This window comes from Nilaparvata lugens, chromosome 5 (assembly GCF_014356525.2).
Source record: "Nilaparvata lugens isolate BPH chromosome 5, ASM1435652v1, whole genome shotgun sequence".
NCBI classification, from domain to species: Eukaryota; Metazoa; Arthropoda; class Insecta; order Hemiptera; family Delphacidae; genus Nilaparvata; species Nilaparvata lugens.
Window position 1 is genome coordinate 11,443,867 of NC_052508.1, and position 144,179 is coordinate 11,588,045.

At 35.2% G+C, this 144,179-nt stretch overlaps 8 protein-coding genes across 14 annotated transcripts in view; 3 read left to right on the forward strand and 5 right to left on the reverse strand.

Moving 5' to 3' along the window:
• The window catches only part of LOC111046479 (galactokinase), a 19,670-nt gene extending 15,399 nt beyond the window's left edge, over nt 1-4,271 (forward strand). For all 3 annotated transcript variants that reach the window (XM_039427680.1, XM_039427679.1, XM_039427678.1), the window contains 2 exons: nt 975-1,095; nt 3,604-4,271. In XM_039427680.1, coding sequence (XP_039283614.1) covers nt 975-1,095; nt 3,604-3,717 — 235 coding nt within the window. In that variant the 3' untranslated portion in view covers nt 3,718-4,271. The remainder of the gene's footprint in view (nt 1-974; nt 1,096-3,603) is intronic.
• Nucleotides 4,272-8,638: 4,367 nt separating this feature from the next.
• Nucleotides 8,639-38,360, reverse strand: LOC111046484 (DNA replication factor Cdt1). The gene is made up of 9 exons (XM_039427677.1): nt 37,813-38,360; nt 36,410-36,751; nt 27,360-27,499; nt 26,232-26,519; nt 23,800-24,024; nt 21,417-21,694; nt 20,082-20,317; nt 14,461-14,650; nt 8,639-11,113 (listed from the first exon to the last, which is right to left on the reverse strand). Exons 1-9 carry the CDS (start codon nt 38,203-38,205, stop codon nt 10,941-10,943), a joined length of 2,265 nt encoding a protein of 754 aa, XP_039283611.1. The 5' UTR covers nt 38,206-38,360; the 3' UTR covers nt 8,639-10,940.
• Nucleotides 38,361-39,412: 1,052 nt separating this feature from the next.
• On the reverse strand, nt 39,413-52,422 carry LOC111063542 (radial spoke head 1 homolog). The gene is made up of 5 exons (XM_039427682.1): nt 51,890-52,422; nt 49,805-50,024; nt 48,957-49,183; nt 46,390-47,020; nt 39,413-39,633 (listed from the first exon to the last, which is right to left on the reverse strand). Exons 1-5 carry the CDS (start codon nt 51,950-51,952, stop codon nt 39,560-39,562), a joined length of 1,215 nt encoding a protein of 404 aa, XP_039283616.1. The 5' UTR covers nt 51,953-52,422; the 3' UTR covers nt 39,413-39,559.
• Nucleotides 52,423-56,718: 4,296 nt separating this feature from the next.
• On the reverse strand, nt 56,719-60,123 carry LOC111046487 (N-alpha-acetyltransferase 10). 2 transcript variants are annotated; one of them, XM_022332045.2, is made up of 2 exons: nt 59,977-60,123; nt 56,719-57,955 (listed from the first exon to the last, which is right to left on the reverse strand). In XM_022332045.2, exon 2 carries the CDS (start codon nt 57,590-57,592, stop codon nt 57,062-57,064), a length of 531 nt encoding a protein of 176 aa, XP_022187737.1. In that variant the 5' UTR covers nt 57,593-57,955; nt 59,977-60,123; the 3' UTR covers nt 56,719-57,061. The 2 variants fall into 2 exon arrangements, with proteins under 2 accessions (XP_022187737.1, XP_022187736.1); XM_022332044.2 differs by lacking the exon at nt 59,977-60,123 and adding an exon at nt 59,639-59,949.
• Nucleotides 60,116-77,535, forward strand: LOC111046486 (gastrula zinc finger protein XlCGF57.1). Of its 3 annotated transcripts, none has more exons than XM_039427683.1 (4): nt 60,116-60,530; nt 61,515-61,597; nt 64,737-64,806; nt 75,386-77,535. In XM_039427683.1, the coding sequence occupies exons 1-4, from the start codon at nt 60,518-60,520 to the stop codon at nt 77,071-77,073; spliced, it is 1,854 nt and encodes a 617-aa protein (XP_039283617.1). In that variant the 5' UTR covers nt 60,116-60,517; the 3' UTR covers nt 77,074-77,535. The 3 variants fall into 3 exon arrangements, with proteins under 3 accessions (XP_039283617.1, XP_039283618.1, XP_039283619.1); XM_039427684.1 differs by lacking the exon at nt 64,737-64,806 and adding an exon at nt 72,784-72,853; XM_039427685.1 differs by having other exon boundaries at nt 61,515-61,588.
• A 5,409-nt stretch (nt 77,536-82,944) lies between these two features.
• Nucleotides 82,945-117,046, reverse strand: LOC111046485 (splicing factor 3B subunit 4). Its single transcript, XM_022332041.2, has 9 exons — nt 116,776-117,046; nt 116,058-116,141; nt 114,253-114,398; nt 111,319-111,447; nt 108,659-108,894; nt 105,425-105,546; nt 93,479-93,618; nt 88,443-88,842; nt 82,945-83,786 (listed from the first exon to the last, which is right to left on the reverse strand). Exons 1-9 carry the CDS (start codon nt 116,807-116,809, stop codon nt 83,731-83,733), a joined length of 1,347 nt encoding a protein of 448 aa, XP_022187733.2. The 5' UTR covers nt 116,810-117,046; the 3' UTR covers nt 82,945-83,730.
• LOC120351239 lies at nt 100,485-103,891 on the forward strand. Of its 2 annotated transcripts, XM_039427687.1 has the most exons (2): nt 100,485-101,558; nt 101,859-103,891. In XM_039427687.1, the coding sequence occupies exons 1-2, from the start codon at nt 100,501-100,503 to the stop codon at nt 103,873-103,875; spliced, it is 3,075 nt and encodes a 1,024-aa protein (XP_039283621.1). In that variant the 5' UTR covers nt 100,485-100,500; the 3' UTR covers nt 103,876-103,891. The 2 variants fall into 2 exon arrangements, with proteins under 2 accessions (XP_039283621.1, XP_039283620.1); XM_039427686.1 differs by having other exon boundaries at nt 100,485-103,891.
• A 9,373-nt stretch (nt 117,047-126,419) lies between the features above and the next one.
• LOC120351565 lies at nt 126,420-127,097 on the reverse strand. The gene has a single exon (XM_039429375.1). It carries the CDS (start codon nt 127,095-127,097, stop codon nt 126,420-126,422), a length of 678 nt encoding a protein of 225 aa, XP_039285309.1.
• Nucleotides 127,098-144,179: the final 17,082 nt, after the last annotated feature.

The window sequence follows — 144,179 nt, forward strand, 5'->3', positions numbered from 1 at the left end:
CCCTATGAGTAAGAAGCGTTTTTCAGTCGACAGAAAGATCTCAGGACAGGATTGGTTGGTTCGGCGCCAGAAAATATGCCTTGAAAATACTTGAAAAACGCTTAATATGGTCTGGTCCTAATACGGTGATGAGTAACTGTAATATGGACCTAGATTATACAACAGCTATAGCAGGTAGCAGTACCATATGACGAGAATGAGGGCCCTGGTTACCGTTATAAAAATCAGGGCCCATTTCGTTTGGGCTACCTATTCTACGAATATATAAGTATAATCTATATCTATATAGATAAAAATCGAGTCTCAAATTTTGACATTTAATAACTTTTTTATGTGTGCACAGAATTTGATGATTTTTTTAGCTGTGTTTGTTATGTTCAGGAGCAGGTTTATGGCCTATCAAATGTATGATCTGACTTCAGGACTCTTTCCTACGGTCCTTCAAAGTTTACATGTAATCCTTATGGGAGAAGATTCGTGAGCTGGCCACACACAGAAATAAAAATCAGCTGTTATAATCCTTGCGTCATGCAACAGCCGTCGGTAGATCTGTTTTTCTATATTCTTTCTACTGACTCACAAATGTTTATTCTAATAACATTGCCGCGGTACGAAAGACGTCCAAACATGGGTCGTAGAACACGAAATGCTGTAAATTTAGAATAAGCACGGGAAAATCAGCAGCAAGGAGATATACAATTCAATTTCCCAGCAAGCTGCGTTCAACTATATCTAAAAATACAAAACTGCTGCACAACTAACTAAGCACATAGGGGGTCCATATTGAGATATAAATGTAAATACTGATTGTTGGATAACTTTCATAAAAATATAGCTCGTCAGATTAAGCTAAGGCTAAGCACACCTGAGGAGGCGCGGCTTGGTGATACAAAGTGTTGATCTTATAGAGATTGCCTTATCACACCGTTCCAATTGGTTTGAATTTTATTAGAATTGGGAACTTGTTTTTGTAGAGATGACTATGAAGTGTCATGCAGTGAGCTGGACCAACTGGTTGAGATTGCCAGGTCGGTTGACGGAGTTCTTGGCTCCAGGATGACTGGAGGGGGTTTCGGAGGTTGCACTGTTACTCTGGTAAGACTTTTGATTAATCATTCTAATTTATTTATAAAGTATGTTAATACGGCTACTTGAACTATTTGAACATTATAGAAATCACTAGTACCCTCTTTATACTTGTATAACACAACTAGTTTTAGTGTTATTATAAAAAAGTATAAGGAGGGTACTATAGTGAGGTCCTCGTTATGATGGCAGTAGAGCTAGATAGGAGAAAAACGTTGCCGAACCTCTGTTTTGTTAATGCCTTCTATAGACGGTAGCTGATACAGGTTTATTGTTGTAATATTTATTGTTCATTCTCGTTTGAAATAATCAATTAAATTTGAATTTTAAAAAACACTTTTGGAGTGAAAATGCACTTACTTTAGTAGTGACGATCGTTTCGACCTGTTGTTGGTCATCATCAGACTGTAGGAATTTACTCTAATGTCAATGTGTTACCACAGTCTGATGATGACCAACAACAGGTCGAAACGATCGTCACTACCAAAGTAAGAGCATTTTCACTCCAAAAGTATTTTTTAAAATTCAAGTTTAATTTTAACAGTGAAAAAGTATGGATATGCAACAGAATAATCAATTATATTTTATTAAGCAAGAAATTATATTTTTCAATAATTTCATAATGAATTTTCACAGAAATATCAAAATAAAATATTTTGTTAATTAATTATTAATTCTACATTGTTAAAAGACGATCTGGCAACAGAGTAAAGCGAAGCGAGAGGAAGATAGCGCTATCTGCTTTGTTGAATGATAGATATCAATACCATTGCTAATCAAACACTGCCATTATAACGTGGACCTCACCGTAGTGATTTCTATAGCAATTAAACATTCTAATTCAATATTTCAATACTTTAGGGGAATCAATTTATAAGATTTAGCAAATTTGGGAAGAAGCGACAATTGGTTTCGTGGTCGCGCTGATGAGCTATTGATAAACAATTTCAATCTTGTTATTTTTTAGTAAAAATGGACTAAATTATAGAAGAATGAAATCATAACCCTATTTCGGACTTTTTAAATGTTATCTGAATTTGGGAGAGAAATAGTACAAGGAAATAGTACTTAGTTTTTCTCTCTCGGGCAGTGCTTTCTTTTAAAAATAATAAATAGATAAATAGATGATAAGCTCCACGCACCTGCTATTTCCATTGTAAGGGTATGATCACATTGAAAGCTTGTATGTATAACTGCACGTCAGATCATGCATAGCCGAAAAACAAAATGTGGAAAATGCCATTGAAACGTTGTACTTGCATGTAGCTGCTCACTCTGAACGCAACTATACAGAGGTCCACGTTATAATGGTAGTGTTTGATTAGCAATGGTATTGCTATCCTTGTCTATCATTCAACAAATCGGATAGTGCAATCTCTTTCTCGCTTTGCTCTGTAGCCAGATCGTCCTTTAACAATGTGAAATTAATAATTAATTAACACAATATTTCCTCTTAATTATGAAAATTCATTATGAAATTATTAAAAAATATTATTGATAATAATATATAATTTATTATTTTAAACGAGAATGAACAGTTCATATTACATCAATAAACCTGTATCAGCTACCGTCTATAGAAGACATTGATAATACAGAGGATCAGCAACATTGTTTTTCTATATTTCTCCACTTTATAATGGTAGTGTTTGATTAGCAATGGTATTGCTATACTTGTATATCATTCAACAAAGAAGACAGCGCTATCTCTTCTATCTTTGCTTTGTTGCCAGATCGTCTTTTAACAATGTGAAATTAATAATTAATTAACACAATATTTCCTCTTAATTATGAAAATTCATTATGAAATTATTGAAAAATATAATTTTTTGCTTAATAAGAAGTAATTGATTATTTTAAGGGCAGGTCACACCGAGCTCGCGTCCGCGGCGGTAGCGAAGTCAAAAAACTCGCCTTCCATGTTATTAAGTTGTGCAGGTCACACCGAGCTCGCTACCGCGGAGGTAGTACCTCGGCGGTAGTTTCACTTCGCGAGCCAGGCGAACTTTTGAAACGTCTCCTAGTGGGAGTACCGCTAGCGGTAGTGAGCTCGGTCTGACGTGGCCAATCTAATAACATGGAAAACGAACTCCAGAACTTCGCCATCGGTAGCGCTCTGGTTGCCGGCCTTCCCCCACTTCTAGAGAACCAGCCTCATCAAAACAAGAACAAAGCCAAACTACCGCTGGTGGACGTTTTTTGGTGTTAACTGCTTCCAGAAAAACTACCTCCGCGGGAGCGAGCTCGCTACCGCTAGCAGACGTTGGTGTGACGACCGCTTTAAACGATGATGAAAAGTTAATATTACATCAATAAACCTGTATCAGCTACCGTCTATAGAAGGCATTGATAATACAGAGGATCGGCAACGTTTTTCTCCTATCTTTCTCCACTGCCATTATAACGTGGGCCTCACTATAGCGCAAGTTTCAGTGTGAGTGTTCCCATTGTTCTTTCCAGATTTAGTTTCTCATCTGCACGCAATTTTTTATCCATTACATAATATCTATGTTTCAGGTCACTAAAGGCGCTGTTAACGATTTGATTGAGAAAATCAAGACAAATTATAATGGGAATCCCACATTCTACATCGCCAAACCATCGCAAGGCGCTCGAATCTTACAGCTATGATATTCCCTGTATGAAATAAATGATTTATTTCATATTTGTAAATTAATTATGGATTATATTGTAGGTGTTTGTGAATATTACAGTCCATATACTATAGTAAGATTCACATTTAATTGGCAGCATTCCATACCTATAATTATGAAGCTTCTCATATTCAAACAATGCTGACAGTTTTAAGTGAATACCACTATTTGTTCATTTATATTCTCAATTATTAGATTCAAATGTAATTATAATTTTGATTTTCAATAATTAGAATTAGATTCAAATTCAATGTCTCAAAATATATTCAAGTGTGAGAGTTCTATTGAATCACAGTGTGGTTTACTTCTCACCTGTATTAGATACAAATTTTGTATAGGATAACATGACTCTAAATTAGATTCAAATGGAATAAGCATGCCTCCGTAAACCTCTGTTACAGAACTCTGTTTACGGAGGTAGTGGCATAGAGAAACAATAGCGTAAGTAGATATCCCATGGTATAGGGCGTTTATGTCGCAACTTTTACTGTTAACTCTAGCCGATTATTGTAGATTTTTACTGTTTTGTTGAGGTGAGAGTGTATGAACGGCACAATATGAAAGACTATCAGTGTCACACAGCTTCACGGGAAAGAATTACATGAACTATCGGCTTGAGATAACAGTAAACGTTGCGACATAAATTCCCTATACCATGGGATATCTACTTATGCTATTGTTTCTGTATGGTAGTGGCCACACTGTGAAGTGGTAGGTGAAATTCTAATTTAATAAAATTTGAATCGATATTCAATAACAAAAATAAAATGCCATAATAATACCATTTTTTTAATAACAAAAATTGAATGCCATAATAATACCAATTTTTGTATTCCATTCCACTTTTATTAAATGAGAATTTTACTACTACTTCACAGTGTGGCTCGCTTATTCATTTTGAATCCAATTTAGAATCATGGAATGGTTACCACGGGACAGGACCAGTGGAAGGAGACGCATCCAGCACTCCGGTGAACGGATGAATTTTTCCAACGAGTTGGAGATTTGAGACTGAAGCTAGAGACGGGGAAAGATGTGCAAAACTTATTGACAGACTGAGAAAAATTGAAAAATGTTATAATGTGAAATATTGTATTCGTTGTCAACCATATATACCTCGTAAGAGAGGCTTTTGTTCTTTTAAGAATGTAAATAAAGCTATATTATTACTAGTACTTCTGTGAACGGTAGACCTCACGCAGTATTCTCATCCACAAGTACCTGATTGAAACTATAGACCTTATAGACCTGGCTTCTCCATAGACCTTCTTCTCATCTGTGTAATCACTTGTCAGCTGATTTATGATGAATAATTCTATAGTCTGATTTTTACTCTAATATTGTCGCATGAAGGAGGCTCCTTTTTCCTTTTATATTATCCTTGAAATGCATAGACCTGGCTTCTCCACATATCTGTGTAATCACTTGTCAGCTGATTTATGATGAATAATTCTATAGTCTGATTTTTACTCTATTATTGGCGTATGAAGGAGGCTCCTTTTTCCTTTTATATATCCTTGAAATGCATAGACCTGGCTTCTCCACACATCTGTGTAATCACTTGTCAGCTGATTTATGATGAATAATTCTATAGTCTGATTTTTACTCTAATATTGGCGTATGAAGGAGGCTCCTTTTTCCTTTTATATTATCCTTGAAATGCAAAATTTCCAAAAACCTTGTATATACGTCGACGCGCAATTAAAAAAGGAACATACCTGTCAAATTTCATGAAAATCTATTACCGCGTTTTGCCGTAAATGCGCAACATATAAACATTAGGAGAAATGCCAAACCGTCGACTTGAATCTTAGACCTCACTTCGCTCGGACAATTATATTATTAGAATCATGCATAGGCTATACAAATACAGGTGAGAAATAAACCGTAACTCAATAGGACTCTCACAATTGAATGTAAAGGAGACCTTGCATTTTAATCTAATTCTAATAATTGAGAATCACAATCAAATCTAGAATATTAATGTACAATTAATGAGATTAACTTTAGACTTTTAGCATTGGTAGAATTTGGGAGCATTATGATTAATTTCTGAAGTTTTCTAAATTTGAAGACAAATATATGATATGCCCTCTCCATACTTGAGGGTAATTGTGAATACTTATTGTAATGTATGTTATAAGTATACCGTAATGGTTTCATTTATTTCCAGATTTTTAAAAAAATAAATCTCAAACCTGATTTATTTTTAAATGAAAATTATTATTCTTTTCATCTTTGTGAAAATCAAAATTACATTATGTATGTTTTTGTTCAGATACCAACAAGTTTTATATCTGATTTTATGTAAAAATCTAGTCAATACTTTTCCCAAAGGTTTGATGATTTATGTAAATGTAAAATTTTTATCTAATTTTCCTTACAACTATATAATTGTAGTGAATTTGAAGTCAATTTACAATTGCCATTGAATAAAAGTGTATGAAAAATATTGTGACTGATAGCGCCTAGTCCTTGAATCTTTCAAACTAAGACTAAATAAATAAAGTACATATTCAAAATATAGTGCACCGTTATTGTTATGACTTCACCTTTCTTACTTTCCACCTAATATATCTATCTACCAATATTCTATGTTTCATTTTTTTGAAAAAATTCGCAACCGTTAATTTGAAAATTTGCAAAGTTTGTTTACAGCTCCTGAACTTACTCTGTATAATAAATAGGTTGGAGCGCTAAATTTGGCCTCGACATTTCTCAGATCAATCTCTATCCAAGGTGTAAATTTCAGCCAAATCCAAGATAGCCTACTTTTGTTTTGGTGTGAAAGATACATGATTTTTCAAGAATTCTGAACGTATGATCAGATTTTATTGATCTTAGTAGCAATTGATAGATCTTGAAGAGACAAACTCAGGCATAGGATATAATTGAAAACACGCACATAGGTTCAGGAGATATGGCAATTTTTGTGGACATTTAAAATCGAAAATCTATTTTAAAAATCCAACGAAACTGCATACTTGATGAGAGGAACACGAATCTGCAATCAGATTTGCAAAATTCGTTCCCGTTCAAGAGATATATCTTTTAAAATATTTGCACATTTTATGTGTGTAGCTCCAAAATTCACTCTTTATAGTAAAGTAGCTGGGGGTGCCAAATCTGGTATCCACATTTATCATGTCAAGCTCTACCTATGGTGCTAATTTTAACCGAATGAGATACTTTTGGTTTCGGTGAAAAAATCCATGATGATATGCATCATGATATGCGAAAAATCCAGGATATAACAGAGATAAATAGAAAAGAGATAGCATAATAAGATATTCCATAGTATGGGGCGTTTTTGTTTCAAATTCCACTGTTAACTCAAGCCGATAGTCCTAGTAATTTCTTTTTCGTGAAGCTATGTGAGACTGGTAGCTCTCATACTGTGCCGTTCTTACACTCTTATCCGGCCAAAACAGTAATAATAGATTTTACTGTTACTCCATGTGTATAGTTTTATATTTTGACTTTCTTAATACAATGACAATCAACTATTATAATTGAACACATAATTCTTATTATTATTATTATTATTCTAATTTTTACAAGAAAGCACTGAATGGGAGGGAAAAACTAAGGCTACTCCTTTCACATTTGAGAGGTTAATGTGTCAAAATGTCATACCGGTACGCTATATATATAGTAATAATAGACAGTAGTCGACAGAAATCGGCTTGAGTTAACAAAACATCAGTTTGAAATTTGGAACATAAATTATCTACACCACGGGATATCTTCTCACTATGTTATTACTGAGTCAATCAATATCTCAACGTCATAAACAGTGCAAATAAATAGCAAATAATACCAAAATAATGAAAAACTATTTATTCATAATTTTGACATATAAAGATACATGTGATAAGAGTCAAACTTTAACAAATTGAAATTAAAGTAAAGTTCAATACATAGTAGACTTAAACAATAAAATTTGGGAATACTTAGTTGATTTGAGATCGCACACTATACAGTGAGATTAACTTTAGACAATCAGCATTCCTAACATTTAATTCCAATGCTTCCCATTCTGAGGTGAATATTAGTAGTGAAATTTTAAAATGTCAGCAGAAGGCACTTTGGTATATTGATTAAAATTACATAAATACATCTCATAGATATTTATCTCGGACCACTCCCGTGTTTCGGATGGACACGTTAAGTCGTCGGTCCCGGCTGCCTAAAAATCAGTCGTTAAGTCATGTCAGATGCCCTGAAATTGATCAGTTGCGACCTGAAAACTCTTGACAACAGACCTGAGCCAGCTAGGTCACTCGATATTATCACAATAGATTTCTTCAATGTTGTTTTCCATCACGAACTGCTTACTATTTTTAATCACTTTTTGTTATTAACTAGTCTTTCTATTTAAGTGACGTACTAGATTGTCAGGCTGAAAATATTCAAATGCATAGAAAACGTTTTATAGAAGGCTGCATGCGTTTTGAAACAAAAGAAATGTTTCATTTGAATACAGATATCTATAGAATGGAACTATTTCATTCAAGTATAATAATTTAGAGATCCAAGCTACAATTTTTGCACTCACTCAACAAATTATAATGAAACTTTGGAGAAATGGTTTATTATTATATGGTTTATATATTATCTTGAATAATTCAAAGTATAATGATATACAATAATACATGTTTTCATCTCCAAAATTATCTTGAATAATTCAAATTTACATTATAAACAATAATTCATGTTCTTCTCCTGCAGTAGGAGGACAGCGCAACGTATACTAATACTGTACTACAGTATGATTACAAACAATAATGAGTTCTATCATCAATTAATACATAAGATTACAACATGAGCAAATAATTATAAGCTTCATGATAATTAGAAACTAACAATAGTTGATGGAGCATGGAAAGCCATAGTTGGAGAAAAATATGTATTTTACAAAATATATTACCTATGCTTCTTTGTACATTTGTCATTGTATTTTTGGTTTGTACAGCATACGGGACAAGTTGATGAAAATCTAGAATAATTCGAGACAAAAATGTTGTATAAAAAGTTACTAACAATTAATTGAAAATTAATATATAAAAGAAAATAAATAATCATATTGCCAATAAACATCCTAATTGCAACGTCAAACAATAAAAAGCAATATAAACACAATTACATAAGAGTAGATTAAAGATAAAAGGTGTCATTTTATCAGAATTTAGTAGGACTAGGTATTTGAGGGATGAACAATGGAATAAAATTACATTAAGTAGTATCAAAATATACTGTTTTTTTTCAAGGAAAATCTGAATAAATTGAAAAATAGAACAAAACATTTGAAAACAATTAGGAATAGATCATTAAGGGATAAAATGGATTTGAATGTAGCAATACATGTACACGAGAGCAAATAAATGAATGCAGCCATGAAATACGCTTAAGATCCTTAGCAGTTATTTTCATAGTTTACAGTTTCACATATTTCCCTAGTAATAGAACATCCTACATAATAATAGACATATTCATTAAAACACAATAAACAACATCAAAATGGTAAAAAAATTATGGTCAAGTTTATAAAAATGCTACATTTAGTTTATCAAAAGTTTAAGGCTTTCAGCTTCGATTCTAAGAGCAGAAAATTTACTGCCAGGAGAAAAATATGCTATAAAAGTTTTGTTGGCTGCACAAGATTTATCAATTGTTTAATCAACTAAGTTTATTGTTGACTACTAAACTGTTACTAATTGAAACAGCTACAAAAATTGAGCTTTAGTATATGGGACAACATGCTAGAAAGTTGATAAGAAATACACATTTAAATAATCAATTGTGTTTGACAAAGATTCAGTTTCACTGCTCTACAATACTAAACACTAAAAGACAAATTTAAGGACATGAAATACACTAAAACACGTTAATACAAGCTAGAAAACAGATATAAACTTCCAAATTATGGCCATAATTTGTAATTTGATAAAGCAATAATAATCGTATTATTCCGTAATGATATACGCATACAGTTTGAAGGAATGCAAAAGTGAGCACTGAAATACAAAAATTGACTGAAAAACTAACTACAAAAATTCTAAAACATTTATAAAAATTTCAAATTTAGGAACCAGTTCTAGTGAAGGCACACAACTCTGTAATATTTACTTTTGAACACAATTTATAATATAGGCAGAAGTGATAATAGGTTTCTATACAATAAATCAACAAATTGAAAAAAGGGCTTGAAATTGTCTCAATCCGCTCATCATAAACAGTACGTTTAAACACTAGAATACAATCTATAGTGAGGTTCACGAGAAACTGAAGCATATAATTAAATGAGAAGCTTTGGTGTTATTTATAAGGAGTGCGGACAGTTTAAAGTGAATCTCACTAAAAAAACTAAATCCAGTCATCAATATTTGTTTTCACTCAACTCCAAATTCGAATTTGGTCTCCAAAGCCTTCAATTTCTAATCATAATGGTTTCTTTAGAATAATCAGTTATGATAAAAGTACAAAAATCGTGGCAAGAGACACTAAAATCAACACAACATTACAGTAATACGTGCTAGAAAGGTGGCCAGTAAGATTTTTCACAAGCCAACGTCTTCCTACTTCTAATCATATCAACATCTTAAGGTGCGTACGTTTTTGGGTTGTGTACGAATCCAAATTAAAGGTGCGAACAGATATACGCGCCGCAAATATGAGCAATTTACTTTTAATCAGCTGGTGCCAAGCTTTTCATATCTGTATCTTACCGTTTCTGTAAAAAATACAGATATAGTCAGCTGATTAAAAGTGAATTGCTCGTGTTCGCGGCACGTATATCTGTAAGCACCTTTAAGCTGGATTCGTACACTACCACGAAACAGTGACAGTGAAATTATAATTCCCACAAGTTCTAATCTGACTATTCACATTCAGCGAGTATGAATAATCCCATTATAGCTTATGGGGATTATATTTCTACTGTTCACTAACAATGTTCTCCAGCTTCTTACCCTTATCACTTTTTTTAAAGTACGACAATCGAGACACTAAAATTCACACAAAATTACAGTAATACATGCTAGAAAGTTGACCAGCGAGTTCACAAGTCTCCTCTCACTTTCTCGACATCTTTGACACAACAGTTTTTTTCAAAAATGTGAATAAATTAAGTCATGGGAAACTAAGATTAACACTTACATGTAATGTAATTAAACATGTAATTAATGACACTAATGCATGCTAGTAAGTATTCTCACTAGCCAGTGCCTCCAACTTAGTCATCACTTGAATCATGTTGGCATCCTTCACGATACGAACATAATCGGTTTTGCGGAAATTGCAGAAGTTCAACCATTCAGGTGATTTTTCTTGCAGAAGGTTTAGATGGCTGTCAAGCTCTTGAAAACTCAGACCTGCAATCAATAAAAAACTAAATAAATACTGATATATTATTGATAATAAACTAGTATAACTTACCTAATTTGTTTGAAGCATAATGACTGGAGCAGCACACTAGAAGTGTGAATCACAGAGCATAGAATTTCATTTACATGGATTTTCATCGTAATAATACAATGAAAATATTACATCCAAAAAATATGAATAACTTACTGAATCCTAGAAAATACAAGGGAAAGGAAAAGATTAAGAAGGGAAACAAAGAATGCTTGATGTAATAACAATGCTTGTTTGGTTTTGAAGCATCTAAATTTAAAAATCTACTTTGTGAAAATAATTAAGAGATGACAATTTTGTGAAGTGAACAACTACAACACAACTTATTCCGGACTATGTGTAACCTTATCTAAATTTGGGAGAGGAATAGCACAAGGTTACCTTTTTTTCTCTTCATATCATTTTTGATGATTTACTTATTGTAAAAATCTATAAAGATGAAATCCTATTAAATCCCAACTGCCGATTGCACGTTTGCCTAGTAAATTTAACTGTCGTTTAATGACGTCTTCTCTTATAACAGAACCTATGCCAGAAGAACCAATCCTATACTATTAAACGAGCAATTTCTGTTTATATGTTTAGGGCCGGTTTCCGAGCTCGGGATTTAGCTAAGTTCTAGACTTTAACTGGCTTTAAAGTCTGGAGTCAGAAAATTGGCTTTCCGAGTCGAAGCGTTAAAGTAGTCGAGGACTTAAATAGACTCTGGAGTTTAGAGATCACGTTAGACCCTGGAGTTTATAATTTCGCTTTCTGAGTGAAGGGCTTATAAACCCTAGACTGGGGTAGGGTTTAAATTCAAGTTCTAGACTTAACTGAGCAAACATAATTCAGTTATTGTTTTGGAGAAGATAAAAAGCCAAATAAATGTCATGGAATATCTAAATTATTTGGATTAGTCCATCTAAATTCATTATTTATAGTTTGCAAGTTTATTTTGGAATAAAATTGTATTAGAATTATGCGTAAAAAACTAACCTTATTTCACGTCTGTGACAACCTAAAAATGTTCAAGAAAAATAATACTAGTATTTGCCTTGGAATTTATATTCCAATCTGAATGTTATTAATCAATGTCATATTCAACATATTAATAATATAACAATAATAAATTATTATTCCGTTTTTTTTCAAAACAAATACGTTTTCAAACTCAATAGCCTACTGAGATTTTTATTCCAAAATCAATGGTTAGGATTAATGATCAATAATAGCACAACGTAAAATGAAATGTTTATTCATTCATCTTTCAAAAAGTTAGGTTTTGCTTTGAATAGGTCTACAAAGAAATCGAAACGTATTTTTATTTTTACAAAATAATTTGGAGAGCATGCTCATTTGAATTATCCTGCTGCAATCAGCTGTTTTCGTTTTGCTATAATGCCAACAATACAACAGCAAAATATTGTGAATTTCCCTCATGTTTACTGCGTTAAAGTCCAGGACTCAAATAAGTCGAGAACTTGATAGACTCCGGAGTTTAGAAGATAAAATCGTGACTCAGAAAGTCGATTTAGACCCAAGGGCTTATCTAAGTCCTGGACTCTGTAAGTCCAGAACTTATAGATCTCGAGCTCGGAAACCGGCCCTTAGATGTTTATATGTTTGTATTTCACCGGAACTCGAAAATGGCTCTAACGATTCTCACGAAATTCAGAACAGGTTTATAATATAAAAATTCGATTGCACTAGGTCTCATCCCTGGGAAAACTCGCTGAAGGACATTAAGGATAATAATTATTATTAATCCTTGGAAAAACAGCTGATAATAATTATTTCGTCGTCTGTTGATGATGGAAGTGAGTGAGCGAGTTCATGTGTGTGGGACTGTGTCAAAATTATGACTCATCTCAGCTGTAGAACTTTTGTAATCATTCAATCAGGTACTTAGTGCCGGTTGCAAAAAAGCCGGGTTATTTTCAATCCTGATTAATTCCAGTAGATCCATATTTTTGAAATGGTCTTCTCTGCTTTGTTTCACGTGAAATTACTCAGGATTACAATTTAACCGGCTTTTGTGAGGAAAATTTTTGCATTCCTCTGGGAATTAATCAAGTGATTAGATAGAACATTTATGTATGAACTATGAATGTTATTATAGTTTCTTCTTTTGTAATAAATTTTTTATGCTTTTGTACTCCAGAGCGAAGTTTGGTCCCCGATATTAAATGTTTAAATGAACAAATAAACGAATCGGACGTTAATGTGATAATGTAGTTACATTTAATAGACAAACAGACAACCGGGAGTTGCGATTTCATGAGTTTGGATGCAGGATTTTGTGAGGTTTTTCTTATTTTTCTCCTTCTACTTCTCCTTTATCATGTTAACTTTTTCAACTTCTACTTCCACTTCTAATTATTCTTTGTGGTCTGAAATCTTATGAACTAACCTCATGATCATACTGAAGAGTGATTTTTGGTCCTGTTATCTTATGTATTGTTGCACAAAGTTGGTAGCCCTACTCAATCGGTATTATACACACGGCGAGTTGATTATCCTTGAGCTGTGCTACAATCTGAGTGGATTCCGGTCGTCTAATGAACAGAATGTCTTTAGCCGTGGAATATTTATTTTTATTTATTCAATTATTCAGAATTATACAACTTACAGAAAAGTACCACAGGCTAACTTACGCCCAAAACGGTTCCAATTCTAATTTATACAACAGTCCAAATGTAGCTAGAGGTTATGTGTCACTTCAACATTCTCCAATGAGTATTATCGTAGAGAAACAATAGCGTAAGTAGATATCCCATGGTATAGGGCGTTTACTGTTATCTCAAGCCGATTACTGTTGATGTTTACTGTTTTGTCCGGGTAAGAGTGTCTGAACGGCACAATATGAGAGACTACAAGCGTCATAAAGCTTCACAGGAAAGAACTACGTGGACTATCAGCTTGAGATAACAGTAAAAGTTGCGACATAAACGCCCTATACCATGGGATATCTACTTATGCTATTGTTTCTCTATGGTATTACGATGAAAAGAGTCAAAGCGTGCATAATGAATGGACATTTTGAGAATATTTTTAATAGTTTTTAGTAACTGAGAAATTAGTAATAAAATATATTTCTTTTGTGAATAAAACTGTTATTTTATTACAACAGAATTTCATTTTTATAAATTACATTAAAAACTGGGTAATATGATTAAAAAATCACTCTGTATTATACTGTACAGATGTGGTCTAATCACTTGATCCCTAGTTTTTAGTGCGGGGGTTTTTTGACAGTGTTTTAAGCACCTACTAACAACAACCACACAATTAAAATGAACTATTCACTGGAACATAGGCCTACCTTCACGATAGCTGTTGGACAACTTCTTGAGCACCAGTTCACGTGTTAGCACACACTTTTTCTCCGATATGAACGTGTTTCGCACGATGCGGGCGATCTCCGGCAGCCGCGTCAGGCGAACGGCCTCCTTGGCCTGCGACGGCGACCGAGTCATCACCTCCAGGGCCCGAGCTGCCTGCTTGGCTCGCACCTGAAACAATTAACCATTAGAATAATTACCGTACTTATTTAATAATCAATCATTAAAATAGGTACTCATTTAAATAATCATTAGAATGGCTAATTCAAGTTTCATTTCTCTCTAAATTCATATCAGCTACTCTTGACAAATTGACTCAATTATTTTTAAAATGAAAATATTGTTAAACTGACTATGCCTATTGTAAACTTGTTTTATTCTATGTCAAATAAAGATCTTGTATTCTCATTCTCAAGTTTCATTTCAGCTATTCATCATCTCCCTATTGAGAGAAAGATCATGTTGATTCAGAAGCAAGTTGAAAACATCGGACAGAAAGTTGACGTGATCGCCCAAAAATGAGTCAAATTAGAGCTTCAAAATAAGTCACCAGTGTCCAATAGAAACGGTGATAGAAGAGGATCCGTTGACAACATGAAGAAAAGTGGCTGTAACCACGAAAAGGAAAATAATGAGACTCAGAGTTTCAAGCAGTCTGTGGTCAAAGAAAATTCAAATAGAATCAAATATGGAGATGAACAACATGCTCAAGATATGCCAAGCAACTGCCACAGAAAGCTTAGACAGTTCCGAAATGTTAGACCTCCATTACGATTATTCAAACTTAGATGAAACTGTAAAGAATGGAAGATGTAGTGTTGAGCATATGTTGTATTTATAATATTATCAGCTGTCCTAAAGAGTTGAGTTTGTCATAGTAATTGAAATAAACACTCACTTTAGAACACATTTGCTAAAAATCTGGTGTGGCGCACTCACACAACTTTCCTTGCCGTTATGAAAATTTATCACCTGACGCTAGTGTTCCCGCGCATCTCAATAAGTCTACTATAATAATTATTCGAAGATTTGAGCCAGCTGGTGACAGGGCAATAACGCTGGAGACACACGAGGTCTGCTATCTCTTCATAGTGAATCATTTAGAAGAATCAACAGTTGCCAACAGTTTGCATTTGGATAATCACATTTTCTCAAATTTCGAGCTTATTTATAATTTTAGGAGAAAATGTTACTGAACATTAATTGTAGAGATTTTCTTGCTCAATATTTTCCACTCAAAGTTTTTTGTTTTAATTGTATCTGAAGCCTGATAATTATTGAGAATCTGAAATCAAACTTTGCATGGATGGGGCGCGGAGCTCCTGAAATTTTTACGGATACGGAACTTGTGGTAGTTGATAGAGCTTATCGATGACTATTTTAGGTATAAATTTGATGAAAATCGTTGTAGCCGTTTTCGAGAAAATCGCGAAAACCCCTGTTTTGACAACATTTTTGCCATTTTAGCCGCCATCTTGAATTGCATTCGATCGAAATTGTTCGTGTCGGATCCTTATAGTGTAAGGACCTTAAGTTTCAAATTTCAAGTCATTCCGTTAATTGGGAGATGAGATATCGTGTACACAGACGCACATACACTCATACACACACACACACACACACCACACACACATACAGACCAATACCCAAAAACCACTTTTTTGGACTCAGGGGACCTTGAAGCGTATATGAATTTAGAAATTGGGGTACCTTAATTTTTTCGGAAAGCAATACTTTCCTTACCTATGGTAATAGGGCAAGGAAAGTAAAAAGTTATTAGTAATATTTTTGTTTTCATAAAATCATCACAAATAGAAACGTTTGTACTGTATTATCATTTATCCCCTTATCATCACCGAGGCTTCAGATTCAGAATCAGACCTTTATTCATGTGTTCAACAAGACGAAATTCAAATTACGTTCTAGCGTTAAAAATAAATACTACTAATAGTAAAATAACATGATGAATCATATACAGACTGAAGAGTTTTACAATAATATTGAGCAAAGAAATGTGATGAAATATGCGAATATTGAGGTATTACTGTAATGTTTTCACATGAAACGGTGAAGTTTGGACCTTTAGATGTCCATTCTCACTCAGAAAGGGTATTGAGGATACCCTTCCTTCAACAATTGACTGTAAATAAAGGAGGTTAGAGATTCTAGCTTAAAATACCTGTAGAAAGCTGCCTTTGTAAATAAATAAAAAGCTATCACACTTATTTAATAATTAATCACTAGAATTGGTCCTTATTCAATTAATAATTGGAATAGGTACTTAATTAACACATATTCTGCAGTTCCAACAGAGCTTCAAAGTCAAAAACCGATCTCCATATTTATTTATTAATAATCTTTACATTACATCAGTGGTTCTCAAAGTGTGGGGCGCGATGAATGCTCAGGGGGGGGGGGGCGCAAAGCTTAGTTGGAAAATGTTTTTAATTTACTTCTAAAATATTTATATCAACCATATTGTCAAATTCATATTCTCAATCAATAAGTGCTCCCACAACATGATAGAAAAAGAAAACCTCATTGATCTCCAAGGTGACTTTGCACTTAAAATGAAGTTTGAAGAATATTCTCTTACATCCTTCTGGATTGGTGTGCAAAAGGAACACTCAATTTTGAGTAAAAAGGCATTGAAGATATATACTCCATTCGCTACAATTTATCCGTGTAGAACTGGGCTTTCTGCTCTAGCTGCCATGAAAAGTGAATATAGACCAAGACTGGATGTGACCCAGGAACTTAGAGTAGCGTTATCGGAGCTGACACCTCGTTTCAACAAACTCTGTGCGAAAAAATAAGCTCATCCTTCACACTGACGCTCTTTGTATTGTTAATTTGTATAGAATTTGTTGTTTTATTATGATTAAAACTACTGCAACATTGGGTTATGTATAGAATGTGCAAAACTCAACTAAATAAATATTGAGTGTATATGTAGGTATGTACATACGTATACATATCTGTACAACATGTATAGTAGTCTATGTTTATACATGTAGGAGGTCCGGCTTACAGCTGAATTATGCGGGGGGGGGGGGCTTGAAGTAGAAAGTTTGAGAACCACTGCATTACATCAAAGTTTTGGGAGTAATAATCCCAAATATTCCCTCCGAATTGGGTTGTCGACTTAACTATGGTTGCAAAACTGGAGATTACACTCAAGTTGACAGTCGTTGATACTTATTACTTATTTATGTGAGAATCTAGCTTCAGACTGTTTCAACAGTGGTATAGAGAGGTCTACGTTATAATGCCAATAAAGAAAGTTAGGAGAACAGCGTTGCCGATTCTCTGCCTTCTTTAGAGTGGCTGATACCGGTAAATCTGTTGTAATATTGACTGTTCGTTATTGTTTGAAATAATCAATTAAATTTTATTCGTCAAGAAAATATATTTTTCAATTATTAAATCATGATAAGATGCCACGAGAACCAATCGAAAAAGGCTTATTTGATAAGAAGGCGTCTCTGATTGATTCTCATGGCATTTAATCACAATTAAAACTCAACAGGCTTTTGTGCAACCTATCCTCCATGTGATAAAATTTGAATTTGAATGCGCATAACGAGAAGGTCCCTGGTTTTGATAGTTGGCATTCCATTTCGCATTTGAAACCTTCATATAAGAGATATTCATAGATTATAGTAGTTATAGCTTCTTTAAAAATCTAATTCAATTTGAAATGATATTATTTTACAGAGATCTATTCATCCTTTTTAGATAAAACGGCAAGAAAGCAGAAAGCTATAGCAAGGTTCACGTTATAATGGCAGTGAAGAAAGATAGCAAAACAACGTTGCCGATCCTCTGTCTTGTCAATGCCTTCTATAAACGGTAGCTGATACAGGTTTATTGATGTAATATTAACTGTTTGTTCATTCTCATTTAAAATAATCAATTATGATTTATTAAAATTAAAAAATGGCTGGAATTGAACACTCTGAGTTTGAATGTTCAAAAAACTAAATATGTCTCATTCTCATCAAATGCAGCAGGAAAGCCTAGTATTCATTTAAAAATTAAACTTCACTCTGAGTGCACAGACAAGAATCTCTGCGTTTGTCCAAGTATTGAAAATGTAAGTAACCTAAAATATCTAGGGATAATTATTGACGAATACATGAAATGGCATTTTCATTTAGCTTATTTATGTAAAAAAACTCAAATATATTTCTTTCAAATTCTATAAAATTAACAAAATACTCAAACTTCAGGATTTAAAAACAGTATATTTTGCTTTGGTGCAATCCATATTAGGATATGGGATAACAATCTGGGGTGGGGCTTTCGATAGTCATTTAAATAACTTATTTATCACTCAAAAGTGTATTAAAACAATATTGAATAAACCTCGATTGCATCCAACGAATCTGCTATTTGAAGAATTTAATGTGATGACTGTAAGGCAATTGTACTTGAAAAATTTAGCAAAATATATAATAAAGTATAAAAACTAATTTTTATTAAATGATATAGTTCAATATGATTTAAGACCAAATACAACCTATAAATATAAAATTTATAAAACAAAACTAACAGTAGTTAGAAGACAGCTCATTTATATAAGTACAAGATTCATAAATGAATTGCCTTTTGATCTGGAAGCAAAAATTAATTACAAAATACTAAAAAATTGGATAAGAGAAAACTATTTCTTTTCAATTGAAGGCATAATCTAATTTTTCAAAGCATATTTTAAAGCGTGGATTATTTTTTTTCTCTATTATTGTATAAAACTAGGAAACAACCAATGTAACTAGCTGATTGCAACTCTCACCAGCGGGCAAGGCTTGATTCCTTTTGCTGGAGATGCCGGATTACCATTGAGAATCTAATTATGATTTTGGTATTATTTATGCTTAATTTTTATTTTAATTATTTTATACTTCTGATTATAAAATTATGTATTTTCTTTTATTATGTTTTGAATATGTATTTATTGTATGGCAAATAAATGATTTGATTTGATTTTGATTAAGTAAGAAATCATGTTTTTCAATAATTTCATAATGAATTTTCATAATTAAGAAGAAATATTTTGTTAATTAATAATTTTTCATTGTTGAAAGACGATTTGGCAACAGAGCAAAGCTAGAAAGAGATATAGCGCTATCCGCTTTGTTGAATGATAGACAAGGATAGCAATACCATTGCTATTATAACGTGGACCTCACTGTAGCACCAAAGTCTGTGAGATATTACTTTTAACATGAATAGGAGAAACCCATTTCTCCTTCCACAGTTTGTAGCATAGACACAGACGGACATCCTGCGCACAATTGGATGCGCCGTGTCATTTCGCTTTATTTTTTTGTTATGATGAACACATATCCGTACATAAACAAACCAATATACCTGCTGACCAGTAAACGACTTGGAACATTGCCAGCAATAGATGGAGGGGAGTGTTGTCTCTCTCACAGACACAAAAGAAGGAGAATGCTGCTAGGTAGTGGGAGTGATTAGTGAAGGATAGAGTATCGGACCTCTCCGTCTTCGAGAAAGAGCCGTGTTAAAAGTAATTTCTCACGGACTTTAGGTATACCTTTCAACTATTTACAAACAGTAAGCGCAAATATCTGACCTTTTCGAGCAGCGACTTGGGAATGCCCTTGAGGGCAGTGGTGAGGGCAGCCACCGCTGGAGCAGTGTTACCGCCATTAGTTGCCGCTGGTTCAGTGTTGCCGTTACTAGTTGCCACTGGAGCAGTGTTGCCGCTTCCATTAGTTGCCGTCACAGCCGCCAGAGCGCTCTGCTCGCTCACGCGTTGCAGTGCGCGCTCCATGCGCGGGTTCGACGTGAACAGGTTGCGCGCTTTTTCTGCAAACACAACAACGAACATAATAATAATAATAATAATAATAATAATAATAATAATATTTATTCATGCATGTACATTTTACATAAAATGTTTCGCATTTGTCAGTTACAATAAAATCATACAATCTGTCAGGTCATCAAAACCTCCGTGAATATTTGAAGTCCAAAAAATAAAGGTGACATCATCTTAACTATTATAATATTTCACTTAGGTTTATTTCTCACACTGTATATGAGAAAAACTCCAGTAAACTGTAGAAACATCTCTCTTGTAGCCAACTCCTCAGTAGTCTCTTGAATGTTCAGTTAATAATTATTCGAATGTTGCAATTAAATTGATGAATAGGCTTCCTATTGAGGTGAGGCAACTTAATCACAGGAGGTTCAAACAGATTTTAGAAATATTTATCTTAAAAAAGCCATTTTACTCAATTAAAGAGTTTATCAGCATGAAATTGAATGTAGAAAATTTCAATATTTAGAATGTATTAATATTACTGTTATATGAATAGATTTAATATACCGTAGGCTACGTTTTTTTTAAACATCTTTATTGCCCATAAAAACAAATACAAAATAAAAAAAACTTACAGAAGAAATATTCTAGATTATAATATTATGCTATTTTACAAATAAATCAAAATTACATGGCACCACCCAGCAAGGGCAAAACCCTGACCGCTGAGTGAGAGTATCAGCTGTTTAGACAATATAAAAATTTATTTAGGTACTAATAATCAAAGCTACAAAAATCGAAGTTAACAATAAATTACTAGTAATTATAATATTTGACTTATGACGAAGAAAAATTTTTGTATCACCCACTTATTTATCTGTTCCATCCTCTGTCTGCCCCTATTAGAAAGATATTCTGACAATGCATTTGGCATGATATTTATTATTTTTGAGCTAAGATACCCCAATTGTCTAATTTATATTGTTTTATTGTAAATGTGACTTGTATTGTTTTTATTGACAGTATTTGTATTGACCGAGTGTTGTTTTATTACTGTTATATTGACTGGCCTATATGTCAAATTGTGATATCCTTCTTTTTTGCTTATAAATGAATTTATTTAGTTTGGATCAACCTACTCACCGAGCACATCCCTAGCGGTAGACACTTTAGCGGCGGACGGCGGAAGTGGCAAAGGGGCCGCCTCTATGTCAGGCACGGCGTCGATGTCGAACTCGGGATGCCAGCGCGTGAGCGACTGTCGCGCGACAACCAGCGGCGGGTCCAGGGCGGCCAGAAACGCCTCGTGATGCGTCTTGGTGCGTTCCAGCAGACATGCGTAGAACTGGCGGCGTCGCTCCAACAGCACGTCGGGGCTCATCTGGTGCGCGGCGAGCACTGGTTTTACCACCAATTCATACCTGGAACAATATTAATTGAAAATATCATCTACCAAAATACAAAAAAAAACTATCCTGGCAACTGTCGAAATTAAGTCTCAGCAAAAAGGCTACAAGTCATTTTGAGCAAATCGGCTTTGATTTTGAACTGACTTTTCAATTCATAGATTTGCCATTGATGGGTTGCTGCAATTTCAAGTTAAGAGGATGTGAATTGCTTTCTCCTATTGATATCAACTCCAGGTGGTGCTGTTGATCAAGGTCTCATTTGCTGTTAAATATTGCGGACTCTATAATAAGGCTGGCCACTAACGGTAGGTCATGCATGTTAGTCGTGCATGTACAAACAAGTCGTCATACATTGTTGTGACATAAAGCGAAAGCTTCGAATTTTTTTTTTGAGATTAGTTTTTTGTGTCTTCGATTTTCTTGTTGTTTATTTTTATTCACTGCTTTACTTGAGGTTAAAATATTGTTGTATCATTGACACCCAATTGCACAAAAGTCTGCTGATTTTCAATCCCCATTAAATGCCACGAGTGATTAGAGAAGCCTTCTTTTCAGAAAAACCTTCTGTGATTGGACTTGTGGAATTTAATAATGATTCAAACAGGACTTTCTACAGGGTGATCAAGAAGTCCCTCCGCAGTGAACTATATACTAAAAAAACACTCCATCACTCAAAAACAAGTATTTATAACAATAGCAAGGTTTTAATTTATTGGATTTACGTGTTCATTCATTGCTGTAGAGGGGGCGGGGGAAGTGGGAGTAACTTTTCAAACGTGTTTCTAAACAGAACACAATCTTCAGCTAAAACAGAACGCAGGTACTGCGGAGAGACTTTTTGATTGCCCGGTATATACCGGACCTGCGCCTACAAAAAAATGGACGCCAAAGGTGGTGGTCGGCATTGATATTTTAAACGGGAACTAGAGGAATTAAGATTTCGACAAACTGAGACGCTTTTTAACAGCTGATTAGTGATTTTTTCTCAGTAGGAATTTCTATAAGACCACCACATACGGCGGCCATTTTTTTCTAGGCTCAGGTCCGGTAGTATATAGGGGGTCCTGATTCAAATTTAACAGGCTTTTGTGAAACCGGGTCTATAATTTGTGATTTTCTAGTGGTTTATTTATTGTTATTGATTGTTTATTAAATGTTAGAAGCTGCAAGCTGTCAAACAGCTGTTTTTTTGTTCAAATCCTGTCACTGATGACAAAACTTGCCTGATGGCCATGTATGTGTGTGCATGATAAAATTGCATGTTCTCACATGTTTATCATACATGTTCTACCGTTAGTGGCCAGCCTAAGCAAATCACATATCCTATTATATTTAGCGAGCAATTTCTGTATATATATCTGGCTATTTTTATATCTGGTTATTTATGCTTTACGGATCTCGAAAACTGCTTCAACGATTTTCACGAAATTTGAAACATAGTAGGTTTATGATATAAAGATTCGATTGCACTAGGTCTCATTCTTTGGAAAACTCGCTGAACGACATTAAAAGGATAATTCATCCTTGGAAAACAGATGATAATTTCGTCGTCTCTCGATAACAGAAGATGCATGTGCCTGTGTGGGAGAGAGACAGAATTATTTCCAGTTGTGTAATTATAATCAATCAGCGAGAAATTTTATCTAGCTAGACAATTTTTAATCGATTTGATCAACATAATCTGACGTGTTGACACGACATGATAATCCTCCTAAACTAGAGTATATCATAATTTTCAAAGTTGATCATTATTTGACAATTTCAAGTGATTAGTGAGTGTTATTTTGTTATTCAATTTGGTTTGTATATAATCTAAATTATAATTTTTTTGTTTTCAAATGTTTGAACAGAAAATTGAACCTGAATTCAAGTGTATGGAACATAACCTACTTTCTGGACTATTTATAGTGTATAAATCAAAATTCGGGGAAAAACAGTTTTGGGCTGTGCCTGTTAGTACTTCCCCAATCACTTTAAAGAATTGCGTTCGGTTTATCAAAAGTCAATAAATAAATAAATAACGAGCGAAGCTCGGTGCCCCGATATTAGGAATTGAATTGAATAATATCTGTTATCTAACCTAAGAATTGAAGTGAATTAAAATGATTTTACTATACCTGTCAGGCTGCAGTTTATTGGCACCGACTGAGTGCACTTTCTCGTAGTGGAACGTGTAGAAAGCATCGTTCACCGCCTTGATCTGAGCCAGATGTTTTTCGAACAGGTTGCGACGCAACAATTCCTGCACCGATGTTTTCAGCTTGGTGAATGTGGTGGACTCATGCCGTTTCTCTAGCATTGAAACCACTGTTTCTATTGCGCGGAACACTTCCGCCAGAGATCTGCAATAAACGATTCACATGAATACAACCATGAACATAAACCATTGATTTCAAATTGAATAAAAAGACTAAGAAATCATCAAAAACTCACAGATTTTATTAAAAGTAGAAAGACCGGTTTCGGTTGTTACACCATTGTCAATCTCTGAAAAGGAATTAATTTGTGAACAAAATTATATTGATATTAAATTAGTTGTTACTACTGTCCATGTGTGCAGGCTGCTAAAGTTTGTGAATTTTTTATTTTTACGTGAATAAATTTATTTAATTATTAGTTGATTTGAATAGTGATTGGTATTTTTTTATTGTTTTTTTTCTGGAACTGTACTAAATCTTCTCCATGAATTGACTTCCAAAGATATGTGAGTAATATTCCTTTTGTGTGTGTTTTTGGACTTCTATATTAAGCTTTTAAATTCAAAATTGAAAATGTATGTAGTGTTTTGTTTCAATGTGGAAGTTAGTGAAGAATTGAGAAGTCTCACATAACCTTTATTTGGACAATTTATTTCATGAAAATAGGATAAAAAGAAGTTTTGGTCTGTAGTCTGTTTCTTTGTCCTTAAGTTGATTGTGGATGATGAATAAATTATTAATAAATATTCGTTAGTCTAGTTCATTCACTACCTCCATAAACAAAGCCGTAGTACATTCGTGTGACGACAGCACAGATAAGGCTCCAACACCAATAAAAATTCGATGATTTCAGCTGATCTATATCAGTTAGTATTTTTATTGGTGTAGGAGCCCTACCTGTGCTGACGTCACACGAATGCACTACGGCTTTATTTACGGAGGTAGTGATTCATTCCGAATAGCTGAGAATCAGATGTTGGTGAGAGTTAGCCAATCGGAGAACATTCCGTGACGATAAATGACAGCCGACAATCTGTAAGTATCTTGGCCATTTTTACACCGATTTCTTACCGCTACGATACCCAGAATGTCCTCGGATGGCTGATTGGGTTGGCGTACCAATAATCGGAGGACATTTCGGGTATCGTGTCGGTGAGAATTCAGTGTGATTACACACATTCTGGGTATCATGTCGGCGAGAAATCGGTGTGTGATAACGGCCAAAGCTTTTATAACGGTGAACCTTTTTCTAGATTTTCTCTATGTGACTACCCCATTTTCAAGCTTTAGCCTTCTCCATGACATCTTCATAAAAAAATGAAATTTTATTGTCTCAAATAGTGATAGGTCTAGTTGCTTCCTTCACGTAATATTGTTGTGTTGTCAGCATACACCACCAGCATACTGCACCTTGATTGCGGCGGACCAATTAAGGACTTAAAATCGCTTGGATTAGTCAGGTTTTTTGGATAATTTCATTTTTTTATATCACCCAGCGGATGTCAGGATAACTGGTCATCCGAATAACCGATGCTCTACCTTCTTCTTCTTCTTCTTCTTCTTCTTCTTTATCTAACCCAATGTGCCGTTTTCACAGCGTTGGGTGGTCGCCTCGGATCCATCTTCTCCACTCCTCTCTGTCCATACACTATAACATACTCCTATTGTAACATAAATAAAGAAATCTAATATAATCTAATCCTGTATTGGCGAGGCTTTCTGTTTTCATCCATTCTATCAGGATCATTCTATTCTATGAAGATTCATTCATTCTATACCAGGAGAGTATCCGTTCAATGCTCTATAGTGAGGTCCACAATTATAATGGCAGTGTTTGATTGGCAATGATATTGCTATCCTTGTCTATCATTCAACAAAGCATATAGCACTATCTCTTTCTTGCTTTGCTCTGTTGCCAGTTCATCTTTCAACAATGTAGAATTAATATTAATTGACAGAATATTCCATCTTAATTTTGAAAATTCAGTATGAAATTATTGAAAAATATTATTTATTGATTAATAAAATATAATTGATTATTTTAAACGAGAATGAACAGTTAATATTACATCAATAAACATGTATCAGCTATCGTCTATAGAAGGCATTGATAAGACAAGGATCGGCAACCTTGATCTCCTATCTTTCTCCACTGTCATTATAACGTGGACCTCACTATACGCCATAGTTTTATAATTGAGTTTTATAGTTGAATAACCTAGACACCAACTGTACATTGCAATGTATTTAATGGTGAATTAACAATTTCTATTTCTATACCAATGGCTGACTTAAATCTTCAGAAAACCGACCCAAACTGAAAAACATGTAGCTTAAAACAGGAAGCTCACCTGTACTTGAAGGGTAAAGTAAGCGCACTCTTGCCTTCTGACACGAGCGCCTGATAGCGCTGGAAGGCGGGTGACTTGAGTGGCGATTTGAGCGGACTGACGGGCGGCTGCTGCCGCGGAGACGGAGGCGGAACCGCCTCCAGCAGTTTGCGCGGACTGACGAAGGCGGGAGGGGCGGCAGAGCTGTCCAGGTCCAACCGCCTCCGGCCGCCGCCCGGACTCCCGAACGCTGCTTCGCGCAGTTTCGCCGGCGACATGCCCATCTTGATTGGCGTCTTCTTCGACGGACTGCAAACAAATTTCAAATTTGAATATATCACACAAATCACATAAAAACTGGTATCAACATTTGAGATTTGGATAAGATTCACATAAGATGAAAGGTTTTACAGTTGACCAGCTGCTGGAATATTATGATAATTAATGCGAATATTCAATGAAAGCTATCAAATCAAATATTTTTTACTGTCGTTAACAATTACATGTATAGTCGTCAACAAATTAAAACATAGATCATGGTCAGTCATCAAGGTTCTATGTTAATAGAACCATAGAGAAAAGATAGCAAGAGTAGGTGGTATAGCTATATTATGTTCCGAATTTCAAGTCGATTGTTTGTTAACTCACGACAATTACTGTGGACTACTGTCTATTATTACTGTTTTGTTACGGCGCAATACGAGGGACTACCAGCGTCACATAGCTTCACGAACATGAACTACTAGGACTATCGGATTGAGTCAACAGTGAAATTTGGTACTTAAACGCCCTGTACCATGGGATATCGTCTTATGCTATTTTTTCTCTAGGATAGAACTAATGACTTTTGCTACTGCAAATATTGACCGAAGAAATAAATAGCAGAAGGAAATTTGATGAGTGAAACTCTTCGATTGGTTGATTCTTAATACGTAAGCCTAATCAGCTAATCGGGGAGAGCTTCCTGTCCTGTCGTTACGTGCCGTGCTGTCGAGGAATCGGTAAGTGTGAAAACGGTGGTCGAGGTATAGAGAAGGACAGTGAATTGATATCTCTCACAACTATGATAAGCCCTATGTAATATACCAGATATCTAAATAACTACAGATATATCTTACATCTCTTACAACTAATATATCAAATGCATACCTGGGAATAGAAGTTTCAAAAGTTATCATGTCGAATCTATCAAGCTGAACTTTCTTTTCTTTTTGAATTTTATCCAACTTAGCATATCCATCACGCAATTTCGCTTGCAATTTCGTTAGGTCCTTAATTCTTGAGCTTTTCTGGAAATAGAAAACACACTGTGTGAAAACTCAATTTTTTATTAAAATATAATTGAACAAAATTGTAGGATTTATTAATCTATTTCTCAATGAAAATTGACTGCAATCCAATATCCAATACATTGGCTAATGAGCATTTCTAGATTGATGGTGGAGCTCTCAACTCAGGAATAAAGAGTCCCACACAAAAGGAGCTTTGCTTGCTAGGCTCCTATCCATGTGTAAATGTATTTTACATGAAAAATCTAGGTTGTTGTCAAAATATCACTTATTCATTTTAAAGATCACAAACATGATTGAACACCAATGGTGTCATCTTCAGTGTATTTTGCTGTTCATTATGTAAAAAAGATTAATGGAAGAATTATAGAAAAGCTTTATTCGCTAATTTAATGGCTTTAACGTCGAGCGCTTAGCTCTAGGAACAAACTAATTCCGCTAGGTCGCTCCAGCTGTACTATTCACTTGCTGCCCGAGCATAGCAGGCGTAAAACCGTGCTTTAAAGGTACACATACCAGCGGCTATTATTGTGTCTATAAAAGAAGTTTAGGCATCAACTTTATTCATCAAGAACAGCGCTACAAGTTGCTATGAATTTGAAGTCTATAGAACGAACATTGAATGTGAAAAAGAGTTTAAAATGCATACAAATTTAATTTTATTTCAGATTTTCAAAAACAAAGTTGACGTGCATATTTTTCTGACCAGTAGTTTTTGAAGGGTATGTGAACCATCTGCCTCGAAAAAGTGACTTTTGAAGCCCTATTGTAAGCTAACTGAAGCTGATAAAAATATTTCAATTGCATAGATTATGTCCTGAGAACCTGTCCAATAGATTAGAAAAAGGAAAAAGAATTTTTTGAAAAAAAATATTGAATGCACAACCTTAATTGTAGCGTGTTGAAGCTGTCCTTCAGATATAACTTATTTGAATCAAATGAAAGTTTACTTTACAGTAAACAGTAATAGAATTGATGAACTAGTAGTACGTGTTTTACTCAAATCTGAAAGTCTAGTTAAAGAGAAAACTGCCAATAACAATTACTCATTAGAAAAATAAAGCAGAAGATAGTTTCATTGAGAAAATACGATATTAAGAAAAAATAGACTTCTTCTTCTTGTTTGGCTTTACAACCCAGTAAGAGTCACAGCCTCGCTCAATCTTCTCCTCCAAGCAACTCTGTTCAATCCTTGCACTCCAACCTTTGCGCATTCAATAAGAAGACTAAGAAATTGTCAAAAACCACAGATTTATTGAAAGCTAGAAAGGCCGGTTTCGGTTGTTAAACCATTGTCAATCTCTGATAAAAGCCGCATCCTGGTCAACCACATCCATCCATCTTGTCCTAGGTCGCCCACTCTTCCTCATTCCATATATTTTCCCATTCATCGCCATCTTGGGTGGGTAGGTGTCATCTGCTCGTATCAGGTGTACTGCCACCACCCTCTACATAGAAAGCCTGTTCACTGGTTTGTGACGTCACCGAGAGTAGTCTTCCATTCTCAGATTCCCAACCAGTCTGTAGCACTTGCACCTAAAGCCTGGTCCACAGGCAACGATATATAGCACCAATCTGATCGGTACTGACTATATTGGAGCGTATGGACGATGTCGAATTTATTGCAACGATTATTGGTGCAATCAAATTGTTACGATCATATCCTTTCGTGTGGACCAGGCTTAACGATCTCTGAATCGTTCCTCTGTTATCTCTGCTGATTGAATATACTGACTTATCAATTTACTGTCCTGATCTGGATGTTATTTATGTAATACATTTGTTTTATATTGAAAATGAGTACATAAGATTTTTACATTGTAAGGTGCATTTTTTTTAAATAAATATCCTTTGTCTGTCTTTTATTAATTCTCACATACTGTTGAATAGGTAAGTTACAACTAATCTAGCAGAGAGCACAACTAAGAACTATGTCTTCCGCTCTTGAAACTCATAGCTATAACGAAATAATCACTAAATAATTTGAGAAGACAATAATAGAATATACTTACACTCATTTTCATAATTCATTGACATCATCAGGATACCTTCTACAGCTGCATAGTTTTCTATAATAATTACAGTACATAATTGAAACAAGAGTCAGGAACTGTTTATTTATTTCAATGTACTTATTATTTATTTACATTCGTTAACCTTGTCTCTTGCCTTTGTGGCCTACTGACAAGAAAATATTTCATTATTATTAATAGAAGTAACTTACACTTGTAAGTTTGATTTGTAGTCTCCTGTACTTTGCAAAAAATAGGTAAATATACTTCATATATAATCTCATCAGTGTTCTAAATACTGTATTCATAGACGCTACTTAATGCTTATTTGACAGAAATGGGTCTTCAATATACCGTATATGCTTTTCGAGTTACTCTTGAGTAAAGTAAGTCTCAAGTAGCATTAATAATAACGGGCATAAATACTTCCCATTATGACTCAAGTTTTTCTTCTCTGATAGGAGAAAGAAATTTGATTTTGGAAGCAAAAATATCAGTTGATAAATGATAAAACAATATTATAATACATAAAAGTTCTTTAATGTTTGTTGATTGAATGAATGTATATAAATAAGAAATCATTCAAATAATAAGAAATTATACAAGTTCTTCAATGTTTGTTGATTGAATGCATATAAATAAGGAATCATTTGAATAATAAGAAATTATACAAGTTCTTTAATGTTTGTTGATTGAATGAATGCATATAAATAATAACTCATTTAAATAATAAGAAATTATACAAGTTCTTCAATGTTTGTTGATTGAATGCATATAAATAAGGAATCATTTAAATAATAAGAAATTATACAAGTTCTTTAATGTTTGTTGATTGAATGCATATAAATAAGAAATCATTTAAATAATAAGAAATTATACATACTGTACAGTGTACATAAATATGGTATATTCAACCATTACTGTATCCTATTCCAAACCTATCTACAACTTTTATATCTACAACAGTTTTTATAGTCATGGAACCTATCCTATTTTGAACCTGCATCTACAACTCGTAATTTAAATGATTTTCAAACAGCACATATTTTATTACACATGTGATCCAAATTCCAATAAAAACGAATCTGTAATTTTCCAATCTTAATTAATCAATAATCCAATTGATAATAATCTAAATAATCAATATTTTTTACCGAAAATTAAATGTTAAAAAAAATATTTCATAGTCATAGAACCTATCCTATTTTAAACCTTTATCTACAACTCGTAATTTGAATAATTTTCAAACAACACATATTTTATTATTATATACATGTGATCCCAATTCTTCCAATGTTTAAAAGTAGCCTAATGATCAGTTTCAATTAATCAGCGTTTGCAACTTCCTGCGTGATTGCTTTGAAATTCTCTGACCATTTTCCTTTTTACAATAGTTTTTCAAAAAAATATTTACAGCAACACCTACCATACTTTTTGTAATAGCACAGCTTGAATGACCATTCATGCAGACACTGTCAAACAAAGTACATTCTTTGTCATTAATTGCTTGGACAGATTTTGTGCATGCCACAGCTTTTTGATTGTCACACATTAAAAAATCAGATTCAAAAGTCGACAGCAATTTACTTACAACAATATAAGTGTATGAAATTACATCTATCACACATTGGGATGGATATTTCAAGCCTCCACAGTCTTGTCTGTCAATTAACATGAAGTGCTCATTAGTAGGCAACTCCCTATCAATCAGTAATTCCTCTTTGCATTCAATGCAATTGATTTTTCTCAAAATTACATGAGCACAATACCCTGCAATGTAAGTGAGAGAGGGTAAAAAATCTGTAATGGATTCCAAGTCATTCTGGTTGACTTCTACCTCACCACTAAAATTTGAATGTGTTTCATCATGATCTGCAATAGAAACTGCAGTCTGACCTACATCAATTCGACCCTGGGCAGTTGAATATAATTTAAGTGGTACCACACTCTGGATTCTTATTTTTTTCTCAGTTTCAAATAATTGAGTAACTGAAATGTGGTACTGTGATCCAGCTAATTGCCTGTATTTGCTGAAACGTTCTTCAAGGGCATCAGTTTGCAGCTTTCCAGTCAAAAAATATTGCATCCCTAACTCATCTTGACAGTACCTCGCAAACTCTATCACTGCATAGCTAGTATGCCTTAAAGCTAGGAATGTTTCTCTGGTAAAAAATCCAGAGGAAAGATTCCTTGTCTTCCAAGCATCAAGCCAATCTAAAAACTTATACAAAAAGTCAATTTTGAAATCATTGCTAACCATTGGATCCATGAATGGATTCAGCTTGCGTAGCCCCTTGTACATTGACTTGACATTCATAATATTGAACCAATTCACCATAATTTTTATAAATTCAGCAGTGGAGTGTGCATGCCTCAAATCAAAATTTGGTGCTGGCAACTTCTAAACCTGCTGCTACTGCTAGGTTAAAAAACTTGCAGTACCAACTTCACACTTTGTCTCTCTAGATTGGTGGGACACAATGCTTTGAGAGTGAGAGGATAGGCATACTTTGCCACAGAGGTACTATCAATGTCATACATTTTTCGCAAAGTAGTGAATGAAGCTATATTCTCTTCTGGCTCCCCACTACCAGGAAATGCTGGGTAAACCATATCAAGTTCATTATTTTTTTGGTTAATCCAATTGTTGCGCACTGATTTAATTATATGGACTGAATCTAAAATGTAAAACAGGGGTCGCTGATGGTCACAAGGGTGTTTGAAAACAATTTTTAGTTGCTTGTCATTTGATAACATACTCACACAATTTCTATTTATAGCATTGTTGTCAGATGCAATACAAACCACTCTGTAACCTATATTCTCAAGGCCTTCAATGATCTGAAGCAACACACTGTGCAGTTGAGCTGCTGTTATTTTTTTAACAGGGAGTACATGAATCACATCTCTGAATGCTGATCTTATACTTTGCAACATGAAAACAACTGCTGAACTGGCAGCTGATTCAGCATTGAAAGAAGTACCTAATATGTTGCCTCCTTTGTAGTCCAAGTATGGACGAAGGTGAATTTCATCCATCATTAAAACTACATTTTTGTCATTATCACTCAAGTGATTAAACTTTTGTTGAGCATACGACAGAAACCTTTGTCCTTGGAGTTTTTCATTTTTCGGATCAAGTTCAAATTTGCTGCACAACCTTCTTAATGTACTTGAATGTGGTAGTCTCATATAACCACTATTTCTCAAAAACTTGTAGGCATGTCCAGATATTGTGAACAGTAGACAACATAAAACCATCAATGAAGAGCTGAATTTGTTTGCATATTTAGACACATTTATCAATTCACATTGATGGATTATGAATCCCACTACATCTCTTTCACTTTCATCTACTTTTTCATGAACTAACTTCAAATTTTCCTTGGCAGAATCCAAATAATGTGCCATAGAAAGTTCTGACAGTTCAAACTTATCACATTCATCCAATATGGATAACAATTTATTCAAGTCACTTATATCTCTAGGAAAAACTCCTGAGTCCAGCAATTTAATCTCATTGCTCCTTTCATACAATGATACTTGCAGGTTGCTATTAATCACAATTGAAAAATGTATGAATGGGGCTGGATTTTCAGAAACTTTGAAAATACATATAGAATTAGAGTTCAAATGTATGAATGACCATTTTTGAGGAATTTCTACGTTTTTTAAAAGTGATAATAACTCACTCAGATTTGTAAAACAAAATTTCTCCTGGTACTCCCTCTCAGAAGCCAAACTTGCTTCTATAGCTGCTTCAAGTTGAGAAGACTCCAGTCGAATCTTCTTCTCTGCTGGTGCCTCACGAGATTTTTCATATTTGTTCAAATATGATGGGCAACCGGGAAGCACAGAAGGTACTGCACCACATTTAAGTCTGGGAAATTTCAGTGGAGCTATGAGTTTCTGTCCAGACTTCTCATCATATAACTCAGTTTGCCAGAGGACCTCATCTTGTTTGAAATGGAGATGACAAACCTGAAACAAATTAAATCAGTTCAGATGAGTTCAAAATCATTCATGACAAGGAAAAAACACTTCTAGAGAAAGGGTTCAAAAAGTTGTTTTTTTTTTTAATTTCATTATAAAACAGAGTAATGCAGCTCATAATAAAATGTCAGTACCTTGTATCACAGATAAGGTGCCGGTACCTACTAAAGCTTTAGTTATTAGCTAGTCTCTGCTTGTATGCATAACTCAATCTTATTGAAAAAATAACAGCAAAAACTCTGATCTTCTAGTGGTTTTCCCCACCTGCAGCACTGATTTCTCATTCAAAATGAGTAAGCTAATGCTAATCATAGCATTACAGTGGCTTCAGGTGAATTGAGTTTTCTCCACTCCTTATCAATTATATAAACTGTATCAAACTATATCTATTATGAAAACAGCAAAAACTATATCAATTAAGTTGGTTCTCAGTTGAATAATGTCTTGGATGCAGGAAGTAGCCCAGAGGTCTATGCTGTTTAGTTATTTATCTTACATAACTCATTGTTATTTCAAAGTAGATTACTATAAAATATAAATAATTTAATACAGTAGCCTACAGAATGTGAGAGTATCAAACTGTGTTACAAGTTTTGATTGACTCATCTTAGCCTACTCTGTTTAAACCTACCTACATAACCTATAATGATCGGTAACCACAACTTATTACTAATACTAGTAGTGAATCTTCTGTAGCTACTAGCTACTTTATTGAAAAGATATAGATACATACATAGAAATATAATAATTACTTACTCTTGAAGTTTGTGAGGGTATAAAAGCATCACGGTGTATAGAAGAAATCCACTTCTGCTTCAAAACTTCATCAGAAGGAAACTTGAAAACGTTAACTTTTGGCCCATTATCATAATTACCTCTACAGTTTGGTACGCAGCACCGAAACGGCATATTTTAAAAAGAAAAATAATGATTATTAAACAGTTAAAAAAATTCGTAAACACTTATATGTACTCGGGTAGTTCTAAGAGCCGATGGTAAACAATCCATCCACATTCAACATCCAAAGACTACCATGTCCGCCATGACACTGACGTCACAAACCAGTGAACAGGCTTTCTATGTAGAGGGTGGTGGTACTGCCCATCTTAGACTGCGCATTCTCATCACTGTGACTATATCAGCTTGTTGGTACAACTCTTCACTGAGCTCCTGTGTCAGACTCCTGCTTCTTCAACACCTTCAAAGATCCTCCTCAGGATCTTCCTTTCAAAGACACCCAACATTTTCTCTTCAAGAAAAATAGACTAGTGAAATTAATTTCCAACCGTCAGTATTAACGATTATCAAACATCAATGCTTCCCCCATTTACCAATACTGACAGTTGAAAGTAGACCTCACTATACTGTATTCTCAGGAAAAAGTGCATTAGCCACCCTTTCAATGAATCTAGCTAATTAATGATGATGAAGAATAAAAATAAAGATGAAAGAATGCCACGCTGAGCAGCAACAGTTAGGCTAGCTTCACACACATTCGGTTTCATTCGGTTCGGTTCGTTGCCGAAAACGAATGACTTTCATACATATCAGGTTCTAATATTCGTACGGTTTTAATTTGGGTTTTTTATTCTCAAACACAGTTGCGTTTGGATTTTCACAATAAATTCATGCTGGTATTAAAATATAACCACAGTATACATACAGTATGGAAACTCGGCTAGTACCCTGGCGCAAAAATCCGCCATCTTGTTAGGAAGTTCCGCATTGTAATAGTATTGATGGGAGGTTCTGATCACTTTACTGATATCCGGATCAATTGATCTCGTTCACTGCCGCAAGCCAATCAGAAGACCAGGATTGGAACTTCATAATCACGTGACGTGTCTAGTATTTGTGCCATGTAAAAAGCATTGGTTGGATAGGCGTTTGATCGACAGTTTCCATTCTGTGATATAACAGCTGGTGTTCAAATAGTAATAATTATGTGATATCTTGGACTACACAATTTTCAAGTTAATTCAAAATTGTGAACTCTTTGAATAGTTTCTTTTCGATTATGTTAGTTTTGGACGTTCAGAATGATTATTTTTTAAAATTGGAAACTTATTTCTTGTTTTGACACAAGGTACATAACCTTCATCTCTTCTCTCCATTAAGGAAATCATGTAATTTTGCTTCGAAAAAATTTCTCTTTGAGTTTTAATTTATCTTCATATTTTTTTAACAAAATATCCTTGAGGAAAAATGCTCCAGTGAACTAACTGGAATGAATTGACCATATGATTTTGACATAGAACATTTTGAAACACATAGTCACAATATAAATTATATTTAACACCATATAATATGAGGTTAAATGATATGAATAAAAACCAAAACGGAGCGTGTGTGAAAGACTTTGTTTTTGTTTCCGGTTTCCTAGCAACGAATTCGAATATGATGAAACCTATTCATGTGGAGGGGGCGTTCGGTGCTAAGCGGTTGCTATTCGGAACCGAATTGCCGTTTCACACTTATCGGAATTTGCCGAAAACGAACAGAAAGCAAACCGAGCCGAACCGAACCAAATGTGTGTAAAAGTATCCCCTCGCTAGAAACGAATTTGAACCTGATGGAATTTATTAGTGTCAAGTGGGCGTTCGGTTTTATGCGGTTTCTATTCGGTACCGGATTACCGTTTCACACTTATCGGATTTGGCCGAAAACGAACAGAAAGCAAAACGAACCGAACCGAATGTGTGTATAACTAGCCTTAGGCTGTGCGTACACAGAGAGCGGCCAGGTGTCCCGAGTTCCAGCGGTCTTGGAAGGATTAAGATATAGTCTTAGCCTCCTTAGTCCGCTTTGACAGCTCCCTGTGTGCACACACCTTACTAGGAAAAGTTACAGCTATTTTTAGATGAGCTTGAAAACTAGAATGTAAGCAATATACATAAATTATTACCTTGAGAGCTGTAGCACTGGGAGTTTTAGATCCTTCAACCACTGGAACAGATTTCGCCACTGGAGCATTTTCTTTGGAACCAGAAGATTTGTCACCATCAACAGATTTTTCATCACCAACTGAAGATGTTTCAACAACCGAACTTTCAACTTGAACGATTTCTGTCGGTGGCTCTGCTACTTCAACTGTTAAATTTTCCTCCACAATTTGTTCGACCGGATTTTCTTTCACGTCAGTAGTTTCTGCGGTACATGTTACAAATTCAGACTTTTCCAATGACAACAATTTAAGTGGTTCTTCTTCTTTGGGAGCTATTTTCATTTCATCATTTTTTATTGGAACCTGCAGAAGAGGAAAATGATTGATTATTAATTTATTTCAATTGTCTCTTACCATACATGCCAAGATTGAAATATAACCAAGACAAATATGCATGGAAATTTTTAACATGTCAAGCTGCAAAGTATTTTCATGACATAAATTGTGACAGATACTTCAAGAACAATTTGTCGTATTATTCTCTGTAGACTGTAGGCTTTACATTTGCTGTAAGATATTAATAAAGGTTTAAACTTTATCAAGTGCAAGAAAAAGCTGAAGAAAACCATTATTATTATAAGTCCCTCAATTATCCTACTTTACTGGAAATATCATATTTCAATTAAATATGTAATTCAACATTATGAAATGTATTTAAAAAACGCTACTTGCATTAGGTGCAGTCTTATTGACAGATCATAATTAGGCTAGCAGTGTCAATCAATTTGAATCTTCTTGCCCTTTTAGTGGATCATTAGAAAAAAATCATAACTATCTTCATTTGTTTAAATGTTTAATTTCTAACCAGATTTACAAAATAATCTACAGTATGAGAATAAATAGACTGAGGATTGATTGTAGGATAAGAGCATTAGATATGTGAGCCTACATAGATGCCTTTATTTTTGCATTTTAAAACCTTAGAAGTGGACGAAGTTAAGGCAACTAGAGCCCCTTTTACAACTTGACCCACAATATGTAGGCTACGGTACTTCAAGTTTGTGTACAGACTTACATTTATTTTCAACATCAAACCTATACATATTTTTAGTCAAAAATGAAATACTAAAACTGTAAATAGTTTGAAAAGAAAATGTATTAGGTAACGATAAATATTGTAAACAAGTATACAAGATATAACTTAGGTTGCAAGCTACAAGTAATCTTTGGTTCAAAACTTTTGTTCAGGTTAAAGTTCAAGAAGTCAAATTGTATACTTGACCATGGACACCTCAAATGTATACCATACTAGCTTTACATTAATATGAGGAATTTGTCATTCAAGAATAAAATATAATATCTAAAAACAGTCAAGTTAAACAAACTATCACAGAGGAAATACAAAAATACTTTTGAGTACTGACCTCATTCTTGGAGTTTTCACTTGTCTCTTTGGTTTTCAATGTTGAAGAAGTTGAATTAGATTTTCCATTCAGCACTCCAAATGTTTTTCTGATGTCTGATTGCGGAGAACTGCTAATCTTCTTGTCAAATAGAACACGCTTCAATATTTTTTTCTTGGTGACATTTGCTTCACTCGCTGGCACCACACTGTTTGGATAGATGAGTCTTCGGCGAGCAGATGGATTTTTTGCTGAATTTCGCCTTTCGTCACTAATTTTTCTTACTGACACGTCGCCTTCATCATTTTCCAGAATCATCACTTTTTTACTAGGCTGTGAACTTCTTTTGGCATCGTCGATAGCTGGACGTTTGCGAGTTGCGAAAAACTCAGTTATTGACGATTGCACAGACATTTCTAAACTGCGAAACTAAATTTAAGCTATTTAAAATCTATAAAACAGTCAGAATAGTCAGCACACGTTGAAAAATATTGAAATATATTCCCCTAAACTGCGATTATTTGGACACCATTCTCAGAAGCATCAATGGAGAAAGCAGAAAGATGAAAGTTCAAAGCATTGAGTTTTGAGGTTAGGTTTGTTTTGGTGATTCTCTGAGATTTGGCGCCAAATGTCAAAACGCGCTTCCTGCTCATTTTATATCATTAAATCAAATCAAAATTCAATCAATTTAGTTTAATTGGAAGAAATAAAGGTAAATAAGAATTGAATGAAAATAGTTTCGATAAATTAGAGGCTCTCAACGAAAATAATTTTCGCTTCGAAGGAGATGGCAAAACCGCGAATATTTGAAAACTATTAGTGATATTATACATTCAATATTTTAATGATAATAATAATAATGTCTTATTTTCCCCATCAAGTTTTCTATTCCATAAAATGTAATTTTAATTCTACTTATAAGAAAAATTAATTTTTTTTTTATTTTATGGTATTCAACCTGTGAATATGAGATCATTATAAAATAGTTTCTAATAAACAGGATAACATTCAATCACTTTTCTGATGAATGTCTTTCCCATTTTTCGTAAAGTCTTGGTGAAGATCAAAAATACTGTAGTCTTGCAAACTAATAAATTAGGATACCTAACTCTATAATTACCTCAGTACCGTACCTCACGCAAACTTCCAAACAAAAGACGTTTAATGTATTATTTTGTAGCATTAGAAAACTTTATTTAAGAAAAGAAAGAAAATTTTACATTATAAAATTTAAGTCTTTTGAATTTTAGGGGCATACAGTATTAGTACATGAATAGAAATATATTTTTAAACTGCAATCACACAAAGTTGCCAATTTTGAGAGAGTCTCTAGTCGAAACTGAGTGAGAAACAATATTACACTTTTGTTGAAAACATAAGAATTATCACATTTATATTGTGTGCTTTTAAAGAAATCGTTAACAATATATTCCTATAAATTCGGACGTGAGTTATTAGCTTAACTTCAGCTACTTATGCGTTGCATATTATATAATATTCATTCACTTTTATAGAGTTATCCAAGTACAGTTTTTCAGCTATAACAGCTACAGTATAGACAAATATTTTAACGGAGAAATCTTTATATTTTTTAAATGATAAATGAAAGCACACAAAGTTGAAAAAATTGAAAATATTTATGATCATAATATAATATATATATCAATTTATTCCAAAAACATGTTGAACAAAACAGAAAAAAAACAACAATTATAATCATTTTAGAGTTTTATAACTTTTATAGGAATAATATTATTTTCATTTATTATGTATTAATACTCGCTCTTTTCGATTCTCTTGACTTTCTTGATTCATATTGATTTACATCTTCTTCAGTATCTGTAAATAAATAAATAAATTTAATAAAAAAAATATTATAGTGGTTATATCAGTATCGAAGACAAAGCATTAATATCCAAGGTATCAAAAATCTATGGATTAAGTAGCTTTGTTAGCTATTAAATACTTAAATTCGAAAATATTTTCAGATATCTATTTGCAAAGAGGACATAAGGATACATTTATTATTTAGCTCTGTATACTTAAGAATAAAATCATTTAATAGGCATGACTAATACCATAGAGAAACGATAGCATAGTAGATATCCCATGGTATAGGGCATTTATGTCGCTAAAGTTTTACTGTTATCCCAAGCCGATAGTTCACATAGTTCTTTCCTATGCAGCTGTGAGTAGGGGTAAAGTGAGACTTCTGAAGAAAAGCTGGCTCAAACCTGCCCCAAACCTGGCTCAAAGCTGCCCCCAAATCTGCCCCAAAGCTGATTCTTGGTTCTAACCTTGCCCAATCCAATGTAATCTGATCTAACCTAACCTAGCCATACCCCTAATCTCACAATAAACCTCAAATGAAGATTTCCCACTTTTTTGGAAAAAAAAACTAGATCCAGCTTTTTTTTATTTCTTGAATAACTAGGAAACCGTTAATTTTACAAAAAATCTACAAGAGTAACTTTTTCCAGTAAATCTAATAACGAATCCATTGACACCCCATTTGTCAAGATTGAACAGAAAATAAGGATCTCATGGGAAAACTAGATCCAGCTTTTTTTTATTTCTCTAATAACTAAGAAACCGTTAATTTTACAAAAAATCTACAAGAGTAACTTTTTCCAGTAAATCTAATAACGAATCCATTGACACCCCATTTGTCAAGATTGAACAGAAAATAAGGATCTCATAGATCCAGTTTTTTTTAATAACTAAGAAACCGTTAATTTTACAAAAAATCTACAAGAGTAACTTTTTCCAGTAAATCTAATAACGAATCCATTTGTCAGATTGAACAGAAAATAGGAAAAGTAGATCCAATTTCTTGAATAACTAAGAATAATTTTTTTCAGTAAATCCATTATTTGTCAAGGGATCCTAACTCTGAAACTGAGCACCAAGCATTTTTATGTTGAGACCCTTTCTTAAGCAAACCTCAGCACTAAACCCCCCCCCACAAGGGGGGGGGGGGTTGGGGGGTCTTGACCCTCTGCCTTTAACCTGAACTACTTGAAAACTCACCTCAGGTTGTATTGAGAAGAAAAAAATATATAATAAAAATGTATAAGAAACAAGTCAAGTCGGATATATTACTTGTTGATCAGAGTGTACATCTTGATGAGAGTATTACCAAATATGATTATATCACTCACACACCATATATTCAACAGACATTTAATTACAATGATGAAATTTGAATAAGTTTAAAACAAGAAGATATTTATACACTTCCAAGTAGAAGTTTTCTCATAATTGAAGGCGAAATCAAAGTGAAAGATAAGAGTGATGTTGAAACCAAGGACTTTTCACTTATCAATAATGGAGTTGCATACCTATTTGATGAAATCAGATATGAATTGGGAGGGGTTGAAGTTGATCGCACACGTAATGTAGGATTGACAACAACCATGAAAAACTATCTACGTCAATCAAAACTCAATGAAAAAATTATGGAGAATGCAGGATGGAAGTTGACTGGATGGAAAAGTTTAGATAAATTCTGCTTTTGCATTCCTTTGGATATGTGGTTAGGTGTAATGGAAGACTATAGAAAAGTTCTATTAAATGTTCGTCAGGAAATTGTTCTATTAAGATCATCATCAGACTTAAATTGTATTGAATCAGAGACAGCAAAATCGGTGAAAATTGATATTACAAAACTACAATGGAAAGTACCCTACATACATGCTTCTGACACTGTTCGTCTTGATCTGCTGAGTTTAACACATAGTGATATACCAATTACCATTCCATTCAGATCATGGGAATTGCATGAATTTCCACAATTACCTGAAACTACCAATCTTCAATGGACAGTTAAGACAACTTCAAACATATTGAAACCTAGATTCATTATTCTTGGATTTCAAAAGAATAGGAAAAATGTTATAACTGCTAACAGGTCACATTTCGATTTCTGTAATCTGAACAATGTTAATCTCTATTTAAATGCTCAATCATTCCCCTATGAAAATATTGTTGGTAATAAACATTTATTGTATCACATGTTCTCTGAATTCCAAAATGAATACTATTCTTATAACAGCAGTACATCAATTGAGTATAAAACATTTGATGAATATGCACCATTGGTTGTTATAGACTGTAGTAAGCAAAATGAACTATTGAAATCTGGTGCAATAGACATAAAGTTGACATTGGAAACAACAAATAATTTCTCAGAAAAAACCAGTGCCTACTGTTTAATCCTCTATGATAATGAGTTTGAATATACACCACTGAGTGGAACAGTAAAAAGAGTATTATAAATCTTCTATAAAATAACAAAGAACTAGACAATATTCAAATCAAAAGTATTATCTACAAATGTATCAATATTTTACCTTCAGTATCATCCCATTGATTTGTAGAATTGTTCTTGTCTTGATCTCAACCATTTTCTTCAAATTTATTTTAAAGCATTTTATATTATTATTCAATTTATCAGCTTCTTTCAAAGCAAAATACTGACTGTGATGATATAGTGCTATCCATATGAGCTTAGATTTTTCATTAAAGTTGAATAATGTTCTTGGTCTGGGTAACCAAACCTACATTTTTTTCTGGGTGTACTCACCTACATCTACAATTTTTTCTGGGTGTACTCACCTAAACCTAAGATTTTTCACCTTTATTTATTACATTTTTTTCATACCATTCTTTAAAAGAGATTCCAGAGGAAAGTGAGAATTGTTGGATTAAGTTTGGATCAGTCATATACTTCCATTCTTTTTCATTATTGAGATTGATGTTTGGTATGAAAGTTGCAGCTAATGGTATACATTGTAAAAAATGGAAAAATTCTGAATCAAATTTTTGATATCAACATTAATATCTCTATTATTATCTTTATTATACAAATATCGACCAAATTTATCAACACTCATGATCTATTTTTATAATAAATGTTTAATACAACCTGAGGTGAGTTTTCAAGTAGTTCAGGTTAAAGGCAGAGGGTCAAGCCCCCCAACCCCCCCCCCTTGTGGGGGGGGGGGTTTAGTGCTGAGGTTTGCTTAAGAAAGGGTCTCAACATAAAAATGCTTGTTGCTCAGTTTCAGAGTTAGGATCCCCTTGACAAATAATGGATTTACTGAAAAAATTATTCTTAGTTATTCAAGAAATTGGATCTACTTTTTCCTTATTTTCTGTTCAATCTTGACAAATGGATTCGTTATTAGATTTACTGGAAAAAGTTACTCTTGTAGATTTTTTGTAAAATTAACGGTTTCTTAGTTATTCAAGAAATAAAAAAAACTGGATCTATGAGATCCTTATTTTCTGTTCAATCTTGACAAATGGGGTGTCAATGGATTCTTTATTAGATTTACTGGAAAAAGTTACTCTTGTAGATTTTTTGTAAAATTAACGGTTTCTTAGTTATTCAAGAAATAAAAAAAGCTGGATCTAGTTTTCCCATGAGATCCTTATTTTCTGTTCAATCTTGACAAATGGGGTGTCAATGGATTCGTTATTAGATTTACTGGAAAAAGTTACTCTTGTAGATTTTTTGTAAAATTAACGGTTTCTTAGTTATTCAAGAAATAAAAAAAGCTGGATCTAGTTTTTTTTTTTTCCAAAAAGTGGGAAATCTTCATTTGAGGTTTATTGTGAGATTAGGGGTATGGCTAGGTTAGGTTAGATCAGATTACATTGGATTGGCAAGGTTAGAACCAAGAATCAGATTTGGGGCAGATTTGGGCGCAGCTTTGAGCCAGGTTTGGGGCAGGTTTGAGCCAGCTTTTCTTCAGAAGTCTCACTTTACCCCTACTGCTGTGTGACGCTGGTAGTCTCTCAAATTGTGCCGTTCATACATTATCACCCCAACAAAACAGTAGAAATTGACAATAATCGACAGTAATCGGCTTGAGATAACAGTAATAGTTGCGACATAAATTCCCTATACCATGGGATATCTACTTATGCTATTTTTTCTCTATGCTAATACACATATATTGTTAATATATCATGACATTAATATCATAATATTAAGATAGGATACAAACCAATAGTTATCGCAACTATAATTTGTTGTATTGTTATGGAGTGAATTAACTATTTACTTGCTAACAATTTTTTATATCTATAGGCCTATAACTTTGATATTATATCTACATTTCAATTCTTTAGTTTTTAGATTCATTGTAATTTTACAATATTAAATGACTCTCATAAAGTGTTTAAGATGAGTGTTATGTCGGAAAGCGCTTCACTGCATGAGTAGTGAACGCTATAATTTCACCCTTTTTCTTATGACTGAACCATCTATATGTCGTCAAAAACGTGTGAAACCTTTATATATATTCAGGCTAGGTGCGACTTTATCGCAAGGATCACCGATCACTCCACCAACAAAAAACCATATACGAGTGTACTATAGTATGACGAACAGCTTTTTACCATAGTGAGGTTCACGTTATAATGGCAGTATTTGATTGATAATAGTGTTGCTATCCTTGTCTATCATGCACCAATGCAACAAAACAGATAGCGCTATCTCTCTCCAGCTTTGAAATGTTGTTAGTTTGCCAGAAATATTAAGTGTGAATTTACCATAGTGATGCCTACGTTATAATGGCAATGGAGAAAGATAGGAGAACAGAGTTGCCTATTCACTGTCTTGCCACTTCCTTCTATAGAATATAGTTGACCAGTGTATCTGATAGAAGACTACCTGATCATTCTAGTTTAAAATAATCAGAAATTATATTTTATCTGTAAAGAGAATATTTCTCAAACAATAAATTTTCATAATTAAGATCAATTAATATATTTTCATAAATTGCTAGTAATCGATCTGGCAACGTTGCGGAGTTAGGAAAGGATAGCCCTATCTGCTTTGTCGAATGATAGATGAATAAATACAATTTTATTGTCAGCCAGCCAAAAAAGCACAAGACAAAGTCACACAAATAGAACATGAAATAGACAGTCACACATTAAGAGATACATTGTTACTATTACAATTGCTATTTAGATTACATTTCCAAATATTACAAATAACAAAGACAGTATTACAAAATTAAGCAGCTAGTTCATACGTGCTAACAATAAGAATTAAGGTATGCTGATTCTGCTCTCGTAAAATTCACTTAATTTATAAAAAAGGATTTTTGCCAGCCAATCGTGCACCTTTAATTTGAACAGTTTTAGGTGTGTTTGTTGGAGGTGTAGCGGTAACTTATTATACACCTTTGCCCAACTGCTTCAAAACTGTTTGTGAGTTTTGGATCTAAATGTACATAAAGAAATTTTATACTAGATGCGTTGAGAGTAGCTCCGTATTTCAAATTGAAATTGATTCTTTCTGTCTTATCTGAATTCAATACAATGCTCGTTCCATCGTACTCTCCGTCTCTTGGATAAGGCCTCTCAAATCATTATTGGTGTGCAAGAATGTAGTGTCATCTGCGATAGACAGGATAGCAACACCAATGTTAATCAAATACTGCCATTATAAAAGGGTAATATAGCCTAATATAGTTTGAAAACCAGCTTTTTTACTATAGTGAGGTCCACGTTATAATGGAAGTGAAGAAAGATAGGAGAACAACGTTGCCGATCCTCACTGTCTTGTCAAAGACTTCTTGACGGTAGCTGATACAGGTTTATTAATGCAATATTAATTTATTGTTCATTCTCGTTTAAAATAATCAATTATATTTTATCAAGCAAGATATTATATTTTAAAATAATTTCATACTAAATTTTCATAATTAAGATAACATATTTTATTAATCAATTATTGACCGAGCGAAGTGAGGTCTAATTCAAGTCGACGGTTTGTCATTTCTCTCAATGTTTAAATGTTTATATGTTGCGCATTTACGGCAAAACGCGGTAATAGATTCTCATGAAATTTGACAGGCATGTTCCTTTTTTAATTGCGCGTCGATGTTTATACAAGGTTTTTTGAAATTTTTCATTTCAAGGATAGTAATAAAAAGAAAAAGGAGCCTCCTTCTTACGCCAATAGTAGTGTAAAAATCAGACTATAAAAATAATAATTCATCATAAATCAGCTGACAAGTGATTACACAGATGTGTGGAGAAGCCAGTCTATTGCTGTATTTCCATAGTTTCAATCAGGTACTTGTGGATGAGAATACTGCGTGAGGTCTACTGTTCACAGAACTACTAGTATTTTATTAAGCAAGAAATTATATTTTTCAATAATTTCATAATGAATTTTCATAATAATTAAGATGAAGAATTTTGTTAATTAATTATCAATTCTACATTGTTAAAAGCCGATCTGGCAACAGAGCAAAGCCAGAGAGAGAGATAGATTGATTGATTGATTGATTATATGCCTTTATTAGGGCGGAATTAGGACTCCTGGTCCTCTCTGCCACACAACCCTGCCAGAGAGAGAGAGAGAGAGAGAGAGAGAGAGAGAGAGAGAGAGAGAGAGAGAGAGAGAGAGAGAGAGAGAGAGAGAGAGAGAGAGAGAGAGAGAGAGAGAGAGAGATAGTGCTACCCGCTTTGTTGAATGATAGACAAGGATAGCATTACCATTGCTAATCAAACACTGTCATTATAACGTGGACCTCACTGGATTACGAATTTACTAGTGTAAAAACTCACCTTGTAATTCGTCATTGCCGCAAATAATATTGCGCATCTTATCCAACTCAGACAGCTGTTTCGAGCCTTGGCGTCCCTTCGTCTCATCATAGACATCAGTGCTCTCCCTGTTGAACTCGATCTGCGCTCTCAGCTTCTCATCCAAGAAATAGTTTAGATACTCAGGAATGTCATATCCCCCATAGTCAAAGTCGTCGTCATCATCACCCGGCAACAAATCCACATTGGACACTTCATCGCTGTCATCGTCAAACCCGGCTTCACCTGCTGGGATGTCATCTGACGGTGTCTTGGGAGGAACCAAAGTCTCGGCAGGTATCTTATCGGCGCTGAACGCTATGTACTCCTCCGGTATCCAGAAGAGAGTTTTCTGTTTGTCCGCTGTATCTTCTTCTTCTTCAGCTCCCTCTTCTCCTTCTACATCATCACCTTTCTCTCCATCTCTCTTTCGATCTTTTGTAGCTTCTTCCTTGACTTTTTCTCTCGCTTCTTCCTTTCCTTCTTCCTCATCATTATCTGCCGGCCATCCGTCTTCGTCGGAGACAAAGTTCTTGTGTTTTTCGTCGATGTAGAGGTGGTGACCTAGCTGGATGGCTTTCGTGTCAAACGTGAAGCAGCCTTCACCTATGGGCTGGGAAATGGATTGAAGAAGAATGAGAGATTATTAATAGATATTGTAGAAGATTGAGAAGCTATTATTGTAGAAAATGACGTTGTTTGTAACATTTAAATGTTTCTTGGCAATAAAAGATTGATTGATTGATCATTGTCATAGCCACCTCTAATACAAGGCCCCGGCCTACGATATTGCAACGTCGCAGCGTAGGCCTAGAATCTAATACATGATTGGTAAAAAGATCAGCTGGTATTTTTAAAAATCTTTTTCACCAATCATGTATTGGATTCTAGGCCTACACTGCGACGTTGCAATATCGTAGACCGGGGCCTCGTATTGGAAGTGGCTATGTCATTGTTCATTGAATATTACTTTAATGCCGCATCCTCATGTTGGCCCTACGAAGGCAAATGACGACCAGCGCCAGTGTGTGCTGGATAGGTGCGGTTTGCCAACGCTGGCCTTGATTGGGCGCTGGTCACATTGCAGGCTGGGCCAGTTTACTTGGCCAAAATGTGGAATAGGATGGTCATTATTTGCTTAGATTAGGTACTAAAAATTTGTTTCTGATAACCTGGTTAATATAGGTACTTTGTACGTAGAAATTACAGTTTACTGGTGCCGTGAAAATTTTACACAGTGAAAACTTGAACTGTATTAAATCAGTTAGTGATTTATTAATCTCAATATGAATAACATAACAGAAAACGAAACTTAACATTGTTTTAAAGCTGTTTTTTTTTAACTGGCACTTTGCAAACGGTCCTTCATATGTAAAACTTGTTTTGTCGTGTGTGGCTTCTTCAGAGCCTGAACATTTTCACAGTAAAAACTACTGTAATTTCTACATACAAAGTCTATCAACCAACATATTCTACAGTAGGAGCTTGAACTGAATCCACAAACATCTTAATCTGTTAATTTTTGTGTCTTGTATTGCATTGTTACAGTGGTATTGTTATATTGTTTTCTATATGTGCTTTATGTGAATAAACTGATTGTCTGATTACAGAAGGTGTTTCTGCTGCTCCGAACTCAAGATAAATTTGAAATTAAAACTATGATATTTGTAGAATTTGGAATAAATTTTAGTGATAAAAATTCGACTTTTGCTAGATTGCAAGAACTATTTTGGAGCTCACATCGAATTTCCTTCTAGCTCTTCTCCCAGTTGTCAATATTTGCAGTAGCAGGAGTCTTCAGGATCAGGGTAGTTGATGGCAATAATTAATTTGGATTTTGAATTGACATTTATTATTATTTACTCATTATACGGACATTATAAATAAATCATTATACTATAATTATAATAATAGTACTTTATTTTCAAGAGAAAGAGCTCCCAAAAGAGACAACAAAGTACGGTAGTGTTGAATGTTATAGGAGATCTATATTACAGAATTCGGTATCACCATATCATATTATAAGATAAATAAATAAATAGATGTTTATTTCCCAAAAAACTAAAACTCCAACATCAATTACACAAAATATTAGATAAATTACAATAACATACAATAGTTAGTTACAAAAAATTCTTATAATGTGTCCTCTACTTGTTTAGTTCCTTCTGTGTAGAAATTGACCTACTCCATTAAGGTGTACTGTGTTCTAGAGACATATAGAGATAAATATAGAGATATATTTAGACAAGCAAAGTTGTCGGTCCTGGCTGCCTAAAAGCAGTCGTGAAGTCATGTCAGAGACCCAGAAATCGATCCAGGTGTGACCTGAAAACTCTGACATCAGACCCGAGCCAGCCAGGTCACTCGGAGTTGAGGGTGAGACCATATTAGGCGATTTTTTCAGACGCCAACCCAATAGGACGAGAGCTTCATGCCCTGCCGACTCTGAAAACGTCGAGTATGGACTCGTCCTTAGTTTATAAGAAGATTTGCAAAACAAACGACAGCCACTGTAACCGCGTTTTACAGTAAATTCTTATTCTCACCCGATTATCCTTCCAAGTGCCATGATGACGGAACTTAGCATAGTGGACTTGCGCAGTTCCCTGCCGCTTGCCCTCCACCCAATACCCGCTGTATTTGACGCCATCTTTCTTGTGAAAATAGGAGCCGTGACCGTGTCGTTTACCCTTGTACCAGGAACCTTCATAGTAGTCACCATTGGGGTACTTGTACAAACCATAGCCGTGCTTGTCGTCCTTCTTCCATTCACCTGAGAAATTCATTGAATTACATTTTATGAATTTTGAATGAAAAGTAAGTTAGGTAGGCCTATATCATAGACACTTTTTATGCTTAAATTACGACAATCAGAGTTTTAAACAAAGTTTTAGTTTTTAAAGAAATACCTAAATTATAAAGTTCAATCAGTCGCCATTTTGGATAAAACTATCATAGAACATTTTTATTGATGTCATCTTTCTCGTTTTGAAAAGGCCTTTAAAATGATGTTTCACACAATGGGTGTTTACATTCAAAATATTTGATTTACAACCCCTCATTTCCTCAAAAACTAGAAACTAATCAGCCGCCATTTTGGATACAAGTATCATAGAACATTTTTATTGATGCTATCTTTGTTGTTTTAAAAAGGCTTTAAAATGATGTACCACATAATGGGTGTTCACATTTAAAATAGTTACAACCCCTTCACGTCACCCCTCTATGAGGGATTGAAATTCAGTTGTACGTCGAAAGGTAGAGTATTTGACCAATAACTTATCCTGAGAGTTATACATTATATCTATAGCAGTCTCCAACTTATTGAGGTGTTCCCATATACATATGACTCACTCTGTATATTATTATATTTCTTCATAATTTTGAAACTCACCTTCATAAGTTGACCCATCGGGGTAAATAAATTTGCCAATGCCATGCTTCATGCCCTGGCGATAAGTGCCGTGATAGCGGGCTCCGTTTCGAAAAATATAGATTCCTCTGCCATGCCGCTTTCCAAATTTGTACTGGCCGTCGTACATGTCTCCATTGGGCAGCAGAGCGCACCCCAGACCGTGTCTCTGATTGTCTTGATTTCGCATCCCTTCATACTTCTGTTGAGAATATTTGGTCAACAGATGTTTCTAATTCTTTCTTATAGGCATGTCCGTTTTATTTTAATAATTGGAGGCTTGAAAATGGCATTAAATGCTTAAAAATATAGTAATAGAACCACGATACAATGACGTTATTTGATTTTAGCATTGCTATCCTTGTCTATCATTCGACAAAGCAGATAGCGATATCATTTTCTAGTTTTGCAACGTTGCCAGATCGTTTTTCAACAATGTAGGAATATAATTGACAAAATATCAATTTTTCACCAATGTAGAAAATATGATTAATCAACAAAATATATTTTATTTCAATTATGAAAATTCATTATTTAATCATAGAAAAATAAATTTTCTTGACGAATAGTATTATTATTATTAGCGTATGGCTTTGAATGGTGGGGGGGGAGACCCAAGGGTAGTTCCACCTCGCCCTATATAGTCCAAAGTTCCCTAATGGGAAACCGGACACTAAAAGGTTATAGGTGGTGAGCACAATACTTTAAATTTACACTTTTCACTTCGGAATTAAGTTTATTTTGATGTTAAAAAGTCCAAACATAAACAAAACCAATAAGCCAAATTTAGAAAATATTGAATTTAGACAATAAATTTAGAGCCGAAAATTTATAGCACGTTACAATTTTGCCATGGCAAAAATTATAACGAAATTATAAATATGAATTATAATTTATTTAACGTATAAAATATATTTCATCATATCAAAACGAGAATGTACAATTAATATTAACGGTACATCAGATTTACCGGTTACAACCATCTTCTATAGGAGGCAGTAGTAAGGCAGAGAATCCGTAACGCTGATCTCCTATCTTCCTCTACTGTTATTATAACAAGGACTTCACTTAGTCGTGTTTACATAAAAATATAACATAAGGGTACCTACTATAGTGAGGTCTACGTTATAGCAATAGAGAGAGATAGGAGAACAGTGTTGCCGATTCCCTACCTTGCCACTGTCTTCTAGGTAACTGATACCGGTGTTTCTGATGTAATATTAAATGTTTATTCTTGTTAAAAATAATAAATCGTATTTTATTCGCCAAGAAAATTATTTAATAATAGATTTTTATTCATATTTTGTTAATTATATTTCTAGACTGTTAAAAACGACCTGGCAATGTTGCAGACGTAGAAAGGATAGCGCTATTTGCTTTGTCGAATGATTAACAAGGATACAGTAGCAACACTAATGTTAAACACTGCAATTATAACGTGGACCTCACTATAGGTACCACAATAATATCATAAGTGGTTTCATGTTTGGCAAGACTGATTGGTAATTATCATTGTATTTAAACAGTTCTATGACTAGTTCATTATTCAGACTGATACAGAGAGGCAATATCCACATCGACAGGCAAAGAACAACACTAGCCTTGTCTAGTGTTAGAAACGTGGCAAGCAGGGTGTACAACAAGCTTCCCTTGGAAATACAGAGGTACAGAGATCCTGTGAGCTTTAGGAGAACCTTGAAGACTCATTTACTTAGAAAGAATTATTATTCCATGGAGTTCTGGGAGGACGTCTGACAACCAGATAGAACAGACTAAAATGACGACCACGGCTTCCAGTTGTATCACTACAAGTATACAAGTAAATAAGTATTTTTATTAATGACCTGAGTGTAGGGTAGAAAAGATGTAAGTGAGCTACAAAAGTATAAGGTATAGCTTGTAAGTCATAATTATTACAGAGTGATCTTAAATGATACCAATTACAAAACACAAACAAAAATATTAGCTTCAAAAAGTTTATAGTAGGCTATGAGAAAAACTTGAATCCTGTGCTGTTTCGAAAACTATATATATTGATAAACAAAGGAAAAAAGTTTATTTGCTTACCCCAATGACATCTTGATCTACATCTTCTCCCTCGTTTAGTTGTTCCTCTGGTTGTAAACTCATTTTTTATATTTTTCTTGTCAATGTTTTATTCCAGTTCTTTTCAAGTGTTCTAGCTTCTAAATACGTAAATAATCATAAAGTAATTAGATGAGTCATACGCTACACTCAACAGGTTGTAAATAACTTCAAACCGATGATATAGATGTGATTATTTTGAAATCACATCACATGTGTTTGATATTCATATGCCCGGTTGCGCAAAAGTTTGTTAACTGTTAATCCATGAGAACCAATCAGAAAAGCCGTCCTCCCAGAAAAAAGCTTACCTCTGATTGATTCTTGTGGAATTAAAAATAATTAAAATTTGAGGCTCTTGTGCAGCCAGGCCTTAGTAATTAAATGAATTAATGCGCACTGTCTCATTCAGTTTTACGGCTTCAAAGACGATCACACACACAGAGTGACAGAGAAAAATTAACCATTAAGGCCCGCCGCAAAGTAGACCCACGCTAATCCACAAAAAGCAACCCACGCCGTGGGATGTTTTGTAAACCATTGCTATAGAATTATTCATAATCAATCAGCTGACAAGTGATTATTCATTGCCTTATCATTACACAGATGTCTGGAGAAGCCTAGCAATGGTTTACAAAACATCCCACGGCGGGGGTTGCTTTTCGTGGATTAACGTGGGTCTACTTTGCGGCGGGCCAGTTTCCGAGCTCGGGATTTATCTAAGTTCTAGAATTTAAACAGCTAGAGTCAGAAAATTGGCTTTCCGAAACGGGGCGTAGTCGCACTCCACGTTTAAATTTTGAAAAACTAGAAAATTGAACATAAAATAAAATAGTGTAAAGTTTCAGCTGTTTTTAATTATTTAGGAATGTTTCATTTCGTCAAGGAAAAACGTTTCCATGAGAAAATAAAGATTATCATAGAATCTGCGACTATGCCCCGTTTTGGAAAGACGATTTTCTGACTCCAGCTGTTTAAAGCCTGGAATTTAGCTAAATCCCGAGCTCGGAAACGGCCCTATATGCAGACGTGCGCAGACATAAATGTAGAGAGACGGACGTCTGTGTGTTTTGCAACATTCGAACACCTAGGGAGTGAATGTCCTCCGTCTTTTGCTGCTGTGTGCGTTTGCCTCAAGTCTGGTCCACATGTTCAAACTTATCGTCAGTCTTGCATGATCATTCGATAAATGACTTGAACAGAAACCAGTTACATTTTAACCAAGATTGAATGTCACGAGAACCAATCAGAGAAGCCTTCTTCTAAAATAACCTTCTCTGATTGGTTTTCGTATCATTTAATCTTGATTAAAATTCAAATGGCTTTTGTGCAACCGGGACCATTATGTTTTAATCATTGCACAGCTGCTGTTTAGTGGCATCGATCTTCACCGCGACTGACTCGTTCTGTTCGCACCTCTAGAAACCACAAGATAGATGGATAGATATTTAATTTATTCAACACAATGCATATACTATTACACTAGCACACAGTTGAACGTCGACAAATTAATACAAATATAAATATAGCTCAGGAAAAGGTTTGGGGTTCTTGTGTACTATACAGAAGCCAATAAAATGTATTGGTAGTTACTGCATTTTGAAATCATAAACCTGGTTCTGTAATTTCATGTTTCATGGCAAATTGATTTTGTGCAAATATAGTGGTATTGACAACATAAACGTGTTATTTATTCAAGTATTTTTAATTGTAAAGACTTAAGCTGGGTTTAAACCAATGTTATTAACAAAATGTTAATAACTTAATCCTTATAGATTCTATTAAATTGAATATAACTTATCATACACATGATGAACATATATATGTGTTTGTCAAGTTCCGTTCAATCTAATAGAATCTATAAGGATTAAGTTATTAACATTTTGTTCATAACATTGGTGTAAACGCAGCTTTATCATTCATAAGTCTTTAACAGCTCAAGTTTTTACAATTGAAAATACTTGAATAAATAACACATTTATGTAGTCAATACCACTAATATTTGTTCAAAATCAATTTTCCATGAAACCTGAAATTACATAAACAGGTTTCATGGCAAACTGATTTTGAACAAAAATATAGTGGTATTGATATCAACTTGTTATTCAGCCTATTCCAATATTATGGAGAAATACCTCTTACCATACAATCGAATTATTAATTAAAAATACATTGAAGAAAATAAACAGGACTATAGTGAGGTGAGGTCCACGTTATAACGGCAGTGTTTGATTAGCAATGGTATTGATATCCTTGTCTATCATTAAACAAAGCGGATAGCCCTATCTCTTTCTTGCTTTTGATTAGCAATGGTATTGATATCCTTGTCTATCATTCAACAAAGCGGATAGCCCTATCTCTTTCTTGCTTTGCTCTGTTGCTAGATCGTCTTTTAACAATGTAGAAATATAATTAATAAAAAAATGTAATCTTGATTATGAAAATTCATTATGAAATCATGAAAAATATAATTTTTTGCGTAATAAAATATAATTGATTATTTTGAACGAGGATGAACAGTTAGGTAATATTACATCAATATACCTGTATCAGCTACCGTATTTACAAGACATTGGCAAGACAGAGGATCGGCAACGTTTTCCTCCTTTCTTTCTCCACTGCCATTATAACGTGGACCTCACTACAGTAAAGCATCTTTAAAACATGGCATTATTAAAAGTTGATTTAAAAATTATTGGGCCTCAAGTTACTTCGACTAAATTTAGAATTGTAAGATGGAATAAAACCTGTTTTCTCCTTCATTGATTAGAAGTAAAAATTTTATCATTAAAAAATAAATGACTGTGAAAAATATTAAATATGTATTTAATGACTGGAACATGCTTTCGAATTACTTGAGATTCAAAAGCAAGCTCCAGTCAGTGAGTGTGTATTTTATTTTTTCACAATTATTACTTTAATCTACAAGTTGTCATTCTTGTAGGAAAGCTCAATGAAAAATAGCAGTTCGTGATAAACCAAGAAATTAAAGTCTTCAAAATGAGTTGGCAAAAAGTACACTTCCATATAGCACACAAGTAGGCTTACCACTAATTCAATGAAAAACGAAACCAATATAACACACAAAACTGATATAATATCGAGCATATTTACAAATCATGTCGATAGTTACAATTTGATTACAAAGTTCCCAATTTTCGAATTAAATTAAACAGTCCCATTGTGACATTGAGAAATGAAGCTTAGTAACAGATTCCCCAATTTTTGTTGGAAAACGTTCTAATGATTTCAAAGTCTAATCCCTCGGCATTGATTCATTATGAAGATTGTTATAAGTCATTAATTTTTTATGGTAACCGGTCTGATTATGATATCATACAACCCACCTCGGTACTTGAATACCGATATTATAAAGTATAGCTGCAGAATTCCAAATTTTTATCAGAAAACGGACTAATGATATTAAACAGTCCCATCCCGGTATTGACATATTATAAAAAATATAGTTGCAGAATCCTTAATTTTTGTTGTGAAGCGGTTCAATGATTTTTAAGAGTTCGATCACTCGGTATTGACACAAGATTGTTTAGCAGAGTCATTAATGTGTGTTGGAAAACGGTCTAATATCAAATAGTCCCACCTCGGTATTGAAACATTATGAAGTAAAGTATTAGAGACCTAATTTTTTTTAGAAAACGGTCTATTAATATCAGTTCCACTTCGGTTTTGAAATATTAAGAAATATAGTAGCAGAACTGTTTCATTTGCGAGCTAGAAGTCCTTCCGTCTAGACTTTTTCCAACAGCTCCTTCCTACAATCTACGCGAACTGGACTTGCTTACTGTCTCCAGAGCTAACAACTTTACACATTTCTAAAATCCCTCTCGCGCAAAAATGTCCATACTGACGCGTGTGTTAATGGCAATCTTGTTTTTGATCGCTAGTATCAATTGGAACCGAGTGGAAGTATTGGAGAACGAGGCCCCAAATCCGGACGCCCAGCCCAGGGGCGTTTGCCCCATTGTGGGGCCGAAAACTTCGCACCCAACGAGGATGAAGAGGAACGTCACAGAAGGATCCAGCATCCCACTTTGCTGCGCGCAGTTCTATCGCCATTGCCAAATTGGTCATTACCTATTGGATCATCTGGATTGCGTCTGGCCAACGTTTCCGACAGAATTTTCTCAATGGCGGCGATCAAAATGGCACTGAAAAAGCAGCTGCAGACGTTAATGATGGACGACGGTGGAACTCACCAATATCAACAATAATTAATGTAAAGAGAACAACACTAATTATTAATGTAAAGAGAACAAAATTAATTATTAATGTAAAGAGAACAACATTAATTATTAATAAATTAAAGGTGGAACTCACCACTATCAACAATAATTAATTTGAAGAGAACAACATTAATTATTTAATCTTTAATAAAGATATTATGCTATTTTGATCATCGCCATTGAGAAAATTCTGTCGGAAACGTTGGTCAGGCGCAATCCAGATGATCCAATAGGCAATGACCAATTTGGCAATGGCAATAGAACTGCGCGCAGCAAAGTGGGATGCTGGATCCTTCTGTGACGTTCCTTTTCATCCTCGTTGGGCGCGAAGTTTCCGGCCCCACAATGGGGCAAACGCCCCTGGTCTGGGCGTCCGGATTCGGGGCCTCGTTCTCCAATACTCCCACTCGGTTCCAATTGATACCAGCGATCAAAAACAAGATTGCCATCAACACACGCGTCAGTATGAACATTTATATTAACTTTGTAATGTGGGATAGTTAATATAAATTTTCTATTATTTGTTCTCTTTACATTAATTATTGTTGATTGTGGAGAGTACCATCGTCGTCCATCATTAACGTCTGCAACTGCTTTGTCAGTGCTATTTTGACGCCACCACATTGAGAAACTTCTGTAATTTCAATAATTTGTAGTTTTCAAGTTTTTATTTTGTAATGAGTAACGAGAAATAAAAGTAGTTTAGAACTTTCAATTTTGTCAGAAAACGTTCATACGATATCAAACAGTCCCGTCTTGGCATTTAAACATTATGAAGTACAGTAGCAGAGTCCTTAATTTTTGTTGGAAAACAGTCTAACGATATCATCTTGGGATTGACATATGAAGCATTGTTGCTGCAGAACCAATCATTTACTCGAAAAAACATTGGATACAAAATTGCCGAACCCTACAAACGTTCACTAACAACACCCGTCCCAGTCTTCTCCTTGTCCTCATTTCTCGGATCACACTCCGCCTTGGGCAACAGGTCGCGCTTCATGGCATACGCGTCCTCGCCGTCAGCATAGTACTTTGGCTCGATCTCCGAAATCACAAACTTCAGCGTGTTCGTGTAGAGGTTGAGAGCGGCGCGGTTGCTTTTGCGCACATGCAGCGAAACATACTTGGCCTGGAAGCACTCAACCATGGCCGCAGCTGCTTGGTCCATCAGTTTCTGCGCCAAACCCAACCGACGGTGACTGCGTTTCACTGCCAACGACGTGATGTGACCGTGAGGATTATCCTCACTGTCCTCCTCCATTTTGGCCAGGACATAACCTACAATCTGACCCTTCTCGTCCTCGGCCACGTAGCTCAGTTGCGGCCACGACAGACCGTGGTAAAAGTAGTATTTCATCTGGTAGTTCTCGGGCAAGCACAGTAGGTTGCAGTGCTGCATGTTCATTAGGTCCTCAGGTCTGGCACACCGGATATTCATTTTTAATCGATTATTTCAACAATTTCCTTCACTAAACTTCACACTTCCATACCCAACGATCTTCAAAATTAATTTTAGATGTACACCGACACCTACAACTCAATTACCTCTTAACGGTCTTCAAAATTAATTCAAGTATACACCTACAACTTGTTCACCTCCTCGATCCCGTACCTAATCTTACTAGGAAGGATTCCTGAAATTACTCGCGTCTGAGTTTTTTGAGTCTGGAAAGTGTCCTTGAGGTCTTCTCACCGGTTGCCGCTTGCGAATTGCTGCCACTGCTATCCACTGTTCCACCTCCCAGCAGCTCTCGCACAAATCGAAAGTGGGACAGGAATATCTTCCACACCAGAAACCAGCCTGAAAACCAAAACAGTGTTCAGAAACCAGTTATAGATTGGTAAGTTATTTAGGGTTTGTGAAAATTATGGAAACAGCATAATATTCATTTTATAAGGTTGAAATTATGAAAACACCTTAATATATTTTTTATAAGGTTAACTTGACAGTAGGTTTTGTTGAGGATCCTATTAGAATTAAAAAACACGTTTTCTGTCGTCTCAAAATTTTGGTCAGCCATTCTAGGCTATCTAAAGTAACCGTATCCATTGATTCGGGATTCTTACAGTTTTTAGCCAGTTTATCTTTGCTTCCTTGGTTGGTATTAGGAATAGGCCTACCAATCTGAGGGGGTTGCAGAGTACCTACTCACTTCGAAATGCTCTCAAAGTCAAAGTTCCGCGATGTAGGCTAAGTAAGGCTCAGAACTGTTATCCCAATATCGCTATTAAAATGTTTAATATGCTACCTCCATCTGTGCGTCATTTGAGTGACAGTGAGTTTAAGATGAGACTCAAGTCCTGGCTGCGTTCCAGACCTTACTACTCCTTGAGTGATTTTTTTCAGGAGTTTATAGTTGATATTAAATTTAGTGGCCATCACCGTGTTTAGCCATTCTATGCCAATATGTTCTTGATATTTGACGTGACAGTGTTGTCACAAAACTTGTGTGAACCGTGTATTAAGTATATTGACGTGATGACGTACCCAATCCAACTGGCAGGCTAATGGTCCTACGAATTAAAGATTAAAACTATATTAAGTTACCAATTTATTTTAAAACTATTCTCAATAATATTTATTCATAAAACGAACAAAAATATATGTACTATAGTGGAATATCAACTTCAATGATTATTATTTTTAATTTTTTCTGAGTATGAAGCCACTCTACACAAGGTTTGTAGACAATATTTAAACAGCTATTATTTTATAAGGTTAATTTGACAGTAGGTTTCGTTGCGAATCCTATTGAAATTGAAAAGTACTTTTTTGTCGTCTCAAAGTTTTGTCCGCCATATTGAATCCAACTTCATTCTTTCAATTGGGAAGGTGCTTCTACATTCAGAGTTACTAATAAACCATGAAAATAAAAAAATGATCAAACTTCAAAATTTTGTTCATTGTCTTCAAATATGTGAGTAAATATTACTAGTGTTCTCTAACAATGATTACTTATTAAATTAAATAAACGATAGGTAAATAATATTTATTGCCTTTCAAGCAATTGGTTCGAACTACTTATAAAATTCAACATAACATTTGAATGACAAACAAATTGATTTCAGTATATAATCGTATCTATATTTAAAAAAAAAAAAAACATTCCGATATTATTATAAAATTTACAAATATCATCAGTCTATTGGTTGATGACAAACAAAGAAAGAACTGATTATAAATTATAAAATTTACGATGATGAATTTGAAGGGATAATGGCTTTATTAAAATTATAGCTTTAAACTCTAAATAAATAGGTGCGGTATTTAGGCCTATTTTACTTTTTTAAATAGATTTATAGTTTTACCTAACCTCGAAATATTAATAATGATGTTGATAAGTTTACTTATGCTGTTGATATTTATTTTACTTGAAAATACGTAATTTTTAGAACCATAATTCTGTCAATTTAGAGCAAAGATTGAAGAAGTGCGCAGATAGAAATTGTTTCAATGAACGTTTATGATAAAAATATAACTTACCAAGAGCAGCTAAAAGGAATACGAGAACAACGGATGAGATAATTGAAAGAAAAGCCAATAGTATTTCCATTCTACATAAACACTTTCATTGTAGTGTGGCATAAATAGAGATTTGTAACCAAGATAATAGCTGAATTTATAAAAAATATTGAAAAAATATCACTACAACTGTATCTACTAGCCTACTACATTGTTGCTGGTTTTTGATTTGACGAATTTCTGCTCAGTTCACTGTCCACAACACAGAACCCCCACCATTTTGAATTAACTTCAGTGGTACAAAGATTTACTATTTAGCCTAGAAATATTGCATAAAGCAGTCTAAATAGAAAACTCACCTTCAGAATAAAATTGCTTGTGACGTACTTAATCAGATACAGTTTTTGATTAGATTGGGGAAATAAATAATTAGATGATTACAGTTTTTTCAAAAAGAATTAGGTTAAAATTGAAGCATGCTCGTAGCAGAAGAATCCAATGCCTTTAAGATAACATAGTTTAAATCATAAAATATGTGTATTATATATGTGTAAATATAATAGTTTTACTAAGATCCAAAACTGATTAATGAAAAGACAACTAATTTGATTTAGAGAGATTCTATTATCAATTCAATTTTCAAAGTAAACACAAGAACTTTATTTCTCTGGAAGTGTACTTTAGGAAAGCAAAGAAGTGGGAGACCTGTCGCTCTTGAATACAATTTGAATATATATATATACTATTAGCTATAATAGCTTTCTGTTTGGTGATCTTTGAGATATTTTGCAATAAAATTATGTTAAAAATGAAGTATTAGTTTGTTGCTTATTCAGTCTTAAAAGTTTTATTTAACTTAGTAGCTCCTTACCAGTATTTTGAAAGGACAACAAAATAAGAATGAGTTCATCTGGTAAGTTAGAAACTCATACCGTACCAACTGATATTGTACTATAATATTGGTTTGCTTATAATTTGATAATTATTTTTTGTATAATATATAGTGCACCTTATTGTATAGGGTTCTTTCCTTCAAGCAAGTTAATTTAGTAATAATACAGCAGTTATCACTCAATACATAGCCACCTTGTGGCTATGCACAATACTGTCACTGGACAGATTTGACACCATATCATAGCCACCTCTAATACTATTGTATTAGAGGTGGCTATGACCATATTATATAGGCCCACACCGCACAGCCACAAGTTAGATTATTGTAAATTAACAAAATTGAACATTCATGATGGATCATTACCTTAAAATTGTTGCAGATAGTTTGTTTGCCGTAGTTATACAGTTTAACTAGCACTTTAGTCTATGAAGATCAACCATAACATCAAGTTGACCATATCTCTTCCATCTTCCCCTCCCAATGAAAACAGGAAAATAGAGAAACTGTTTATATAGAAAACCTTCTAAGTCGAACTCACTACATAAACCGTATGACAGTCCAAACTTCCAGTTTTCTTGGCTTAGCATTCATTAACTTGATTAAGTCAGGTTGATGTTTCCCCGCCTACCTGCAGCTGGCTTCTCTCTTATATAGTCTAGTCCCTAGTGAGATTTACTTCAAACTGCTAGTCTTTGGTTTAGTGGGAAGTTTTATATTATAAGTGTAATAAAGATTTGTATTATCTATAAGGAATGTTGATACCTTAAGGAGAATCTTACTAGGCTTATAGAAAAAGTGCACCTCATTTTTTGAGTAGCATTAGACTATTTTCTTCTTGATGTCTTCATCACAGGAAATCGTCAATTAGTCATTACTATACTGGAGACTAATTTCTATATTACCAGAATACTATATACTGTAGATTCCATAATTTAAGGAAAATACCATGATAAGCATGATGAAATTACAATCTTCCTATATTCAATCTAGTTCTTTTTTCAGACACCTTTTCCCGAATCCCGACATTGAAACTTCATAGATTGGAGGATCTTGGATTCCCGATTTCTTTCTCAAAGGTGAATGAAGTAAGTCATCATTATACAGAGTGTCTGATAAGTCACTACCTATTTTTATACAGCTATAATTTCTTCATTTATGAACCAATTTTGTTAGAACTACATTTGTTATAGTGAGGTCCACGTTATAATGGCAGTGGATAAAGATAGAAGAAAAGCGATGCCGATTCTCTGCATTAATTATTATATTTCTACACTGTCAAAAACATAATTGGCATCGTTGTGGACCTAGAAAAGGATAGTACCCACCGGCTTTGTCGAATGATAGAGAAGGTATATTAAGTATATTATCAACCAAAGTTGATCAAATATACTGTCATTATAACGTGGACCGCACTATAGATAGATCACTCCTTGACGTTGTATTTAACTCCAATTTTCATTTGTTTCAGTTTAAAAATGCCCCCCCCCCCTCTCTTGACTGTGGAAGATCGAGCCAAAATAGCAGCTCGTTATGAGGTCTTGGGATCTGTGGTGCGAGTACAAAGGTGGTGGAGGGCTGAACGAGGGATCCATGCAACACTAGATGCAAAAACGGTTAAAATTCCCATACCAAATTACTAACAAAAGGGAGTGTCGCAGATGCAAGACGATCAGGAAGACCATCAACGTCAAGAACAGCAGAGAATGTTGACAGTGTTCGTGAAATGTTCATGATGAGCCCTAATAAATCACTGCGTCAAGGATCTCGTGAAAGTGGTCTTTCACATTACCCTGTTGCAACAATTCTTAAGAAAGTTTCTCAGTGCATCTGCGACACTCCCTGTTGTTAGTAATTTGGTATGGGAATTTCAACAGTTTTTGCATCCTGTGTTGCATGGATCCCTCGTTCAGCACTCTACCACCTTTGTACTCGCACCAAAGATCCCCAGACCTCATAACGAGCTGCTATTATGGCTCGTTCTTCCACAGTCAAAAGAGGGGGCATTTTTAAGCTGAAAGAAATGAAATTTGGTGTTAAACACAACCTCAAGGAGTGCTCTATCTAACAGATGTAGTTCTAACAAAATTGGTTCATGAAGAAATTATAACTGTGTAATAGGGAGTGACTTATCAGACACTCTGTATACCGTACTTGAGGTTTTAATCATAGACTATGGTAGTACGGTACTAGGTATAATTAAAATATCAGATAATAATTCAAAATTAATCATAAGTCACGGTCTCACGAGTTGATCCCTGGGCCAATTCTTCTTTCCACAGCATCATACACTACTACTATGCATTTTTAGCCATTAATCCAGGTGTCCTAGCTTGCTTTTCACGTGGAATGCTCCTTTTTGAATTGCGCGTCAATGTATATATAAAGGTGCGTACAGACTGGAGGAAATTCCTTTTCATTTACTGAAATCCTTAAAATGAAAAATTTAATAACCCCTCATATCAAAGTGCGTACTGACTTACGCGCATTTCACTTTTTATCAGCTGATGCTATGTTTATTATATCTGTATCCTAATGTTTCTTCACAAATACATCAGATAGAATCAGCTGATAAAAAGTGAAATGCACATATTCGTGGCGCGTAAGTCTGTACGCATTTTGGTATGAGGCTTTTTCAAATTTTACATTTTAAGGATAATATTATAAAAGGAGAAGGAATTCCCTCCGTAGTTTGATATAACTGTAGACATCAGACTATAGGACTATTCATGATTAATCAGCTATCAAGTGGATTATTAATTGCATGCATTTAATAACTCACTGTGATTCCTCTCCATATTTCTCTGCTTTCTACCACTACCTCCAAACGAAGCCATAGTGCATTCTGGTGACGTCAGCACAGGTAGGGCTCCTAACCCAATAAAAATTTGTTGATTTCAGCTGATCTATATCAGCTAGTGTTTTTATTGGTGTAGGAGCCCTACCTGTTAAGAAGAAGAAGAAGGAGATGGAAGAAGAAGATGAGAGAAGAAGAAGAAGAAGTTTTGATGTCAGCCCTACCTGTGTGACGTCACCATCAACCACCATATCATGCACTACGGCTTTGTTTACGGAGGTAGTGTTTCAACCCGGGCTGACCAGTTGACAGAATTAGAGGAGGCTGTGGTTTATAACTGTGAAAATGAAACTGTTATTGCTGTTAATTCGCTTGCCTATCGCCAGTAGATCATCGATCTACATGTGATGACGTCATAGTTTATCATAGCTTTAGTTGTGGGGCCTGAAGTAATAGTAGGTATTGATTAGGCTCGCCGCAAAGTAGACCCACGCTAATCCACGAAAAGCAACCTACGCCGTGGGATGTTTTGTAAACCATTGCTATAGAATTATTCATAATCAATCAGCTGACAAGTGGATTATCCATTGCATGTATTGGAACACAGATGTCCAGAGAAGCCTAGCAATGGTTTAAAAAACATCCCACGGCGTGGGTTGCTTTTCGTGGATTAGCGTGGGTATACTTTGCGGCGGGCCTTAAGCATGCCTTTCACCATCTAACAGTTTGTTCTGGATCTTCATCACTCACGTTCCGGGTGGTTAGTCAAACATCTCTACTCACGTTCCAAATCGAACCTGAATAGGCGACTGACCTTGCGAGATCGGCCAAGTCAGTTGAACAGTTCACCAGACTCGCAAACATATATAGGCTACTATACATGACTCCCAGACACCAAACTATATATACTAAGTATCATAATACTATAGTGAGGTCCGCGTTATAGTGTGATTAGCAATGGTATTGCTAGCCTTGTCTATCATTCAACAAAGTGGATAGCACTATCTCTTTCTCGCTTTGCTCTGTTTCCAGATCGTCTCTCAACAATATAGAATTGATAATTAATTAAAAAAATATTTCATCCTAATTATGAAATTATTGAAAAATATAATTTCTTGCTTAATATAATTGACTATCTTGAACGAGAATGAACAGTTAATATTACCTCAATAAACCAAAGGTACCTAGAATAAATGTACATTGAATAAACCTGTATCAGCTACCGTCTATAGAAGGCATTGACAAGACAGAGGATCGGCAACGTTTTCCTCCTATCTTTCTCCACTGCCATTTTAACGTGGACCTCGCTATAGAAAGAAATTGCTCAATAGCTTCTTGAGAATAGATTGCAATAACATGTCCCTTTGATAGACTAATGCTCACTTCATATTTTTTAATGAGGTTAATTTGATTCTTTTTGGATGTTTTAGGAGTCACTTAGCAGTAAAGCTACAGACAATCTTGATGATACCAGACTGGAAGAGGAACTAAACAAACATGGTAAGTGCTCCTTAACCATACACGGTTTGACAATGAAGAATGGATAATTTGAAATACATGGTACACACTCATTTTTGAACTCGAAAGTTTTTGTTCTAGTGTGTACCTTCTAAATGTTGCCATCTTAATAATTAAACAGGAAACATAGTAAAATTAGTTATGTGCGAAAAATCGTTTAAATGACGTCCCTTTTTGTCCCTATAAGAGAGAACAAAAAGATTGAATAATAGTTCTATTGTTCCATGCTGAAAATAAAAAGTGTTCTACTATCAAATTCACTTGAAAACAATAGAATAACTGATTGAAAATAGATATTTGTAAATCTAGAGTGAAAAGTATTGGTTTTTCTCCCTGAGGGAAAAGTTTGAAGCCTGAGGCGAAGCCGAGGGGAACAATTTTCCTGAGGGAGAAATAGTATATTCGCACCTAGGGCCGAAAATAATGACTTGAAACAGAGAGTTCCTATCAACCTTATCGCTGATAATAATTCAACAAAATGCAACATATTAATGAATTATTGAAACCTAAAATAATTGTTCAGGTATAGAAGTTTTCAGAAAGGAATACGGTAGTCTTCTATTTCCCATTGACTTCATAATTCCAATGTGAGTTGTATAATATCTGCTAATTGTGAGGTGCCGTTATTTCCAATCACAAAAATTTATTGTTCCTTGGGACACGGAATAAATAAGTAGGGTTGTTCTTCACTTCGTGCTCAGGATCACGATACATAGAAGGCGTTAGAGGTCATGTGCATGTACGGACAAAATTTTAGGTGCTACTGGCGTCTTTCCGTATTAAAAACTCTGTTTTACAGTAAAGGCGGATTGCCACATATCAGTATCAGTGAACGTGCCCGCGCTCGGTACAGTGAAAATCGTTTTCCATAAGTTCTAATCGGACTATTTATACTCGCTCGGCCGGGATAAGTGGCAATAGTCCCATTTGAACTAATTGGAATTATAGTTTCACTGTACCGGTCACTGATTCTGATACTGTGGGAATCTGCCTTTGAGATTCAATACAATTTCTTATAGTAGTTTGAATACAGCCTCTTGTAATAATTAGTGGCTGTTGTTCGAAACCTGGGTTGATGGGAGGTGTCGTCATTTAGCAAATTTGCTTCTTTCTAACTTTCAATTTTGAACTACTTCTTCTACATATTGTGCTCTGGATTAATAATTTTATTCACCTTTATATTAGGAATAGAGTGTGACCACTTATTAACATAATTTATTACGTGATTTATTCATGATTTAACGTTTATTCCGGTAAAAGTTAATTTAGTTAAGACAAGGTAACATGATTTATTCCGTGTCTTGGAATAAATTGAGGATTCATTAGAAGAAATAAAACCACTCAATGTTAGAAATTATTATTTATTCACCGAATATATAATTTCATAATCAATAGTATTAATATTTGTAATTTCTTTAAAAATTGCAGTATTAAATATTTCTTTGAACTACATCATATAACATGCATGTAAATGACAACCACATTACTGAATTATAATCTGATAGCTCAATATGTTAACATAAAACCATGTCCCTCTAACTCAAATATTAGTTGGCTGGAAGGAGTTTACAAGTTATAATTTTTTCTTTAAAAAATCTATAAAATATATAGTCCAGTCAAATGGTCGTTTTTCAGGAAACAGCCCCGAAATAATTTTTCTCGTCGGTTCTATATGTATTTTGGGGCGCTGAATTCGAATCTGAAATTTGCTGACACGCCAGAGGGCGGCTTCACCCCCAAAATTTCGGACTTTTTTCAATTTTCCCATTTTATCTCGTATACCTTAAGTTTCTCAAGAAAAATCATTCTCGACAAAATAAAGGAGAATAAAATGTCCAAGAAATTGAGTCGTCGTGCAGGATTCTACCATTCCTGGTTCCGGAGCTACGAATTTTCAAAAAAGGGGTATTTTTTAAGGGGTTTTCAAAATTATGCAAACCTACCACTTCTATTCTATACAACATGAGTGATGAAGATCCAGAACAAACTGTTGGAAGGCCCGCCGCAAAGTAGACCCACGCTAATCCACGAAAAGCAACCTACGCCGTGGTATGTTTTGTAAACCATTGCTAGGCTTCTCTAGACATCTGTGTAATACATGCAATGGATAATCCACTAGTCAGCTGATGATTATGAATAATTCTATAGCAATGGTTTACAAAACATCCCACGGCGAGCCTAATCAATACCTACTATTACTTCAGGCCCCACAACTATCAATCAATCAATCAATCATTTATTTCTTTCCAGAACATACATGAAAATGTACATGAAAAAGTCAAAAACTAAAAACTAACTTGAAGCTAAAGAGAAATTAGTGAGTGTATAAAATTCATTTTTTTACAGTAAACTCGTTTATTCTGTAGCATGCTAAATCCATCAAATATGCTCTCAGCAATTTCTTAAATTTTGATCTATCAGGTTCATGTCTTATGCAACCTGGGAGACAACCAATAAATTTTATTCCCATGTACGTTGGACTGGAGCTCAACATTTCCAGCCCCTTCCTGGGGTATGGCTCTCCGGAACTTAAATCTCCGTACAGTCTAAAAGTCATCCAGTCATTAACACGAATGGCAAGAGGAAATTCTGCAAGTGAAATTATTAATGAGACTCTTACAAATAAGCCAGGAAACCATGAAACTGTCCAGGAAATACCTCTCAATGATAATAGTTTTTTAAGATTAACAGTGAATGGAGGAACCCTCCCGTAGAAACGGTGGAAACTAAAAAACATAAATATAGAAGTAGGGAAAATATTAATGCAAAAAGTAAGTTTACGAATAATGTAATAATCTTCCATCAAAACATCCAGCACTTGGAGTCAAGAATAGACTCCCTAATAATCACATTGCAGGAATTAAAACCGGATATCGTAATAGTAACTGAACATAAATTAGATGAAAATGAAAGTCAAAGAATCAAAATACCAGGATATTCCTGTATGAGTTGGTATGTAAGAAAGTCGTTTAAGGGGGGAGGCGTTTTAATATTAGTATCTGAAGAGCTAGTTGAATGCAAAAACATTATGGTAAAGGCAATAACTGTTATTAATGATGATAAAATCTTTGAAACATGTATGATAGAAATAAAAATAGGTAAGAAAAAATACATTGTAGCTGGATTGTATAGAACTCCTTCAGAGAATATAGAAGTGTTTCTTGATAAATTGAATAGATTTTTAGTAGAAATTAGCAAAATTAACCAGAATGTTGTAATCGGAGGAGATTTCAATGTGGATGTTTTGAGGGAGATTTTATAAATGTAATGAATATGAATGGATTTAGACATACTATAGAAATACCTACTAGAATAACTGAAACTTGTAAATCAGCAATCGACAATTTCATTACCAGTCTCAACAAAACTTCTATTAAAGTGGAATGTTTGATAACAGCTCTATCAGACCACGATGGACAAATTTTCCATATTTTAAACACAAATAATAAGTGTGAAGGTTTAAAGACTAAAACAATGGGTAGGAAGTTTGGGAAGTCCCATATTCAGCGCTTTATAAATGATCTAGATAAATTGGATTGGACTGAACTTTATCAGTGTCCTGTAGAAAACAAATTTTCATATTTTTACAATGTGCTCAAATATTATTTTGATCTTCACTTTCCGTTTGGTAGAATAGTAAGAGCGAAACAATGTAGTAATAAGTGGATTGATAATGAGATTGTCGACGAACATAAAAGGCTAATTGAAATGCATCAGCGATACAGGAAAGAACAAAGTAATATAAACTTAGAGAAAACTATAAAAGCACATGAAAAGCATCTAAAAAGAATTATCCTCTACAAAAAAAAGAATTATATTGACTCAAAAATAAAAAAATCAACAAATGTAAACAGAACAATATGGCAAATAGTTAACAATGAAACAACAAACAAAAAGGACAAGAAAGTTATTAAAAATATTGTACTTAAGAGAATGGTATAGACATAGATGATCCGTATAAAATTTCAAACATGCTAAACAATGATTTTGTAGGGATGGTTGACACTCATGTCATCCCTTATCTAACCAAAAGTGACGTAACAGATGAGAAAAATGAAAAAGTTACAAAATTATCATTTAGATGTAATACAATTGAAGAGAAGGACTTAAGTAAAATAATAGATTCGATAAAACCAAAGTGGTCAGCCGGCTATGATGACATACCAATAAAAATAATCAAGGATGCTAAGTCATCACTCATCAAACCTCTTTTGCACGTAATCAATGCCTCAATGATAACTGGAGTGTACCCAAACGAATTAAAAATATCAAAAGTAATACCATCATATAAGAAAGGAGATCCATCTGATCCTCTCAACTACAGGCCTTTGGCCATCCAACCTGCCCTATCTAAAATATTTGAAAAGTGTGTACTAGTTCAATTAATTGATTATTTTGAAACTAATGGTATACTTGACAAAGAACAACATGGCTATAGAAAAAACAGGTCAACCATTACTGCTTTGATAGAGTTCATAGAAAACATTTTAGAAAACTTAGATGAGGGATTAAATACTGTAGGAGCATTCCTGGATTTAACCAATGCATTTGACAGTGTGAATAATAAATTATTATTAAATAAACTTCAAAATTACGGAATTAGAGGTAAAGAGCTTAGCTGGATCAAGTCATATCTAGAAGGACGGTAACAGTATGTAAATATAAAGTATACAAGCAATAAAAATCAGTACAATATTGGATCAAACTTAAAATGTAATAACTATTCTGTACCACAAGGATCGGTGTTAGAGCCATTTTTGTTTCTGTGCTACTTAGGGGGGTTGCCTAAATATATGTGCGATTTAGTTCGAAATGGTAAATTATGCTTATACGCTGACGATATAAGTCTGTGCATTGCTGATAAGGACTGGAACACAACAGAAATTAAATGTAACAATTCTATATCATTAACTAAAAAGTACCTAAATCATAGACATCTGCTACTTAATGATAACAAAACAAAGTTCCTCCATTTTACTTGTAGAAATTCAGAGGTAAAACAACTTAATTCCGTAAATAATAAGGAAGAAATCAAATTTTTAGGTCTATATCTTGAAAACACACTTAGTTGGTCCGTTCACATTCAAAAAGTATGTAAAAAATTAAGCTCAGGAATTTTCGCGCTGAGACGACTAGCAAAAATTTCCACATTTCATATGGAATTGAAATATATGGAGGAACAAGCATCTCAAACTTAAATAAAATACTCCTATTACAAAAAGAAGCAATAAGAATAATTCTAAATCTTGATAGAGAGCAATCATGCAAAGCCATTCTTCAGTAAGTTAAAGTTTATGACGGTGTACAGCCTGTACATTTATAGGACAATATTATATATAAAAACTAACGAATCTAGATTCCCACGGCAAGTAGATATACATAATTACAACACAAGAAATAAAAATAATTTTACAATAAAGAAACACAATAAGGAAAAATATAAACAAAGTCCAACGTACATGGGAATAAAATTTATTGGTTGTCTCCCAGGTTGCATAAGACATGAACCTGATAGATCAAAATTTAAGAAATTGCTAAGAGCATATTTGATGGATTTAGCATGCTACAGTATAAACGAGTTTACTGTAAAAAAATGAATTTATACACTCACTAATTTCTCTTTAGCTTTAAGTTAGTTTTTAGTTTTTGACTTTTTGATGTACATTTTCATGTATGTTCTGGAAAGAAATAAATGATTGATTGATTGATTGATTGATAGTTGTGGGGCCTGAAGTAATAGTAGGTATTGATTAGGCTCGCCGCAAAGTAGACCCACGCTAATCCACGAAAAGCACCTACGCCGTGGGATGTTTTGTAAACCATTGCTATAGAATTATTCATAATCAATCAGCTGACAAGTGGATTATCCATTGCATGTATTGGAACACAGATGTCTAGAGAAGCCTAGCAATGGTTTAAAAAACATCCCACGGCGTGGGTTGCTTTTCGTGGATTAGCGTGGGTCTACTTTGCGGCGGGCCTTAAGCATGCCTTTCACCATCTAACAGTTTGTTCTGGATCTTCATCACTCACGTTCCGGGTGGTTAGTCAAACATCTCTAATCACGTTCCAAATCGAACCTGAATAGGCGACTGACCTTGCGAGATCGGCCAAGTCAGTTGAACAGTTCACCAGACTCGCAAACATATATACTATACATGACTCCCAGACACCAAACTATATATACTAAGTATCATAATACTATAGTGAGGTCCGCGTTATAGTGGCAGTGTTTGATTAGCAATGGTATTGCTATCCTTGTCTATCATTCAACAAAGTGGATAGCACTATCTCTTTCTCGCTTTGCTCTGTTTCCAGATCGTCTCTCAACAATATAGAATTGATAATTAATTAAAAAAATATTTCATCCTAATTATGAAATTATTGAAAAATATAATTTCTTGCTTAATATAATTGACTATCTTGAACGAGAATGAACAGTTAATATTACCTCAATAAACCAAAGGTACCTAGAATAAATGTACATTGAATAAACCTGTATCAGCTACCGTCTATAGAAGGCATTGACAAGACAGAGGATCGGCAACGTTTTCCTCCTATCTTTCTCCACTGCCATTTTAACGTGGACCTCGCTATAGAAAGAAATTGCTCAATAGCTTCTTGAGAATAGATTGCAATAACATGTCCCTTTGATAGACTAATGCTCACTTCATATTTTTTAATGAGGTTAATTTGATTCTTTTTGGATGTTTTAGGAGTCACTTAGCAGTAAAGCTACAGACAATCTTGATGATACCAAAATTTAAGAAATTGCTAAGAGCATATTGATGGATTTAGCATGCTACAGTATAAACGAGTTTACTGTAAAAAAATGAATTTATACACTCACTAATTTCTCTTTAGCTTTAAGTTAGTTTTTAGTTTTTGACTTTTTGATGTACATTTTCATGTATGTTCTGGAAAGAAATAAATGATTGATTGATTGATTGATTGATAGTTGTGGGGCCTGAAGTAATAGTAGGTATTGATTAGGCTCGCCGCAAAGTAGACCCACGCTAATCCACGAAAAGCAACCTACGCCGTGGGATGTTTTGTAAACCATTGCTATAGAATTATTCATAATCAATCAGCTGACAAGTGGATTATCCATTGCATGTATTGGAACACAGATGTCTAGAGAAGCCTAGCAATGGTTTAAAAACATCCCACGGCGTGGGTTGCTTTTCGTGGATTAGCGTGGGTCTACTTTGCGGCGGGCCTTAAGCATGCCTTTCACCATCTAACAGTTTGTTCTGGATCTTCATCACTCACGTTCGGGTGGTTAGTCAAACATCTCTAATCACGTTCCAAATCGAACCTGAATAGGCGACTGACCTTGCGAGATCGGCCAAGTCAGTTGAACAGTTCACCAGACTCGCAAACATATATACTATACATGACTCCCAGACACCAAACTATATATACTAAGTATCATAATACTATAGTGAGGTCCGCGTTATAGTGGCAGTGTTTGATTAGCAATGGTATTGCTATCCTTGTCTATCATTCAACAAAGTGGATAGCACTATCTCTTTCTCGCTTTGCTCTATTTCCAGATCGTCTCTCAACAATATAGAATTGATAATTAATTAAAAAAATATTTCATCTTAATTATGAAATTATTGAAAAATTTAATATAATTTCTTACTTAATATAATTGACTATCTCAAACGAGAATGAACAGTTAATATTACCTCAATAAACCAAAGGTACCTAGAATAAATGTACATTGAATAAACCTTTATCAGCTACCGTCTATAGAAGGCATTGACAAGACAGAGGATCGGCAACGTTTTCCTCCCATCTTTCTCCACTGCCATTATAACGTGGACCTCGCTATAGAAAGAAATTGCTCAATAGCTTCTTGAGAATAGATTGCAATAACATGTCCCTTTGATAGACTAATGCTCACTTCATATTTTTTAATGAGGTTAATTTGATTCTTTTTGGATGTTTTAGGAGTCACTTAGCAGTAAAGCTACAGACAATCTTGATGATACCAGACTGGAAGAGGAACTAAACAAACATGGTAAGTGCTCCTTAATCATACACGGTTTGACAATGAAGAATGGATAATTTGAAATATAGAAATAGATGGTACACACTCATTTTTGAACTCGAAAGTTTTTGTTCTAGTGTGTACCTTCTAAATGTTGCCATCTTAATAATTAAACAGGAAACATAGTAAAATTAGTTATGTGCGAAAAATCGTTTAAATGACGTCCCTTTTTGTCCCTATAAGAGAGAACAAAAAGATTGAATAATAGTTCTATTGTTCCATGCTGAAAATAAAAAGTGTTCTACTATCAAATTCACTTGAAAACAATAGAATAACTGATTGAAAATAGATATTTGTAAATCTAGAGTGAAAAGTATTCTTTTTTTCTCCCTGAGGGAAAAGTTTGAAGCCCGAGGCGAAGGCAACAATTTTCCTGAGGGAGAAAAAACATTTTTCACTCGTGATATACACAACATTTTTCCTCCACCTACATTTTTATAAATACTGCAAATAAAATAGTTTTTAAAAACGTACATGAATAAACATGTGTTACAACAAAATCTAAAAATTAAACAGCTGGACTGGCTTGTAATCACAGTTCTCCGCCGACAGCGCTATGCGCTATCTGTCGGCAAAAGTTGTAACAACAATGGCCGCCACAACAACTATGATGAAGTTCCCGTTTCAAATTTGATTAGTTAATAAGGAATATTCGTTGGCTGGTATTTTGAATAACATGGAATATAAAAAAATATTTATACATTTTTTTAGTATAGTGATATGAAGTTTGTAATAATTTTAGCATACAAACATAAATTTCATATATTTGATCAAATGTCTGGTTGAGGTATTGAATTTAGTTGGTTTAATGATATGCTTCCTCATCTGAGCTTAGACCTTCTAACCTATTTCAAGTGTACGTCTGAAAAATAGAGATGCTTCCCATATTATTTAAATGGAGTTACTTTTACACTCTAGGGAGTTTTCCTGTTTTTTCCTCCCGAGAGCGAAAAAGTGTCACTTTAGTATTATGTTACAGGGAGTAAAGTAAGCACTTTAGACAGGAGGTGGAGGAAAAAATAGTTTTTTGGTCTTTGATAATCTTCATTAAAGTTGGAAATTTCCATATGTTGGACTCTAAACCTTATGTTCAATTTATTAATAACTTAAAATTCATTGATTAATAAAAATGAGAATAAGCATATAACCATCCTCGGTGAATTTCGAATCTTCATGCAAAATGTCAAGTTCATCAGATCCGAGTGATGATGCATCAAACATGTATTCCCTATCTCGTGCATGTTACTTCCACTTCTTCATTTTATACAATCAATCCACCAAGAGCTATTATAGTAAGTTATGAGCATACTTGTATTGCAGCATTGCTCTCATGGAGTCATAGAAAAAAGATAGCATACGAAGATATCTTATGGTATTGGGCATTTATGTTCCAAATTAAATAGGTAGTATAAATATAGATTTAAAGAAACTAAATCAAGCTTATTTTGTAATTCTCACCCTCTCTCACTCACTAGACAAAAACACCCTATTGACCGTCTACTAAGCATATGTCTACTCATATCTGAGCTACGGAACCATTTTCTGGGGAAATTCTGTTGATAGCGGTAAAATTTTTATAATCCAGAAAAAAATAGTAAGTCATTTGTGGATTGAGATCAAGAGATTCTTGCAAAGAATTCTTCAAAGACCTAAACATTCTAACGCTGCCATCTATTTTATCTATCAATTGGTGGTTTTTGTTAAACAGAATTTAGATACATTTCGATTCTGCACAGATAATCACGGGTATAATACACGTAATAGTAGTCTCATTGCTTTTCCAGTACATAGGCACACAGCTCTAGAAAAAACTCCATTCTACTCTAGAATACGTCGTCATTTTAATAAATTACCTGCAGTCATCAGAAATCTAGATTCAATAAACAAATTCAAACTAACAGTCATAAAAATGCTAGTAGAGAAAGCCCTATACTCTGCTGCCGAATTTTAACTTGTGAAAAGGGGCTGTAGAGTGTAACTCAACTTTTTGTGACTTTCATTTCCATGTGAATTTGATGAGATACATCATAGAGTGTATTTATTTATTTTACTTTCAAGAAGTTAGAACTAAGTCTTTTAAATATTTTGTTCTAGTATTGACATGTCACCAGTCAAATGAGTGTTACTCAAAAATTGATGAAATGTGACGATAAATAAATGAAATGAAATATACAAAATGCCCCACAATAGCGCTTTCACTACTATACAAAAATACTAATAATTTATATTTATAACTAGCAGGTAACCCGTGATCCGCAAGGGTCCTTTTTCAAACTCGACATAATGAAATCTTGAAGAATTGAAAATAAGCCTATAACCATCCTAGGTTAATTAAGAATCTATATGCAAAATTCCAAGTTAATCAGTCCAGTAGTTCAGACGTGATGATGCATCAAACATAATTTTCCTATCCCGTACACGCATAAGTCAGTTCTTTTCTTCATCATAGTATAGATTATGATAATTTGTAACAATCATAATAATATTTCAATTGTTTTTCAGATATCAGCCACAGTGATCTGGATAATAATGGTGATAACAAGGGCCTGGATGCATCGGAAGACACCTATTCAGAGATTTCAAGTGACAATGGAGTGAAAAGTAAAACCAGACTAAAAAGTAGATCTAAATATGTAAAACCAGTTACATGCTCGATTTGTTATAGAGTTTTGTCTAGCAAATATTGTTTGAAAAAACATATGATATTACATTCCACGGAAAAACCGCATAAATGTATAATTTGTTTCAAAACGTTCACACAAAAACAGTCATTGTGTAAACACATGGCCACACATACTGGAGAAAAACCCCACCATTGTACAGTTTGTAAAAAATCATTCCTTGAAAAGCGTGTACTTCTAGTACATATGCGCACCCATACTAAAGAAAAACCGTTTCAATGTACAATTTGTATGGCACGTTTTGCTCAATCTGCAGATAAGACTAAGCATATACTCAAGCATACTAAAGAAAGGCCGTTTCAGTGTACGGTTTGTTTCAAAAAATTCTCTCTGTCAGGAAATTTGAAAATACACATGAGAACCCACACTGGTCAAGTTAAACATCAATGCCCAATCTGTTTGAAATGGCTCTCAACAAAAAGAGCATTAACAATTCATTTGCTCACTCACAACAAGGAAAAACAATTCCAATGTACATTATGCACACAAAGTTTCCATCAGGCAGGCAATTTGAAAATGCATATGCTCACGCACACTAAACAGAAACAATTCCAGTGTGGAATTTGTGACAGAAAATTCACTCGGTCAGCTCATGTCAAGTCGCATATGCGCGTTCATACTAAAGAAAAGCCGTATCCGTGTACATTTTGTGAAAAACGTTTTTCACAGACATCTGCTGTGAAATCACATATTCGCCATATACATACTAAAGAAAAACCCTATCAATGTACAATATGTGGCAAATCATTTTCTAGTAGTAGTGCAAGGGAAAGTCACATGCATACACATACAGGTGAAAAAAAATATGCTTGTACACAGTGTCCCACTAAATTAACTTTTTTATCCAGTCTTAGAATTCATATGCGGATACACAATAATGAAAAGCCCTATAAATGTTCTATTTGTACAAAATCATTCTCTCAGAATAGTAATATGAGAACACATATGAAAACACATATCACTGACAGTGATAGACGGACCCATCAATGTGAAATCTGCTATAAAAGTTACCTTACCTCTAGCAATTTAAGAGTCCATTATATTGTTAAGCATACTTTAGAGAGACATTATGAATGTACTTTTTGTGACAAAAAATTCCCGTTTATGACGCTATTGAACCTACATATACGCACTCATACTAAAGTGAAGCCATACAGATGCACGATTTGTGGTAAAGGTTTCTCTGGGAAAGGTGCGTTGAATAATCACATACGCTTCCATACACAAGACAAGCCTTACCAATGTAAGATCTGTTTCAAAAAATTCATCCAGAGAGGAAACCTTGCTACACATATGCTCACACACACCAGAGAAAAGACATTTCAATGCACACATTGCAGTAAAAGGTTCATACATCGCGGGACGTTGAAGTACCACATACGAAAAGACCATACAAAAGAAAAGCCATATAAATGTCAGATCTGTCACATGAGCTTCCATTTTTTGAGCATTCTAAAAAACCATTCACGCATCCATTCACAAGAACGGTCCAAACTATCAGTAAATTAAAGGCTATGTAGCTACTATTTCCTTGTTCAAAATCCACAGAGCCGTAAGCTGTTCAGTAATAAAAGTGAGAAGCGATTAAAAAATGATGAATCCTATATTAATATTAGATACAAACTTATATTTAGTAGGCACCAAAAAATATATCTTAGAATGTTTTTTAAAAAAGCGATTTTGTTACCCTTAAATCTACTACGGTCTTCCTCGTTTATTAGAAATCTCTTGAAAGCAAAATATCTCAGTTATGTGTTATTAAAAATAGGTTTCCTAATCAAAGACCACTGTTGAAAATTGTCTTATTTTCTATCAAGTGGTCTATTTAATCAAGTACTGGATTGGCAGTTGCTTTACTCAAGCAAAACCGTTAAGAAAATTCTCTATTATCCCAGAAATTTAAATCATTCGTTTTTGCCCAATTTTTCTCAGTTTCAAAATTTCTTCACAGTCATCTTTATCAATCGCATTAAAAACTTCTATCAATTCCTCCATTATAATTATTTATACAATCAATCCACCAAGAGCTATTATAGTAAGTTATGAGCATACTTGTATTGCAGCATTGCTCTCATGGAGTCATAGAAAAAAGATAACATACGAAGATATCTTATGGTATTGGGCATTTATGTTCCAAATTAAATAGGTAGTATAAATATAGATTTAAAGAAACTAAATCAAGCTTATTTTGTAATTCTCACCCTCTCTCACTCACTAGACAAAAACACCCTATTGACCGTCTACTAAGCATATGTCTACTCATATCTGAGCTACGGAACCATTTTCTGGGGAAATTCTGTTGATAGCGGTAAAATTTTTATAATCCAGAAAAAAATAGTAAGTCATTTGTGGATTGAGATCAAGAGATTCTTGCAAAGAATTCTTCAAAGACCTAAACATTCTAACGCTGCCATCTATTTTATCTATCAATTGGTGGTTTTTGTTAAACAGAATTTAGATACATTTCGATTCTGCACAGATAATCACGGGTATAATACACGTAATAGTAGTCTCATTGCTTTTCCAGTACATAGGCACACAGCTCTAGAAAAAACTCCATTCTACTCTAGAATACGTCGTCATTTTAATAAATTACCTGCAGTCATCAGAAATCTAGATTCAATAAACAAATTCAAACTAACAGTCATAAAAATGCTAGTAGAGAAAGCCCTATACTCTGCTGCCGAATTTTAACTTGTGAAAAGAGGCTGTAGAGTGTAACTCAACTTTTTGTGACTTTCATTTCCATGTGAATTTGATGAGATACATCATAGAGTGTATTTATTTATTTTACTTTCAAGAAGTTAGAACTAAGTCTTTTAAATATTTTGTTCTAGTATTGACATGTCACCAGTCAAATGAGTGTTACTCAAAAATTGATGAAATGTGACGATAAATAAATGAAATGAAATATACAAAATGCCCCACAATAGCGCTTTCACTACTATACAAAAATACTAATAATTTATATTTATAACTAGCAGGTAACCCGTGATCCGCAAGGGTCCTTTTTCAAACTCGACATAATGAAATCTTGAAGAATTGAAAATAAGCCTATAACCATCCTAGGTTAATTAAGAATCTATATGCAAAATTCCAAGTTAATCAGTCCAGTAGTTCAGACGTGATGATGCATCAAACATAATTTTCCTATCCCGTACACGCATAAGTCAGTTCTTTTCTTCATCATAGTATAGATTATGATAATTTGAAACAATCATAATAATATTTCAATTGTTTTTCAGATATCAGCCACAGTGATCTGGATAATAATGGTGATAACAAGGGCCTGGATGCATCGGAAGACACCTATTCAGAGATTTCAAGTGACAATGGAGTGAAAAGTAAATCCAGATTTGGTTTAAGCTTTAGCTTAAACTTACACTGTGCAAACGGCCCTAAGTGTACTATTTGTTCCAAAGGTTTTTGTACATTATCATATTTAAAACGGCATATTCTCATACACACTAAGACCAAAAAAGATTCAAATATACAGGGTGTTTCAGAAGTAGTGTCGAGAATTTTAGGGTATTGTACCTGGATGCTAGGAGACTACAAATGTCATATTTTAAGTGTCCAAAACTCAGCGGTTATCCTTATAGCTGCCATTTTGTTTTTTTCACTTAAAAATTTTTATCTCAAGAACGAAATGTTGTATTGATCTGAAATTTGGCATGAATATTTATGCTATAAAGACTCAACTATAAAAAATGAAAAAAAAATTTTTCGTTGAAATTTTTCAAAATGGCGGCCATTTTAAATTTTTGATGGCGAATATCTCGAAAACCGTCCATTTTACAGAAAATTTACAAGAGACAAAAAAGTTAGCAAATTTTTTCACGATTCCAATGATACCTAATTTATTAAGATTGGTCGAAGAATAACAGAGAAATTAATTTTTTCGTACTGCATGCATGACCACTTTTCACCATTTAAAGATCAATATTAATTTTTTAATTCCAGATGTATTTAAGATGAAGCTTTGAAACTCGGTATGGCTCCATATGGGCAAACAGATGATTTTACAATGGTTTTCAGATGATAATGTTTGTCTTGTAAAAGTATTGTTGTTTCATTAAAAGTAAAGAACCAGATGTAGTGCTTCCTATTTCTTAGTCTCACGTTTCCTAGGTCTTATTTCTATCTTAAATTTCCAGTTTCAATATTTTCTTACGTTGCTTCTACACAAATATTTAATTATTGTAATGGAATTTAGTTCGCTGGAGTACACCGATATTCACTTCATGTATGGAGCAGCTCTTGGCAATGCGACCGAAGCAAGAAGAATGTATGCAGCTGCAAACCGCCGTCTCCCTTCCGACAAGGTGTTCACAAGAACTCACAATCGGCTGAGAGAAGTTGGTTCATTTGAACGGAACAGGGTAATTGCTGGTAGGCCTCGAGCAGTTCGAAATGTTGCTTTTGAAGAGGAAGTATTGCAGAAATTCGATTTCAATCCTAGAACGAGTACGAGAGCAGTTGCAAAGCAAATCAATTCAAGTGCTTCTTCTGTGTGGCGTGTACTAAACAAGGAAAGACTTCACCCCTTCCGCTTTCAAAAAGTTCACTCATTGGTTGAACGCGACTATGAGCCAAGAGTAAACTGTGCCCGTTGGTTTCTTCAGCAAGACATTATCCAACCAAATTTTCTAGAAAATGTGTTATTTACCGATGAGTCCAGCTTTACAAGAGAAGGAATCTTCAACTCTCGCAACAGTCACGTCTGGGCCTTAGACAATCCTCATGAGGTCAAAGTGCGTGGTTATCAGCATAGATTTTCGCTGAATGTTGGGCGGGTATCTTAGGTAATCGCGTGATTGGACCATACATTCTTCCTAATCGTCTGAATTCTCCCACGTACATTACTTTTTTAAGAGACATACTACCAGAACTTTTGGAAGATGTGCCTCTTGCAAACAGATATAATATTTGGTTTCAACATGATGGTGCCCCTGCTCATTTCGGAAATGTTGTTACGGACTTTCTGAACATGACCTATCGTCAGCGGTGGATTGGGCGGGGTGGACCAGTACCGTGGCCCGCACGTTCACCTGACCTCAACCCTTTAGATTTTTTTTTCTGGGGCCATATGAAAGACCTTGTTTACAGCACGCCAGTAGAAAACGAAGAAGACCTTCTGGCAAGAGTGGTTGCTGCAGCAGGTGCCATTCAAGATGATGAAAATGCTTTTATAGCAGTTCGACGGTCCATGATTGAAAGGTGCAGACTGTGTAATCAAGTTGAAGGACGGCATTTTGAGCAATTGCTGCATTAGTATCAGTGAACCGATTTGAGTGAAATTAATATTTTTCAATGTAAAATAAAATTTGGAGGAAAGTTATTCTTGTATATTTCTGTAATAAGAACGGTTTTCATGAAATTATAAAAAAATTAATATTGATCTTTAAATGGTGAAAACTGTTCAGTAATGAAAGTGAGAAGCGATTAAAAAATGATGAATCCTATATTAATATTAGATACAAACTTATATTTAGTAGGCACCAAAAAATATATCTTAGAATGTTTTTAATAAAGCGATTTTGTTACCCTTAAATCTACTACGGTCTTCCTCGTTTATTAGAAATCTCTTGAAAGCAAAATATCTCAGTTATGTGTTATTAAAAATAGGTTTCCTAATCAAAGACCACTGTTGAAAATTGTCTTATTTTCTATCAAGTGGTTTATTTTTTAATCAAGTACTGGATTGGCAATTGCTTTACTCAAGCAAAACCGTTAAGAAAATTCTCTATTATCCCAGAAATTTAAATCATTCGTTTTTGCCCAATTTTTCTCAGTTTCAAAATTTCTTCACAGTCATCTTTATCAATCGCATTAAAAACTTCTATCAAGTCCTCCATTACAATTATTTTTACATTCAAATAATGATTCACTATAACCTAAATTAATAATAATTATCGTCTACAGCAATGAAAACAACCGTCGAAAAATAATTTACTATAAGCTGTTTCCCCATCAAATCTTTACAGATGTCAAGTTAATCCAAATTATTTGGTTTAAACCTCCTGCTTTGGAGGTTTAAACTTTCCCAGAGTTTAAACTTAATACAGAGTTTAAACTCAATACAGAGTTTAAACTGATACTGTGTAAACGGAATTTTAGTTTAAACCAAAAAAATCCAGATTTGGTTTAAGCTTTAGCTACAAAACTTACACTGTGCAAACGGCCCTAAGTGTACTATTTGTTCCAAAGGTTTTTGTACATTATCATATTTAAAACGGCATATTCTCATACACACTAAGACCAAAAAAGATTCAAATATATAAATACATAAAACGGATGAAGACAATCTAACAGATGATAGCTCATAAGGAGAAGGTGCAATCCACCTTCGATGAATAATATTGTTGTTTGATATACCGGGCAATCAAAAAGTCTCTCCGCAGTACCTGCGTTCTGTTTTAGCTGAAGATTGTGTTCTGTTTAGAAACCCGTTCGAAAAGTTACTCCCACTTCCCCCCCCCCTCTACAGCAATGAATGAACACGTAAATGCAATAAATTAAAACCTTGCTATTGTTATACTTGTTTTTGAGTGTTATTTTAGTTTATAGTTCACTGTGGAGGAGCTTCTTGATCACCCTGTATAATAAATATTACAGTGCGTCATTATGTCGCGAACATCAAATTAAACATGTCTAATTTGATCGAGCATAATATAAATAAGTCTTAATTGGTCGAAGCATATTGGTATAATCTCTGGTAAACTGTATAAGGGGTTATTCGTGATTAGATGATTATTAGATTATTAGAAATGTTGTAACTGAACTTAGACTAGACTGCAGTTACTATACAGGGTGTTCTGAAAAAAGGTGCCCATAAGTCAGGCCGTGATTCCTCACAAAAAAGAAAAGAAGTTCCAATTAACATAGGTTCGAAAATGCTTGGTTAGCAAAGTTATACAGGAACTAAAGAGATTTCATCTGAATTTCTGTGCCTCTGCTGAAACGAAGTCCTACAGGTGTTTGTTGGCTGTTAATTAAGATGTACATTGTACAATTCAGCAAATGAACTGTGAAATTAAATAAAACAGTTTCCAGACATTTAGCTACAGTAATTTTAAGATATGTGACGAAATACGCGAAACTTTGTCCCGAAAAACAAGTTCCTTTGAGGGTTGAAGCAGATTTACTACGCTAAATGTACAATAAACACAAAATATATGTTTACATAACTTGTAGAGAATTTAATTTCGAAGAGAAATATGTAGAATAAGTCTATAACGGACAAACGCAACCTTGAAAAAGAACCATTAATTACATACAAAACGCAAGAAAAATAGACAAAATCTGTTAAACTCTTTATTTTTTATGCGTTTTGTATGTAATTAAGGTTTTTTTTAAGGTTGCGTTTGTCTATTAGGCCTATAGACTTATTCTACATCTTTCTCTTCAAAATTAAATTTTCTACAAGTTCTGTAAAAAAATAGTTTGTGTAATTTGCTTATTAAATAGTTCATCTGCTTCATTCCTTAAAGGAACTTGTTTTACGGGACCAAGTTTCGCGTATTTCGTCTCATATATTAAAAATTACTGTAGCTACAGGTCTGGAAACGGTTTTATTCAATCTAGCAGTTCATTTTACGCTAAATTGCACATCTTAATTAACAGCCAACAAATACCGGTAGGGCTTCGTTTCAGCAGGGGCACAGAAATTCAGATTAAATCTCTTTAGTTCCTGTATAACTTGGTAACCAAGCATTTTCGGATCTATGTTAATTAGAACTTTTTTCTTCATTTGATGAGAGGAATCACGCCCTGACTTATGGGCACCTTTTTCAGAACAACCTGTACAAACACAGTTTGGCCATAGACTGTCACGCTTTCAATTGGCTACCTAGATCATCTGATACAGATTCCACGGTATATAGAAGAAGATATTTACATCTAAATACCGTGACAGATTCCAACTTCATAATACTATCTTATAATTATTGCGTGAATAACTTGATATCAAACACTGTTTCATGAATCAATACGTAGAATAATATTTCATCATTTTAACAAACCAATAACTTCTCATGAGAACACAAATTATAATTATTTCAAATTTGGAATTTGAAAAAATACCTTATTGACTAGGAACGAAACGAAAAATAAAATTATGTGAATAAAGTAACTACTTTTCACGTTTTAGAGGCGAGAATCAATTCATCTTCTGCGAGAATCCTGGCAGTCATTCCAAAATGGCGGACAAGGTCTGTCACCTAAAAAAACACAATCAATTACATTTATTTATTCTTTATTATTATTTTAGATAGTTAGATAACAGAATGACTGAATATGTGTGATATCAGTGCTAGATATTTATCAATCTTTATAAGCCGGCTCATAAACAAATAAAAGATGAACCAAATCCAAGATACTAACATCACAAAAGCATAAAATAAGAGAACAAAATACTCGAACAGTAGTTGAGAAAAATATTGAAACTTGAGAAATAAGAGAAACAAAAAAAGTAGTAGAGATGTATCATGTCATAGATTTTTAATTTCTAATCCTGTATAAATAACTATTTTATTTTTGTGATAGAGAAGTAATGACAACACATTCAAATAGGTTCTGTGAATTTAAATAAAAAATTATTTATTCATTATTGATTCAATGGTGCACAATTGTTTTTAAAAAATAATATGGTGGAGGGTCAACCAGGTACAGCCCAAAACGGTTCCTCCCCCGAATTTTGATTCATTAAAATAGTCCAGAAAGATTTTAACCCAATGATTGATTTTTATATATTGTATTTTCAAATATTATATTTTTATAAATTATAGTTTAGCTTATTTGAGTATATTGTTATAATGAAATAGTTGCCTATGATGGTATAATACTGTGCAGATGTGGTCTAACAAGTTGATCCTTAGTTTTTGGTGCGGGAGTGGGCGAAAGATTATATCAGCCAACTGCGCATGCCTGACGGCTGTATTCCTAGTTATAAAACTACGGCCTGCTGGCTGGTTACCTCAACCAGCGCATAACAGCAAGATTTTTGAGAGTAAGCCTATATAATCTTTGTATCATCACTGTATATTATCTTTGTACATTTTTGTATCATCTCTGTATGATCTTTGTATCATCTTCCTTTAGTGAGGTACATGTTTTATGGCAATATTTGATTAACATTGGTGTTGCTATCCTTTTATAGCTCTACAACGTTACCAGATCGTTTATTGACTGTGAAGAAACATAATAATAAACAAAATATTTTATCTCAATCATAATTTTTCATTTAATAATTGAAAAAAAATTTCTTGATACATAAATAGTTATTTGTATATCTAGAGTGAAAAGTACGACTTTTTCTCCCTGAGGGAAAAAGTTTGAAGCCCGAGGCGAAGCCGAGGGCAACAATTTTCCTGAGGGAGAAAAAGTATTTTTCGCTCGTAATGTACACAACATTTTTCCTCCATCTACATTTTTTTATAGAAACTGCAAATTAAATCATTCTAATAACTTACGTATTGGTGACAATGTTTCCTAACAACATAACCTAAAATCTAAAACCTAAAAACCGGTCGTCTGATAGGCACTGCTGATTGCGCTATCTATCGGCCAAAGTTGTAACAATCATATCAGCTGGGCTACCAAAAATGGCTGACTCCAGATCACGCGGTTCAGATTAGAATTGCATAATGCAGATCAAAAATATTTGTTGGCTGGTATTTTGAATAGAATACAATATTTTAAAAATTGTATAAATTTTTATCGTCTACTAATATTAAGAATATAATATCATACAAACATATATTTCATGAGTTGATCAAATTTCTGGTTGTGGTATTGAATTCAGTTGACTCAATGACAGACACCTCTATTACACTTTCTCATCTGAGCTTAGACCTTCTAACCTATTACCATGTAAGTTTTTAAAATAGAGATGCTTCCCATGTTATTTAAATGGAGTCACTTTTACTCCCTAGGGAGTTTTTCTGTTTTTTACTACCTAGAGCGAAAAAGTGACACTTTAGTATTATGTTTCAGGGAGTAAAGTAAGTACTTTAGACAGTAGGTGGAGGAAAAAATAATTGATTATTTCAAACAAGAATTAAAAATTGATATTTCATCAGATATACCGGGTATCAGCTATCCTCTATAGAAGGCAGTGCATCGACAACAATGTTCCTATCTTTCTCCACTTATAACGTGAACCTCACTATAGTAGCGTCTTGATGCTGTGCATTAAGGGGTAAATCAGTCCAGGGATCAACTTGTTAGACCGTGACTATCTCATTTGTAATTATAATTTATACACATGTATGGCTGCGATGAGTATATAAATTTCATATTTCTAAATGAATCAATTTTATAGAATAAATATGACTTGATGAGAATTTTGTAATTTTTTAAAGATACCCTTTCATTTTTTTCCACCGCTTGTCTATTCTGTGACTAGCTTCAATATCGGCGATTTGCGATACAAAATAGAATAGCTTAGGACAGTTAAAATTTAAATAACTAAACACATGATTCACTACAAACCATAGTGAGGTCCACGTTATCATGGCAGTGTTTGATTAGCAATGGTACTGCTATCCTTGTCTATCATTCAACGAAGCGGAAAGCGCTATCTCTTTCTTGCTTTGCTCTGTTGCCAGATCGTCTTTTAACAATGTAAATTAATAATTAAGAAAATATTTTTCTTAATTATGAAAATTCATTATGAATTTATTGAAAAATATTACTTCTTGTTTAATAAATATAATATTGATCATTTTAAATGAGAATGAACAATTAATATTATATCAATAAACCTGTATCAGCTACCGTCTATAGAAGACATTGACAAGACAGAGGTTCGGCAACGTTGTTCTTCTATATTTCTCTACTGCCATTATAACATGGACCTCACTATAGCTGGAATACCTTTTATTAACACTAGCAAAAAAAACTAAGGCACAAGGAGTGGAAATGAAACAACCAGGTGAAAATAACACATTATTTGTTAACGACTCGTTTAGAATAGACACAAACTTAGAATTCGGTTGTACAGTCACACTAAATCACAAAGAAACTGGCACTTCACATCTATCAAATTATATAACTACACACCTGACCACTTGAAGGAACTCACATGCTCACAATTTAAACAAGTATTGAAAGCAGTGTTAATTGATGAATGTTTGTACACCGTACATGACTATTTTAGAATAGATTGGAATCGTTTTATGTGATTCATGTGTTATTTTATTGTTTTGATACTGACTGATCTTAGTGTTTTTGTGTTTGTTTTGACTTACTTTAGTGTTAAAAAATTGACGAAGTCCATGTATTCATGTGAATATTTTATGACCAATAAAATTCTATTCTATTATCAATTTGTTCGGAACATTGCCAATTACCATATCCTTGACTTGCAATAGCTTTGATCGGAAAAAGATGGAAAGCAATGATGACTGTTTTAGGTATAACTTTGTAAGGACCCTTTTTGATAAGTATCCTTATATTGTAAGGACCTTAAGTTCCAAATTTCAAGTCATTCCGTTGATTGAGAGATGAGGTATCGTGTACACATACATACATACACACTAATTAATAAGAATAATATGAAAAATCGTAATACCCCTTATTATTTAAAATAATACTACAACGACTAGTTTCGACCATAACTTGGCTCATTTTCAAGTTGAATTTTTTTACTCATACACACACACACATACAGACCAATACCCAAAAACCATTTTTACTTTTCTTGCCCTATTACCATAGGTAAGGAAAGTATTGCTTTCCAAAAAATTTGAGGTACCCTAATTTCATGTTTTCTATACGTTTCATTACTTTCCTTGCCCTATTACCATAGGTAAGGAAAGTATTGCTTTCCAAAAAAATTTAAGGTACCCCAATTTCATGTTTTCTATACGTTTCAAGGTCCTCTGAGTCCAAAAACATGATTTTTGGGTGTTGGTCTGTGTGTGTGGGTGTGTGTGTGTGTGTCTGTGAACACGATAACTCCATTCCTAATTAACCGATTGACTTGAAATTTTAAACTTAAGGTCCTTATACCATGAGGATCCGACAATATCAGTTCAATAAAATTCAATTCAAAATGGCGGATATTGGCTAAAAAACCATGTTTTTCACGGTTTTCTCGAAAACGGCTCTAACGATTTTCTTCAAATTTATACCCTAGATAGCTATTTATAAGCCCTATCAACTGACATAAGTCTCATTTCTGGGAAAATTGCAGGAGCTCCGTAATATTCCTGAGAAGAATGAATTTTGTTAAATTTCTATCACGATTTTCTCAAAAATGACTTGACCGATTTTTTCCAAATTCATACCCTGTATAGTTATATATCAGCTCTATTAACTGGCATGAGTCTCCTCCCTGAGAAATTAACAGGGGTCCACCCCATCCTTGAGAAATTTACTTTGTAACCTCCTTCTCGTGCGTGAGGTAGGTAGGTAGAGCAGTTTATTCAAAAGAACACATCTCGATATTTTATTTGTAGAACAGCTGTTTTGACAACTTATAAAAAATCCTCAAATTTCATAATTCAAACAAAGGAAAATGTACTCTGAACACAATCACAATAGTATAATCGTTGTTTTAATTATTTAGCCGCCAATCGGCATAATGTTATTCCCTAAATTATCCTCGTTAATGAGGCTTATAGATCAATGAGCAAGGAAAGTTGTGTGAGTGTACCACACCAGATTTTTTTGCAGGGGACTATTGAAACGTATAGAAATTTAGAAATTGGTGTACCTTAATTTTTTTCGGAAACAATACTTCCCTTACCTATTGTAATTGGGCAAGGAAAGTAAAAATAGTGTACGATAACTTGATTCTGGAACGATCTTCATATTTTCATCGACACTTTCTCATTTCCAGTCAACTAGATTAGCCACAAAATCGCACTTACCTTGCATAAAATTATTGCTCCTCTGTTCAAGCGGATTCGGACCCGGACAGGGCCCTGGCAGTCTGTTCAGAAAATGCTGACTTGGCAGTTCATATTGAGCTGGCAGTGGACATTGAGGCGGCAAACCCACAAAAAGCCGCGGCAACAACTGACCCAGTCTGCCGTGGTCTGGCTGCATATGAGGCGGCAAATGTTGATGAAAGCTGTTCCAAGATGGCGACGATTGTGGAGGGGGAGGAGGAGGAGTTTGAGGGGGGTGAAGAGTAGCGAGAGGAGGGGGAGGGAGCGACATGGGGGAGAAAGCAATGGGAGGATGCGGTGGAGGAGGAGGAGGAGGAGGAAGCATAGTTTTCATTGGTGGATAAGGAGGAAGAGGTGAAAGGGGAGTAGACTGAAGAGCCTGTAAAATAAATACACATTAATTACATAAATGGATGAATAAATAATTGATCGTCCCAACAAATGTTGTCAAATTTCGTATCCACAAGGGTCCAGCCACACAGAGTGCCGGTTGCACAAAAGCCGGTTAAATTTTAATCGTGATTGATTCCATGAGAACCAATCAGAGAAGCAGTCTTATAACAAATGCCTCTGATCGGTTCTCGTGAAATTAATCACGGTTAAAATTTAACCGGCACTGAGAGTGATCTATGATCTCATGATCGCTCTCTGTATGGCGGGCCTTCAATTTGCAACAACAAAATCAAACAGGAAAAAATTACTACTATATTTCAATTTTATAAGATTGAAAAACTTGCAATACGCTAAAAATAATACTATGTACTCTTAGGGTAAACGTCCACTGGAACCGTATTCAACCGATTCGTTTGACCGTTGGACGAATCTGCCGGCCGTTAATTCGGCTGAATATGGTCGTCCATTGGAACCGTTTATGTCAGTCTCACTACCTCCGTAAACAAAGCCGTAGTGCATTCGTGTGACGTCAGCACAGGTAGGGCTCCTACACCAATAAAAACACTAGCTGATATAGATCAGCTGAAATCAACTAATTTTTATTGGTGTATAGCCCTACCTGTGCTGACGTCACACGAATGCACTACGGCTTTGTTTATGGAGGTAGTGGTCTAGTTCAGTAGTTGGCTAAACTATTGAATATTGAATTAACTACTATCCAACTACCAACATTTTTCATAAACAATAATTATATTGAGATTTTGAAAATTGAATACACACACAAATATCCACTAAATTAGTTATTCATTACAATAATCTTAACTTCAGATCCTATTTGTTCAGTAATCTTTGTCTAAAGATTCCTTTGAGCATCACGACGATGATATCTTTTACCTCGCATATCCCAAAATGGAACATGCTCTTGAACCAAACTTATCAACTTTTCGTTGTCCATAATTACAACTTAACAGAACAAGTTTAAAAAACAAAAACAGACAAGACTGTGAAACAATTTTGAGGTTAGGATGATGTTGTCTCAGCTCGACTTCGGCCGGAAAATCCCATTCAATTCGGATCGAAAAATTGATCGGCCGGATACGCCGTGCACAGACGTATGAACCTGTTGCAATGGACGAACATCTATTCATTTCTTTGTTGGGGGATCGTTCGGACGAGTTCGGTAGTTTTTGGCCGATGCTAGTTCGGACGAAATCGGTTCCAGTGGATGGCCCACCACTTATGGTTTTGAGTCCCTTCCTTATAACACACTACACACGGGTACAATAGTAGCCTCCACCATAGAGAAAAGATAGCATAAGAGGATATCCCATGGTAAAGGTAATTCATGTTTCTAATTTCAAGCCGATGTTTTGTTAACTCAAGCCGATTACTGTCTTCCATTAGGTGGGCCGTCCACTAGAACCGTTTTCGTCCGAACTAGCATCGGCCGAAAACTACCGAACGCGACCGAACGATCCCCCAACAAAGAAACGAATAGATGCTCGTCCATTGCAACAGGTTGATACGGCCGTGCACGGCCGTCTCCGGCCGATCAATTTTTCGATCAGAATTGAATGGGATTTTCCGGCTCTATCCGGCCGAACTAACTGGTCGAGCTGAGACAACAAAGTGTTCCTAATCTAAAATTGTTTCACAGTCTTTTTTTTTTTGAAGTTGTTCTGTTTTATAAAGTTGCAACTATGGACAATGAAAAGTTGATAAGTTTGGTTCAAGAGCATCTTCCATTGTGGGATATGTGAGACAAAAGATGTCATCGTCGTGATATTCAAAGGAATCTGTGAACAAAGACTGCTTAATAATGAATAACTAATTTAGCGGATATTTGTTGAAGATAAGATTATTGTAATGAATAGCTAATTTAGTGGATATTTGTTGAAGGTAAGATTATTGTAATGAATAACAAATTTAGTGGATATTTGTTTATTCAATTTTCAAAATCTCAATATATTGATTGTTTATGAACAATTTTGGTGGCTATGACAGAAGTTAATTCAATAATTGGCAACTCGACTGACTTTAACGGTTCCAATGGACGGCCGGCAGATTCGTCCGATCCAACGGCCGAATGGATCGGTTGAATACGGTTCCAGTGGACGGTTACCCTTACTGTTTTGGCCGGGTGAGAGTGTAAGAACGGAACAGACAATTATGACGTCACATAGCTTCACGGAAAATACCTATTATGACTATCGGCTTGAGTGTTAACAGTGAAGTATGGAACATAAACGCCCTATACCATGATATATCTTCTTATGCTATATGTTCTCTATGCTTCCACTAAGTATCCACTAGTTCAGGGAACACGGAATTGGAAATGCCATGCGTTCCACACATTTCTAGATTTCTAGGTAGTTTCAAGATTGAGAATGTTGAATGTAATGCATGTATTTGGATGGTGACTCACATGGTAGTACACTATTTGCCACCAGAGTGTGCCACCATCTAATAACATACATCAAGGTCTATAAATACAGGTCATGACACGATCCCGTGATGCATTGCAAAATCGCCATTTGAAATAATATTTAGATTCCAACTAGGAACTGAACTGTTGATTTTTAGATTTAATCGATCAGGAACTTTAATCTGTTTTTGAGGTTAGCCTCTTGTCCCAATGCCTTATGAATCATAACATGTTACATGAATAAGAACAATTTTCATTAATAAAAAATGAATTATTAAACCATTTATTATTGAAATTTGAAAATTAAAAAATCAAAAACCTGAATTTACATACTGAACCAGAATATTGTTTTTAAAATGCATAATTTTGTTATGAGCAAATTGAATTAGATTGGATTTTCAAATGTGCCGCCATAAAAACCCCACAAAATGGCTGCTTCATAAGAAACACGGGTGTCTTGACATATTTATAGACCTTGACATGCATTAAATACAGTACTCTTAAGCTCAACTCACACTTAACGAGACTCAGGTCGAGAAGAGACTCGACCCTAGTCGAGAGCATGTGTTTCCAAATGGTGACGTCGCTGAGACTAGAATCGACTGGTCTGAGTGTCACCATTTGGAAACACATGCTCTCGACTAGAGTCGAGTCTCTTCTCGACCTGCGTCGCGTAAGTGTGAGTTGAGCCTTAAGCTTGAAGTTACTTTCACCACTCCATGTTTTCAACCTTGGGAGCTTCATACATGTAGCCAAACTTCAGAATAACTTACCAGAGGTTTGGAGTCCATCCTAAACTTTGGGTACTTGATATTATTGGAATTCCTATTTTATAGGTCTATATGTTAATCCAATTCATCCTAAGGTTCAATTCCTAAGCAACGATTGTACGACTTGACCGCGCGAGGACTGTATATCTATATATATAAAAGCGAAACGGCACTGATTCACTCACTCACTCATTCATTCATAATCAACAGAACTAAAAATCTACTGGACCAAATTCGTTCAAATTTGGCATGTATGTTCATTTGGACTTCTAGACGCGCCCTAAGAACGGGTTTGAAAAAAATGTGTTTAAATTTGGCATGTATGTTCATTTGGCCTTCCAGAGGCGCATTAAGAACGGGTTTGAAAAAGTTTCCAAAGATACGCCCAAAATTTTCGTTTTTCCAGCATTTTTATCTCTTTTTCAAGAACTAATCGACAGTGTTCAAATTTGGTACAGAAGTTGAGATAGGGTCTAGAAATTTTGTCTTTAGGGAACTCAAGAATTATGCCAAAAATACGCCCAAGATAGGCGGTTTGGGACTTGGAGACTCCCCAGTATGTGAATGTGGGGCGATGGAGCAGACTGTGCACCACATTATATTTGAGTGTGAGAGACGTGCCTACCTGGGCGAGGCTAACGACTTCACTGTAGGTGAAGTCCCCTGGCCTTGTCCCCAGGCAATATATAGTATATTTCATCCTTCGACGTGCACTTATAAAAGTGTGAAATTTTAAAAATTTCACATAAAATGCCATACGTTAAATAAATAAATAAGGGCGGTTTTACTATGTTTTCCTAGCGGTCCCCAACGTTTTTACTGCGTTTTCTCAGATTTTACAAAAACCAATTGTTATAAAATGTTCAAACTTTGTACAGAAGCTCAGCTAGGGTCTAGAATTTTGTCTTTAGAGGACTCCAGAATTACGCCAAAGAAACACCCAAGATAAACGGTTCAACAGCGTTTTCCTAGCATTCCCCAGCATTTTTTTTTCAAATTTGGTACACAAGCTCAGCTGAGTTTCAAAAATGTTGTAATGGAGGAATTTAGAAAAAATGCCAAAGATCCGCCTCAATCGGTGGTTTTATTCAGATGGAAAGAGCCTGAAAGTCTGTATTTGACTATTTGATGGGAGGAAGCAAGCTCAAATGAAGAATGCAGGCGAGCGAAGCGAGTCTGCTATCATCAATTCTGAATGATCGCCCCCCCCTGGCTAGACGGATAAGGCGAACGAAGCGAGCCTGCCGGCTAGTTTTACTGTACATTATTGTAGTCTATTTATATACGTCGACTATAGGAGCTATAGCATCTGAAAAACAGAGCGGCTAGTCTTCGCTTAGGAATTGGACATAAGGATCTTTCTGAATTTAGAATCGAGAGCCGAGCTGAAACAGTGGATAAATGATGTTATTATTGGAATATCTGACCTGCTGTAGAGCAATGCTGATTGGTGGAGGGGGAACTGGTCCCAGGGGGGGTGGATCGAGTCCCTTCATCGTCATGACGCCACAGGGTGGTGGTGGAGGGGGTGGAGGTACAAGACCACAAGGAGGTGGTACTGGAGCAACTGAAAATTAAAATGAATTAATAACTAAAATGAATTAATGAATAATGATAAATAATAAATTATACATAGAAATAATTAATATAACTCCATAAAATAGCCCAAATGTGATCTACTGAAAATTTGAAAAAATATATACGTGAATTGAATGTATAACATAGATATACAGATAGTATGCTTGTTTACTGTAATATAAATGCCATTCATACACCTGAATAGATTCACATAATTATAATACCCGCCACTCCAACATGTTTTCTTCTGTGGCTCACAGAACCACTCTCTTTGAAAAGTCGCCACAGTATAGCGGGCCAAAAATTTATAATTCTCTACCTGCCAACCTAAAAGATTTGGACATCAGGAATTTCAAAATTAAACTCAGAGATTGGCTGGTTGAGAGACCATTTTATTCATTAGATGAGTAAAGATAGTATTGGACTGCCTAACTATGTCCTGTATGTGATTGAGTAGGCTAAAGCAGGTGTACTAGTCTGAGTGATCTATATGATTGGTTTTCCTGTTTAAACATTTTATTATGTGTTTTTTATCTATATAAGTTGAATGTTGACCCATCCTCTGTCCACTATTGTGGATGTTCAGGACATGATAAAAATCTAATCTAATCTAGAAATGTGGGAATATTATTTTCCCACGCCTCGTAAATCACTTTTTAATATAATTCATAAATACTAGTTGAGGTTGTAAATCTAGATTCAGTTTAGTTGTACATTTTATTTGATTTGATAGTATAAACCAAATAATATTCCATACAATAATAATATTATAATCACTATCACAGTCAATATTAGCACTATCCCGTAATAAAATACACAGAACAAGTTATTTAGTTAACATAAGTGATTCATAATGACTAAGTCATTTAGTTAACATTCATGATATATTCATATAACTTACATTGATTATTCATCAGCTATATAATTTTATTCATTAATATCAAATTAACACTATCTCAAGTAAGCCTGATAACTTTAGACCTATTGCTATTGTCCCTATTATTGGAAAAGTGATTGAATCATGTTTAGTCTTGCAGTTGTATGAATATTTCATAAATAATGAGTTACTGTATGAAAATCAGCATGGCTTCCGTCCCGAACATAGCACTGTAATGACTATTGAGACTATTGTTGAATTTGTTCTTCACAGCTTTGAAAGTAGAAACATAGTAGCAGCTAACTTAATTGACCTTACAAAAGCTTTTGATTGCCTACCTTTTGATATCTTGTATGATAAGCTCTTTTTCTATGGAATTAGAGGAACTGAACTCAAACTAATCAAGTCATATCTGTCAAACCGAAAACAGAGGGTAGTTGTTGCTAATGAGTGCTCAAATTTTGAGGATGTTGTTGCTGGCGTCCCACAAGGTTCTGTTTTGGGCCCTTTCCTGTATTTAATTTTTGTTAACGACCTTTATTGTAATATTCCAACATTGCCTGTTCTCTACGCCGATGATACATCTTTAATCTGCTCCGACTCGAACTATGATGATGTTAGATATAAGTTGTCAGAGGCTCTTGCCTCTGCTAAATCATGGTTTGAGTCTAATAATCTAATCATCAATGAGAGCAAAACTGAATGTATCTGCTTCTCTTTAAGGAGTATTCCAGAAGACAATGATATTAAGCATCAGGTCAAAATGTTGGGTTTCACTTTGGAGAGAAGTTTGAGTTGGGAGCCTCACATCATAGAATTGTGTAAGAGATTCTCTCGTGTTGTCTTTCTACTTAGAACACTTAAGTTATCATTGAACTCTGATTCATTGGTACTTGCTTACTATGGACTTTTTCATTCCCTCATATCCTATGGTATTCGCCTATGGGGTAATTCTTGCCATGCTTCAAAAGTTTTCATATGGCAAAAAAAGGCAATGAGAGTGTTAGACAACTTGAGAAACAGAGAGTCATGCAGAGAAAGCTTTTGAAGATTGAAGATATTGACATTCCCTTCAATTTTCATAATGAGTAGCTTGTTGCATGTAAAAACTAATTTAGAATCTTACTCATGTCAGGGAAACAATCATGAATACACAACCCGGCACAGAAATGATATTTCAATCCCACAGGTAAGGCTTTCTAAAACAAGGGACAGCCACCTATTTCAGCAGATAAAAATTTACAACAGTCTTTCCTCAGCTGTTAAAGAGCTGCCAAAAATGAAATTCAAGAAAGATGTGAAGAATAAATTGATGGAGAGAGCATATTATTCATTGACTGAATACTTTGAATGTTCAATATAAGGGCTGCACCTCATTTTGGACTAAGTTGTGTACTGTAAGGTGTATCATCATGTGAATACTGTTACTATTCTTGTCAATCTCCCTGTTAGCCTACTTGTATATACATACTCTTTGTTATTCTTGATATTGTGTTATGTATCTTATGTACAATGTGTTTTTTTTGACGAGCTTATACATTGTAAAAAATGTCAGGCAGAATAAAGAATTTGAATCTTTCAAAATGTACTACTAGCTGATTTGACGATGTTTATAGTGAGGTCCACCTTATAATGGGAGTATTTGATTATCTTTGGTGTTAGATAGATAGATAGATGGATATATATTCAATCCATTCAACACAGTGTACTCATTATTACACAAGCAAACAGTTGAACGTCGTCAAATTATTACAAATATAAATATAGTCTACTAATTAAAATAGTAGCGATTCCTTCAATGATCCTCCAAATACTCCTGCACCGTGTAGTAGGCTTTGTCTATAAGATATTTTTGAAGGTCGGTTTTAAATCTATTAAGATGAATGCTGGTGGATGTGCGCTTTAAATGTAAAGGAAGCTTATTATAAAATTTGCAGCCCGAATAACTAGGCTTACCCTCAAAAAGCTTCCTCCTATGCGGCTGAGAATCGCAAAGTTGTCTCTGCCTCTAGTGTTGTAGGAGTGCGTATCGGATATAAGTGTCAGGTCCATTTTATTTTTTACAGTATGCATGATCATTCTAAACATTTAAATCGAAGGCACCGTCAGCAGCGACAATGTTCTGAACGCATCTCTACAGGGGTGATTAAATCCAAGGCCCGCTACATACCGTATTGCCCTCTTTTGCAATATCCCTCGTATTGCCCTCTGTTGCTATCCTTGTCTATCATTCGACAAAGCAGATTGCGCTATCCTTTCCTTGCTCCTCGTTTTTTAACAAGATAGAAATATAAGTGATCAACAAAATATTCAATTTTAATAATGAAAATTTATTATTGAATCATTGAAAAGTATACTGCATTTTCTTGACGAATGAAATATAATTGATCATTTGAAACTAGAATGAACAGTTGATATTGCATCAGATATACCGGTATCAGCTATCCTCTATAGAAGGCATTGGCAAGGCAGGGAATCGGCGACGCTGTTCTCCTACCTTTCTTTACTGCCATTATAAAGTGGACCTCACTTTAGAACGTCTTTGTCCTCTATAGAAGGCAGTGACAAGGCAACGTTTTCTCCACTGCTGTTATAACGTGGACCTCACTATAGCTGACTTGGCGTTGTCTTCAACTGTTACAGTCCGGGTCCTGTAGCTTTGCCTACCGGCGGAGGGCCACTAGACTTTAATACTACCCGTTCAAAAACATCGACCTAAACTCTGTAGGGAGCTTCCTTCATCTAGGGATCTAGATACTCTATAGCATGTTTTTCTAAAAGTAGGAATATCACCCCGCGAACCTCACCTTGCCTTTATGCCGTTTCAAAGTTACGGAGGCAAAGTTACTGTACTTATGTTGAAAGACAAATTTATTTTATTGATTGACTAGCAGGTAACCCGTGCTCTTCAAGGATCTAATTAAAAACTTGACAAAAATTGAAATTCGTGCTTCGAGGTGCACGAGATTGACATTTTTAGATTCTATGTACGTAAACTTTGAAGATCTAAATCATCCCCGTTTTTCCGGTATGCAATTCACAAGTTGACATGTTTTGATGCGAACAAACACAACCCTACTCTCTCTTATTATGCAATTCTGCCTTGGTATTGCCTCTTCATGTTCAGTGAGAATAGAAAACTTCATAATATTGGTAACATCTATATATATAAAAATGTTATGTTGGTTTGTGTGTAATGCAAAAACTCCAAAAGTACTGGACCGATTGAGTTGAAATTTTAACATGATATAAAATCCGCATCAAGGATGGTTTTTATCTACTTTTTACAATTTTCAGGGGCGCTACGCTCGCCCGAAAATTTTTAACTTTTTTGTTTATGGATTTTTCCGATTTTTGACTTCACATTCGGGGTCAGCTCGCGAAAATAAGTCGATTAAAAAAAAAAAAAATTGACCGGGCTCGCAGGGTGGCCCGGGGGAGGGGGTGAAACTTTGGCCATTTTTGGCCAGATTTGAGCTGAGCGCTGCTGCAATCAAAGTGCAAAATCTGACCGCTAGATAGCGCGCATGTTTCAAAACGCAGCTTCAACAGGTTCGTGAGATATAGAGTACCGGTAAACTACACTCTTGATTACCGTATGTTTTCCGGTACAATTATTGGATTTCAATTACTTTCGCAATTCAGAACAAAGAAAGCATACCGATGCTTTTTTTTCGATAATAAATTCGTGTTTCAGTGCAAATAATCGTGTTACTTGTGTTAATATTGTAATAATTTCAATCAGTGAATGGATCGATACCGGTACCGTGCTACAATCAATTGGCGATTCAGTCGTTAGTGTGAGTATAATCTTATCGATGTAAATCAATCTTGTAATGAATAATAATTATTGAGGCTTTTATTCTTGCATTTGTGTATTCATAATTTCTCAATTGTCAATGTTTCATAATCCTCCAAACCTTAGTTCATAAGCTGATCGGCTTATCTTATAGTTTCAATATCTTATTTCTATTTCATATTCATGCTATGTTTCCTTCTATCATAAAACAACGAGAAATAAAAAAAAATTCTTATCTCTTTTCTACTAACATACCGGCATTTGACAACGGTGTTGTTGATAATACGATCTGGGCTGTGTTGCATGCTAAAATACAAAGTAGGCTAATATTTTAGTAGTCAGCTGGTTATTTGATCATATAAACAAAATGAAGGGATAGATTATAATAATATATTAGTCTATTAAATAATTGATATAAGTTGATTGTTGGAAAGGATTTATGTACAGTAGTTTCAATACGCAATGCGAGATGATCACTCAACGTGACCAGCGTTTAATGCTCAGCCGGTCAGTTTCATTCCCGTTGCATCAGAGGCTCAGCATCAAAGATCCTCGCGTCGGTACCACTTGGAAAGTTACCGAGTGAGGCGCTTATCAAAAACTGTTTTTGTCTTTAAAACGCTCTATCTCCGGAACCACTGGTCGGAAAATTTTCGTTGACCACCCGTTTTGTAGGGAATTTAATTGTCTTTATTTCTGATATAGTGAGATTTTTCATTAAATTGAGTATAAATATATAAAATTTATTTTATTCGATAAAAAATATAATATATTTTTGGTGGTATTAATTTTTTGGTAGGCCTATAAATCTCAAAAAGGTTATTCAATATTGAGAATATATCGATTGTTTCCCTCATAACTATGCAATTATTTCTAAATATCTATTATAAGTTATATTTGAATAACTGAATCGCTGACAACCGCGGTTTATTTTTTTGTAATTATTATTTATTTAATATTAAATACGTAATATAAATACGAAATAAATACGTGAAATATTAGTTTACTAATTAAACAATAACAAAACTTCTTACGTGTGTAAAGTAATACACACACATATTTTCCTTTCTTCTCTTTCAGTAAAAACCAAAATAATGCCTCGCAGAAAGTCAAATTTGGGCCGTCGCACTAACAATGCAGAAGGATTAAGGAGATGGCGTTCGAATATCACTGAGGAAGAGCAAACATCTTTACGAGAGAGGAACAGGCTAAACACCATCCAGACACGTAACGTGGACCCAGCAGAAAGACGAGCAGCCAGGCTTGAGGATGCACGATTGCGAGCACGTCAGTCGCGTTCTGCAGCAACAGATTTGGTTCGTTTTGAACGCAATGAACGCGAAAGGGTGAGGATAGCTGAAACACGAACAGAAAGAACAGCTGATCTGCATCTGGAATACAATCGTCTTGCGTTCCGGTACAATCCAGCTATTGATTATAGTTCAAGTCAGCATGTTGTCATTGGTCAGATGAGTCATGTATGTAGCTACTGCCAGGCTCTAAAGTTTAATAATGAAACGAAAGGGATGTGTTGTGCTGGCGGAAAAATCAAATTGCCTCAACTTGATGCACCACCAGAGCCATTGAAAACTTTACTTACTGGATCTACCGCTGAATCAAAGCATTTCTTATCGAACATCAGGAAATATAACTCTTGCTTCCAAATGACATCATTTGGTGCGGAAATCGTGACTGCTCAATTCATGCCAACTTTTAAAATCAAAGGGCAAATATATCACAAAGCTGGCTCCCTGCTCCCATTCTCAGATAGTGACCATAAATTTCTACAAATGTACTTCATTGGTGATGATAGACATGAAGTAGATGCACGTTGTGGAATACATAACTCGCTAAGAAGATCCATTATTTTGCAGCTGCAGGAGCTTCTTCACGAAAGGAACAGTTTGGTGCGTTTGTTCAAAACAGCAATTGATATGATGTCATCAGATACCCACAAAATTGTTATTCACGCAGACAAAACTCCTGCTGGAGAACATGTCCGGAGATATAATGCTCCAACTATAGACAAAGTAGCAATTGTCATAGTTGGTGATCAGTTCCAACCTAGAGATATTGTTCTCCATCGATGAAATAATCAATTAATAAATGTAGCAGAAACTCACCGTTGTTACGATGCTTTACAATATCCATTGATCTTTTGGGATGGTGCTGATGGATATCATTTCAATGTGGAAATGATAAATCCAGTAAATGGTGCAGAAATCAATAAAAAGTGCAGCTCAATGAACTTTTACGCATACCGCTTAATGATTCGGATGAACGAGGACAATCATATTCTAAAATTCCGTCAGTTATTTCACCAGTACCTTGTGGATATGTATGCAAAAATTGAAACGGAACGTTTGCTATTTCTTCGTTTGAATCAGACTAAACTACGCTCTGAAGAATATATTCATTTGCGAGATGCAGTTGTGAATGATGGTAATACAACCAACGTTGGAAAGCTAACTATTTTGCCATCTTCATTCATTGGCAGTCCACGTCACATGCAAGAATATGCTCAAGATGCAATGTCATATGTTCGTCATTATGGGCGTCCAGATTTATTTATCACTTTCACTTGCAATCCAGTTTGGGACGAGATACAGCAGCTGTTATTTCCTGGGCAATCACACGTGGATAGGCATGACATTATAGCACGTGTTTTCCGGCAAAAGCTTAAATCGCTGATGGATTTCATTGTGAAACTTGAAGTATTTGGATCTGTGCGCTGCTGGATGTATTCAGTGGAATGGCAGAAGAGAGGATTACCACATGCGCATATACTAATCTGGCTCTACAATAAAATAACTTCAGACGAAATTGATGACGTGATATGCGCTGAGATTCCACGGGCTGACAGCGATAAGGATTTGCATGCAGTGATCATCAAAAACATGATACATGGACCATGTGGTACACTAAATCCAAATTCACCATGCATGGTAGATGGGAAATGCTCTAAGCAATATCCTCGAGCATTTACAGCAAACACAGTAACAGGCGACGATGGATATCCTCGGTATAGAAGACGATCAACTGAAGATGGTGGAAATTCGGCAACTATACACATGCGAAATGGTGATATTGATGTAGACAACCGTTGGGTGGTTCCATATTCTCCTTTACTGTCAAAAACATACCAAGCCCACATAAACGTAGAATATTGCAATTCTGTGAAATCGATTAAATATATCTGTAAATATGTAAATAAAGGCAGCGATATGGCAGTTTTTAGTGTGCAATCTGATAATTGTGACAATAATGCAGTACGAGATATTGATGAAATTGCTCAATACCAGGCTGGAAGATACATAAGCAGCAATGAGGCTGCATGGCGAATTTTTTCATTTCCCATGCATGAACGCAATCCAGCTGTGGTTCACTTGGCAGTACATTTAGAAAATGGACAGCGTGTTTATTTCACAGATGCAAATGTGCAAGAAAGAGCCCTTAATCCACCTGGTACAACTCTGACTGCTTTTTTCACCTTATGCCAGGAAGACGCTTTTGCCAGAACACTAATGTATTCAGAAGTTCCCTCTTACTACACGTGGAATGTAACTAGAAAAGTATTTGTACGGCGCAAACGAGGGGAGCCAGTCAACGGTCACCCTGGCATTTTCAAAGAAAATACAATTGGTAGACTTTATACAGTGCATCCCAATCAAGATGAATGTTTTTACCTTCGCATGCTATTGGTAAATGTGCCTGGTCCTACATCTTTCCAGCAATTAAAAATAGTTGACGGCGTCACACATGCCACTTTTCGCGCTACGTGTCAAGCTCTGAATTTATTAGAAAATGACCAACAGTGGAACATATGCATCAATGACGCGTGCAACACTGCACATCCAAACCAAATTCGCGCATTATTTGCGATTATATTGACCGCTTGCTTTCCTTCATCTCCCACAGAGTTATGGGAAAGATATCGTTCGCATATGGCTGAAGATATTTTGCATAGAGTACGCCTTGAAAATGCCAATATGACCTTAGAATTTACAGAAGCCATTTACAACGAAGCATTGATAAATATTGAGGACAAGTGCTTAGCTATTGCAAATAAAGTTCTTAGTCAATTAGGAATGCCAGCACCAACCCGAACTGCGACTGCTGCATTTGATGTAGATTTACGCCGTGAACAGAGTTACAACATTAATGATCTTCAGGCATATGTCCAATCGAACATTCCCAAATTAACGTGGGAACAGAAAGGCATTTATGATCGCATAATGCAAATGATAAATGACGGAGTTGGGGGGACCTTCTTCTTGGATGCGCCAGGAGGAACTGGGAAAACATTCCTCATTAGATTGATTCTAGCAACGGTTCGATCAAAAAGTGATATAGCCTTAGCTCTTGCTTCGTCTGGAATAGCTGCAACATTGTTACCAGGTGGAAGAACTGCGCATTCAGCTCTAAAGTTGCCATTAAACATGCAAATCATTGAGACTCCTACGTGCAATATTTCTAAAGCATCCGGTATGGGAAAAGTATTACAAAAATGTAAACTAATTGTTTGGGATGAATGCACAATGGCACATAAAAAATCGCTCGAAGCTCTTGATCGATCATTACGAGACTTGCGTGGAAACGTTCAACCATTCGGGAATGCATTGATATTGCTCGCAGGAGATTTTAGGCAAACATTGCCTGTAATTTCTCGATCGACACCAGCAGACGAAATTAATGCTTGCCTGAAATATTCAACACTATGGCGGCACGTACATACATTGGAGTTGACTACGAATATGCGTGTCCAGTTGCAGAATGATCCATCAGCTGAGGTATTCTCACGACAGTTACTGGAAATTGGAAACGGTCAGCTGCCAGTCGATGAGACGTCTAGACAAATATCACTTCCCGATAATTTTTGTAATTTAGTTACATCAAAAGAAGAACTGATCGAAAAAGTATTTCCTGACATTCAGATAAATCATAGAAATCATGATTGGCTCAGTGAACGAGCTATCCTTGCCGCAAAGAATAAAGATGTCTATCAACTTAATAATGTTATACAATCCAGTATTCAAAGTGATGAAACTACATATAAGTCGATAGACACTGTTGTGGAAGCTGATGAAGTAGTTAATTATCCAACAGAATTTCTAAACTCACTTGATCTGCCAGGGATACCACCACACATATTGAAATTGAAAGTAGGTGTGCCAATTATCCTCTTGCGGAATATTAATCAGCCAAAACTCTGCAACGGCACGCGACTTGCAGTTAAGAGATTAATGAATAATGTAGTGGAAGCAACGATTTTAACAGGGCCTTTCAAAGGTGAAGATGTCCTCATTCCTCGAATACCCACGATCCCGACCGATACACCATTTCAATTTAAAAGATTGCAATTCCCAATTCGATTGGCATTTGCAATCACAATCAACAAAGCTCAAGGTCAATCTTTAGAATTGTGTGGTCTAGATTTAGATGTGGATTGCTTTTCACATGGACAACTGTATGTTGCGTGTTCCCGAGTCGGCAAACCAGATAGTCTTTATATTTACGCAGACAGTGGAAAAACAAAAAATATTGTATATAAACAAGTATTGCAAAATTAAACTTATATGAAATGTATTCTTTGTTTTTTCTCATTTCTCAACCATTCGCAAACAGAGAGTGAGAATAGGGAAAAATCTGAGTGCAGAAGAAGGCCTTCCTGTAAAATTCGGCGTGCCACAAGGAACAGTTCTTGGTCCGATACTGTACCTCATCTTTGCCAATGAGTTGTGCTCACTCGACATTGGTGGCAAGATTATTGTCTTTGCCGACGACACAGCTGTGATATTTCAAGGCAACAACTGGAACGAGACTTTCATAACCGCTGAATTAGGCATGGAAAAAATTACACTTTGGCTCCACAGTAATATCCTGACTCTCAATTCATCAAAAACTAAATTTCTAGCATTTTCACTGACGGACTCCAAAAAACCTGTACGAAATACAATCAAGTTACATCACTGCAAAATAAATCGCATAGACTGCAATTGTCCATCAGTAGAACGAACAGATAATATAAAATATTTAGGAGTTATAATAGACGACTTACTTTGGTGGGACAAACACATCATACAGCAAACAACAAAACTCAGGAAACTGGTTTACAGTTTCATTCAACTCCGACAGATACTCACACTGGATACGTTAAAAATTGTATATCACGCATTGGTAGAGTCAATAGCAAGATATGGAATCCTGGCATGGGGAGCTACGTATTTCTGCCATAACAATCCTGTTTTTAAAGTCCAGAAACTCATCCTCAGAATAATGGGACAGAAACATCCACTCTACCCTTCAGATTCTCTATATGAAGAACTCCAACTACTGAGCATCCGACAAATTTACATTCACAAATTACTCACATTCATCAGGAAAAACCCGCAGTTCTTTCTCAACATGGACCACACCCACAGCACGCGAAGAAGGAATATTGATCTAGCAGTCCCCAGGATGACAACAACTGCCGCCCAGAGAACAGTCACATACTTAGGACCGAAGATTTACAACAGGCTGCCAATGGACATCAAGGAAATGGTACTGGTTAATATATTTAAAGCAAAAACAAAAACTTGGATAATTGAAAATAGAATAAATTATAGTGAAGACCTTATTACAAACTAGATATTATGAATATTATTAATTCATTTTTTTATCAATCCTTTTTAAGAGACTATTCTCAAATATTTTTTTCTTTTAGAATCTAATTATTTTCCATCAATAATTTTCTATTTTATATATAGGTATTCATTTACTCATTTTAATTTCTTTTTTCTAAAAATTTTGCTTTTTTTCATTTTATTTCTCACATAAACATTATTTTTCCTTTTAGTTTTGTAATTGCACAATAAACCAGATTTAACAGCTCACATAACACAGATGTTCATAATTTATTTAACAAGCATAATATTTGTGGTTTCCCAACACATATTTTATATATAGTGGGGGCCACAGAAAAAAAAAATAAACATTCAATCACAATGTGCCACTGCGAAGCGTGGCAGGGTACAGCTAGTTTGTTAATATTTAAACCGAATGAGCAACAAATTAATCTACTTTCAGCTTGAAAATTTTCAACTTATCAGGAGTACAGTGTATAGATGAGCGAAATACCTTGAGTGGCCGCTTGTTGGCCACTGGTGGCGTCGACTGGTGGCGCAACCAGTTGCGTAGGCGGGGGAAGTGGTGGTGCAACCAATGGTAACGGTGGCGCGTCCGCGAAAAACTGGTTCGGCCTGTAAAGTCAACACACTTTCAATTTATTTTCATTTTAAATTTTGTACAACACTTTCTGCAAAAAAATCCTGAATTCAAAGTCAACATACTCATATCACTTTCTATTCAATTTTTGTTCAGTACTGTACACAGTAGATCCACTAGCTCCGTAAACAAAGCCGTAGCGCATTTGAGTGACGTCAGCAAAGGTAGGGCTCCTACACCAATAAAAATTCTTTGATTTCAGCTGATCTATATCAGCTAGTAAAAGTAAATTCGTATGGCTTTTGTTGGTGGGGAGTCCCTTGCAGGAAGGTCCCACCGCCTGAATATATAATTTAAGCCGTCAATGGGCCTTACGACTGTCATACTTCAGCCGGGACCGACAGTTTAACGTGCCCATCTGATAACACGGGAGTGATCTGGTTAAAAAACTTTTGGTATTGAGAGGGTTTGAACCCGGTATATAAGCTAGTGTTTTTATTGGTGTAGGAGCCCTACCTGTACTGACGTCACACGAATGCACTACGGCTTTGTTTAAGGAGGTAGTGGTAGATCCCGGAATACGAGGGCAGATTAAAAAGTTGCCGACCTAACAGGACAATTAGAAATCTGAATCGTTCCTAGAATGAACACAGCTTTTGATAAGAGATCGGTAGAATATTTAGGTCCTAGAATTTACAATAGAAACCCACAGATTGCAAATAAAGAAAGAAATATAAATAGATTTAAAAGAACTGTAAGGTGGGCCGCGTCCACTGGAGCCGATTTCGTCCGAACTAGCATCGGCCGAAAACTACCAAACTCGTCCGAACGATCCCCCAACAAAGAAAGCTATAGATGCTCGTCCATTGAAACAGCCGTGCACGGCCGTCTCCGGCCGATCAAGTTTTCGATCCGAATTGAATGAGATTTTCCGGCTCTATCTGGACGAAGTCGAGCTGAGACAACATCATCCTAACCTCAAAATTGTTTCAAAATTCAATTCAACAAATTTTGTTTTTTGAACTTGTTCTGTTTTATAAAGTTGTAACTATGGACAATGAAAAGTTGATAAGTTTGGTTCAAGAGCAAGTTCCATTGTAGGATATCCGAGACAAAAGATATCATCGTGATGATGTTCAAAAGAATCTGTGAACAAAGATTGCTTAATAATGAATAACTAATTTAGTGGATATTTGTTGAAGGTAAGATTATTGTAATGAATAACTAATTTAGTGGATATTTGCTTATTCAATTCTCAAAATCTCAATATAATCACTGTTTATGAAAAATTTTGGTGGCTATGATAGTAGCTAATTCAATAATTTGGCAACTAGACTGAAGTAAACGGTTCCAATAACGACCATATGCGGCCGAATTAACGGCCGGCAGATTCATCCGATCCAACGACCGAACGGATCGGTTGAATACGGTTCCAGTAGGCGGTTACCCTTGGAAACTGGTTATGGTACTGAATTTACCACACAGAGGAGCTCATTGTAAAAATAGGATATAGGATAAACTTGCAAATATGTAAAGTAATTTATTTCATGGCTATGGTGTAGTATTAAACAGGCAGTAGTTTGAAATTTATATTGGTTTTATATTATTTATGTAGTAGTCATATAATGTTATTCTAGTTGCTTGGACACCGTTATTACTACTTTTTATGAGCACTCACAGTTGAAAAAAGTACATTCCTCGAGTTCAAACATTTTGAACGCTCATAAGAAATTCAAGAAAGTCGTACAAAGGAACAAATTATATGTATCTTATTTGAAATTTCTTCCTCTTTCCAACCTTATTCTTAGAACTAGATGTTGACTGATAGCTTTCTAGTTGACGTTTTTCAAAAATATAGAAAAATCTATATATCTCGAAGATTAAGGTCGATATAAGAAATTTTACTGGAATTTTTTGTTGGCCTTCGGCTGTTACACCTTTTGTGAGACACTCTGTATAATTGGGGTACTCAGTCACTGATGATAATCACAATATTCTTATCCTATTATATAAGACACTTATCAGAAGTTTATAAAACTACTGCTCTGAAGTATGGCATCCATATCTCGCCTCTCATAAGCTGGAATTAGAAAGAATCCAAAGTAAATGTCTAAGGTTTGTATATTTCAAGCGTTTCAAAATTTTCTGTCCTTTCAATTTTCCCTCAGCTAACCTAAGAGCCATATTTGATATTCAATCCCTGGAAGCATCTAGGAACTGTAAATTGTGTTTGTTCCTATATAATATATTGAACAACCGTGTTCAATCAACCTACCTCCTTTCATTGCTGAAGATATGTGTGTCTTCAGTTTCACGGCGTTTCGGCTTCAGATTTCTTCCTCCCCAATGCAACTCCAATAGTCACTTCAATTCTACAATCAACCGCATAATGAATCTTTATAATTACCATAGTTTCCACCTAGACCTTTTTCATATGAATCCCAGTCAGTTCAAGAAGGCATGTAAGCAGCTTCACCCAATGTGACACCTATTTTTCCCACGCTGGACCTCATCAACTTACATAGAGTACCATATTTAGTAGATGACTTCCTTTCTCTTTTAGCTCTGTTATCATTCAACTCATTCTTATTCTAAATTTATTCTCAGCATATAATTCACATCATTCTTGGAATGTTATTTGTAATTTCTTGATTCCTCTCATATTATTTTCTCATATTGTAAATGGTTTCTAGTATATAGTATAGTCTCTAGTATTAGTATTCAGTATTATTATCTAGTTTTCAGTATATATTTAGTTTCTCATAACATTTTTTTATTCACTAATATGGAATAGTTTCTTTTCCTCGATTTTCAATTTCTTTGTAAAGTGATTATTGTAATTTTTTTTGATTGGGGAGCAATTTTTGGGGTTTCCCCGTATGCTCCCATATTGTTGTAAATAAATAAATACTGATATTTGGGTATCCACTTCTCAACTACCAATTTCAAAACTGGATAGATTGATAAACTTAACATTCAAAGAATATAGAAACACATGCTTGGTTTCAGAAGAGCCGCTTAAATGTTAATCGTGTTTTTTCGAAAAGAAAGCTTTTCTGATTGGTACTCGTGAAATTAATCACGATTAAAATTTAACCGGCTCTCTATATTTTCCATTAAAGTATTCCAGATTCTACTGCAACTCACAAGCAATTCTTGGTGGCGGGATTGTTAGCAGCCAGCAGCCGTTCGGCGGCCGATCCGTGCCGAGTCATCTGACCGGCGGCCTGGCCGTCACGACGGTAGGCGTAGGACACACTGATCGCCCGGTTGCACAAATACTGACCATGCATGGCAGCTATGGCCGCGTCCGACGCCTCGAAACTGCCAAAGTTCACAAAGCCGAAGCCCTGTGAGTTGCCTGTCTCCGGGTCGCGCGCTATCTGAAACCAAATTAGATACCGTAATGAAGTTAATTATAATAAAATTATACTCGCCTCTTTTTCAAAAAGACTATATGCCAACATTCAATAATTTTTTTAGCACTACAGCCAAATATGAGCTTTGGCCGCCTCCACTACATCTCTCCACTCTTCTCGGTCCTCTGTCATTCGTTTCCATCCTCTACATCCCATTTTTTGGAGATCGTCTCTTATTTCATCATCACACCTTGGTCCTCCTTCTTGAATGTAGCCTCTCCTTGAATATGATTTTAGGCATTCTGTTCTCATTCATTCTACAGATATGTCCAAACCACCAATGCCGCTGTGCCTTTATAATTTTTACAATATTTCGGTCTTTTATCAATGTCTCGAGCTCTGAATTTGTTCTTCTCCTCCATTAACTTCTCCTTCTTTAACTGGGCCATAAATCTTTCTCAGAATTTTCCTTTCAAAAACGCCTAGATGGTTCTTCTTTTGTTAACGTCCACAAGATTCGCAGCCGTAGGTTACAACAGGTCGAATCAGGCTTTCATATACAGTATTTTGAGTTTTGTATTTCTACATATGAGCCTGTTCTTCAAAAGTTTCAAGTTACTGAAGTATGCTCTATTTCCAGCCACTACCCTTTGCTTTATGCTGTAACTAATATTGTTTTTGTTATTCAATTCAACCCCCAAGTAGCTGAAGTTCCTTACACCTTGAAAGATTTTCTGGCCAATTATGAGATTTTGTGGATCTCTTCTTGCTTGACTGCTATACTTCGTTTTACTTTCATTTACTATCAACCCAATCTTTTCCGCTTCTCTCTCCAACAACAAATACGTTTCCTGCAGGACATCTTTCCTTCTTGCAATTATTGCTACATCGTCCGCATATGCACATACCTGATACCGATGGAAAATATTTCCTCTGTCTATTCCTTCAATAGCTCTATGCAATGCAATATTGAATAGAATTGCAGATAGTCCATCGCCTTGTTTGACACACATTCAATGACACGGCACATAAGAATTGCGGCACTTTTGGTGGAAACATACAAACTACAAATGACAAAAGTACTGAATGAAATGAAATAGATTACAGTTGTGTTTTGCGTTATGTTGTAGTACTTTCCCATAATGAGAAATGTATCCTCAAGAATCTTGAGTTATGTTCAAATACTTGAATCACACACAACATGCATCAAAGCACGAATATTTATAATTTCCTGGATTTATATTTAATTTAAAAAGTACGTATTCGTGAATTTTGTTTAAAAGCATAACAACTATGAATAGGCATCCTCAATTTTAGAAATCCTGATTTTAAATAAATAATAAATATTGTATTTTGTCAAAGAGCCTCGCAGCTTGTCAGCCAACGGCTCCTGCACTATCAATACACAAGATAATTGAGAACAAAATCCTGAATTTTGTGCACAATAATTAAAATTATGATTCAAAAATCAATAAAAAGCATTCATCCAATGGATAATTACTGTTTTTCCAGAGATGAACAAAAACCTGAAATTACTGATGTTTTTGGAGTCCTTATGCAAAAATTATTAAAACACCCGGAATTCTGTTGGAAAACTTACAAGCAATAAATATAACATCATTAATAATTTCTATCAATAACATGAATAAGACCTTATTTTTAAAATCATGATTGAAAAATGAATTATATTTCTCGAGTTTTGTCCAAAAACATACATAGGCTAAAATAAATAAAAATTGAAAATGATTTGATGAAAACAAGTTGATAGATTGAATTGAAGAAAATAGAATAATTAATTTCATTTTGTGCATAGGAAGCTAGCATAACCCCTCCACTTGTCTCCCTGAAGAAACATAAAAATAAATATTAATTTTGAATATTATTCAACGAAAATACAAAGTTAAAAGCTGTAATTAATTTGACAATTGAGAATGGCATGAATGCCGAAACATGTTGTATCTTGAAAAAACACGCAATAGAGTACAAGATTATTAATTTACAATTATTGTGAATATGGAGAAAAGTAATCTATGACATTTGTAATGTAGTAATTGTAATAATAAGAGCTTTAGCTAACAATGCTAAAATGAACTTACAAGAGAACTTATTGTAATAATAGCAGCTTCAGTTAACAATGAACTCATTGAAGGAGTTGGCATCTTAAAAAATGGCCAATTAAATACCGAAACTTGAAAGATCTCCACAATAATTCCTAACTGATTGACTGTCTTGATTTTATGTTAAATAATACAATTGATTTAGAAATACTAGCTAATTCTAATCATTTGTTCTTTGTATCTAAATAAATAAATAATTATTCAAGAAATTGAGAATAAATCATGATAGAGAAAAATCTAAATTTTGTCAGTCACCTGTACCTGCCAGCGGAACATGAATTGCTGGACTTTCTCTTAGAAAAATGTCACAATTTTTTGAAAATATTTTTACCTTAGGAACTTGCAGTATAACACCAAAAGCAGAGAAAGTATCGTAGATCTGTTTCTCATCAACTTCTGGGTCTAAATTGCCGATGAAAATGTTTGCTCCAATATCCGTGGTTTTTTTAAGGGATGAAGCCTGTAAAAATATGTTTTTCCTATCAGAAAACGTAAAACCACATACACATCATCTATCAGCAGAAATCAGTATCAAACAATTTCAACAGACATAAAGTTATTGGATAATAATACTAGTAGTTTTGTGAACAGTAGACCTCACGCAGTATTCTCATCCACAAGTACCTGATTGAAACTATATAGACCTTATGGAAATACAGCAATAGACTGGCTTCTCCACACATCTGTGTAATCACTTGGCAGCTGATTTATGATGAATAATTCTATAGTCTGATTTTTACTCTAATATTGGCATATGAAGGAGGCTCCTTTCTCCTTTTATATTATCCTTGAAATGCGAAATTTCCAAAAACATTGTATATACGTCGACGCGCAATTAAAAAAGGAACATACCTGTCAAATTTCATGAAAATTTATTACCGCGTTTCGCCGTAAATGCGCAACATAAAAACATTTAAACATTATTAAGAGAAATGCCAAACCGTCGACTTGAATCTTAGACCTCACTTCGCTCGGTCAATTATTATTATTATGTTGTAATGTAGCCGATTATTTTACATGCATTTTCACAATCCGAGAGTACCCATTGTTTAAAAATTAAAAGTGTCGATGACGGTGAAAATTTTTAATGAATGGGTACGGTACTCCCGAAATGCATGTCAAATAATCGGCTACATTACAATATTATTACTGCGGATGATGCCGACATGAGCCTTTTGCTTGTGCGTGATTAGCCTAATGAAAAGTGCGTTGGTGAATTGATGAAATGATCAAACGTCCATATTGAATTTAACATTCAATTAAGAGCTGCCATTCTTCTCATTACTCATTTTACCAACTAGAAATTTTAATTATCTCTGAAATTTGGGAATATTCCTAATATCTTAGAATTTAATCTATTTTTGCAATAAAGTTTGTAGAATGACTATTGATGTTGTGGAACTTTACCATAATTAAAGAGACTTGAGATTTTGTCAATATATCTATTTTTGATTGAAGATTTGTTAGTTTTTTGAAGTGTAAATTGTTATTTTAATAAGTGATGGTAGCTTAACCCACAATTTAATTTGAGAAGGGACAGTTTTGGGCATAAGCCTGTTGTGACTTCTCACATAAGTGTAATAATTGTACATGACTGAATAAATAAATATTCCACTTTATTTCAATAGATTTGATTATTTTACAGGAGCATGCTTTCTTATTGCAATTCAATTTTCCTACCAACGATAAGAATCACTAACACATACATTGTTTCTTGAGCATAGAAGCAACAAATTATATTTTTCATTCATTCCATTTTTATTTATCATATTGTGTACAAATACTTAACAAGAGGAAAGGCACAACAGGCTCATGCCCAAAACTGTCCCATTTCCAATTTATACTAAACTGTCCATATCAAAATGTCACTTTCACTTTTCAAAATACAATTTACGCTCTTCAATACTCAGATAATCGAGTAAATTTTGAATCAAATAGGTTGACTATCAGAGTCTAAAATCAAAAAATCTAGAACAGTGACTTAGTAATTATTCAAAAAGTCTAAATTTTGAATGAAACTAGAAATTTTTGAACCAAAAACTTCACACGTTAAAGAAAACTGAATTTTATCCAATTATGATATTTATTAATGTATCATATTAAACTCATTTTTAGATGAATTGTCAACAAAGAATCTCCATTCATGAGGAAATTCGAATTCGGTCCATAGATTTGTTTTAATCATACAATAAGAATAAATTTGTGCATGCGTTCTCTATGGCTTTATACACTTATTCATCACTAGCAGGTAGCCCGTGCTCCGCAAGGGTCTAATTAAAAACTCGACAAACTGAAAACTTGACCTACTGAAATCTTGAAAAATTTAGAATAGGCCTGTAATCATCCTCGGTGAATTAAGAATCAATCTGCAAATTTTCAAGTTAATTGCTGTAGAAATATGCAAACATTTCATAGTCAGTAATTGTCAAATTTTTCTATGAATTTTATTATTGGAATCATACTGTTTTGTACACATTTGAAATCTGTCCAATAAGATAAAAATACAACAGCAACAAATTATATAATACAGTTTGCTGATTGCGATAGAGAATTTAATACTGTCAGTTTAAAGTGAACCTCACTATAAAATAATATGCCTTTAATGAATGTTGTAAACTAAATTTTTCAAAGATTGGTGAAATGAGGGTACATTTACTAGAATATATATTATGATCATCTCAAGAATTAAGATTGCTTCAAATAGGTAGAATTAGGAATTTGTCTCAAGTAAATCTTGACTTCTGAAGTTCATGGACTACACTATGACATAAAGTATTTTTAATTCATGTAGTTCACTTTAAACTGACAGTATCCCCTATAAAATAATACCAACGCTTCCCATTCATCCAATGTTGACAGGAAGTGAATTTAACTAAAGCAAAAAAAGAGATTAAAACAAAAATGAATAAAATTTATATTTATTATAGGACATTTAAGACATAAATGGAAAAAATATGTAACTTAGATAACTGAAAATCCACAAACATAACCGGGATAAATTGCATGGACCCGTAAAAAATAAAAAATTAGTTACTGTGAAATTGTGACCAAGCCATACAAGGCGTTTTTCAGTCGGCACGACAAGACAGGAAATTCTCCGATTGGCTTATTAGGATGACGTATCGAAAGAGCTTCCTGTCCAGCCAATCAGAGAGCTTCCTGTCCTGTCATGCCGACTGAAAAAACGCCTCGTGTGGCTTGGTTCGATCAGTTTTTATAAGTTCTATTAGCTACATGACCTCAAAGCAGAAACAAAAAGTCTCACCTTATTTACTCGTATAGGCTTTCCATATAGCTTTATCATGTTCATGATTCTAACAGCATAATCAGCATCAGCCTCTTCACAAAGTTCCACAAAACCATAGCCTTGATGTGCCTGAGAAATTCTGTCTTTTGGCAAGTGGACATTAACTGTTGGAACACAAAATTCGAAATTATAATGACACCAGAAGAAAATATATACTACTTCAAAACTATTATTCATTCAGTTTAAAAGACAACAATCACCAGCTTTCCTTCCTTAAATTTCAAGAATGACCAGAAAACTTGATAACTTAAATACCATATGATCTTGATAACCAGAAAACCAGTAACAAAAGTTATGAATATTATGATGAATACATGGGAATAATATTCTAAATGAAGTAAATGATGAAGACTCTGAAGTACATGAAATTTCTAAATTTTAAAGAAATTGATGTGTTTTATAGCTTTTATTAAAGCTTCTGAAAAATTAGATTTTTAAGGAAAATGTTGAAATTTACAGGTGAAAGGTAAAATTTATTAATAAGCGTGAATGGTCATGATGTGAAGTAGTTGAGTAAAACAATATCTTAGTTTACAAGTTTACAATATATTTTTAATATTAGTTACAGTACGGTACAGTATACGGTAAAAATTGGATTTTCATGAAAAAAGTTCAAATTCATAGGTGAAATCATTCATAAGCGTGATAGGTGAATGATCATGATATTAAATAGTTGAGTAAAACAGTATCTAACAAGTTTACAAATTAGTTACAGTACGGTAATACACCAGCTGGGACACCAGATTTTGGCGGCAGGCTGGTGTCTTACTCGGGTTGCTAACCCAACAACCGCTGGGACACCAGCATTGGTGTCCTTGCTTGCTTCAAGGGGGTTTTAGACGAGGCATGTAACTAGCCGCTTGTTACTGGCTAGTAAACACCAAAAAGCCAGATTATAGGACAGTAGCAAGCCTCAGGTAAGTAACAAACCCCTTGACGACTTGTCAACTTACCCGCTTGTAGGAGGTCACGTGATTACAAGTGACTTGTTACTGCCCCGGTGTAAATGCCGCACTGGTAAGTTACAAGTCACTTCTTGTAAGAGAGGCTATATAATCTCTTTAAAGTAACTGTAATTCTTGTCAGTCTACAGCGCACCTAGTGACAAGTTTTGTAACCTTCTTACCAGGACTGCAACAGCTGTCGCGACAAGCCGACATTTACAAATGACTTCTTAATAATTCGTCTAAACGCCCACAAGCGCCTCCTGAGTAAGTAGACTTGTACAAGTGTCAAAAAGTGACTTGTACAAGTGTCAAAAAGTGACTTGTACAAGTGTCAAAAAGTGACTTGTACACGCCTCATCTAGAACCTCCTTTACACACGGACACCACTGGTAACTCGCTGGTGCCCGATTGGAGATCCAATTTGGTGTCCTATGTAATTAATATCCCGCAATTCCCTTGGACACTATACTTGGTATCCCCGCCTGGTGTCCTAATTTTATACGGGAAAGTATTATTTTGAGACACCAAGTGTCCGAGCGAGTTGCAAGACATCAAGTCCTATTGTGTTCATTAAATTAGGGACACCAGATTTTTCTGGCCGGCTGGTGTCTCACTTGGGTCGCCTGTCCCGCTGAGACACTATCGGCGTCTCACTGGTGTCCCAGCACACTTCAAACACGGACGCCTCTGGTGTACCGGTATCACTGGTGTTCTAATGGGGAACGGGCCTTATAGAAATGTTCAAATTATTTCAGACACGATCTCAAAGATGTAGAATAAAAAAATGTGATATTTTCGTTATAATGTACAGCTTACCAATTCGACCAGCTTGGAGGAAAAGTTCCCATAACATTTCTTCAGTAACTTTCTCATCAAACCCTCCAACATAAATCGTGGCATCTGCAATAAAAATTTTCATGAAAATTGAATTGGAAAAACATAGAAATGAAAATAAAGATAGCCTACCATATTAATAACAAAATAAATTTGAAATGATTTTTTTTTAATTCTTTACTCAGTCTAGCAAAAAAAAAAAAAATAAATAGCATACAATTCAGATAGGTACCAAAGCTTAAATTTATCAGAATTCCAAATTCATCTCATACATATTCAAGTACCTATTAGGCTATGGTCGCTATGGTACTCGGTAGCCTACGGTAACCTCAATAACATAAGGGCTAAAAAAACGTGTTTTGTAATGAATTGAATGAATCAAAGAATCAGTCACATCTAAAAATGACCTTACATGGAATAAATAACTGAGGAATGAGATAATTATGAATAATGATTCCTACTTTAACTGGTAAATTGATAAAAATTTGAAATTTAAATAAAATATGTACGGTACCGTACCGTATGTATACTGTGGCCGTAGGCTACTCTACAGAGTTAGCCGATTGTTGATGAAATTTGAACTTTAAAGTTCGAGTTAATGTTGAAATGAAAACATAAATTCAAGCTTCCTTCACTTAATTAAAATGTTAATAGTTAAAGTGATAAATTAATAATAATTACAAGATACAAGTATACAAACCTTGATTTCTAGATACAGTTGGACCTGCTGCCATTCTCAATTATTGTCTTTGAGCTCAAAATCAATAGAGTTTTTGGTTTTTGTTGGAATGAAAATAAACTTATAAATTATTAAGTACCAATCTATCTTGAATAAACATAATTTCAAATTAACAGACACTCATTTTAGTTATAAATAAAGCACCCGTTGAAAAAAGTGACAGCACGAGCACATGTGTGAGGAGCTCATCAAAACAATACATTCGAAAACGTTAACGAACGCAAACGTTTTCATGGAGTCGATATAGTAGAGTATCGATAATTTTTATCCGATAGTCGATAATATTGATAGCTCCCATTGGAATATTTGATGGAATAAAAACGGATTTTTTTTGCAAAAGAGCATTTACGTTCTATTGATATTGAAGCCAAGAGGGATTCTGTTGCATCAATCATTAAATCTTCTAATAACAAATGTAAGAAAGCATGGCAAATTATCAAAACTTTATCCTTCAACAAGAATGTTGTAAACTTATCTACTCCTGAACCAAACAAACTTAATAAATTATTTCATTCAGTCAGTAGATGATGTGCACGAGAAGATAGACAAGCCATCAATTACAGCCAGTGCATTGCTCAATGATAATGTAAATAAAGTGCAAAATAGCTTATTCTTTTTTCATGAGGTGAGTCAAGAGATGATTTTTAAAGTGGTTCATAATCTTAAAGTTTCGAAGAGTGAAGATTTCTATGGTCTATCAAGCTGTCTTCTCAAAACTATTGCTCACTCTGTAGTGCCAGTAGGCCTACTGACCATTTGTATAAACAGGTGTATTACACAGGGTGTTTTCCCCGATGTATTAAAAGTCTCCAAAGTTGTTCCCGTTCATAAGAAGGGCTCAAAAGAGGAACCTTCCAGTTATAGACCCATCCAAATAGTACCTGACTTCTCCAAGGTTCTAGAGATTGTCATGTATATACAGGTGTATGAATACTTAGTAAATCTTGGGGTACTGTCTGAGCATCAATTTGGTTTTGTGAAGGGAAGATCCACTACTGACGCCTTTGATGCACTAATAAAATTTGTAATTGAGTCTTTTGGAAACAGGTGCTTTGCTCAGGCTGCCTTCTGTGACCTGAGCAAGGCATTTGACTGCGTGAATCATGATATTTTGCTTGAAAAATAAGCTTATTATGGAGTCAGTGGAAGGAGCCTTAGTCTTTTTAGATCGTACCTTGGCGATCGCCAGCAAGTTGTTTGTGTAGGAAATAAGAGATCTGATCTTGCTAAAGTAAAGTACGGTGTCCCCCAAGGATCAATATTGGGACCATTCCTCTTTGTATTGATGATAAATGATCTTCCTCTCACAATCAACAGCAAGACTGTGTTGTATGCTTATAGTATACCAGAAACCACATGTTATGCAAAACAGATGACATAAATCAGTTATAATATTTAATAGTTTGTTGATTGGAATTCACTCTATCCTACATGTTTTAATAGAGATTACACACGTGAGTATTAATCTTTGAGACTTATTTATTTCTAATATTCTACATGGCGCAGTCGGTAAATAAAAATCACAGCAAATGTCAACCATTTGATGGAACAACCAAAGATTGGATATATTGGCACAAAAGGTTCAAGATTTTCCTACGAAATGGAAACATCAAAAACGAAGAAAAAAAACGAGACTTACTACTTGAGAATCTGGGACCGCAACCATTCAAGATAGTTTTCGATTCTATGCATCCGACCCCCATAAACAACATTGGATTTAATGATGCGATAGAAGTCTTAAACAAATACTACACGAAACCACAAGCACCTCTATCCCAGAGAGTTTGTTTTTCTCGACAATTCCGGAATGAAGGTGAGACCATAACTCAGTTTGAACTAGATTTAAGGTTTCTCGCAGGAAATTGTAATTTTGGTGATAACCTGGATGAACATTTAAGAGATCAGTTCATATTAGGCATCAACAACAATAGTTCACAACTTGAGTTATTGAGAATGCATGCATCAACACAAACAACTTTTACAAAAATAGTAGAATCAGCAAAATTGCTAGAAACCGTTAACCTTCAACAGCAAGAAATTAAAAACAGTTCTACAAATTTGAATAGAGTAAAAATTTCTGATAAACATCAGGCAATGGAATCTAACCCTCAAAAGTACAACGAAAAATATGAAAAGAAATCGACTCTAAAATTGAACAAAAATACACATTGTCTCCGTTGTGGAAACCGGTGACATTCTGATGGTGTCATGTGCACTGCAAATAACAAATTTTGTAAAGCTTGCGGAGGTAAGAACCATTTTGCTAGAGCATGTCTAAAAGTAGAGAACGCTACAATTGTAAAAGACAAACAGATAAATCAGGTCCGCGAAAATTATCAATAGAAGATGACAACCTGTCACTTTCCGATATTGAACATATAAGAACTCTGGAAAAAGGCTGTAAAGTAATGGTGAACGTTAATCTCAACAACAACACAGTGAAAATGCTGTATGATCCAGGTGCCGCTTACAGCGTTATTAACGAGAAATTATGGAAAAAATTGGAAGTCCCATTTTAAAACCAACAAGAAACCTCACGGCATACACAGGGATTGACATTGAAACACTTGGAGAAACACATATAAATGTCAATGCTTTTGGTGACTCCAGGAAATTACCAGTAATTGTTATAAAGAAAGATGACATACCTTGTTTGGACTTAATTGGGTCCTCAAATTCAATCTACCCTTACCTCCCGGTGCTGAAATATGCTCAGTAAAAAAACGATAAGTTCTCCACAAAAAAAGAACTCAGTTTTGGTAAATAAAATAATCACAGATTTTTCTGATGTTTTCAATCCAAATCTGGGAACAATAAAGAACTGCATGGTACTTTTCCACATGTCAAAAATGCCATACCAATAGTTGCAAAACCACGTCCAGTTCCGTTTTCCTTAAGAAAAGCAGTAGAAATGGAACTACAACGTTTAGTAGACAGTAATGTACTATCACCTGTAAACACAAGTGAAGAACCTATCACATGGTCCTCACCAATAGTTATTGTGGTGAAACCTACAGGAGCAGTCCGGATATGTGCTGATTTTAAAACCACCATAAACAAGTTATAAGTCCAGACAACTATTCCCTACCTAGGTTTGAAGAAATCACTTCAAAACTTACAGTAGGGAAAGAATTCACAATTATTGATTTGAAGGATGCATATCTACAAATGGAAGTTGATACTTCTGTACAAAAGTATCTCACTATTTCTACTCATAAAGGATTTTTCAGATATTCACGCCTTCCTTTTGGGATAAAAATAGCAACAACAGCTTTTCAGTGTAAAATGGATCAAATCTTGGCTGGCTTGGAAGGCATTGCATGTCTTTTAGACGATGTAATAATAACAGCTCCCACAAGAGAAGAACACATTAACAGAGTCAGGGAAGTGTTAAAACGTTTTGAAAACAATGGACTTCAAGTACAAACCACAAAATGTAAATGGTTTGAGGAATCAGTAAACTATTTGGGACACAGAAAAGATCAAACAGGTATACACCCCACAACTGAACACATCAAAGCCGTAGAAGATATGCCATCACCGAAAAATGTCAAAGAACTAAGATCCTTCTTGGGATCAATCAACTACTACAGTAAATTTGTTCCACATTTACAATCACTGTGCGTTCCGTTACACAAATTACTCCAAAAAGGAGCAAATTGGCACTGGGATAAAAAACATGAACAATCGCTACAAAATTGAGACATTTATTAACAACATCAGATACTTTAGCTCATTATGATGAATCACTTCCTCTAATTCTTGCCACAGACGCAAGTGAAGTCGGATTAGGTGCAGCTCTTTTTCACAGATATACTGATGGTACTGAAAGGCCAATTTTGTTCGCATCAAGACGACTTGACAAAGCTGAAAAACGGTACAGTGTGATTGAAAAAGAAGCATTAGGTTTAATTTTCGGAGTAACACGTTTTGAACAGTTCCTCTATGGCAGATTCGTACTGATCATAAAGCTTTAGTGAAAGTTTTCGGCGAAAATGACTCTATTCCAAAAGTTGTTTCCAACCGTATTGCTAGATGGGCTTTAATTTTGAGCTCATACGACTACTCAATAAATTATCACAGAGGTGCAGATAATGCAACGGCGGATATGCTATCAAGGTTTCCTTTGGAAAATGTATTGAAGTCAAAAAACGAAAAGTTAGGGGAAAACAATAGAGCACATCTTTTCCACCTTCGATTTCAAGATATACCATTATCAACAAAGAGCTTACAAGAAACAACAAAACATGACACAACACTTGCAAAAGTTACAAACTATCTCTGAAGTGGTTGGACAACAGATACAAATGTAAACAAAGAACTACTACCATATTACAATAAACGAGAAGAACTATCATTTGAAAATGGCATACTCCTCTGGTCGGGTCGTTTAGTCATACCCACAAGATTTAGAACAAAAGTACTACAAATTCTTCATGAAGGTCATCCAGGAATTGTAGCAATGAAAGGAAAAGCACGATTCCAAGTATGGTGGCCTGGACTGGACTAAGATTTAGAGGAACATGTAAAACACTGCACCGCATGTCAAGAAAACAGAAACAGAGATGTTGAGATGCCACATTTCTCATGGACTTTTCCAACAGAAGTGTGGTCTAGAATCCACATAGATTTCGCAGGACCATTTTTAGGGAAAATGTGGTTAGTCGTTGTAGATGCTAGATCGAAATGGCTCAAAGTAATACCCATGTCAACAACCACAACAAAATCCACGATCAATATATTACAAAATCTATTTTCTAAATTTGACTACCCAAGAATAATTGTAAGTGACAACGGTCCTCAACTGACTTCATATGAATTCCAAAATTTTTGCAAAGAACTGAACATAAAACATGCACGTATCACCCCATATCACCCAAAAAGCAATGGATTGGCGGAGCATTGTGTACGAACGTTCAAAGAACGTATGGAATTTCAAAAGGAAGTACTGGCACCTTACAAGAAAAACTAAATAAATTTTTATTCGCTCATAGAACATCCCCAAGAGAGCAACGGGAAAAACACCTGCTTTTATGATGTTCGGTCGCGAGTTAGCTGCAAAATAGATCTATTTCTACCAGATGTTAACGACAGAGTAGACGAAGAGTTAGTTAGACAAGGAACAGCAAGCCGAGAGTCAACGCAAAGGTGTTCGGAGAGGGCGATGGCGTATGGGTACTAGACAGATCAGGCAAAGGCTACAAAAAAGGAAAAATCGTTAAAGTAAATGGACCATACTCATACCTAGTGAATGTTGAGGAAACGATGAGAAGATGCCACGCAGATCAACTGCGATATGCAGATTGAACTTAAGAAGAAAGGGGAAGATATAGTATACCAGAAACCAGATGTTATGCAAAACAGATGACATAAATCAGTTATAATATTTAATAGTTTGTTGATTGGAATTCACTCTATCCTACATGTTTTAATAGAGATTACACACGTTGAGTATTAATCTTTGAGACTTATTTATTTCTAATATTCTACAATGCTGATGAAACCACTTTTCTTAATTCTCATTCAGATGTACACACTTTACATAACATGACAGCCGATACCTTGGCGGAGGCTTCCAAGTGGTTCACAGCGAATGGCTTTAAACTAAACGAGGATAAAACTCAGCTTATGACATTTGGTCTCAGGGACTATACACACAACAATAACAATAGTTTAAAGTTTTTAGGCTTAATGTTTGATCACAGGTTGACCTGGGAACCCCACATAAATTTCGTTTCTGCTAGGTTATCTAGGGTTATCTATCTGTTAAGGCAGTTGAAGAATCTTGTACCAGAAAAATACCTCAGAAACCCATATTTTGCTTTTTTCCAAAGCATAATTTCATACGGAATTTTAGTATATGGAAACAGCTGTCACATCAATAAGGTCTTGCTTTTGCAGAAAAAGGCTATTAGAATATTGACCGGTGCAGGTATCTAGATCACTGTCGACCTCTTTCAAAAAAACAAAAATATTGACTGTCATAAACCTCTATATATTTCAAGTAATCATGCACACTAGAAGAATCTCCATAGCTGAATAAAAGATCCAATATTCATGCTTATAACACCAGGAAAAAAGACCTCATTGATATCCATATCAACGTCTTGTCATAAGCATGAAACACTATGACAGCATAGGCTTGAGAATGTACAATAAGTTGCCATTGGATATGAAATGTTGTGAAAATATTGTTATTTTTAAAAAATTACTTTTTGAGTGGCTGGTTTCAGTAGACCTTTCTATTGTTTGACAGAGTTCTTCGATTCTACTTGATGTAATTTATTATACTTTGTACTTTAAAACTATTGCTCTGATTCTATTATTTTGTATATGTATTACTATATCACTTTGTCAATGTTAGAGCCAATGTAATGGGCTTCAAATCACGTTACTTAGTAGCTCAAAATAAAGTCGTTACCTTTAAGAAGCTTCTCGTACAAGGATGGCGGGTTCGCAGTGGACTGTAACAGCGGTTTTCTCGTTCGGGTAGGCGGTAGCACGTTATTGTAATAAGAAATCACTTGCACTGGCTGGGGGGAAAACATGGGCCCATGTCGCAGCGAAGAGGTCGTACATTTATAAGTTCTTTCAAAGGGAGGAAAAATTGGTAGCGTTAGTGCACGTTTTAGAACAAGCCATCTTGACAAAGCGGAAACTGCCGAAGTTATATTGGCGGTAACATACCCCCCCCTCAAAAACGAACAGTTTTTCATAGCGGTGGAAACAATCTCCAGCGGGTCGGTGACAATACACAGTGAGAGCGTTGCACAAATGACCAGAAAGGTGGCGCAGACAGGAACAGTGGTGTAGCTAGGAGCAGCGGTGTAGACAGAAACAGCAGTGTAGACAGGAACGGCGGTGTAGACAGTAGCAGCGGTGTAGACAATAACAATCCTCACGGATGTGAGCGAGGCGGTCTTCATGCGGTGTGTGCGGTAACTTGTAGAAGGTTTCAAATGATGCGGTGAACTTTGCGTATGTCTCGAACAATGTTCCCAGATGCGCATTTGATAGTGACTACACGTACTAGTCCATCTTTACCAGGGTGTAGCGCAATAATCCTGCCTAACGGCCAGCTGAGAGGAGAGGTGTTGACAGATTTGATTATGACCAAATCGTTAAGTTGCAAGTTCTTTCAGCGGTTTTCCATTTTGTGCGATTGATCAAGGTGCATAGGTACTCCTTGGACCAGCGATTCCAGAAATATTGGGTCATTTGGTTTGTAAGTCTCCAGCGGCGTGCGACCAATAGTTCCTTCGGTGGTGCGGTAAGAGGTCTACCAATTAGGAAGTGCCCGGGAGTGAGCACGGAGGCAGCTTCAGCAGGTTCAGAGGACAATTCTGTAAGCGGTCGACTATTTAGAATACTTTCAATTCTAACGAAAATGGTGTCATACTCTTCGTATGTAAGAGCTGTGTCCCCAATACAGCGGTGTAGCAGTGTTTTGGCGGATTTGACGGCGGCTTCCCATATGCCTCCTTGATGCGGAGCATAAGGGGGAATGAACTTCCAGTTTATGCCGTAGTTAGACAGAAAGCACTTCACTTCAGAGGGCATCGTCTTCAAGAGTTTTTCTAACTCATACATTTTTCTTGCGGCGGATGTGAAAGTCTTAGCGTTGTCTGAAAACAGAGTGTGCGGCGCACCTCTGCGGGCAATAAATCGGTGCAGAGCGGCGATGAAGTTGTTGACAGACATCGAGGACAGGAACTCTAGATGAGTAGCTTTGGTGGTCAACATACAAATATGCACAGATAACCTTTTGTTGTTTGTGTGCGTTTCAATAAAGATGTTTTGCATGAGAAAGGACCAGCAAAGTCCAAGCCAGTTAAATTGAATGGTCTATTGGCGGTGACTCGTTCAGCAGGTAGCAGGGCCATACGTTGCTGTAGGTTGGTGCGGCAAAAGCGGTTACAAATGACACATTGATGTATTATGCGGCGAACTTGATTGCGGGCAGAGATTATCCAATACTGTTGGCAAACAGCTGCTTGTGTGGTGCGGGGACCGGCATGACAATTTTGAAGATGTATGTGTCGAATGATGAGTGAGGATACATGCTCATTTTTCGGCAGCAATAATGGATTTCTAGCTTCACTAGAAATCGGAGCGTGCTCAAGACGACCAGATAAGCGTATCAAATCGTAATCATCAATGTACGGTTGCAACGTTAGTAGATGCTTAGGACATTTTCCAGCTTTCAACTCTGTTATTTCCTTCTGAAATTTATCCCGTTGCACAACATGAACAATGAGTTTTCTAGCTATTTCAGCTTCACAGGCGGTGGTGTCAATTGAGGCAGGCGTTTCACAGGTTTCAATCTGTTTGACTATTTTGCAGCGATATTCATAACGGGCTGGTTTGATGCGGTTGACAAATCTTAGTATGTAGACAAAAATACGACATAGCTTTCCAAATTTGGATACACGTTCTATAGCGGTATACAAACGATTCTCAATTGGTTCTTCAACAGTAGCGAGAATGTACAGCGGTTAGTTTTCATCTCAGGTACAATGTTGGAAACAAGATGATTGGACACGGGAAAGTCAGTGGCGAGACAACGAAACGCATTGGTAGTGTGCCACCAATCATGGCAGGAGACGATTTCAGCGGGAGTCAAGCCTCTCGAAGCAATATCTGCACAGTTGTTAGCAGAAGTAACGTGATGCCATGACTCAAGTTTTGTTAACTGAGTAATTTGCTGTACTCTGTTGGCAACAAAAATCTGCAATTTGTATGTGGGTGTGTTGATCCAATCCAAGGCAGTCTTGGAATCGGTGTAGAGTCGAATTTCTTGTAAATCATATTCGGACAGCGTAGGTAAGATGGCGGATAGTAAACGAGCAAGCAGCAAACAACCCATCAATTCCAGGCGTGGAATTGTCATAGTTTTCAGCGGGGCGACATGACTTTTGGCGGCTATGAGACGGCAGTTAACATATCTATTTTCAGTCTCTTCATGAATATATATACAAGCAGCAAACCCCTTTTCGGAGGCATCGGCGAATCCAAGCAGCCGGGTAGTAGAGCGGTTACAGGCGAGTAAACGCGGGATTACAACATTGTCCAAACGGGAAATTTCAGCGGTAATCAGCTCCCAATGAGCTCGAAGTGAGGCTGGAACCTCAGTGTCCCAAGCTAATTGCTGAGACCACAGCGTGCGCATGAATAGCTTGAACAGCATTATGAGAGGAGTGAGCCACCCAAGGGGGTCGTAGACTCGAGCGATGAATGATAGAACGGTTCTTTTAGTGATTTGCCCATTAAAAGGAGAAATGAAATAGCGAAAGTTGTCCGCGAGCGGGCTGTAGACAATTCCAAGAACTTTTGCAGTAGCGTTGTCATCAAACATACAATCTTGATTTTCCAAAAATTCTGCAGGCAAGTTAGCGATCAATTCAGGAGTATTAGAGTTCCATTTCCGAAGTTCAAAGGAGCCAAGCGACAATAACTCAATCAGTTCAGAAATAAGCGTTTGTGCTTCAGAAAAATTGTTACTTCCTCCCAGCAGGTCATCAACATAAGTTTGACTTGTTAAAACTTACTTGCCAGAGGGAATGCTTCTCCTTCATCCTTGACAAGTTGTTGCAATGTGCGTTGCGCTAAATAGCACTGGAAGTAAGCCCATAGGTTACGGTTTTAAGTTCAAATTCTTTTGCAGGTTCATGATAATTAGGTTTCCAAAAAACATGTTGGTGACGGCAGTCTTCAGGCCTTAACAAAATCTGGCGATACATCTGCTTGCAATCAGAAAGGACAATGTACTTGTAAGTGCGGAATTTGGTCAATACTTGAATAATATTGGACTGCAGTTTTGGCCCTGGTAACAAATTCTCATTTAGTGAATGCCCATTGGTATCCTTGCTGGAAGCATTAAACACCACCCTGATTTTCTGAGTGGGGTCCTTATTTTTAAAAACTGCATGGTGTGGAATCACATAGTCAGAAGCGGATTTGGCAAGTTCCAAATGGCCAAGCTCATGATATTCTGTCATGAAGTTGTCGTATTTCTTCTTTAGTTCCGAAGAATTTTCCAAGCGTTTTAATAATCCAAGGTGACTTCGATAAGCTTGCTTGCGGTTTGAAACAAGAACAGGCGCGCTAGGCTTGAAGGGGAGTGCGACTACATATCTGCCTTCATCATTGCGGTAGGTAGTGGACTCATAGAGCTGTTCACAGAGTTCATCTTCAGGTGATAAGAGTTTCGCATTTATTTGGACATCTTCAGTCTCCCAAAACTTGTTCATGACCTCAGCAAGCGGTTCTTCGCGGGCAAACATGGTGCAGATAAGTTGCATCTGATGAAGCGGAGCAGGCGAGTCCTCATATTTAGCTTTCCACTCAGAACATAGCCAAATATAGTGGCGAAGGCAGCGGGATTTCCTGGTATAATAGCATTGGCGGAAGAAACAAATACATTAGGATAAATGTCAGCTCCAATCAAGAGGTCTATCCTATTGGGTTGGTCAAAACCAGGGTCAGCGAGATCCAAATGTGAAAGTGAGGTTTTGAGCTCACTGCTGATTGGAAAAGCGGGTAGGTCACCAGCTATTTGCTCTAAGACAAGGGCTTCAGTTTGGAGAAAGGTGTTAAACTGCGGTCGAGATAGCAGTGTCAAATGAGTGGTACCTTTTACAGCGGTCGCTTGTTCAGAGATACCATTAATCTGAATGCGTGCGGGCATGATGGTGATACCAAGTTGCTGGGCAGCTCGGGTAGTGATAATCGATCTCATGGAGCCACAATCCAATACAGCACGTAGTATTGTGATCGGTTGTATTGATCAACAACGGCAACGATAGCGGTGCCCAGTAAAGCAGAAGCGTGTACAGCTTTCACTTGTGCACAGCCACTGAAGGTGTCCGGCATGCCGGTGGATGAACTGCGGGTTGGGGTTGAGATATTGGTCACAGGCGCTGTGCCAAAAGGTGACGAAGAAGACCGTGAGGGACTGGCCGTGTTTTGCGGGATTCTCGAATCGGTACAACATGAATTACTTACATATTGTGATGAGTGTATGTCATCGGTAAACCGCTGTGTTGACATTGGTTCAAATCCTGGTGGCGGGGAGCGACAGCTAGCACCTCCAGAGGTGGAAGCTGGTTGGTAACTAGATATGGTAGGCCTATTATGAGAGCCAGAAGGGTAGCGATCTGGTCGGCGTTCAGCAATTAAAAAGGATTGTGAACTCTCATTTTTTTGCATAGCAGGGTATGGTGATGGATTGATTTACATGCACGACAAGAGGACAGTGAATTGCATTTGGCTTTGAGGTGGGACCCGAGGCATCCGAAGCATCTGCGGTTTTGCTTGACAATATCCATTCGTTTGTTGATAGGTTCCTTCCTAAAGCGCTCACATTTGTACAATGGATGAGGAATGTTGCATAGTACACACAGATTGCTGCCACTTTTGTTTTCAGTAAATTGCGGTTTTACTACTTGTGAATGATCTTCAGTCTTCACTTTTGCGGTTGGTATAGCGGTGTAACTAGCACTAGATAACTGTTCGCTCACCTCATTGATGGCGGTTACCTCCAGCGATTTTTCTTGGTTGGAAATGAATTTCATCAGGTGGTCAAAAGCAGGTAAGTCGTCAGGGCCCAAAGAATTCTCAAATTTGGCTCTTACAGCGTTAGGCAATTTCTGAAGGCAAATCATTGTTATTAAGAAATCAGCATGGTTCAATTTCAAATTAAATAGTGATTGCTTAGCTGAGCCTAATTCAATGGCAAAATGTCTAAGTACTTCAACAAGACTGCCCTTCGGCTGAAAGTTTGTGATTTTGCTGTATAAGGCATAAGCTCGATAGCGTTTGTTGTCATATCGGTTATGCAAACTTTCGAAGGCAAGCTTGTATGCATTTTCAGTGTCAGCAAAGTTTTGAACTAAGCACAAGGCGTCTCCACGTAAATAGGATACAAGTAGATAGTATTTTTCATCATTTGAAAAGTCTTTGCAATTATGTACAGCCGCTTCAAATACGTTTTTAAAGGAAGCCCATTGCTCCATGTCTCCAGAGAATACTGGGATGGACAATTGCGGCTTGATAAAATTTGACGCTTTAGATTCAGTAGGAGTGCAGGTATTTACTTCTTCTTTTAATTTAATTTGATCAAAAGTGTCTTGAAATTCCTTTTGAACGTTATCGAATTCGGTCAAAGTAGCTAAAGGCATTTCATCACGTTGTAGGTTGTTAAAATCATCAGCTAATTTTTCAAATTTTTTGTTTAAGTCCAAATAATAATCGCATAATTTTATCGGTATTTCAAATTCATATTTGTTGGCTAAAGCGCAAAGCGACAGCTGAGTGCGTTTTAGCTTGTTGAGCAAGAGTACCTCGGCCATTTCAGCGAAATAACATTCAAAAACAGTTCAAAAAATAATTTTGTAAACAAAATTTTGAGGCTAGGTCGATGTTTCAGTAAAATCGATAGTCGATAGTCGATATCTCGATGATTGATGACGGTTAATGATCGATATTTCGATAGTCGATGCTTGCACGCTACTGATTCGATTCATCTAACCTCAACCTTGAGAAATTCGAAGAATGCGAAAATAATTGAAGATTCATCCATAGGTCGATCGTAATAATTTCATGCGGCTCGGTTGGACCAGAATCGTGTTAGAGCCAATGTAATGGGCTTCAAATCACGTTACTTAGTAGCTCAAAATAAAGTCGTTACCTTTAAGAAGCTTCTCGTACAAGGATGGCGGGTTCGCAGTGGACTGTAACAGCGGTTTTCTCGTTCGGGTAGGCGGTAGCACGTTATTGTAATAAGAAATCACTTGCACTGGCTGGGGGGAAAACATGGGCCCATGTCGCAGCGAAGAGGTCGTACATTTATAAGTTCTTTCAAAGAGAGGAAAAATTGGTAGCGTTAGTGCACGTTTTAGAACAAGCCATCTTGACAAAGCGGAAACGGGCGAAAAAAGTAGTGGGGAGTGGAACAAGCCGAGAGAGAGAGAGCAGTGCCATCTACAATGGGCTTGGCGATATCATTGCGGCTGATGGCAGTGGCATGTTAGATGGCCATGGGTGAGAGCGGTTGATTCAAAACACACAGCCAACTTACCGACAGATATAAGAGGGAAACTGCCGAAGTTATATTGGCGGTAACAGTCAATTACCTATATTGGTCTACGACAATAAAATCTATTTATTTATTATTATTTATTATTATTATTTATTATTTTTAGGTATTTTTTGGCTGCTTCAGTTTTTGTAACTGAATCTTTGAGAATACGAGCAAATTTCACACATACAATATTTGTTTACATTGGGCAGCAGGTAGAAAACGACTAATCTCTCATACTAACTGAAGACAACTTGCCTCTTCCGTGCAACTTGAGGCATGGTCCGTACAATAATATCACAATACCTGAAATGTATCTATAGTCTATGAATAAATAAATAAATTAATTTGCAGTCCAAACAAGACGAGTGTTAATTGATTGTCAAGGCTTTTGAAGTAAAGAGTGGTAATTGATTGTCAAGGCTTTTGTTTAAGAAGTATTTGACGTTTACCCAACTTTGGTAACGAATTTATTAGCCTAGTTATAATCCTCCCTATTTGCATAACATCATTGAAATTAATCATTCAGCTTATTTATCTTTTCACGCCCTCACACTAAACTAAGCGGAAGGCCTACAGTATTTTGACATCTTTACCACTTCCAATTACTGAATTAATTAAACCTCATCTGCATTATAATGTCATTCAAATTAGAAAGTTGAGTATTATTGGATTGAACACCCGTCTAAAACATTGATTAAACCGTAATTGTTTCTCCTAAATTAATGTGTCATAAAATTGGACGCTATTGAAAGAGTAAATTAATCTGTACTTTCCCAATAGCAATACTTGTCAATTTAGCATCACAATTTAATGAAGAATTATCATTGTTGTTCATTAACGAATTTCGGTAATGAATTGAATGAAATATTGTTGGGATACTGGTAGTGATGCGATGGTGGAATTTGAAAATAGGATTACAAGGGGCACTAATATCGTTCAACCCTTCACCACCACAACTGACGTTTAATTCAGCATGTAATAACGTTTGTCTATGGAGTCAATTTGGAATAGAATAATCAATCTACTTCCGTTTTATTAGTAAGCTTAAATACGGACAAATTTGACGGATGTTCCAGTGGAGCTGTAATAGGTATAGGTATACTGTTTTAAACAGTATAATACCAACATTAATAATTCATATCAAGTCTAGACTCTTGTTTAAACAGAATAAAGGACACTACCAATGTAATTTTAATGGGCGATATAAATCCTAATATTTTAGATAACAATAATTTAACAAATGAGAACTTGAGTACTCTGCATATCAATGGATTTAAATCCTACATCAATAAGCCGACAAGGATGATGAATGGAAATGGTACCTGCATAGACCACATATTTTTTAAGGAGGGGGCAAACAATAGAGACCTGCAACATGACGTTATTATTAAAACTAATATAACAGATCACTACAGTATTTCACTACACTTGAGTGAAGCCTTGAAAAATAACGCGGTAGCAGGGGAATTATGGACCAAAACTGTAACTGATTTCGACGGATTAATAGCTGACTTACAGGTTGAAAGCTGGGCTGATGTTTACAACACCAACAATATCGATGCAATGGTTAGCAATTCCATAGAAAAATTAACACAGCTTACAAATAAAAGAACAAAAACAATCAGACTAAGTAAAAAAAATAAACCAGTAAAAAAATGGATCACACCCAGTCTAGTCAATTCAATTCGAGAAAGAGACAAATTACACAGGAAACTCTCTCGGCAGCCAAACAATATTGAATTGCAAACCCGCTACAAGAACTACTGAAATACTTTGAATAATTTTATAAAAAAAGCGAAAATAGATTATTTTAATGAGAAGTTTGACGAAAATAGGAATAATGCCAAGAAAACTGGGGATACATTCACGAGCTGCTTGAAATGAAGAAAAACACAAAAGAAATAAGCCTAGATGCAGATATACTTAACAATTACTTTGCTAATGTAGGTGTATCATTTGCCAAAAAAATATCAGGAAATGTTAACGATATCCCAGTTCCTTTATCACTATCAAATTCATGTCGACACAGTATCTTTCTGAACCCACAAACACAAACGAAATAATTACAATTATAAATCAATGGAAACAAATCTACACCAGGACCAGATAACTTCACAGGACCTTTCATAAAAAAAATCTCTCTCTACATAACTGGACCCTTAGAACATATATTTAACAAAGTTTAAATGAAGGATATTTCCCAAAAAAATTCAGAGAAGCCAGAATCATCCCAATACCTAAATCCGGAGATTTGAATAAACCAGAAAATTATAGACCTATAAGCCTAATAAGCAACCTTCAAAATATTGGAAAAATAATAAAAAACAGAATTATGTGTTTTTTGGAAAAAGAGAATATAATAAATGGAAAGCAATTTGGGTTTCAAAAAAATAAGTCTACTAAAGATGCAGTCATCCACCTGAACAAATAATTTTTGACAATTTTAATAACAATAGAAAAAACTCTTGCAGTATTCATGGATCTATCAAAGGCTTTTGATACCATACCTCACAATATATTATTAAACAAATTAGACAGATCTGGAATTAGAGGCTTAGCAAATGATTTATTTTCTTCGTACCTAACTGAACGGAAACAATTCCTAAATCTCCATGGTCAAACTGATATTAAATATACATCAGGGTTCGGCTTGCCCCAAGGTTCTGTGTTATCACCAATTCTTTTTCTGTTGTATGTGAATGATCTACTCGAACTAAACCTCCAAGATTGCACCACCCTGTCTTTTGCAGATGACACTGTAATGATCTTCAGTGGCAAAAGCTGGGAAGAAACATTCAATATGGCAAATAGAAACTTAATAATAGTAAAAAAATGGCTGCAAGATCATATCTTGACTTTAAATGCTGACAAAACTAAGTATATCACCTTTTCACCCAATAACTGGACAACCAGCAACAGATTTAAATCTTACAATAGGAACAACAAATAATCGCAATGAAAACACTACAGATAATGCAGAAGTACATAAAAAATTAGAAAGGGTGCACACAATTAAATATCTTGGTATATTCTTGGATCAACATATAAAATGGAACAAACACATAGACTATTTGTGCTCAAAGTTGAAATACCTCATTTACATTTTTTACAAAATAAATAAAATCAAAAACAAAGACATTATACAAAAAATTTACTTTGCGTATGCTCATTCATTATTTCAATAGATTAATGAAGTATGGGGAGCTGCATATGATACACATTTAAAAAATATTTATCCTACAAAAAACATATTATAAGAGCTGCATTAGGAAAGCCACGACTCTATCCTAGTAGGAAATTTTTCTTGAATTTAAGGTCCCGACAATAAGACAGAATTATATGAAAAACATAATACTCTATATCAATAAGAATAAATCGAATTTTGCTACACATATTTCACCCCATAATACACGTCCTAACAATAGATTTAACACAGAACTCATCAAGCTAACCATATGCAGGCACCAGTTTACATATTATTGTAACTACATTATAAATAAGATTCCAAACGATTTTATAGATAAAAATATCTCACGTAATTTACTTAAAAGTATAGAATATTGGATTGAGCAGAATATATTCTTCAAAATAGTTGTATGAAGTATAGTATTTTACCCAACAAGCATTGCTACTAGAAACTGTGAACGATGGTATTTCAGTTTCAGGTTCTTGAACCAGGTATGTATTGTCCCACGTATCTTGCAGGAGATTAGTTTTATTGTATTTATTTTCTCTTTTTGAGAGATTAACTGTCATGATGGCCTCAATACGGTACGTCACAATAATGAATTGGATATCACTTTATCATATAATATGTACTATTCTTAAGTTTTGTTTTTCCAAGCTTTCGCGATTTTGTAAATTACTGTAATATTTTCTTTAACATTATGAAATTTGAATTGTATATAAAGTACTTGAAGCAGAATAAGTGAACTGCAACTCACTGCCAACACACAAGGTTTCTTATGTTGGCAGTGCCAAATATTACATTGATAATATTGTGGTACTCAAGTTAAAATCAATGTCTATTTGTATTGTATACTCTGTGATTAATATTGTACAAATATGTATTTGTAATTTTGGCAATAAATTCAATTCAAACCAACGTTAGTAGACAGTCTGTCTACTAACTTTGGTTTTAAACAGTATACAACAACAGTTAATGTAGTTGTGACATTTCAAAATTGAGTAGTGAGGTCCATGTTATAATGACAGATGATGATCTAAATATTTTCTTCACGAAAAGAATATAGAATGAGTCATATGTATCATGTATGGGAACCCTCCAATAAAATGGAGACTAATGTCATAGCCACCTCTAATAGAAGCCCCGGCCTACAATATTGCAACGTCGCAGTGTAGGCCTAGATCTAATACATGTTGGTGGAAAAGATCAGCTGGTATTTTTTAAAATCTTTTTCACCAATCATGTATCAGATTCTAGGCCTACACTGCGACGTTGCAATATCGTAGGCCGGGGCCTTGTATTAGAGGTGGCTATGCTAATGTAGATATCCTATTATACTGTTCTGTGAACAGTAGACCTCACGCAGTATTCTCATCCACAAGTACCTGATTGAAACTATAGACCTTATGGAAATACAGCAATAGACTGACTTCACACATCTGTGTAATCACTTGTCAGCTGATTTATGATGAATAATTCTATAGTCTGATTTTTACTCTAATATTTGCGTATGTAGGAGGCTCCTTTTTTCTTTTATATTATCCTTGAAATGCAAAATTTCCAAAAAAATCTTGTATATACGTCGACGCGCAATTAAAGAAGGAACATACCTGTCAAATTTTATGAAAATCAACTACCGCGTTTCGCCGTAAATGCGCAACATATAAACATTAAGAGAAATGCCAAACCGTCGACTTGAATCTTAGACCTCACTTCGCTCGGTCAATTAAGAAAGCAATTTCTGTATATTTATATCTGGTTATTTATGTTCAATGGATCTCGAAAACGGTTGTAACGATTTTCACGAAGTTTGGAACATAGTAGGTTTATGATATGAAAATAACACTAGGTCTTATCCTTGGGAAAACTCGCTGAACGACATTAAAAGGATAATATTCATCCTTGACTGAAACAGCTGAGACTTTCGTCTTCTGTGGATCGTAAAAAGTAAGCGACTGATTCTGTGGAAAATCAAAATATCGCATCCCCGAAATTCATAAGCTGACGTATAGCCAGCTGTAAAATATGAACACGATTATTTTAGAGAATTTTGTTCTGTTTATCAATAAATAAAAATAACGAGCGAAGCTAGGTGCCCCGATATTAATACTGTAACTTTCAGGATATTTCATTAAATTATGAGAGAATATAATAAATATATATTTTCTTCATGAATAGAATACAGAGTGAGGATATAGAATACATATAAATCTATGGGAACCCTTCAATAAGTTTGAGAATGTTGTAAATATTATCAATGTAACTTTCAGGATACGTTATTGGTCAAATACTCCTCCTTTTGACGTACAACTGAATTTCAACCCCTCATAAGGGGGTGACTTAGGGGTTGTAACTAGAATATTATTTGAAATGTATAAACATCCATTGTGTGGTAAATCATTTTAAATGCCTTTTCAAACAAGAAAGATTGCATCAACCAAAATGTTCTATAATACTTCTATCCATGAAATGGCGGTTGATTGGAGTTTTAGTTTTTAAGGAAATGAGGGGTTGTAAATCAAATATTTTGAATGTAAACACCCATTGTGTGGTGAATAATTTTAAAGGCATTTTTCACCATAAAAATGTTCTCCAAATGATGCCTGATTGAACTTTTTTAATCATTTCTTTAAAAACTAAAGTTTCAATCAGCCGCCATTTTGGATAAACGTATCATAGAAAATTTTTATTGATGCCATCTTTTTGGTTTTGGAAAGGCCTTGAAAATGATGTCCCATACAATGGGTGTTTAAATTTAAAATATTTGAGCTACAACCCCTCATTTCCTTAAAAACTAAAACTTCAATCAGCCGCCATATTAGATACAACTATCATAGAACATTTTTATTGATGCCATCTTTCTTGTTTTGAAAAGGCATTTGAAATGATGTACCACACAATCAATGGGTGTTATCATTTGATATATTCGAACTACAACCCTTAAGGTACCCTCTTATGAGGGGTCGAAATTCAGTTGTACGTCAAAAGGTAGAGTATTTGACCAATAACGTATCCTGAAAGTAACATTGATATATCTACAACAGTCTTCAACTTATTGAAGGGTTCCCATACATATGACTCGCTCTGTATTGTATTCTTTCTATTCGTGAAGTAAATATAGACTATATTTATAATATTCTCTCATAATTTAATAAAAGATCTTCATAATTTGAGATGAAATTTTTTGGTACGGTAGTTCATTATGTTTCTCCTAAAATATGTTTGTTATTTATTAATAGTCAACAAACGATTTGGCAACAGCGCAGCGGTAGAAAAGGATAGAGCTATCTGTTTTCCAGAGTATCAGACAAGGATAGCAAACCAATGCTAATTGGGTGCTGACTTTATAACTTGAATCTCACTATAGAGATACTCACTTCGTACAGTCAGCATTAATTTTAATGGTGAGCAATCTTGATGTTTGTGAGGAAATTCTGACAGTTTCACGTGATTCTGACAATAGCAAGACAAGTGGTAATTGATGATCCGTTTACCATGTAACCATTACATGGTAAATGACATTAACCACGATATGGTAAAGCCAGATTAGTGAATTATTATGGAGATGAGTAGGGGTCCATATCCACTCGACCACTCTCAGTCATTCTCTCTCACACTCTCACCAACACTCTCTCTCCTAAACTCATCTCTCCCCCTTTCTTTGTCTCTCTCATCCTCTTATTCTCTCTCTCTCTGTCTCTCTCCTCCTCACTTTGTCACTCTCCTTTCTCTCACTTTATCTGTCTCTCACACTCTCTCCTTTTCTCTCATTGATATGTCCAATTTATGTAAATGCTTATACAATATTATCTTGTATCATGTGGGAGGTATAGTTACCTCCTCACTTTGTCTCTCTCCTTTCTCACTCTCTCTTTCTTTCTCTCTATCGCTCTCTCACTCTCTTCCGTTCCATCATTTTCTCACTCTCTCATTCTCTTTCTATCGAAATGGTCTTTGGATTTTGAACTGACATTTCTACCGTTTTCACTTTTCTCTTTTTTCTTATTGTATTCTTTTCACTGAATTAAATTTTGTTTTTTTTTCTTTCATTAGCTATTTGAAAGATTTTATTATTCTATAAAATTAGTCGTCGTCGTCGTCTTCCTACAAGGATTAGGCAATTTGCCTGTTCCGACTTCAAACTCACCATCACATCTCACTAACATAAAATTAGTTTGTTTTTTTAATATTTTAATCCTTGTTGTACAGTGTTTTAGTTTTACTTAGAATTGTATTGGAGGGTCAAGTGTAAGAGAGGGCCGGCTGCGCCCTAACTTCGCCCTCTAAGGTTTTTAATAAAGGCAGCTAATCAATCAATCAATCAATCTCACACTCTCTTACACCCAATCTCATTCTCATTCTTTCTTTCTGCTCTCTATCTCAATCACTCTCTCTCAACAACACACTCTTTCTCTCTCTAACTCATCTCGCCTCCTTTCACTGTCTCTCTCCTCCTCTCTCTGTTTCTCTCCTTTCCCTCTGTCTCTCTCTCTCACACTCGCTCTCTTTCTCACTATCTCTCTCTCCTGTTCTCCCTCTTTCTCTCTCTCCCACTTACACTCTCTCATACACACAATCTCACTTTTTGTCTATCCTCTCACTCACTCACTCTCTCTTTCTTACTCATATCTCCCCCTTTCTCTGTCACTCTCCTCCACTCACTTCCTCTCTGCTTTCTCACTCTCTCTGTATCTCTATCACTCTCTCTCTTTCTCTCTCTCACACTCACACTCTCTCTTACACTCAATCACACTCTCACTCACACCCTCTCTCTCTCTATGACTCATCTCTCCCCCTTTTACACACACTCTCTCTCTCTCTCTCTCTCACACACACTTTCACTCAATCCCACTAGAACTCTCTCTTACTTCCTGTCACTCTCACACTCTCTCTCTTACTAAAATTGAATTAATTGCGGATACTGGCGGCTCAGCGATAGTGTCACTTTGTAACGGCCTCCGGTTGATGATGACATAAACTGCAACCCATAAACTCGCTCAATCTCTCTGTTGCCACGCACTCTATTATAATTATCACACGTATGGCTGGCAGTCGTTAGTATGCACTAATAGGCAGAGATAGTCAAAATACCGACAACTATGATCTTCAACTAGTAGTTCTGTGAACAGTAGACCTCACGCAGTATTCTCATCCACAAGTACCTGATTGAAACTATAAACCTTATGGAAATACAGCAATAGACTGGCTTCTCTACACATCTGTGTAATCACTTGTCAGCTGATTTATGATGAATAATTCTATGGTCTGATTTTTGACCGAGCGGAGTGAGGTCTAAGATTCAAGTCGACGGTTTGGCATTTCTCTTAATATTCAAATGTTTGAATGTTTAAATGTTTATATGTTGCGCATTTACGGCGAAAAGCGGTAATAGATTTTCATGAAATTTGACAGGTATGTTCCTTTTTAAATTACGCGTCGACGTATATACAAGGGTTTGGAAATTTTAAATTTCAAGGATAATATAAAAGGAAAAAGAAGCCTCTTTCATACACCAATATTGGAGTAAAAATCAGACTATAGAATTATTCATCATAAATCAGCAGTCTAGTGGACTATAATACTACCCGTTCAAAAACATCGAACATCTTGAAAATGTATCTTCCAATCAACGTTAGTAGACAGTTGACTATAATACTACCCGTTCAAAAACATCAAACATCTTGAAAATGAATGTTTCCATCAACGTTGTAGACAGTTGCAGCCAGACCTGCGCTCACAGACAGACAGACAGCCAGACAGCGCTCACACTCACATTCTAGGACGACACGTGACGGTACCGTACGATAGGACAGAAAGTTCTATGTTTATTCAGGATTTTTTCTAGACATTTTAAATTGATAAATTATTTATCAATTTTTGAGAAAACATAACAACAGGTCAATGTAACTTACTGAGCGCGAGGTCTACTGTTCACAGAACTACTGGTAATTATTATTAAACGAAAATCCCAATCAAATGCTGTAAATCACCCTTAAGACTTCCAATTATTATTAGAAGTTTATGGGTTACAGTTTTTGTCATCATTAATAATTCTTCATTAATTAGGAACAAATGCAACTTCTAATTTATTTCCATCTGTAGACAAGTGGAATTCTTGAAAGTAAAATGTAACCTCGGAAATCTTTTCGTGCAATGATTCTGGAGATTGGAAAACAATATTTACAATCAGGGCAATGATATATTATATGGGGATTTCAAATAACTGTTACATACTCATTTTAAACGATACTTCTGTTCCATCTTGTGTGAACCTCACTTACTTTCTACTTTTTCGTGTTGGAGCAATAAGTTTTAGGGCCGGTTTACGAGCTCGGGATTTAGCTAAGTTCTAGACTTTAAACAGCTGGAGTCTGAAAATTGTCTTTCTGAAACGGGGCATAGTCGCGTTTAAATTAAATTTCGAAAAACTAGAAAGTTGAACACAAAAGAAACGATTGTAGAGTTTCAGCTATTTTTAATTATTTAGGAATGTTTCGTTTCGCGAAAGAAAAACGTTTAATAATTATAGAAATGGAGATTATCATAAAAACTAAGACTACGTCCCGTTTCGGAAGGCCATTTTCCTACCTCCAGCAATGCTTATTTGATCTGGATCTCAGTGTTCCTGTATAAATATCTACAGATATGAAGAAAATATGAAAGGTGGAAAAGGACAGTACTGATGAAACAGAAGAATAAGAAAAATAGGAAGAAGAAGAAGAAGAAGAAGAAGAAGAAGAAGGAAAATCTACTTCATATTTCAGTATTAATAGCATGGGAATAATATTGAGGATAACCTTACTGGCTGGAGGCTGACTGGATGGAGGCCGCTGGCGACCAACCCGGTGACAACGGTCTATGAGATTCGGGTTGAAGTCCTGAATGCCAAGTCGATCCTTGAACAGTGAGGTCTCCACCTCCAGAACATCTTCATTCGCCGACTCGGTCACCCCAAAAATACGTAGGTTGTTTCGGCGCTGGTATTGGGCTAGACCATCGATGCGAGTTTCCAACTTACTTCTTATCCTTTTTATCGTTGGAAGCCTTCATTGCAGCTAATTCATTTTCAACTGCAAGCAGCCTAGCTTCTAATTTTTGTTCGACTTTAGCAGAGACAATGGCCCATATGAATAAAACCAGAGCAAATGCTCATGAGCAAGAGCATGGAGCATAAGGTTTTGCTCATGAGCAAAAGGTAGAAGCAAAAGCATTTGCTCATTTTTATATGAATAAGCTTTACCTTATACTCTTACCTTATGCTCCTGAACTCTGGAGCAAAAGCTCACGTATTTTAAAGATGTTTTATCAGCTGATTCGCTTTTGTAGCCTTAGTTTGTTTTTATAGCTCACGGAAGCGCTAAATATGCAAGTAGGGTGCACCGCTTGTGTTTGCGTCGTCTGCTCTGTTTTCTATTTATGAAAAGAGTTTTAGGTTAGTTGAGTTTAGAATTTTGAAATAATAGCGTGAAAAAATGTCATCTCTATAATAATCCTCAGTATATTCTTATAATATCAATAGCCTTCTTATAATCGTCTACACTCTCATCTTCTTAAATGCCTATTTCCTATTTTGTGATGGCTATCTTTATAACAGGTAGTCAGGTACAGCTATATTTTGTATTTATTCGTGTAGGGATAATGGTGATATATATCATGGTTGAATCTAAAAAGAGTTTTATAGTTCTCAACTATTGGTTGTGATCGTATCTGGTATAGTTTCCTCTTCCGCATACGAATTAGTTGAGCCATTTACTATGAGCAAAAGGTGATAAGCTGCTCTAGACTAGACTCACCTTTTTTGAAGCATTTGCTTCAAAAGTTGAGCGAATGCTCTAGTTTACTCATACAATTTTGAGCATAAGCTTTCACTTTTGAGCAAATGTTCAAACTATTTTTTTGATGAGCATGAGCAAAAGGTTTTGCTCACGTTTATTCATCAGAAGCAAATGCTCCATATTTTAGAAGTATAAGCAAATGCTCAACTTTATTCAAATGGCCCAATGTCAGTGGAGAGAAGAAGAGGAAGAAGAAGAAGTGATGATGAAGAAGAAAAAGAAGAAGATGATGATGATGATGATGAAGAAGAGGAAGAAGAAGAAGAAGGAAAATCTACTTCATATCTTCATATTTCAGTATTAATAGCATGGGAATAATATTGAGGATAACCTTACTGGCTGGAGGCTGACTGGATGGAGGCCGCTGGCGACCAACCCGGTGACAACGGTCTATGAGATTCGGGTTGAAGTCCTGAATGCCAAGTCGATCCTTGAACAGTGAGGTCTCCACCTCCAGAACATCTTCATTCGCCGACTCGGTCACCCCAAAAATACGTAGGTTGTTTCGGCGCTGGTATTGGGCTAGACCATCGATGCGAGTTTCCAACTTACTTCTTATCCTTTTTATCGTTGGAAGCCTTCATTGCAGCTAATTCATTTTCAACTGCAAGCAGCCTAGCTTCTAATTTTTGTTCGACTTTAGCAGAGACAATGGCCCATATGAATAAAACCAGAGCAAATGCTCATGAGCAAGAGCATGGAGCATAAGGGTTTTGCTCATGAGCAAAAGGTAGAAGCAAAAGCATTTGATCATTTTTATATGAATAAGCTTTACCTTATACTCTCACCTTATGCTCCTGAGCTCTGGAGCAAAAGCTCACGTATTTTAAAGATTTTTCATCAGCTGATTCGCTTTTGTAGCCTTAGTTTGTTTTTATAGCTCACGGAAGCGCTAAGTAGGGTGCACCGCTTGTGTTTGCGTCATCTGCTCTGTTTTCCATTTATGAATAGAGTTTTAGGTTAGTTGAGTTTAGAATTTTGAAATAATAGCGTGAAAAAAAGTCATCTCTATAATAATCTTCAGCATATTCTTATAATATCAATAGCCTTCTTATAATCGTCTACACTCTCATCTTCTTAAATGCCTATTTCCTATTTTGTGATGGCTATCTTTTGTATTTATTGTTTTGTAGGGATAATGGTGATATATATCATGGTTTGAATCTAAAAAGAGTTTTATAGTTCTCAACTATTGGTTGTGATCGTATCTGGTATAGTTTCCTCTTCCTCATACGAATTAGTTGAGACATTTTACTATGAGCAAAAGGTGATAAGCTGCTCTAGACTAGACTCACATTTTTTGAAGCATTTGCTTCAAAAGTTGAGCGAATGCTCTAGTTTACTGATACAACTCTGAGCATAAGCTTTTACTTTTGAGCAAATGCTCAAACTATTTTTTTTGATGAGCATGAGCAAAAGGTTTTGCTCACGTTTATTCATAGAAAATGAAGCAAATGCTCCATATTTTAGAAGTATAAGCAAATGCTCAACTTTATTCATATGGCCCAATGTCAGTGGAGAGAAGAAGAGGAAGAAGAAGAAGTGATGATGAAGAAGAAAAAGAAGAAGATGAAGATGATGATGATGATGATGAAGAAGAGGAAGAAGAAGAAGAAGAAGAAAGGAGAAAAAATGCAGTTTGACTTTTCAAAGGAATACTGTATTCCTGTAGCACACGAAGAAACCCTCGAAAAATGACCCAAAGTTAAATATCACAATATTCATGAGTGATTTATTAAACAACAAGAGTCGAGTCAGATTTCGACTTTTGACTCAAGCTGCAAAGCAAATTAATGACAAATTCGCTCATGACTTGAGAAGCTGAGTCAATAAAGAAGACAGGTGGAAGAAAAGACAGGACAAAGAGAACGATTTCGATTACTTTAAGAAAAGTCGCAGAATGAAACAAGTCAAAATGGAAGGAAAAGTAAAATTAGAAAAAATAATGCTGAGTAGAAGGAAGCATAGCATGCATAGCAAGTTGCAAGGAGACAACATCTGTCATGATGAATTCGCTGAAAGTCCCAACACAAGTTGCTCTATCTGCCTTGTCCTGTTCTGTTCTCTGTCCTGCTTTAATTAGAATTCTGTCAGGCTGACTGTACACGGGGCAGGCACATTCAGGGCAGAAGCAGCTTCTGGCATCGCAGTGCACAATCTCAACTATGAATGCTGTTTTCATAAACTAGTCACTGGCAGAGAATAGTTTCAGAAAATAGTTGGGAGAATGCTTCCCTGTGCATTTTTTGTCACCAGTGCTACAGTTCATTTCTTTCTATATCAACATGGAACGTTTTGAAAGTTTTCCTTGTATGTAGCTCATTCACAGTATTTTATTGTTCAAATTGTGAATTGTTTAATTAATTGCCTGATAGGCCTATTGCTCTGTTGCAAAGTAATAGGTGTTTCATCTCTGTTCTCTTCTTCGTCTTCTTCTTCTTCTTCTTTTTTCCTATCTTCTTCCTCTTTTTCACCTCCTGTCTTCTTGCTTTCCTGTATCTTTCTTCTTGTCCTGTCTACTTCTTTTTATCATGTATTCTCATTCCCCTCCACACTACACTAGGATAGCTCCTCCTCCTCCTGTCTTCTTCTTCTTCTTCTTCTTCTTCTTCTTCTTCTTCTTCTTCTTCTTCTTCTTCTTCTTCTTCTCTTCTTCTTCTTCTTCTTCTTCTTCTTCTTCGTCTTCTTCTTCTTCTTCTTCTTCTTGTTCTTCTTCTTCTTCTTCTGTCTTCTTCTTCTTCTTCTTCTTCTTCTTCTTCTTCTCTCTCTTCTTCTTCTTCTTCTTCTTCTTCTTTTTTTCTTCTTCTTCTCCTTCTTCTTATCATTCTTCACCTTCTCCTCCAATCTTCATTTCTATTGTTTAACGGATCTCATGGCTTTATTTGGAATACACGGGCGTGTTCAGTGTCGGCCAATGACAGTAGAGTTCAACTTTCATTGGTCGACAGCTAATGACCAATGATAGGGCTTCACTCACACTACATATTCTTCTGCTCAAAGTTTGAGGTCTCAGTTTATTAGATATTGTTAATGGTGAACAACTAGTATCACAAATTATTTCGATAAGAAAGTGGTACAAGAGAGTATCGTTTTCATTATTAATCTATATAAATAAAAATCTGGTGTAGCGCACACACACAACTTTCCTTGCCGTTATGAAAATTTATCACCTGACGCTAGTGTTCTCGCGCATCTCAAATCTACTATTCAAAGATTATGAGACAGCTGGTGATAGGACAATAACGCTGGAGACACACGAGGT

Coding starts and splice junctions, on each gene's coding strand:
- LOC120351565 (XM_039429375.1), bottom strand. CDS start 127,097: ATGTTTGCCCGCGAAGAACCGCTTGCTGAGGTCATGAACAAGTTTTGG.
- LOC111046485 (XM_022332041.2), bottom strand. CDS start 116,809: ATGGCAGCAGGTCCAACTGTATCTAGAAATCAAG. Junction 114,399..116,057: donor CCTCCAAGCTGGTCGAATTG/GTAAGCTGTACA, acceptor GTGTTCCAACAG/TTAATGTCCACTTGCCAAAA. Junction 111,448..114,252: donor AGCCTATACGAGTAAATAAG/GTGAGACTTTTT, acceptor ATATTTTTACAG/GCTTCATCCCTTAAAAAAAC.
- LOC111046487 (XM_022332045.2), bottom strand. CDS start 57,592: ATGAATATCCGGTGTGCCAGACCTGAGGACCTAATGAACATGCAGCAC.
- LOC111046484 (XM_039427677.1), bottom strand. CDS start 38,205: ATGTCTGTGCAATCGTCAATAACTGAGTTTTTCGCAACTCGCAAACGT. Junction 27,500..36,409: donor CCAGTGCTACAGCTCTCAAG/GTAATAATTTAT, acceptor TTCTATTTCCAG/AAAAGCTCAAGAATTAAGGA. Junction 26,520..27,359: donor TTTGAAACTTCTATTCCCAG/GTATGCATTTGA, acceptor ATTTGTTTGCAG/TCCGTCGAAGAAGACGCCAA.
- LOC111063542 (XM_039427682.1), bottom strand. CDS start 51,952: ATGAGTTTACAACCAGAGGAACAACTAAACGAGGGAGAAGATGTAGAT. Junction 47,021..48,956: donor GCACTTGGAAGGATAATCGG/GTGAGAATAAGA, acceptor TCCATTTCCCAG/CCCATAGGTGAAGGCTGCTT. Junction 39,634..46,389: donor CGGCAATGACGAATTACAAG/GTGAGTTTTTAC, acceptor ATTTATTTACAG/ATACTGAAGAAGATGTAAAT.
- LOC111046486 (XM_039427683.1), top strand. Junction 61,598..64,736: donor CTTTCTCAAAGGTGAATGAA/GTAAGTCATCAT, acceptor TGGATGTTTTAG/GAGTCACTTAGCAGTAAAGC. Junction 64,807..75,385: donor AGAGGAACTAAACAAACATG/GTAAGTGCTCCT, acceptor ATTGTTTTTCAG/ATATCAGCCACAGTGATCTG.
- LOC120351239 (XM_039427686.1), top strand. CDS start 100,501: ATGATAAATCCAGTAAATGGTGCAGAAATCAATAAAAAGTGCAGCTCA.